Source organism: Oncorhynchus gorbuscha, linkage group LG15 (assembly GCF_021184085.1).
Source record: "Oncorhynchus gorbuscha isolate QuinsamMale2020 ecotype Even-year linkage group LG15, OgorEven_v1.0, whole genome shotgun sequence".
NCBI lineage: Eukaryota > Metazoa > Chordata > Actinopteri > Salmoniformes > Salmonidae > Oncorhynchus > Oncorhynchus gorbuscha.
The window spans coordinates 141,019-275,503 of record NC_060187.1 but is presented as its reverse complement, the minus strand read 5'-3'; the positions used below and the strand labels follow the sequence as shown (position 1 = coordinate 275,503).

Here is a 134,485-nt window from a genome sequence, read left to right as displayed (position 1 = left end):
TTTCAGCTGGATGTGGCTGAAATAGCTGAATCCACCAATTTGAGGGGGTGTCCTCATACTTTGTATATATAGTGTATATACCATATATTGTGTACCAGGTTATAGAATAGAGCAGAAGCTCTGAACTAGCCGGTCAGACCTCCAGTCCTACCTACAGGTTATGGAAATGTGCTCTTTTACTATTTCTCCAATTGGTTTCCTGAAGGCGATATCCTCCACTTCTATGTCAAAGATAATAAAACTAAAACACTATAATAAATACTACAGTGATGTTCTCCAAAACACTACAGTAAATACTACAGTATACTACAGTCCGCAAAACACTACAATAGTTACTATAGTTTATACTACAGTTTATTTTACTACAAAATGTATACTATTAGTTAGCTGTAAATACTACACTATACTACAGCACATACATACGTATACTAAACACTACATTGAATACTACAATATTTATACCATAATATACTATAGTATTTTTTTCATGTGTGTGAGAACAAGGAGCTGTAAACATGATCATTGGGGGCCCGTTTACTGGACACAGATTAAGCCTGGTCCTGATTCTCCTTTGAGCCTGCTTTTTAGTCCAGGACGAGGCGTAATCTGTGTCCGGGGAACTAGCCCCTAATGATCTAAGCCCAGAGTCAGATGAGATGTGGACATGTTGTTGAATGTCCTGTAAACTAAAGTACTGTACTGTCTGTGTCTATCTGTTTGAATGTGACTTTTATTGTGATGTGTAACAGTAAGGTATAGTGTTGCTGTATTTCAGTGGTGTCTCCAATGTCCTGTTCTGTTGAATCACATTAGATTGTATATTCAGGGTTAGGTTTAGGGCCAATACACCCCTCAATAAAGTGACAGCATTGAAAGCAAAGGAAGCTAGTTGTATACATCATTTCAGATGGTACTCATATACTGTATCCTTACTGACATACAGTACATTTGAAAAGTATTCAGACCCATTTACTTTTTGCACATTTTGTTACGTTACAGCCTTATACTAAAATATATATATATATTTTTACTCAATCTACACGCAATACCCCATAATTATAAAGTAAATCAGGTTTACAGAAATTTTTCCAAATGTATTAAAAATTTCAAAAACTATCACATTTGTATAAGTATTCAGACCCTTAACTTCTTATGGCAGCAGGGGCAGTATTGAGTAGAGAAACTGGAGCTCTGTCAGAGTGACCATCAGGTTCTTGGTCACCTCCCTGACCAAGGCCGTTCTCCCCAGACTGCTCAGTTTGGACGGGCGGCCAGCTCTAGGAAGAGTCTTGGTGGTTCCAAACTTCTTCAATTTAAGAATGATGGTGGTCAATGTGTTCTTGGCGATCTTCAATGCTGCAGAAATATCTTGGTACCCTTCCCCAGATCTGTACCCATGACGCAATCCTGTCTCGGAGCACTACGGACAATTCATTCGACCTCATGGCTTGGTTTTTGCTATGCCATGCATTATCAACTGTGGGACCTTATATAGACAAGTGTGTGTCTTTCCTAATATTGTCCAATCAATTTAATTTACCACAGATGGACTCTAATCAAGTTGTAGAAATACCTCAAAGATTATCCATGGAAACAAGGATGCACCTGAGCTCAATTTCGAGTCTCATATCAAAGGGTCTGAATACTTATGTAAATAAAGGTATTTCTGTTGTAATACATTTGCCAAAATGTCTAAAAAACTTTTTTTCCTTTGTCATTATGGGGTATTTTGTGTATTTTTATTTAATACATTTTAGAATAAGGCTGTAACGTAACAAAATGTGGAAAAAGTCAAGGGGTCTGAATGCTGGAAACATATTAGGAAACATTCTCCAGACAGGAAGTTGCTTGTTTACAAGCAGAGAACAATAGAAGTGATGGTGTTCTTTGTGTTTAATAAACCCTGCATTAAGGTTAACCCTAGATAGCTGTTTCCTATAAGGTTAATAATAGCAGTGTTTTTAGGGTTAATGAACTCTGTATTATACAGTCATTAACCTTATTACTGCAGTGGACTAACAGTGTTTCTTGGTAATCTTAAACAAAACTACTTTGAAACGAAAGTATACACCTCACACACATGATTATGGGCTTTAAAAAAGAAGACGCCTGTACCAAGTCAGATATAGAATTGAAATGTGTTCAATTGAGTTTGCATCCCAATATTACACTTTATATATATCACAGAAGACTGAAAAAAACCAAACTGTTTACATAGAAAAAAACGTTTCTTCATTTGAAATTAGAAAAAATATGAATAACATTCCACCCATGAGGCCACTAGGTAATTTGACTGCAGGAAAGGGATTTATTGACCACCATGTGGCTATGAACACTAAGAGAAGAGAGGACTGTCGAGTTTGTATCTGACCATGTCTGCTAAAGTGCACTGTTCAAAAAATAACATTTGAGATCACTTGAGCCAGCATTGTAGCATAGTAAATCTGTTTGTATAAACAGCTATTCAACAGAATTGTAGCATAGTAAATCTGTTTGTATAAACAGCTATTCAACAGAATTGTAGCATAGTAAATCTGTTTGTATAAACAGCTATTCAACAAAATTGTAGCATAGTAAATCTGTTTGTATAAACAGCTATTCAACAGAATTGTAGCATAGTAAATCTGTTTGCATAAACAGCTATTCAACAAAATTGTAGCATAGTAAATCTGTTTGTATAAACAGCTATTCAACAGAATTGTAGCATAGTAAATCTGTTTGTATAAACAGCTATTCAACAGAATTGTAGCATAGTAAATCTGTTTGTATAAACAGCTATTCAACAGAATTGTAGCATAGTAAATCTGTTTGTATAAACAGCTATTCAACAGAATTGTAGCATAGTAAATCTGTTTGTATAAACAGCTATTCAACAGAATTGTAGCATAGTAAATCTGTTTGTATAAACAGCTATTCAACAGAATTGTAGCATAGTAAATCTGTTTGTATAAACAGCTATTCAACAGAATTGTAGCATAGTAAATCTGTTTGTATAAACAGCTATTCAACAGAATTGTAGCATAGTAAATCTGTTTGTATAAACAGCTATTCAACAGAATTGTAGCATAGTAAATCTGTTTGTATAAACTAGAGGTCAACCGATGAATCAGAATGGCTGATTCATAACAATCGGAAATCAGTATGTTTGGACGCTGATTTGGACGATTTTTAAATTTATTTGACATCTTTATTTAACTAGGCAAGTCAGTTAAGAACACATTCTTATTTTCAATGACGGCCTAGGAACGGTGGGTTAACTGCCTTGTTCAGGGGCAGAACAACAGATTACCTTGTCAGCTCAGGGATTCAATCTTGCAATCTTACGGTTAACTAGTCCAACGCTCTACCTGCCTCACGAGGAGCCCACCTGTTACGCAAATGCAGTAAGAAGCCAAGGTAAGTTGCTAGCTAGCATTAAACTTAATCAATCATAATCACTAGTGCGCATTTGCACACCATAAACAGCAATGCCTTTCTTAAAATCAATACACAGAAGTATATATTTTTAAACCTGCATATTTTTATTTATTTTTTATTTTATTTCACCTTTATTTAACCAGGTAGGCTAGTTGAGAACAGGTTCTCATTTGCAACTGCGACCTGGCCAAGATAAAGCATAGCAGTGTGAACAGACAACACAGAGTTACACATGGAGTAAACAATTAACAAATCAATAACACAGAGAAAAAAAGGGGAGTCTATATACAATGTGTGCAAAAGGCATGAGGAGGTAGGCAAATAATTACAATATTGCAGATTAACACTGGAGTGATAAATGATCAGATGATCATGTACAGGTAGAGATATTGGTGTGCAAAAGATCAGAAAAGTAAATAAATAAAAACTGTGGGGATGAGGTAGGTGAATATGGGTGGACTATTTACCAATAGATTATGTACAGCTGCAACGATCGGTTAGCTGCTCAGCTAGCTGATGTTTGAAGTTGGTGAGGGAGATAAAAGTCTCCAACTTCAGCGATTTTTGCAATTCGTTCCAGTCACAGGCAGCAGAGTACTGGAACGAAAGGCGGCCGAATGAGGTGTTGGCTTTAGGGATGATCAATGAGATACACCTGCTGGAGCGCGTGCTACGGATGGGTGTTGCCATCGTGACCAGTGAGCTGAGATAAGGCGGAGCTTTGCCTAGCATGGCCTTGTAGATGACCTGAAGCCAGTGGGTCTGGCGACGAATATGTAGCGAGGGCCAGCCGACTAGAGCATACAAGTCGCAGTGGTGGGTAGTATAAGGTGCTTTAGTGACAAAACGGATGGCACTGTGATAAACTGCATCCAGTTTGCTGAGTAGAGTGTTGGAAGCAATTTTGTAGATGACGTCGCTGAAGTCGAGGATCGGTAGGATAGTCAGTTTTACTAGGGTAAGCTTGGCAGCGTGAGTGAAGGAGGCTTTGTTGCGGAATAGAAAGCCGATTCTTGATTTGATTTTCGATTGGAGATGTTTGATATGGGTCTGGAAGGAGAGTTTGCAGTCTAGCCAGACACCTAGGTACTTATAGGTGTCCACATATTCAAGGTCGTAGCCATCCAGTGTGGTGATGCTAGTCGGGCATGCGGGTGCAGGCAGCGATCGGTTGAAAAGCATGCATTTGGTTTTACTAGCTTTTAAGAGCAGTTGGAGGCCACGGAAGGAGTGTTGTATGGCATTGAAGCTCGATTGGAGGTTAGATAGCACAGTGTCCAATGACGGGCCGAAAGTGTATACAATGGTGTCGTCTGCGTAGAGGTGGATCAGGGATCAGGGAATCGCCCACAGCAAGAGCAGCATAAAAAAAAACATCATTGATATATACAGAGAAAAGAGTCGGCCCGAGAATTGAACCCTGTGGCACACCCATAGAGACTGCCAGTGGACCGGACAACATGCCCTCCGATTTGACACACTGAACTCTGTCTGCAAAGTAATTGGTGAACCAGGCAAGGCAGTCATCCGAAAAACCGAGGCTACTGAGTCTGCCGATAAGAATATGGTGATTGACAGAGTCGAAAGCCTTGGCAAGGTCGATGAAGACGGCTGCACGGTACTGTCTTTTATCGATGGCGGTTATGATGTCGTTTAGTACCTTGAGTGTGGCTGAGGTGCACCCGTGACCGGCTCGGAATCCGGATTGCATAGCGGAGAAGGTACGGTGGGATTCGAGATGGTCAGTCACCTGTTTGTTGACTTGGCTTTCGAAGACCTTAGATAGGCAGGGCAGGATGGATATAGGTCTGTAACAGTTTGGGTCCAGGGTGTCACCCCCTTTGAAGAGGGGGATGACTGCGGCAGCTTTCCAGTCCTTGGGGATCTCAGACGATATGAAAGAGAGGTTGAACAGGCTGGTAATAGGGGTTGCGACAATGGCGGCGGATAGTTTCAGAAATAGAGGGTCCAGATTGTCAAGTCCAGCTGATTTATACGGGTCCAGGTTTTGCAGCTCTTTCAGAACATCTGCTATCTGGATTTGGGTAAAGGAGAACCTGGAGAGGCTTGGGCGAGGAGCTGCAGGGGGGCCGGGGCTGTTGGCCGAGGTAGGAGTAGCTAGGCGGAAGGCATGGCCAGCCGTTGAGAAATGCTTGTTGAAGTTTTCGATAATCATGGAGTTGTCGGTGGTGACCGTGTTCCCTAGCCTCAGTGCAGTGGGCAGCTGGGAGGAGGTGCTCTTGTTCTCCATGGACTTCACAGTGTCCCAGAACTTTTTGGAGTTGGAGCTACAGGATGCAAACTTCTGCCTGAAGAAGCTGGCCTTAGCTTTCCTGACTGACTGCGTGTATTTGTTCCTGACTTCCCTGAACAGTTGCATATCGTGGGGACTGTTTGATGCTATTGCAGTCCGCCACAGGATGTTTTTGTGCTGGTCGAGGGCAGTCAGGTCTGGAGTGAACCAAGGGCTGTATCTGTTCTTAGTTCTGCATTTTTTGAACGGAGCGTGCTTATCTACAATGGTGAGGAAGTTACTCTTAAAGAATGACCAGGCATCCCCAACTGACGGGATGAGGTCAATGTCCTTCCAGGATACCCGGGCCAGGTCGATTAGAAAGGCCTGCTCACAGAAGTGTTTTAGGGAGCGTTTGACAGTGATGAGGGGTGGTCGTTTGACTGCGGCACCGTAGCGGATACAGGCAATGAGGCAGTGGTCGCTGAGATCCTGGTTGAAGACAGCGGAGGTATATTTAGCTAAAAGAAATCCAGGTTAGCAGGCAATTGTAACCAGGTGAAATTGTGTTACTTCTCTTGCGTTCATTGCACGCAGAGTCAGGGTATATGCAACAGTTTGGGCCACCTGGTGTCAGGACCCGGTTACGAACCCGGGTCTCCGGAGTGAGAAACAGTCACTTAACCAACTGAGCCACGAATAGTTGGCAGAACCCAGAAGATGAGGCAGACACAGCAGTACTTGAGACGGTGTATTTAATGAAGTAAAAAGTGAAGTTCTTCAGGAAAACATGTAACTCCACAACCTCAAAAGGAATTCCACAAGAACAAAGGTAATCCTCCAAGACAAAAAGGTAAATCCACGAGGTGGAAGGTATAGCACAAAATGCCTCAAAAATACTCAAAAACAAACAAACAAGAACAAAAAACAGAATTCCACAAGAGAGTCCACCGGGATCAACAAGAGTTCACAGAGAACTAGGGCTGGGTGCTAACATACAAACACAGAGCAAAGGACTGAGGAAAACAAAGGGTTTAAATACAATCAGGGGAAATGAGGCACAGGTGCAAATAATAATGGGGATCAAGGGAAAACAAAAAGGTCAAAAGGCACAATGGGGGCATCTAGTGACCAAAAACCGGAACAACCCTGGCCAAATCCTGACAGAATCCCCCCCCTAGGAACGGCTCCTGACGTTCCTACCAGCTCTCTCAGGGTGGAGGGCCCTGAACTGACGAATGAGGTCAGGGTCCAGTATGTCTTTGGCAGGAACCCAGGAGCGCTCCTCGGGACCGTAGCCTTCCCAGTCCACCAGATACTGCCAGGACCGCTGCACCCGGCGGGAATCCAGTATCCGATGGACGGTATAAGCCGGCTGGCCTCCAATGACACGAGGCGGAGGGGGAGGTCTGTCTGCTGGGACAAGGGGAGAAAAAACAACAGGTTTTAATAAGGAAATGTGAAATGTGGGATTAATCTTAAGGGATCTGGGTAAGTGTAGGCGATAAGAAACTGGGTTAACTCTCCTGGCAACCTTAAAGGGACCGATGTATTTTTGGGACAGCTTGCGAGACTCCACCCGTAGTGGTAAGTCTCTTGTGGAGAGCCAGACTCTCTGGCTGGGGCGCAGGGTAGGCCCGGGACGGCGACGTCTGTTGGCTTGTTGTTGGTACCTCTGTGAGGAACGCATAAGATTAAGACGGGTCTTCCTCCACATAAGCCGACAGCGTCTGACGAACTTCAAGGCTGAAGGCACTCTGACTTCTGCCTCCTGGTCCGGGAACAATGGAGGGGCATAGCCAAACTGACACTCGTGCGGGGACATACCAGTGGAGGAGGAGCGCAAGGTGTTGTGCGCGTATTCGGCCCAAACAATGAAGGACGACCATGGGGACGGGTTGTTACGAGTCATACATCGGAGGGTGGTTTCCAGCTCTTGATTCATCCTCTCTGTTTGGCCGTTGGACTCCGGATGGTACCCTGAAGATAGACTTGCAGAAGCCCCCATGAGTTGGCAGAAGGCCTTCCAAAACCTAGAGGCGAATTGGGGACCTCTGTCAGAAACCATATCTTGAGGAATGCCGAAGACTCGGAACACATGATTAATTACCAACTCAGCCGTTTCCTTGGCAGAAGGTAACTTAGTCAGAGGGACGAACCTGGCCGCCTTTGAAAACCTGTCGATTATGACTAGGATAGTAGTATTGCCATGGGATGGAGGAAGGCCAGTAATAAAGTCCAACGAGATATGGGACCAGGGTCTGTGGGGAACAGGTAAAGGGTGAAGGAGTCCTTGCGGGCGGAGGTGAGAAGATTTGCCCTGGCAGCACACGGGGCAGGCATTGAGTGGCAACGTCTTCTCTTATGGTAGGCCACCAGAACTTACGCTGGATGAACTCCAAGGTGCGACCTACGCCCGGGTGACAGGTGAGGCGAGAGGAGTGCCTCCCACAGAAGGACCTGAGTCCTCACTGCCTTGGGGACAAACAACGATTGGCAGGACCTCCTTTCGGGTCCGGTTCAATAGCTTGAGCTCGTCTCACGGTATCCTCAACTTGCCACGAGATCGGAGCCACGATCTTAGCAGCAGGAAGGACAGGCATGTCCGTGTCATCTCGAATGGCAGGAGCGTAGACTCGGGACAGGGCATCCGGTTTGAGATTCTTCGACCCGGGCCGATAGGTGAGGATAAACTGGAATCGATTGAAGAAAAGAGACCATCTAGCTTGTCTAGAGTTCAACCGCTTCGCCTGCTGGATATACTCTGGATTTTTGTGGTCCGTAAGCACTTGAAACGGGGGAGAAGCCCCCTCGAGCCAGTGTCTCCATTCCTTCAATGCCATCTTAACCGCTAGAAGTTCACGATCCCCCACATCGTAGTTCCTCTCAGCCGGGGTAAGCCGGTGTGAGAAGAAAGCGCACGGATGAAGCTTCTTGTCTTCACCCCTCTGAGACAGGACAGCTCCAACACCAACCTCTGAGGCGTCTACCTCCACCACAAACGGTTCATCCGTAGTCGGTAGTATCAGGATGGGAGCAGTGAGGACGCGCTGCTTGAGTCCTTGGAAGGCCGTCTCAGCTTCTCTTCCCCACAAAAACGTTGCATTGCCACCCTTGGTTAAAGCTGAGAGAGGGGCTGCCACCAAGCTGAAGTTCTTGATGAACTTGCGGTAAAAGTTAGTGAAGCCCAGGAAACGCTGAACTTCCTTAACGGATTTGGGGGTGGGCCAATCCGCTACCGCCCCTACCTTCCTGGGGTCCATTTGGGCTCGACCGGGTTCCACTACAAATCCCAGGAATTGTACTCGGGATAAATGGAATTCACATTTTTCCGGCTTAACATACAGATGGCTGTCTAGGGGGCGTTTGAGTACTTGTCTGACATGCTTTGTGTGTTCTTGAAGAGAGCTCGAAAAGATGAGGATGTCATCCAAGTAAACGAACACAAATATGTTAAGCATATCCCTAAGCACATCGTTTATGAGCGCTTGGAACACCGCTGGGGCGTTGGTCAGGCCGAAGGGCATCACCAAGTATTCATAGTGACCAGTAGGCGTGTTGAAAGTGGTCTTCCACTCGTCACCAGGTCTGATCCGCACAAGATGGTATGCGTTCCGCAGGTCAAGCTTAGTGAAAACAACTGCTTCCTGGAGCAGCTCAAAGGCTGTGGCCATAAGGGGTAGAGGGTAACGGTTACGGACGGTTATGGCATTGAGTCCCCGGTAGTCGATGCAAGGACGTAATCCACCGTCTTTCTTGGCCACAAAGAAAAACCCTGCTCCCGCCGGGGAGGTGGATGGACGCATGAGGCCTGCTTCCAGAGCGTCCTTGATGTAGGTATCCATAGCAGCTCGTTCGGGTGGAGATAGGGAAAAGATCCAACCCCTGGGGGGGCAAGTGCCCGGAAACAGTTCGATGGGGCAATCATAAGGTCTATGGGGTGGTAGCATGGTGGCCCTCTGTTTGCTAAATACCAGTTTGAGGTCATGGTAACACTCGGGAACTCAGGTCAGGTCGATGGATTCTAAAGACTCGGGAGTAGAACTCGGGGAATTCGGGAAAGTACAAGTAGCTTGGCACCCCACTGCTTGATAGTGCCCACAGACCAGTCGATGTGAGGGTTATGGCTGTGAAGCCAGGGGTATCCAAGGACGAGAGGGAACTCGGAACAGGAGATCAAATGAAAGTTCATCAATTCCTGGTGTTGTGAAACTGAAAGTCGCAAGGAGGTAGTGACATGAGTGACAAGTCCAGATCCCAAAGGCTTCCATCTAATGTAGTAACCCTCATGGGGTCACTTAGAGGTTCAGAGGGAACGCCATTCTCCTTCGCCCAGACACCATCCATGAAGTTACCTGCGGCTCCAGAGTCTACCAAGGCTTGAAGGTGAAGCTTGTGGTTGTCCCAGGAAAGGGTGACTGGAATGAGCAGACGGGAGTTGGACGGATGGGAGGAGGTTATGTTTCCCGTTACAGTTCCCCCCGGTCTGTACGGGACAGAGCGTTTCCCTGGAGCCCGGGACACGTGGAACAGAAATGGCCCGGTTTGCCGCAATATAGACAGCGTCGCTCCCTCATCCGGCGGTCTCTCTCAGCCTGGGAGATGCGTCCAATCTGCATGGGTTCCGGTGGAGCCAGCGAGGATAAAGGTGGGGACTCGGAGCTGGGACTGATAGGGACTAGAGGTCTACGGTTGAGTTCTCTCTCTCTCAGACGCTGGTCAATGCGTGAGGCCAACTTGATCAGGGACTCAAGATTGTCCGGTGGTTCCCAAGTGGCCAGTTCATCTTGGATAGTGTTGGAATGGCCTTTCAGAAAGCACACCGTGAGCGCCTCGTTGTTCCAGCCACTCGCTGCTGCCACCGTGCGGAACTGGATGGCATAGTCCGTCACGCTGCACCGACCTTGGTGGAGAGTCAGGAGCTGTTTGGCTGAGTCAGAACCACTGCTTGGGCCTTGAAACACTCGTTTGAATTCCTCAGCAAAGGCAGAGTAGCTGGCACAGCAGGAACTATGGGCATCCCACACAGCAGTAGCCCAGGCCAGGGCTTTTTCCGACAGCAGGGTGATGATATATGCGATCTTAGACCGGTCGGTGGGGAACGACGAGGGTTGCAGCTCGAAGGAGAGAGAACATTGGGTGAGAAACCCTTTACAAGCACTTCGATCACCTGAGAACCGTTGGGGAGGTGGAAGACGAGGTTCAGTCAGAGGGTTAACTGCCATGGGTACGTGAATCTGAGGTACTGGGACGGGAACTGTTGCCGGGGTAAGTCGATCAGATATCTGCTTTATGGAAGTCAGCATCTCCGACAGAAGATGAGAATGTCTAGCCATTAAGGCCTCTTGCTGAACCAGGGCGGCTTCGTGGCGTTGGACAGTCTCCTGGTGGTGGGACAGCATGGCAACAAGGTCCTGGGAACTGGCTGCCTCTGGGTTCATTTTTGGCTCTGTGTTTCTGTCAGGACCCGGTTACGAACCTGGGTCTCCGGAGTGAGAAACAGTCACTTAACCAACTGAGCCACGAATAGTTGGCAGAACCCAGAAGATGAGGCAGACACAGCAGTACTTGAGACGGTGTATTTAATGAAGTAAAAAGTGAAGTTCTTCAGGAAAACATGTAACTACACAACCTCAAAAGGAATTCCACAAGAACAAAGGTAATCCTCCAAGACAAAAAGGTAAATCCACAAGGTGGAAGGTATAGCACAAAATGCCTCAAAAAATACTCAAAAACAAACAAACAAGAACAAAAAACAGAATTCCACAAGAGAGTCCACCGGGATCAACAAGAGTTCACAAAGAACTAGGGCTGGGTGCTAACATACAAACACAGAACAAAGGACTGAGGAAAACAAAGGGTTTAAATACAATCAAGGGAAACGAGGCACAGGTGCAAATAATAATGGGGATCAAGGGAAAACAAAAGGTCAAAAGGCACAATGGGGGCATCTAGTGACCAAAAACCGGAACAACCCTGGCCAAATCCTGACACCTGGCTCATTGCGAACTGATTTGCCAGAATTTTACATAATTAAGACATAACATTGAAGGTTGTGCAATGTAACAGGAATATTTAGACTGATGGATGCCACCCGTTAGATAAATACGGAACGGATCCGTATTTCACTGAAAGAATAAACATCTTGTTCTCGAGATGATAGTTTCTGGATTCGACCATATTAATGACCTAAGGCTCGTATTTCTGTGTGTTATTATATTATAATCAAGTCTATGATTTGATAGAGCAGTCTGACTGAGCGGTGGTAGGCAGCAGCAGGCTCATAAGCATTCATTCAAACAGCACTTTTGTGCGTTTTGCCAGCAGCTCTGCTGTTTATGACTTCAAGCCTATCAACTCCCGAGATTAGGCTGGTGTAACGATGTGATGTGAAATGGCTAGCTAGTTAGCGGGGTGCGCGCTAATAGCGTTTCAAACGTCACTCGCTCTGTGACTTGGAGTAGTTGTTCCCCTTGCTCTGCATGGGTAACGCTGCTTCGAGGGTGGCTGTTGTCGATGTGTTCCTGGTTTGAGCCCAGGTAGAAGTGAGGAGAGGTATGTCGTTCCACTTCATGATTGTGTCCCACTTGTTGTTGATTCTTCACAAAAAAATACAGTTTTATATCTTTATGTTTGAAGCCTGAAATGTGGCAAAAGGTCGCAAAGTTCAAGGAGGCCGAATACTTTCGCGAGGCACTGTACTTGTACTAGTCTATACAGATCCTAATATCTTAACCTGAATGTGATGAAGCCAGATCATTATACACCATCTATACAAAAATGATGTGTACACCCCTTTAAATTAGTGTATTTGGCTATTTCATGAAGCAGTTGACATTGCTCAGGAGAAGGTTTAGGGCAGGGTGAGGGGTCAGAGGTTAGGGGTCACTGTTTTTTTCTGGTTCAATTAACTAACTAGAACAGACGCAGCAGCTATTGCATTGGTGTCTATGGGAGAGCCACTCAGATACTGTTTGAAGAGGTAGGGTTTTAGAAGATGGGCAGGGACACGGTTGTCCTAGCTTCAGGGGGAAGCTGGTTCCACCATTGGGGTACCAGGACAGAAAAGAGCTTGGACTGGGCTGAGTGGGAACAGGGCTGTTTTCCATGCATCAGCAGGATACAACAGCTACGTCCGGTAAGACGAGGGGTGGGTGTGTGTGTCTATTTGTCAATAACAGCTGGTGCGTGATGTCTAATATTAAAGAAGTCTCGAGGTATTGCTCACCTGAGGTTAGAGTACCTAATGATAAGCTGTAGACCACTCTATCTACCAAGAGAGTTTTCATCTGTTTTTTGTAGCCGTCCATTTACCTTCACAAGCTAAGGTACTAAAAGTTAAGGTACCCTGCCTATATGACTACCGCCCCGTAGCACTCATGTCAGTTGCCATGAAGTGCTTTGAAAGGCTGGTCATGGCTCATATCAACACCATTATCCCAGAAACCCTGGATCCAGTCCAGTTCACATACTGCCCCAACAGATCCACAGATGATGCAATCTCATTCGCACTCCACACTGCCCTTTCCCAACTGGACAAAAGGAACACCTATGTGAGAATGCAGTTCATTGACTACAGCTCAGCGTTCAACACCATAGTGCCCTCAAAGCTCTGGGGCCCCTCAGTGGTGTGTGCTTAGTCTCCTCCTGTACTCCCTGTTCACCCACGACTGCGTGACCAAGCACGACTCCAACACCATCATTAAGACAAGGAAGATGATCGCCCTCAAAACGTTCTACAGCAGCACCATCAAGAACATCCTGACCTGTTGCATCACCGCCTGGTATGCTCTGCATCCAACTGTAAGGCACTACAGAGGGATACCCAGTACATCATTGGTGCATCCAGGACCCCTATGCCAGGCGGTGTCAGAGGAAGACCCTAAAAACGTTTTTGGTGACTACATGATTCCATATGTGTTATTTCATAGTTTTGATGTCTTCACTATTATTCTACAATGGAGAAAATAGTACAAATAAAGAAAAACCCTTGAATGAGTAGGTGTGTCCAACTGGTACTGTATTTGTTTCTGATTTTGTCAGGAAGTTATTGCATTGCAAGTTAAAGCATACTGTTATCCAGCTAGCAGGCTCGCTAGCTTTTGTTACGTGTATGATCTGTGTAGTATTAACATTATATTATTCCTATCTCAGAGCCATTTGCTAATGTTTAAACAAAATCAATCAATCAATAAATGTATTTATAAAGCCCTTCTTACATCAGCTGATATCTCAAAGTGCTGTAAAGAAACCCAGCCTAAAAACCCCAAACAATGCAGGTGTAGAAGCACGGGGCTAGGAACAACTCCCATAGAAAGGCCAGAACCTAGGAAGAAACCTAGAGAGGAACCAGGCTCTGAGGGGGGTGGCCAGTCCTCTTCTGGCTGTGCCGGGTAGAGATTATAACAGAACATGGCCAAATGTTCATAGATGACCTGCAGGGTCAGATAATAATAATCAAAGTGGTTGTCGAGGGTGCAACAGGTCAGCACCTCAGGAGTAGATGTCAGTTGGCTTTTCATAGCCAATCATTCAGAGTATCTCTACTGCACCTACTGTCTCTAGAGAGTTAAAAACAGCAGGTCTGGGACAAGGTAGCACATCCGGCGAACAGGCCAGGGTTCCATAGCCACAGGCAGAACAGTTGAAACTGGAGCAGCAGCACGACCAGGTGGACTGGGGACACCAAGGAGTCATCAAGCCACGTAGTCCTGAGGCATGGTCCTAGGGCTCAGTTCCTCCGAGAGAAAGAGAGAGAGAGAAAGAGAGAGAATTAGAGAGAGCATACTTAAATTCACACACTTAAATTCACACAGGACACCGAATAAGACAGGATAAATACTCCAGATATAACAAACTGACCCTAGCCCCCCGACGCATACACTATTGCAGCATAAATTCTGGAGGCTGAGACAGGAGGGGTCAGGAGACACTGTGGCCCTGTCCGATGATACCCCCGGACGGGGCCAAACATGCAGGATACTACCCCACCCACTTTGCCATAGCCCCCACACCACTAGAGGGATATCTTCAAACCACCAACTTACCATCCTGAGACAAGGCCAAGTATACCCACGAAGATCTCCCCCATGGCACAAAACTAAGGGGGGGGGCGCCAACTCGGACAGGAAGATCACGTCATTGACTCAACCCACTCAAGTGGCGCACCCCTCCTAGGGATGGCATGGAAGAGCACCAGTAAGCCAGTGACTCAGCCCCCGTAATAGGGTTAAAGGCAGAGAATCCCAGTGGAGAGAGGGAAACCGGCCAGGCAGAGACAGCAAGGGCGGATCGTTGCTCCAGTGCCTTTCCATTCACCTTCACACTCCTGGGCCAGACTACAATCAATCATAGGACCTACTGAAATCTTCAATAAAGTGTCATGTTTTGTCATTGATTATCATGTCTTGTCCCTGTGCTTCCCCTTCTATTCGTTTCCCTCTGCTGGTCTTATTAGGTTCTTTCCCTCTTTCTATCCCTCTCTCTCCCCTCCCTCTCTCACTCTCTCGCTCTCTCTTCTCTCTATCGTTCCGTTCCTGCTCCCAGCTGTTCCTATTCCCCTAATCAATCATTTAGTCTTCCCACACCTGTTCCTTATCTTTTCCCCTGATTAGAGTCCCTATTTCTTCCCTTGTTTTCCGTTCCTGTCCTGTCGGATCCTTGTCTATTATTCACCGTGCTGTGTCTATGTATTGCCCTGTCGTGTCGTGTTTCCCTCAGATGCTGCGTGGTGAGCAGGTGTCTGAGTCTGCTACGTTCAAGTGCCTTCCCGAGGCAACCTGCAGTTCTTGATCAAGTCTCCAGTCTGTTCTCGTCATTACGAGTAGTATTATGCCTTTTGTTTGTAAAGTGACTTTACTGGATTAAAAACTCTGTTTTCGCCAAGTCGCTTTTGGGTCCTCATTCACCGCATATCATAAAGACTTAAAGGTCGAGACCGAGTCTGCGTCTCTCCCACGGATAGGCAGCCCATTCCATAAAAATGGCGCTCTCCACTATGCAAGTAACCATTTCACTGTACAGTTTACACCTTCTGTATCCTGTGCATGTGACAAATACACTTTTATTTAATTTGATTTAGTTGGTGTTTACCAGAGACGGTAATGTGAAGAACAACATGACCTGCACCAAGTCAAGTTAGGATTTAACGTTATCCAAGTTGTCACACACAACTGTAAGCTATTTTCTGTAATTAGCTTGCCATTAACTTGAAAATAATGGGTTTATTTTCCTGTAATAATTAATACAAATTAGCTACATTTAAGACGTTGTTAGCTATATGATATGGTCATTATTTGAACCGGCTAGCCAGCTAACTTAATGTTAGCTAGCTAGTTAACAAGCTAGAAATGAACCAAAACATTGTTTAGAAAGTTGCTTTTAGTTGCCTGTTTTATAGATTGACATACAGTATACTAAATTCATTTTTAAATGGATGGGTTTATTGGTGTTAAAATACACCAGGTAGGCTATGTTGGACCACCAGGCTGCTGATGTCATGCAGGCTGTAGTTTTTGTGTTTATACTTTTTCTTAACTACAACGACAAGTTTGATGTCGGACGACAACAGAATGTTTATGATGTCACTGCGACAACTGAATACAGACATTTCAATTGTCAACAGTGGGTGTAGCTGGTGCCTGGAAGTCAGGTGCAGGAGAGCAGAGATGAGGGAATACGAAGCACTTTACTGAGGCAAATAGTAAGACCAGAACTCAACAGCGTCACCAACACCAAATGCCCAAAACAAGTAAGGCAGCACAAAGTACCACAAACAGAGTACAAAGTACCGGCTGCTACAAAACATAGGTATACATAAAACCTGGCGCTAACCAGCCAGAAGCGTGCCAACCTTGACAATAAACAATACCCCACACAGACATGGAGGGAACAGAGGGCTAAATACACAGAGTAATTATGAGGAGATGTAAACCAGTTGTGCAGGAAAACAAGACAAAACAAATGGAAAATGAAAGGTGGAGCGGCGATGGCTAGAAGACTGGTGACGTCGACCGCCGAACACCGCCCGAACAAAGAGAGGGACCGACTTCGGCGGAAGTCAAGACATCAATAGATGTAGTATAAACTATCCTTTAGTCTTGAAATATTTGGTTGTTTACTACACTACCTTACTCACTCTGTTTAGCACATGGCCTCACATGTGAATCCTTAAAGAGATGGGTGGGGCCAAGGCTTAAGAAGGTGTGAACGATGCTGAATTGGTGTAGACAAAGAAGAGCTCTCTAGTTATCATGTATTGTCATGTCTTGTCCCTGTGCTTTCTCTTCTCTTCGTTTCCCCCTGCTGGTCGTATTAGGTTACTTTCTCTCTCTCTCTCTCTCTCTCTATCGTTCCGTTCCTGCCCCCAGCTGTTCCTCATTCTCCTAACGACCTCGTTTACTCTCTCACACCTGTCCCCTCTTTTGCCCTCTGATTAAGTCTCTATTTCTCTCTCTGTTTCTGCTTCTGTCCTTGTCGGATTCTTGTTTGCTTTGCCCTTGTTCCGTCCTGTTGTAATCTGCCTCTTCATCAGATACTGCGTGTGAGCAGGTGTCTCTATCCTCTACGGCCCGCGCCTACCCGAAGGGACCTGCAGTCTGTTGCCGCTAGCCCTGCAATTCTCCTCAACTACTAGAAGGGGGACACTCCTGTTAAGCTAGAGGATTTATGTTTTCCCTGTTTGGACATCTCCTGTAAAGATTGAGGATTTATGTTTTCCCTGTTTGGACATTAAAAGACTCTGTTTCTGTTATATCGCTTTTGGGTCCTCACTCACCTGCATAACAGAAGAATCCGACCAAGAATGGACCCAGCGACTTCGGATCCTCGCTACTCAGCCGTCGAGATCCAGGGAGCGATGCTAGGCAGACACGAGCAGGAATTGTCTGCTGCTCGACATGCCGTTGAGACCCTGGCCGCCCAAGTCTCCGACCTCTCAAAACATTTTCACAATCTCCGTCTCGATCCACCAGCTACTTCCAGGGCTTCCGAGTCTCCGGAGCCCAGAATTAATAACCCACCGTGTTACTCTGGGCAGCCCACTGAATGCCGCTCGTTCCTCACCCAGTGTGATATTGTGTTCTCTCTCCAGCCCAACACATACTCCAGGGGTAGAGCTCGTATCGCCTACGTCATATCTCTCCTTACTGGAAGGGCTCGTGAGTGGGGCACGGCAATCTGGGAGGCAAGGGCTGAGTGTACTAACGAGTATCAGAACTTTAAAGAGGAGATGATACGGGTTTTTGATTGTTCAGTGGCAAAAGGTCGCAAAGTTCAAGGAGGCCGAATACTTTCGCGAGGCACTGTACTTGTACTAGTCTATACAGATCCTAATATCTTAACCTGAATGTGATGAAGCCAGATCATTATACACCATCTATACAAAAATGATGTGTACACCCCTTTAAATTAGTGTATTTGGCTATTTCATGAAGCAGTTGACATTGCTCAGGAGAAGGTTTAGGGCAGGGTGAGGGGTCAGAGGTTAGGGGTCACTGTTTTTTTCTGGTTCAATTAACTAACTAGAACAGACGCAGCAGCTATTGCATTGGTGTCTATGGGAGAGCCACTCAGATACTGTTTGAAGAGGTAGGGTTTTAGAAGATGGGCAGGGACACGGTTGTCCTAGCTTCAGGGGAAGCTGGTTCCACCATTGGGGTACCAGGACAGAAAAGAGCTTGGACTGGGCTGAGTGGGAACAGGGCTGTTTTCCATGCATCAGCAGGATACAACAGCTACGTCCGGTAAGACGAGGGGTGGGTGTGTGTGTCTATTTGTCAATAACAGCTGGTGCGTGATGTCTAATATTAAAGAAGTCTCGAGGTATTGCTCACCTGAGGTTAGAGTACCTAATGATAAGCTGTAGACCACTCTATCTACCAAGAGAGTTTTCATCTGTTTTTTGTAGCCGTCCATTTACCTTCACAAGCTAAGGTACTAAAAGTTAAGGTACCCTGCCTATATGACTACCGCCCGTAGCACTCATGTCAGTTGCCATGAAGTGCTTTGAAAGGCTGGTCATGGCTCATATCAACACCATTATCCCAGAAACCCTGGATCCAGTCCAGTTCACATACTGCCCCAACAGATCCACAGATGATGCAATCTCATTCGCACTCCACACTGCCCTTTCCCAACTGGACAAAAGGAACACCTATGTGAGAATGCAGTTCATTGACTACAGCTCAGCGTTCAACACCATAGTGCCCTCAAAGCTCTGGGGCCCCTCAGTGGTGTGTGCTTAGTCTCCTCCTGTACTCCCTGTTCACCCACGACTGCGTGACCAAGCACGACTCCAACACCATCATTAAGACAAGGAAGATGATCGCCCTCAAAACGTTCTACAGCAGCACCATCAAGAACATCCTGACCTGTTGCATCACCGCCTGGTATGCTCTGCATCCAACTGTAAGGCACTACAGAGGGATACCCAGTACATCATTGGTGCATCCAGGACCCCTATGCCAGGCGGTGTCAGAGGAAGACCCTAAAAACGTTTTTGGTGACTACATGATTCCATATGTGTTATTTCATAGTTTTGATGTCTTCACTATTATTCTACAATGGAGAAAATAGTACAAATAAAGAAAAACCCTTGAATGAGTAGGTGTGTCCAACTGGTACTGTATTTGTTTCTGATTTTGTCAGGAAGTTATTGCATTGCAAGTTAAAGCATACTGTTATCCAGCTAGCAGGCTCGCTAGCTTTTGTTACGTGTATGATCTGTGTAGTATTAACATGATATTATTCCTATCTCAGAGCCATTTGCTAATGTTTAAACAAAATCAATCAATCAATAAATGTATTTATAAAGCCCTTCTTACATCAGCTGATATCTCAAAGTGCTGTAAAGAAACCCAGCCTAAAAACCCCAAACAATGCAGGTGTAGAAGCACGGGGCTAGGAACAACTCCCATAGAAAGGCCAGAACCTAGGAAGAAACCTAGAGAGGAACCAGGCTCTGAGGGGGGTGGCCAGTCCTCTTCTGGCTGTGCCGGGTAGAGATTATAACAGAACATGGCCAAATGTTCATAGATGACCTGCAGGGTCAGATAATAATAATCAAAGTGGTTGTCGAGGGTGCAACAGGTCAGCACCTCAGGAGTAGATGTCAGTTGGCTTTTCATAGCCAATCATTCAGAGTATCTCTACTGCACCTACTGTCTCTAGAGAGTTAAAAACAGCAGGTCTGGGACAAGGTAGCACATCCGGCGAACAGGCCAGGGTTCCATAGCCACAGGCAGAACAGTTGAAACTGGAGCAGCAGCACGACCAGGTGGACTGGGGACACCAAGGAGTCATCAAGCCACGTAGTCCTGAGGCATGGTCCTAGGGCTCAGTTCCTCCGAGAGAAAGAGAGAGAGAGAAAGAGAGAGAATTAGAGAGAGCATACTTAAATTCACACACTTAAATTCACACAGGACACCGAATAAGACAGGATAAATACTCCAGATATAACAAACTGACCCTAGCCCCCCGACGCATACACTATTGCAGCATAAATTCTGGAGGCTGAGACAGGAGGGGTCAGGAGACACTGTGGCCCTGTCCGATGATACCCCCGGACGGGGCCAAACATGCAGGATACTACCCCACCCACTTTGCCATAGCCCCCACACCACTAGAGGGATATCTTCAAACCACCAACTTACCATCCTGAGACAAGGCCAAGTATACCCACGAAGATCTCCCCCATGGCACAAAACTAAGGGGGGCGCCAACTCGGACAGGAAGATCACGTCATTGACTCAACCCACTCAAGTGGCGCACCCCTCCTAGGGATGGCATGGAAGAGCACCAGTAAGCCAGTGACTCAGCCCCCGTAATAGGGTTAAAGGCAGAGAATCCCAGTGGAGAGAGGGAAACCGGCCAGGCAGAGACAGCAAGGGCGGATCGTTGCTCCAGTGCCTTTCCATTCACCTTCACACTCCTGGGCCAGACTACAATCAATCATAGGACCTACTGAAATCTTCAATAAAGTGTCATGTTTTGTCATTGATTATCATGTCTTGTCCCTGTGCTTCCCCTTCTATTCGTTTCCCTCTGCTGGTCTTATTAGGTTCTTTCCCTCTTTCTATCCCTCTCTCTCCCCCTCCCTCTCTCACTCTCTCGCTCTCTCTTCTCTCTATCGTTCCGTTCCTGCTCCCAGCTGTTCCTATTCCCCTAATCAATCATTTAGTCTTCCCACACCTGTTCCTTATCTTTTCCCCTGATTAGAGTCCCTATTTCTTCCCTTGTTTTCCGTTCCTGTCCTGTTGGATCCTTGTCTATTATTCACTGTGCTGTGTCTATGTATTGCCCTGTCGTGTCGTGTTTCCCTCAGATGCTGCGTGGTGAGCAGGTGTCTGAGTCTGCTACGTTCAAGTGCCTTCACGAGGCAACCTGCAGTTCTTGATCAAGTCTCCAGTCTGTTCTCGTCATTACGAGTAGTATTATGCCTTTTGTTTGTAAAGTGACTTTACTGGATTAAAAACTCTGTTTTCGCCAAGTCGCTTTTGGGTCCTCATTCACCGCATATCAGAAGGATCCGACCAAGGAATGGACCCAGCGACTACAGATGCTCGTAACACTGCCGTCGAGATCCAAGGAGCCATGCTCGGCAGACACGAGCAGGAATTGTCTGCTGCTCGCCATGCCGTGGAGAACCTGGCCGCTCAGGTTTCCGACCTCTCTGGACAGTTCCAGAGTCTTCGTCTCGTGCCACCTGTTACTTCCTGGCCTGCCGAGCCTCCGGAACCTAGGGTTAATAACCCACCTTGCTACTCCGGGCAGCCCACGGAGTGCCGCTCCTTTCTCACCCAGTGTGATATTGTGTTCTCTCTCCAACCCAACACATACTCTAGCGAGAGAGCTCGGGTTGCTTACGTCATTTCACTCCTTACTGGCCGGGCTCGAGAGTGGGGCACAGCTATCTGGGAGGCAAGGGCTGATTGTTCTAACAATTACCAGAACTTTAAAGAGGAGATGATTCGGGTTTTTGACCGTTCAGTTTTTGGTAGGGAGGCTTCTAGGGCCCTGGCTTCCCTATGCCAAGGTGATCGATCCATAACGGATTACTCTATAGAGTTTCGCACTCTTGCTGCCTCTAGTGACTGGAACGAGCCGGCGCTGCTCGCTCGTTTTCTGGAGGGACTCCACGCAGTGGTCAAGGATGAGATTCTCTCTCGGGAGGTTCCTTCCAGTGTGGACTCTTTGATTGCTCTCGCCATCCGCATAGAACGACGGGTAGATCTTCGTCACCAAGCTCGTGGAAGAGAGCTCGCGTCAACGGTGTTTCCCTGCTCCGCATCGCAACCATCTCCCTCCTCTGGCTCAGAGACTGAGCCCATGCAGCTGGGAGGTATTCGCATCTCGACCAAGGAGAGGGAACGGAGGATCACCAACCGCCTGTGCCTCTATTGCGGATTTGATGGACATTTTGTCAATTCATGTCCAGTAAAGGCCAGAGCTCATCAGTAAGCGGAGGGCTACTGGTGAGCGCTACTACTCAGGTCTCTTCATCTAGATCCTGTACTACTATGTCGGTCCATCTACGCTGGACCGGTTCGGGTGCTACATGCAGTGCCTTGATTGACTCTGGGGCTGAGGGTTGTTTCATGGACGAAGCATGGGCTCGGAAACATGACATTCCTTTCAGACAGTTAGACAAGCCTACGCCCATGTTTGCCTTAGATGGTAGTCATCTTCCCAGTATCAGATTTGAGACACTACCTTTAACTCTCACAGTATCTGGTAACCACAGTGAGACTATTTCTTTTTTGATTTTTCGTTCACCTTTTACACCTGTTGTTTTGGGTCATCCCTGGCTAGTATGTCATAATCCTTCTATTAATTGGTCTAGTAATTCTATCCTATCCTGGAACGTTTCTTGTCATGTGAAGTGTTTAATGTCTGCCATCCCTCCCATTTCTTCTGTCCCCACTTCTCAGGAGGAACCTGGCGATTTGACAGGAGTGCCGGAGGAATATCATGATCTGCGCACGGTCTTCAGTCGGTCCCGAGCCAACTCCCTTCCTCCTCACCGGTCGTATGATTGTAGTATTGATCTCCTTCCGGGGACCACTCCTCCTCGGGGTAGACTATACTCTCTGTCGGCTCCCGAACGTAAGGTTCTCAAGGATTATTTATCTGTGTCTCTTGACGCCGGTACCATAGTGCCTTCTTCCTCTCCGGCCGGGGCGGGGTTCTTTTTTTGTTAAGAAGAAGGACGGTACTCTGCGCCCCTGCGTGGATTATCGAGGGCTGAATGACATAACGGTTAAGAATCGTTATCCGCTTCCCCTTATGTCATCAGCCTTCGAGATTCTGCAGGGAGCCAGGTGCTTTACTAAGTTGGACCTTCGTAACGCTTACCATCTCGTGCGCATCAGAGAGGGGGGGCGAGTGGAAAATGGCGTTTAACACTCCGTTAGGGCATTTTGAGTACCGGGTTCTGCCGTTTGGTCTCGCCAATGCGCCAGCTGTTTTTCAGGCATTAGTTAATGATGTTCTGAGAGACATGCTGAACATCTTTGTTTTTGTCTATCTTGACGATATCCTGATTTTTTCACCGTCACTCGAGATTCATGTTCAGCACGTTCGACGTGTTCTACAGCGCCTTTTAGAGAATTGTCTCTACGTAAAGGCTGAGAAGTGCTCTTTTCATGTCTCCTCCGTTACTTTTCTCGGTTCCGTTATTTCCGCTGAAGGCATTCAGATGGATTCCGCTAAGGTCCAAGCTGTCAGTGATTGGCCCGTTCCAAGGTCACGTGTCGAGTTGCAGCGCTTTTTAGGTTTCGCTAATTTCTATCGGCGTTTCATTCGTAATTTCGGTCAAGTTGCTGCCCCTCTCACAGCTCTTACTTCTGTCAAGACGTGTTTTAAGTGGTCCGGTTCCGCCCAGGGAGCTTTTGATCTTCTAAAAGAACGTTTTACGTCCGCTCCTATCCTCGTTACTCCTGACGTCACTAGACAATTCATTGTCGAGGTTGACGCTTCAGAGGTAGGCGTGGGAGCCATTCTATCCCAGCGCTTCCAGTCTGACGATAAGGTTCATCCTTGCGCTTATTTTTCTCATCGCCTGTCGCCATCTGAGCGCAACTATGATGTGGGTAACCGTGAACTGCTCGCCATCCGCTTAGCCCTAGGCGAATGGCGACAGTGGTTGGAGGGGGGCGACCGTTCCTTTTGTCGTTTGGACAGACCATAAGAACCTTGAGTACATCCGTTCTGCCAAACGACTTAATGCCCGTCAAGCTCGTTGGGCGTTGTTTTTCGCTCGTTTCGAGTTTGTGATTTCTTACCGTCCGGGTAGCAAAAACACCAAGCCTGATGCCTTATCCCGTCTGTTTAGTTCTTCTGTGGCTTCTACTGATCCCGAGGGGATTCTTCCTTATGGGCGTGTTGTCGGGTTGACAGTCTGGGGAATTGAAAGACAGGTTAAGCAAGCACTCACGCACACTGCGTCGCCGCGCGCTTGTCCTAGTAACCTCCTTTTCGTTCCTGTTTCCACTCGTCTGGCTGTTCTTCAGTGGGCTCACTCTGCCAAGTTAGCTGGTCATCCCGGTGTTCGAGGCACTCTTGCGTCTATTCGCCAGCGCTTTTGGTGGCCGACTCAGGAGCGTGACACGCGCCGTTTCGTGGCTGCTTGTTCGGACTGCGCGCAGACTAAGTCGGGTAACTCGCCTCCTGCCGGTCGTCTCAGACCGCTCCCCATTCCTTCTCGACCATGGTCTCACATCGCCCTAGACTTCATTACCGGTCTGCCTTTGTCTGCGGGGAAGACTGTGATTCTTACGGTTGTCGATAGGTTCTCTAAGGCGGCACATTTCATTCCCCTCGCTAAACTTCCTTCCGCTAAGGAGACGGCACAAATCATCATCGAGAATGTGTTCAGAATTCATGGCCTCCCGTTAGACGCCGTTTCAGACAGAGGCCCGCAATTCACGTCACAGTTTTGGAGGGAGTTCTGTCGTTTGATTGGTGCGTCCGTCAGTCTCTCTTCCGGGTTTCATCCCCAGTCTAACGGTCAAGCAGAGAGGGCCAATCAGACGATTGGTCGCATACTACGCAGCCTTTCTTTCAGAAACCCTGCGTCTTGGGCAGAACAGCTCCCCTGGGCAGAATACGCTCACAACTCGCTTCCTTCGTCTGCTACCGGGTTATCTCCGTTTCAGAGTAGTCTGGGTTACCAGCCTCCTCTGTTCTCATCCCAGCTTGCCGAGTCCAGCGTTCCCTCCGCTCAGCGTTTGTCCAACGTTGTGAGCGCACCTGGAGGAGGGTGAGGTCTGCACTTTGCCGTTACAGGGCACAGACTGTGAGAGCCGCCAATAAACGCAGGATTAAGAGTCCAAGGTATTGTTGCGGCCAGAGAGTGTGGCTTTCCACTCGCAACCTTCCTCTTACGACAGCTTCTCGTAAGTTGACTCCGCGGTTCATTGGTCCGTTCCGTGTCTCCCAGGTCGTCAATCCTGTCGCTGTGCGACTGCTTCTTCCGCGACATCTTCGTCGCGTCCATCCTGTCTTCCATGTCTCCTGTGTCAAGCCCTTTCTTCGCACCCCCGTTCGTCTTCCCTCCCCCCCTCCCGTCCTTGTCGAGAGCGCACCTATTTACAAGGTACGTAAGATCATGGACATGCGTTCTCGGGGACGGGGTCACCAATACTTAGTGGATTGGGAGGGTTACGGTCCTGAGGAGAGGAGTTGGGTTCCGTCTCGGGACGTGCTGGACCGTTCACTTATTGATGATTTCCTCTGTTGCCGCCAGGATTCCTCCTCGAGTGCGCCAGGAGGCGCTCGGTGAGTGGGGGGGTACTGTCATGTTTTGTCATTGATTATCATGTCTTGTTCCTGTGCTTCCCCTTCTATTCGTTTCCCTCTGCTGGTCTTATTAGGTTCTTTCCCTCTTTCTATCCCTCTCTCTCCCCCTCCCTCTCTCACTCTCTCGCTCTCTCTTCTCTCTATCGTTCCGTTCCTGCTCCCAGCTGTTCCTATTCCCCTAATCAATCATTTAGTCTTCCCACACCTGTTCCTTATCTTTTCCCCTGATTAGAGTCCCTATTTCTTCCCTTGTTTTCCGTTCCTGTCCTGTCGGATCCTTGTCTATTATTCACCGTGCTGTGTCTATGTATTGCCCTGTCGTGTCGTGTTTCCCTCAGATGCTGCGTGGTGAGCAGGTGTCTGAGTCTGCTACGTTCAAGTGCCTTCCCGAGGCAACCTGCAGTTCTTGATCAAGTCTCCAGTCTGTTCTCGTCATTACGAGTAGTATTATGCCTTTTGTTTGTAAAGTGACTTTACTGGATTAAAAACTCTGTTTTCGCCAAGTCGCTTTTGGGTCCTCATTCACCGCATATCATAAAGACTTAAAGGTCGAGACCGAGTCTGCGTCTCTCCCACGGATAGGCAGCCCATTCCATAAAAATGGCGCTCTCCACTATGCAAGTAACCATTTCACTGTACAGTTTACACCTTCTGTATCCTGTGCATGTGACAAATACACTTTTATTTAATTTGATTTAGTTGGTGTTTACCAGAGACGGTAATGTGAAGAACAACATGACCTGCACCAAGTCAAGTTAGGATTTAACGTTATCCAAGTTGTCACACACAACTGTAAGCTATTTTCTGTAATTAGCTTGCCATTAACTTGAAAATTATGGGTTTATTTTCCTGTAATAATTAATACAAATTAGCTACATTTAAGACGTTGTTAGCTATATGATATGGTCATTATTTGAACCGGCTAGCCAGCTAACTTAATGTTAGCTAGCTAGTTAACAAGCTAGAAACGAACCAAAACATTGTTTAGAAAGTTGCTTTTAGTTGCCTGTTTTATAGATTGACATACAGTATACTAAATTCATTTTTAAATGGATGGGTTTATTGGTGTTAAAATACACCAGGTAGGCTATGTTGGACCACCAGGCTGCTGATGTCATGCAGGCTGTAGTTTTTGTGTTTATACTTTTTCTTAACTACAACGACAAGTTTGATGTCGGACGACAACAGAATGTTTATGATGTCACTGCGACAACTGAATACAGACATTTCAATTGTCAACAGTGGGTGTAGCTGGTGCCTGGAAGTCAGGTGCAGGAGAGCAGAGATGAGGGAATACGAAGCACTTTACTGAGGCAAATAGTAAGACCAGAACTCAACAGCGTCACCAACACCAAATGCCCAAAACAAGTAAGGCAGCACAAAGTACCACAAACAGAGTACAAAGTACCGGCTGCTACAAAACATAGGTATACATAAAACCTGGCGCTAACCAGCCAGAAGCGTGCCAACCTTGACAATAAACAATACCCCACACAGACATGGAGGGAACAGAGGGCTAAATACACAGAGTAATTATGAGGAGATGTAAACCAGTTGTGCAGGAAAACAAGACAAAACAAAGGGAAAATGAAAGGTGGAGCGGCGATGGCTAGAAGACTGGTGACGTCGACCGCCGAACACCGCCCGAACAAAGAGAGGGACCGACTTCGGCGGAAGTCAAGACATCAATAGATGTAGTATAAACTATCCTTTAGTCTTGAAATATTTGGTTGTTTACTACACTACCTTACTCACTCTGTTTAGCACATGGCCTCACATGTGAATCCTTAAAGAGATGGGTGGGGCCAAGGCTTAAGAAGGTGTGAACGATGCTGAATTGGTGTAGACAAAGAAGAGCTCTCTAGTTATCATGTATTGTCATGTCTTGTCCCTGTGCTTTCTCTTCTCTTCGTTTCCCCCTGCTGGTCGTATTAGGTTACTTTCTCTCTATCTCTCTCTCTCTCTATCGTTCCGTTCCTGCCCCCAGCTGTTCCTCATTCTCCTAACGACCTCGTTTACTCTCTCACACCTGTCCCCTCTTTTGCCCTCTGATTAAGTCTCTATTTCTCTCTCTGTTTCTGCTTCTGTCCTTGTCGGATTCTTGTTTGCTTTGCCCTTGTTCCGTCCTGTTGTAATCTGCCTCTTCATCAGATACTGCGTGTGAGCAGGTGTCTCTATCCTCTACGGCCCGCGCCTACCCGAAGGGACCTGCAGTCTGTTGCCGCTAGCCCTGCAATTCTCCTCAACTACTAGAAGGGGGACACTCCTGTTAAGCTAGAGGATTTATGTTTTCCCTGTTTGGACATCTCCTGTAAAGATTGAGGATTTATGTTTTCCCTGTTTGGACATTAAAAGACTCTGTTTCTGTTATATCGCTTTTGGGTCCTCACTCACCTGCATAACAGAAGAATCCGACCAAGAATGGACCCAGCGACTTCGGATCCTCGCTACTCAGCCGTCGAGATCCAGGGAGCGATGCTAGGCAGACACGAGCAGGAATTGTCTGCTGCTCGACATGCCGTTGAGACCCTGGCCGCCCAAGTCTCCGACCTCTCAAAACATTTTCACAATCTCCGTCTCGATCCACCAGCTACTTCCAGGGCTTCCGAGTCTCCGGAGCCCAGAATTAATAACCCACCGTGTTACTCTGGGCAGCCCACTGAATGCCGCTCGTTCCTCACCCAGTGTGATATTGTGTTCTCTCTCCAGCCCAACACATACTCCAGGGGTAGAGCTCGTATCGCCTACGTCATATCTCTCCTTACTGGAAGGGCTCGTGAGTGGGGCACGGCAATCTGGGAGGCAAGGGCTGAGTGTACTAACGAGTATCAGAACTTTAAAGAGGAGATGATACGGGTTTTTGATCGTTCAGTTTTTGGGAAAGAAGCTTCCAGGGCCCTGTCTTCCCTATGTCAAGGTAATTGATCCATAACGGATTACTCTATAGAGTTTCGCACTCTTGCTGCCTCCAGTGACTGGAATGAGCCGGCGTTGCTCGCTCGTTTTCTGGAGGGTCTCCACGCGGAGGTAAAGGATGAGATTCTCTCCCGGGAGGTTCCTTCCAGCGTGGATTCTTTGATTGAACTCGCTATTCGCATAGAACGACGGGTAGATCTTCGTCACCGAGCTCGTGGAAGAGAGCTCGCGTTATCCGTTCCCCCCCCCCCCTCCGCATCACTACCATCTTCCTCCACTGGCTCAGGTGTTGAGCCCATGCAGCTGGGGGGTATTCGCATCTCGACTAAGGAGAGGGAACGGAGAATCACCAACCGCCTCTGTCTCTATTGCGGTTCCGCTGGTCATTTTGTCATTTCATGTCCAGTAAAAGCCAGAGCTCATCAGTAAGCGGAGGGCTACTGGTGAGCGCTACTACTCAGGTCTCTCCGTCAAGATCCTGTACTACCTTGTCGGACCATCTACGCTGGACCGGTTCGGCAGCTTCCTGCAGTGCCTTGATAGACTCTGGGGCGGAGGGCTGTTTTATGGACGAAGCCTGGGCTCGGGAACATGACATTCCTCTCAGACAGTTAGGGGAGCCCACGGCCATGTTCGCCTTGGATGGTAGTCCTCTCCCCAGGATTCAGTGTGAAACGCTACCTTTAACCCTCACTGTCTCTGGTAATCATAGCGAAACCATTTCTTTTTTGATTTTTCGTTCACCATTTACACCTGTTGTTTTGGGTCATCCCTGGCTAGTGTGTCATAATCCCTCTATTAATTGGTCTAGTAATTCTAACCTCTTCTGGAACGTTTCTTGTCATGTGAAATGTTTAATGTCTGCTATCCCTCCTGTTTCTTCTGCCCCCTCTTCACAGGAGGAGCCTGGTGATTTGACAGGGGTGCCGGAGGAATATCATGATCTGCGCACGGTCTTCAGTCGGTCCAGGGCCACCTCCCTTCCTCCTCACCGGTCGTATGATTGTAGTATTGATCTCCTTCCGGGTACCACTCCCCCCCGGGGTAGACTATACTCTCTGTCGGCTCCCGAACGTAAGGCTCTCGAAGATTATTTGTCTGTTGCTCTCGACGCCGGTACCGTAGTCCCTTCTTCCTCTCCCGCCGGAGCGGGGGTTTTTTTTGTTAAGAAAAAGGACGGTACCCTGCGCCCTTGCGTGGATTATCGAGGGCTGAATGACATAACGGTTAAGAATCGTTATCCGCTTCCCCTTATGTCTTCAGCCTTCGAGATCCTGCAGGGAGCCAGGTTTTTTACTAAGTTGGACCTTCGTAACGCTTACCATCTCGTGCGCATCAGGGAGGGGGACGAGTGGAAAACGGCGTTTAACACTCCGTTAGGGCACTTTGAATACCGGGTTCTGCCGTTCGGTCTCGCTAACGCTCCAGCTGTCTTTCAGGCATTAGTGAATGATGTACTGAGAGACATGCTGAACATCTTTGTTTTCGTTTACCTTGACGATATCCTGATTTTTTCACCGTCACTCCAGATTCATGTTCAGCACGTTCGACGTGTTCTACAGCGCCTTTTAGAGAATTGTCTTTATGTGAAGGCTGAGAAGTGCGCTTTTCATGTCTCCTCCGTCACATTTCTCGGTTCTGTTATTTCCGCTGAAGGCATTCAGATGGATCCCGCTAAGGTCCATGCTGTCAGCGATTGGCCCGTCCCTAAGTCACGTGTCGAGCTGCAGCGCTTTCTCGGTTTCGTGAATTTCTATCGTCGTTTCATTCGTAATTTCGGTCAGGTGGCAGCACCTCTCACAGCCCTTACTTCTGTCAAGACGTGCTTTAAGTGGTCCGTTTCCGCCCAGGGAGCTTTTGACCTCCTCAAGAAGCGTTTTACATCCGCTCCTATCCTTGTTACACCTGACGTCTCTAGACAGTTCATTGTCGAAGGTTGACGCGTCAGAGGTGGGCGTGGGAGCCATTCTGTCCCAGCGCTCCCATTCTGACGATAAGGTCCACCCTTGCGCGTATTTTTCTCATCGCCTGTCGCCGTCGGAACGTAACTATGATGTGGGAAACCGCGAACTGCTCGCCATCCGCTTAGCCCTAGGCGAATGGCGACAGTGGTTGGAGGGGGCGACCATTCCTTTTGTCGTTTGGACTGACCATAAGAACCTTGAGTACATCCGTTCTGCCAAACGACTCAATGCGCGTCAGGCTCGTTGGGCGTTGTTTTTCGCTCGTTTCGAGTTCGTTATTTCTTATCGTCCGGGCTCTAAGAACACCAAGCCTGATGCTTTATCCCGTCTCTTCAGTTCTTCAGTAGCCTCCACCGACCCCGAGGGGATTCTCCCTGAGGGGCGTGTTGTCGGGTTGACTGTCTGGGGAATTGAGAGGCAGGTAAAGCAAGCACTCACTCAGACTCCGTCGCCGCGCGCTTGTCCTAGGAACCTTCTTTTGTTCCCGTTTCTACTCGTCTGGCCGTTCTTCAGTGGGCTCACTCTGCCAAGTTAGCCGGCCACCCCGGCGTTCGGGGTACGCTCGCTTCTATTCGCCAGCGTTTTTGGTGACCCACTCAGGAGCGTGACACGCGTCGTTTCGTGGCTGCTTGTTCGGACTGCGCGCAGACTAAGTCCGGTAACTCTTCTCCTGCCGGTCGTCTCAGACCGCTTTCCATTCCCTCTCGACCGTGGTCTCACATCGCCTTAGACTTTATTACTGGTCTGCCTTTGTCAGCGGGGAAGACTGTTATTCTAACGGTTGTCGATAGGTTCTCTAAGGCGGCTCATTTTATTCCCCTCGCTAAGCTTCCTTCTGCTAAAGAGACGGCACAAATCATCATTGAGAATGTGTTCAGAATTTATGGCCTTCCGTCAGATGCCGTTTCGGACAGGGGTCCGCAATTCACGTCTCAATTTTGGAGGGAGTTTTGTCGTTTGATTGGGGCCTCCGTCAGTCTCTCTTCCGGTTTTCATCCCCAGTCTAACGGTCAAGCAGAACGGGCCAATCAGACTATTGGTCGCATCTTACGCAGTCTTTCCTTTCGAAACCCTGCGTCTTGGGCAGAACAGCTCCCCTGGGCAGAATACGCTCACAACTCGCTTCCTTCGTCTGCTACCGGGCTATCTCCTTTTCAGAGAAGCCTCGGATACCAGCCTCCTCTGTTCTCGTCCCAGCTCGCTGAGTCCAGCGTCCCCTCCGCTCAGGCTTTTGTCCAACGTTGTGAGCGCACCTGGAAGAGGGTCAGGTCTGCACTTTGCCGTTATAGGGCGCAGACTGTTAGAGCCGCTAATAAGCGTAGGACTAAGAGTCCTAGGTATTGTCGCGGTCAGAGAGTATGGCTCTCCACTCGTAACCTTCCGCTTATGACAGCTTCTCGCAAATTGACCCCGCGGTTCATTGGTCCGTTCCGTATTTCTCAGGTCGTTAATCCTGTCGCTGTGCGACTTCTTCTTCCGCGACATCTTCGTCGCGTCCACCCGGTCTTCCATGTCTCCTGTGTCAAGCCTTTTCCTCACGCCCCCGTTCGTCTTTCCCCCCCCCCCATCCTTGTCGAGGGCGCACCTATCTACAGGGTCCGGAAGATTATGGACATGTGTCCTCGGGGCCGTGGTCATCAGTACCTAGTGGTTTGGGAGTGGTACGATCCTGAGGAAAGGAGTTGGGTTCCATCTCGGGACGTGCTGGACCGTTCGCTGATCGATGATTTCGTCCGTTGCCACCAGGTTTCCTCCTCGAGTGCGCCAGGAGGCGCTCGGTGAGTGGGGGGGTACTGTCATGTATTGTCATGTCTTGTCCCTGTGCTTTCTCTTCTCTTCGTTTCCCCCTGCTGGTCGTATTAGGTTACTTTCTCTCTCTCTATCTCTCTCTCTATCGTTCCGTTCCTGCCCCCAGCTGTTCCTCATTCTCCTAACGACCTCGTTTACTCTCTCACACCTGTCCCCTCTTTTGCCCTCTGATTAAGTCTCTATTTCTCTCTCTGTTTCTGCTTCTGTCCTTGTCGGATTCTTGTTTGCTTTGCCCTTGTTCCGTCCTGTTGTAATCTACCTCTTCATCAGATACTGCGTGTGAGCAGGTGTCTCTATCCTCTACGGCCCGCGCCTACCCGAAGGGACCTGCAGTCTGTTGCCGCTAGCCCTGCAATTCTCCTCAACTACTAGAAGGGGGACTCTCCTGTTAAGCTAGAGGATTTATGTTTTCCCTGTTTGGACATCTCCTGTAAAGATTGAGGATTTATGTTTTCCCCGTTTGGACATTAAAAGACTCTGTTTCTGTTATATCGCTTTTGGGTCCTCACTCACCTGCATAACACTAGTGGGTGTACCAAAACATTCAAAGGCCATTCTCTCAAAAGTGGGGTTACAAGTTTATCAACTTTCAAAGCAGAATGACTTTCCCATTGTTCCTCAACTGTAGTGTATGATATACCATTTTCTAGTCTCTACTTTCATCCAATGTAAAAAACACCATTTAAAATGGTGCTACATAAGACCGAATGGAGCCGGTCGGTCAACATATGCCATTTAGCAGACGCTTTTATCCAAAGCGACTTACAGTCATGTGTGCATACATTCTACGTATGGGTGGTCCCGGGGATCGAACCCACTACCCTGGCGTTACAAGCGCCATGCTCTACCAACTGAGCTACATTTCACATATGTATTAGTCACATATGTATTAGTCACATACAGGTCACATATGTATTAGTTAATATGTCATACGTCATATGTGTCTTTACGTATATACAGTATATCTTCATTTGGCTTAAGTCTATCTATCTCAGTGTTTCCTTATTTGTCCTCTGCTACCTTACATATATTGTATGTTAACATGACAAAGAAACCTCATCCTGTATACAGTGCTTTCAGAAAGTATTCACACCACTCGACTCTTTCCACATTTTGTTGTGTTACAGCTTACATATAAAATGGGTTCAATTTAGATTTTGTGTCACTGGCCTAAACACAATACCCCATAATGTCAACGTGGAATTATGTTTTTAGAAATGTTTACTAAATAATTTACGATTTCAACTTGAAATGCCCTGAGTCAATAAGTGTTCAACCCCTTTGTAATGGCAAGGCTAAACAAGTTTAATAGTCAAAAAGACCGTGGATGTTTCCCAATGCCTCACAAAGAAGGGCAGCTATTGGTAGATGGGTAAAATAAATAAAAAACAGCCACTGAATTTTGAGCACGGTGAAGTTATTAATTACACTTTGGATGGTGTATCAATACACCCAGTCACTACAGAGATACAGGTGGCCTTGCTAATTCAGTTACTGGAGAAGAAGGAAACCACTCAAGAATTTCACCATGGTGACTTTAAAACAGTTACATAGTTTAATGGTTGTGATAGGAGAAAACTGAGGATGGATCAACAACATTGTAGTTACTCTCCTTCTTCGTTGCCGACGTGAGTAAGACATTTAAACATGTTAACCCTCGCAGGGCTAACGGCCCAGACGGCATCCCTAGCCGCGTCAAGATGTCCACCATTGTTCTTGTACCCAAGAATGCAAAGCTAACTGAACTAAATGACTATCTCCCAGTAGCACTCACTTCTGTCATCATGAGGTGCTTTGAGAGGCTAGTTAAGGATCATATAACCTCCACCTTACCTGTCACCCTAGACCCACTTCCATTTGCTGGCTGCCCAAATAGGTTCACAGACGATGCAATCGCCATCACACTGCACACTGCCCTATCCCATCTGGACAAGAGGAATGCCTATGTAAGAATGCTGTTCATTGACTATAGCTCAGCATTCAACACCAAAGTACCCTCCAATCTCATCATTAAGCTTGAGGCCCTCGGTCTCAACCCCGCCCTGTTCAATTGGGTCCTGGACGTCCTCACGGGCCACCCCTAGGTGGTGAAAGTAGGAAGTAACATCTCCACTTCGCTGATCCTCAACACTGGGACCCCACAAGGGTTCGTGCTCAGCCACCTCCTGTACTCACCCATGACTGCGTGGCCATGCATGGCTCCAACTCAATCATCAAGTTTGCAGGTGACACAACAGTAGTAGGCTTGATTACTAACAACGATGAGACAACCTACAGGGAGGAGGTGAGGGCCCTCGGAGTGTGGTGTCAGGAAAATAACCTCACACTCAACGTCAACAAAACTAAGGAGATGATTGTGGACTTCAGGAAACAGCAGGGGGAACACCCCCCTGTCCACATCGATGGAACAGCAGTGGAGAGGGTAGTAAGTTTTAAGTTCCTCGGCATACACATCACAGACAAACTGAATTGGTCAACTCACACAGACAGCATCCTGAAGAAGGCGCAGCAGCGCCTCTTCAACCTCAGGAGGCTGAAGAAATTCGGCTTGTCACCAAAAGCACTCACAAACTTCTACAGATGCACAATCGAGAGCATCCTGGCGGGCTGTATCACCGCCTGGTACGGCAACTGCTCCGCCCACAACCATAAGGCTTTCCAGAGGGTAGTGAGGTCTGCACAATGTATCACCTGCCCTCCAGGATACCTACACCACCCGATGTTACAGGAAGGCCATAAAGATCATCAAGGACAACAACCACCCGAGCCACTGCCTGTTCACCCCGCTATCATCCAGAAGGCGAGGTCAGTACAGGTGCATCAAAGCTGGGACCGAGAGACTGAAAAACAGCTTCTATCTCAAGGCCATAAGACTGTTAAACAGACACCACTAACATTGAGTGGCTACTGCCAACACACTGACACTGACTCAACTCCAGCCACTTTAAGAATGGGAATTGATGGGAAATGATGTAAAATATATCACTAGCCACTTTAAACAATGCTACCTAATATAATGTTACATACCCTACATTATTCATCTCATATGCATACGTATATACTGTACTCTATCATCTACTGCATCCTTACGTAATACATGTATCACTAGCCACTTTAACTATGCCACTTTGTTTACATACTCATCTCATATGTATATACTGTACTCGATACCATCTACTGTATCTTGCCTATGCTGCTCTGTACCATCACTCATTCATATATCCTTATGTACATATTCCTTATCCCCTTACACTGTGTATAAGACAGTAGTTTTGGAATAGTTAGTTAGATTACTTGTTGGTTATTACTGCATTGCCGGAACTAGAAGCACAAGCATTTCGCTACACTCGCATTAACATCTGCTTAACATGTGTATGTGACAATTACAATTTGATTTGATTTGCACCTGTCTGGGGGTTGGACATGACTGGTTATTCCTGTAACTGTGTTGTGGCCAACTATGTACTGTTGCTATTATTTTTTTAAATATTTTTTTAAAACTTTATTTAACTAGGCAAGTCAGTTAAGAACAAATCCTTATTTTCAATGACGGCCCAGGAACAGTGGGTTAACTGCCTGTTCAGGGGCAGAACGACAGATTTGTACCTTGTCAGCTCGGGGGTTTGAACTTGCAACCTTCCGGTTACTAATCCAACTCTCTAACCACTAGGCTACCCTGCTGCCCCAATGGGCTATGGTTACACCTATTGGGTCTTTTCCAGAACAGGGGGATGTGTCCCTTTCAGAGGAGTTCGCAGGATGACATGTATGGTTATTTCTGTAAAGTGCCAAGGTCTGTTACTATGGTCCTACATGAATGAAGCTGGCTTAAGGCAAGTGCAGGTCTATTTCTGTGGCTCTACGGGTACCATGCCCTAATATGAAGGCAATATGATAACGTGGCTAAATGCCAAGGTGGATGAGCCATTAAGAAGAGTTACTATGAGTGTGACGTAAGGAGGACAAATGTATAAAATGTGTGCCAAGACTGGAAGGCAGTTGTATCCATGAACCAGCTCGGTTTTTGTAATAAAGTAATAAAAAGTATATTTGAACTCACATGCTCCGGTATTTGTGAAATATGACTGAATATTTCCACGACATGTTCCAATGGCACGTTGTGTTAGCTAATCCAAGTTGATCATTTTAAAAGGCTAGAAAAACCTTTTGCAATTATGTTAGCACAGCTGAAAACTGTTGTTCTTATGAAAGAAGAAATAAAACTGGCTTTCTTTAGACTAGTTGAGTATCTGGAGCATCAGCATTTGTGGGTTTCGGTTACAGGCTCAAAATGCCAAGAAACAAAGTACTTTCTTCTGAAACTCGTCGGTCTATTCTTGTTCTGAGAAATGAAGGCTATTCCGTGCGAGAAATTGCCAAGAAACTGGAGATCTGGTACAACGCTGTGCACTACTCCCTTCACAGAACAGCGCAAAAAAACAGCTCTAACCAGAATAGAAAGAGGAGTGGGAGGCCAATGCACAACTGAGCAAGAGGACAAGTACATTAGAGTGTGTAGTTTGAGAAACAGATGCTTCACAAGTCCGGTTAGTAGTCGAACGCTCTAACCACTAGGCTACCCTAAAGTATGGTGGATGGAGCATCATGGTTTGGATGCCTCAGGGCCTGAACAGCTTGCTGTCATTGACGGAAAAATGATCTCCCAAGTTTATCAAGACATTTTGCAGGAGAATGTTAGGCTATCTGTCCACCAACAGAAGTTGGGTGATGCGACAGGACAACAACCCAAAACACATTAGTAAATCCACAACAGAATATCTTCAACAGAAGAAAATACACCTTCTGGAGTGGCGCAGTCTGAGTCCTGAACTCAACCTGATATAAAATGCTGTGGCATGACCACGAGAGTGGTTCGCACCAGACATTCTAAGAATATTGCTGAACTGAAACAGTTTTGTAAAGATGAATGGTCCAAAATTCCTCCTGGCCATTGTGCCTGTCTGATCCGCAACTACAGAAAATGTTTGGTTGAGGTTATTGCTGCCAAAGGATACTTTTTCCAACCTGCACTGCAAATGTTTACACAGTGTGTTCAATAAAGACATGAAAACGTATAATTATTTGTGTTTTATTAGTTTAAGCAGACTGTGTTGGTCTATTGTTGTGACTTAGATGAAGATCAGATCAAATTTTATGACCAATTTAAGGCAGAAATCCATCTAATTCTAAATGGTTCACATACTTTTTCTTGCCACTGTAGTCACTGTGGGAGCAACATCCCCTATACACTTCTTGATGAACTCAGTCACAGTGTCCATGTAAGCGTCAATGTTATTCTCAGAGGCTACCCGGAACATATTCCAGTCCATGTGATCAAAACAATCTTGAAGCATGGATTCCGATAGGTAGACCGGTGAATAGACCTTAGCACGAGTACTTCCTGTTCGAGTTTCTGCCTATAGGAAGGGAGGAGCAAAATGGAGTCATGATCTGATTTACCAAAAGGACTGCCGGGATAGCCATGTACGCATTTCTAAAAAAAGGCGAGTAGCAGGGATCTAGTGTTTTTTCTAAGAGAATACTACAGTAAATGTGCTGATTGAACATCTGTAGCGTTTTCCTCAAATTTGCTTTGTTAAAATCCCCAGCTACAATAAATGTTTCCTCAGGCTATGTGGTTTCCAGTTTGCATAAAGCCCAGTGTAGTTCCTTGAGGGCCGTCATGGTATCGGACTGAGGGGGAATATATACGGCTGTGACAATAACCCCCCCAAAATTATTGGAAGGTAATACGGTCTGCATTTGATTGTGAGGTATTCTAGGTCTGGTGAACAAAAGGACTTGAGTTTCTGTATGTTATCACATTCACACCATGTGTAGTTAATCATGAAGCATACACCCGAGCCTTTCTTCTTCTTCCCAGAGAGTTCTTTATTCCTGTTTGCACGATGTACTGATAACCCAGCTGGCTGTATGGTCGGGGACAGTATGATTCCGTGAAACAGAGTATGTTACAGTCCCTGATGTCTCTCTGGAAGGAGATCCTCGCCCTGAGCTCGCATACTTTATTGTCCAGAGACTGAACATTGGCAAGTAATATACTCAGAAGCGGTGGATGGTGTGACCACCTCCTGAGTTGGACTAGAAGTCCACTCCGAATACCTCTACTCCGCCAGCAGCGACTTGGAGCAGCCTCTGGGATAAGTTCAATTGCCTTGGGGGGGTACGAACAAAGGCTCCAATTTGTTAAGTCGTATTCCTAATTTCCAAAAGTTATTTCTGGATGTATGTAATAACACAACAAATGTTTTGGGCTAATAATGTAAGAAATAACACACACAAAAAAAAAACAAATTACTGCAAAGTTGCTTAGGAGCTGCCATGGTCTGTCGGCGCCATCTTAGTTGTAATGATTTGAATTAAATATAAAACTTTAGGGGCCTTCCGAGTGACGCATCACAGTGTTTCGCCTTCACTACAGCCTGGGGTTCGATCCCTGTGTCATAACCGGCCGAGACCGGGAGTATAATGTTTCAGGTAAGTCCCAAGTGCAGACTGTGTTTAAGTAACAATGTTTATTACAGCAACAGGGGCAGGTAAACGACAGGTCAAGGCAGCCAGAGGTCGATAATCCAGAGCAGTGGGGCAGTGGTACAGGACAGCAGTCAGGCTCAGGGTCAGGCAGAGTGGTCAGGCAGGCAGTCTCAGAGTCCGGACAGGCAAGGGTCAAAACCAGGAGGGCGAGAAAAAGCGAGACTGGGGAAAATCAGGAGCTGAGAAAATCGCTGGTTGAGTTGACCTATGCTTTCCCGCCTTGTAACTAGCTAAAGATATTTAGTTATCCACTTCTATCTGTGTTGTAACGTTAGCTAGCTAGCTTCTGCATCCTTGAGAAAAGTTTAGAGAAAATAATAGTTTACGACCTGAACAGATGATTCAGATGACCATCCTACCCATGCTAGATTACTAAGACATAATTTATAGCTCGGCAGGTAAGGGTGCTCTCGAGAGGCTAGATGTTCTTTACCATTCGGCCATCAGATTTGCCACCAATGCTCCATATAGGACACATCACTGCACTCTATACTCCTCTGTAAACTGCTCATCTCTGTATTCCTGTCACAAGACCCAATGGTTGATGCTTATTTTTAAAACCCTCTTAGGCCTCACTTCCCACCATCTGAGATATCTACTGCAGCCCTCATCCTCCACATACAACACCCATTCTGCCAGTCACATTCTGTTAAAGGTCCCCAATGCACACACATCCCTGGGTCACTCCTCTTTTCAGTTCGCTGCAGCTAGCGACTGGAACGAGCTGCAACAAACACTCAAACTGGACAGTTTTATCTCAATCTCTTCATAGACTCAATCATAAACTCTTACTGACAGTTGTGGCTGCTTTGTGTAATGTATTGTTGTCTCTACCTTCTTACCTTTTGTGCTGTTGTCTGTGCCCAATAATGTTTGTACCATGTTTTTGTGCTGCTACCATGTTGTTATGTTGCTAAAATCAAATTTATTTATAAAGCCCTTCTTACATCAGCTGATATCTCAAAGTGCTGTGCAGAAACCCAGCCTAAAACCCCAAACAGCAAGCAACGCAGCTACCATGCCGTGTTGGCCTTGCTATGTTGTTATCTTAGGTCTCTCTTTATGTAGTGTTGTGTCTCTTGTTGTGATGTGTGTTTTGTCTTATATTTATATTGTATTACGTTTTTATTTTTAATCCCATGCCCCGTCCCTGCAGGAGGCCTTTTGGTAGGCCGTCATTGTAAATAAGAGTTTGTTCTTAACTGACATGCCCAGTTAAATAAAGGTTAAATAAAATAAACAGATTACAAAATGCTTATTAAATTATTCGGACAAAAATGTGTACTTACAGTCCTCACTCTCGTTTGTCCTCAACTTATTGAAAGTCGTTGCTGTGCTGCTGTGTGGACGCGAAAGGAGCAAATGGTGCAAATTGCTTGCTCAAATGTTAGCATCTAGCATCACAACTCTGTAAGGTTTTGAATTAGAATATGTGGACAACTACAAATACCTAGTTGTCTGGTTAGACTGTAAACTCTCCTTCCAGACTCACATTAAGTATCTCCAACTACCACATCCCCATATTGTTATTTTTTTCTTCTCCTTTGCACCCCAGTATCTCTACTTGCACATCTATCACTCCAGTGATCACTGTACCTGTACACAGCCCATCTGTAAACAGCACACCCAACTACCTCATCCCCATATTGTTATTTCTTTTTTGCTCCCTTGCACCCCAGTATCTCTACTTGCACATCATCATCTGCACATCTATCACTCCAGTGTTTAATTTCTAAATTGTAATTATTTTGCCTCTATGGCCTATTTCTTCCCTAATCTTACTACATTTGTACACACAGTATATAGATTTTTCTATTTTGTTATTGACTGTATGTTTGTTTATTCCATCTGTAACTCTGTGTTGTTGTTTGTGTCACACTGCTTTGCTTGATCTTGGCCAGGTGGCAGTTGTAAATGAGAACTTGTTCTCAACTGGCCTACCTGGTTAAATAAAGATGACAAAAAAGTGGTGGTTAAAATATAGAATTTAAATCGTTATAAATTCAATTGTTAAATTGTGCACCCATAAATGTACAGGCACCCATGTTCAGTCATATTGTGCCTTAAGTCAGAACAGATGACAACTTGACGAGCTAAATTAGTCGAAAAACAAAATTGTATTAATATTTTATTGTGTATATTTCCATGAAGTTCCATAATTTAATCAAAATAGGCTATGCAATATATGATTATTTTCGTGGATCTCATGTTGTCAATGAGTACAGTAGAGCAAGCTCGCGGTCAGGCGGAACCAAACCGGACGGACTCAACACAGCCCAATTTGGAACGACTCATTTTGGACGAAATTGCGGCCACAACAGACCGACCTGATATCGCCCATAATTCGATGTCCATGGATGAGTGGGGAGCGATGTCGACACATGCCTCGGCGTTCCAGTATCAAACCTAACATCATTAGTTTGTGCATATGTTAATACTACTTTATTTGGTACAGTACTGCGGTGTATTACGTCTGGCAAATGAAACAGTTGATGAAACCAAACGAAGAAACCGGAATTAAACGGGGAAGGATCTAGACCAAATTGTCCAACATAAACTCTCGTTTTAGTTGAAAAACGTTTTCCGTTTGGAGTAAACGGAATCGGCGTAATGAATACACCCTTTGGGGCTGTAGTAAAACGTTTCTTAAGCGGAAGCAAACAGAGCGAAACGGGAAGGACTTACCTGAATTTATACAATAGAAAGTTTGGTTTTGCAACTGTTTGGGCTCATGATGTCACCACAGGTTGCGGTCTGTTGCTCATGCGCACTGACTCAACTACGAAATATGGCGGCTGACGACTGCTAGAGAAAAGTGTTGGGATCTGATCAATTTCGTTAAAAAGCTGCCCTGGTAAGTCATTTTTTACTAATTCCAAACAACATAAAACCACCACGGTTTGAACATTTAAATTAGTCACGAATCGAAAAAAAAGATTAACTAAAAGGTCGCTCGTTAGTAAGCTAACACTGCTAGGGACATTAGCTAGCGAGCTAACAAGGTATGTTTGTCCATTACTCGGTATAATTAATCATGTATTTATATATCTAACTATCTGCATTGGCCTAGCACTAGTTCACACCTGACTGGATAACTAACTTCAGACAACGCCCGGGATGATGTAGCAGGCTAGCTTTAGCCCGAGCAAACTCATTTGTTTTGCTAGCTACTGACGTTAGCTCTCAAGAACCGAAGTGGGGTAACTACACCTGAACCAGGTTATGTCTTTACAGGAGACTTTGGCGATTCTCCTTTAAGTCCAGGAAGCAGCGACCCAACTTATATTCACCAGCATTTCAATGTCAACATACGTTCGTTATTCACCAAATACGGAGTTTCGATTAGCAACTGTCGTCATTTGCTGCCGTCACGGCCGGTGTGTACTGACAAAAAAGTATAATAAAATGTTAAATAACCGGGAAATTGGCACATCCAATGCATTCCGACGTGTGCATGGTAGAAATGAGGGACCTGTAAACATTTTTAGACATTTTTTGTTAGTACACACCGGCCGTGACGGCAGCAAATGACGACAGTTGCTAATCGAAACTCCGTATTTGGTGAATAACGAACGTATGTTGACATTGAAATGCTGGTGAACAGAAGTTGAATCGCTGCTTCCTGGACTTAAATCGCCAAATTAAATGAAATCAAACTTTATTTGTCACATGCGCCGAATACAACAAGTGTCGACTTTACCGTGACATGCTGACTTACAAGCCCTTAACAAACTATAGTTTTGGCAAGTCGGTTAGGACATCTACTTTGTGCATGACACAAGTCATTTTTCCAACAATTGTTTACAGACTGTATTATTTCACTTATAATTCACTGTATCACAATTCCAGTGGCTCAGAGGTTTACATACACTAAGTTGACTGCCTTTTAAACAGCTTCAAGAAAATGTTGTCATGGTTTTAGAAGCATCTTATAGGCTAATTGACACAATTTGAGTCAATTGGAGGTGTACCTGTGGATGTATTTCAAGGCCTACCTTCAAACTCTGTGTCTCTTTGCTTGATAGCATGGGAAAATCCAAAGAAATCAGCCAAAACCTCCTCAGAAAATAAATTGTAGACCTCCACAAGTCTGGTTCATCCTTGGGAGCAATTTCTAAACACATGAAGGTACCACATTCACCTGCACAAACAATAGTACGCAAGTATAAACACCATGGGACCATGCAGCCGTCATACTGCTCAGGATGGAGACGCGTTCTGTATCCAAGAGATGAATGTACTTTGGTGCAAAAAGTGCAAATCAATCCCAGAACAACAACAAAGGACCCTGTGAAGATGCTGGAGGAAACGGGTACAAAAGTATCTATTATCCACAGAACCTGAAATGCCACTCAACAAGGAAGAAGCCACTGCTCCAAAACTGCCATTAAAAAAGCCAGACTATGGTTTGCAACTGCACATGGGGACAAAGATTGTACTTTTTGGAGAAATGTCCTCTGGTCTGAAAATAACTGTTTGGCCATAATGACCATCATTATGTTTGGAGGAAAAAGGGGGAGGCTTGCAAGCTGAAGAACACCATCCCAACCGTAGAGCACGGGGGTGGCAGCATCATGTGGGGGTGCTTTGCTGCAGGAGGGACTGGTGCACTTCACAAAATAGATGACATCATGAGGATGGAAAATTATGTGGATATATTGAAGCAACATCTCAAGACATCGGTCAGGAAGTTAAAGCTTGGTTTCAAATGGGTCTTCCAAATGTACAGTCACCCCAAGCATACTTCCAAAGTTGTGGCAAAATGGCTTAAGGACAACAAAGTCATGGTAGTGGAGTAGCCATCACAAAGCCCCGACCTCAATCCTATAGAACATTTGTGGTCAGAACTGAAAAAGTGTGTGTGAGCAAGGAGGCCTACAAACCTGACTCGGTTACAAAACTCAGCCAAAATTCACCCAACTTACTGTGGGAATCTTGTGGACGGCTACCCGACACGTTTGACCCAAGTTAAACAATTTAAAGGCAATGCTACTAAATACTAAGTGAGTGTATGTAAACTTCTGACCCACTGGGAATGTGATGAAAGAAACAACAGCTGAAATAAATCATTCTCTCTACTATTTTTCTGACATTTCACATTCTTAAAACAGTGTTGATCCTAACTGACCTAGGACAGGGAATTTTTACTCTGATTAAATGTCAGGAATTGTGAAAAATTGAGTTTAAATGTATTTGGCAAAGGTGTATGTAAACTTCCAACTTCAACTGTGTGTATGTGTGTATATATGTATGTTTTTGGGGACTTGGCTGTGTTGCATGTTATTTTGGCGTTAATACGTGTCACATATGATTTGGCACCTTGGGTCAAGTGTTAGCACCAACTCACGAAGCCCCTGTTTCCCGAGCATTTAAATTGGGGCCATGTCTTTGCAGATGTAAATTGTAACAGCAGCTGTTATCTCCTTCCGCGAGTAAACCTCTCTTGCAACATCTGAGTCGGGTTTGTTTTGAGCACTCGACTTTACTTTTTTGGGTCTCGTCCGTGGAGACTCTCCGTACTGTTTCACATGATTCTTGACAAAGGTGGTAAGAGGTTAGTGGTGTTTGAGCCTCAGGACAGGCCTGCTGCCTATTTTGCAGAGGACTTTTTTTCTGGTCCGTGTCAGAAGTTTCATTCCCAAACCACGTCCATGCGACCGAAGTAGCTCCTCTTTTTAGGTATGAGCTCTGTGTCTCCGTGCTCTGTGTCACATTCACTCTCCTCCACGTTTGTTGCAAATTTCCTTCTACACAATATTGCCGTAAAGAACGTGGTTTGTGGTTTGCGACACAACTAAATAAATTATAGGGCATAATATGAAGCGATAGAAAAACATCTATCGTCACACGATAAATATCGCCCCAGATACATGCTACTGCAACGATACATCCTACTTTGTAGGATAACCTTCTACGATACCTGTTACTAAATGTATGATACCTACTACTAAAGGGATTCCTGCTACCTTTTAGAATTCCTGCTACCTTTTAGGAAACCTGTTACTACAGAGATACCTGCTACCTTGTAGGATACATCCTACGTCGTAGGATACCTGCTTCCTTATAGGATTACTGCGACCTTATAGGATACCTGCTACTAAAAAGATAACCGCTACCTTACATTTTGTCACATACACATATTTAGCAGATGTTATTGTATGTGTAGCGAAACGCTTGTGTTCCTAGCTCCAACAGTACAGTAATATCTAACTAAATGCTTGTGTTCCTAGCTCCAACAGTACAGTAATATCTAACTAAATGCTTGTGTTCCTAGCTCCAACAGTACAGTAATATCTAACTAAATGCTTGTGTTCCTAGCTCCAACAGTACAGTAATATCTAACTAAATGCTTGTGTTCCTAGCTCCAACAGTACAGTAATATCTAACTAAATGCTTGTGTTCCTAGCTCCAACAGTGCAGTAGTATCTAACTAAATGCTGGTGTTCCTAGCTCCAACAGTACAGTAATATCTAACTAAATGCTTGTGTTCCTAGCTCCAACAGTACAGTAATATCTAACTAAATGCTGGTGTTCCTAGCTCCAACAGTACAGTAATATCTAAATAAATGCTTGTGTTCCTAGCTCCAACAGTACAGTAATATCTAAATAAATGCTTGTGTTCCTAGCTCCAACAGTGCAGTAGTATCTAACTAAATGCTTGTTCCTAGCTCCAACAGTGCAGTAGTATCTAACTAAATGCTTGTTACTTTAAAGTGCCCAGTGATTCCATGTCAAAGGTGCAGGGTTGAGAAGCCGGCTAGTGACAGTGACTAAGTTCAGGGCAGGGTACTGGGTGGAGGCCGGCTAGTGATGGCTATTTAACAGTCTGATGGCCTTGAGATAGAAGCTGTTTTTCAGTGTCTCGGTCCCAGCTTTGATGCACCTGTACTGACCTCGCCATCTGGATGGTCATGGGGTGACCAGGCCGTGGCTCAGGTGGTTGTTGTCCTTGATGATCTTTTTGGCCTTCCTGTGACATCGGGTGCTGTTTGTGTCCTGGAGGGCAGGCAGTGTACCTCCAGTGATGTGTTGGGCAGACTGCACCACCCTCAGGAGAGCCCTGCGTTTGAGGGTGGTGCAGTTGCCGTACCAGGTGGTGATACAGCCCGTCAGGATGCTCTCAATGGTGCATCTGTAAAAGCTAATGAGGGTTTTAGGGGCCAAGCTGAATTTCTTGAGCCTCCTTCATCACACTGGCTGTGTCGGTGGACCATTTCAGATTGTTGGTGATGTGATCGATGAGGAACTTGAAGCTTTTCACCTTCTCCACTGTGGTCCCATGGATGGTGTGTGCTCCCTCGGCTGTCTCCTGAAATCCACAATCAGCTCTTTCGTTTTGTTGAAGGAGAGGTTATTTTCCTGGCAAAATTCCGCCAGGGCTCTCACCACCACCTACTTGCTACCTTATAGAGGATATCTGCTGCTACAGACAACTGCTACCTTATAGGATACCTGCTGCGACAGAGGATACATCCTTGATATTTTATAACCTTATAAGTTCAGTCTTTTCTGTTCCAGGTCAGTACTACAGGGCCATAGTTGCACACTGGGTGGACCACCTGCCTGTCATTCCCATTGCCTTGTAGAATAACCACATTACACAGGAGCCATCATGGGCAGGACATCAGTCAAAGGTAAGGAAACATGAGCAAGTACACTGCAGCCTATTTATTTAGTATGCCATTGTATTTCTCGTTTCAATATTCTATTGCCGGGTTCACAAATGGATGGAATTCTGGTGTACCTCATTTTCCAGCAGTCTTACTTACTGGTCTGACATGAGTAGTGTTTATAACGCAAGATGGAGGAGAGCCTTCTTTCGTCAGAGAACATTTATTTTGGGAGATTGCAAAATATAACCTTGTTATTCAAGACAGGAGTGACATTTTTTTAGGTGATAATAAAACATGTTTAGTTACACTTTTTTTCTCTTACTTGCTAGCAAGTCAACTTACACAGAGCAGTTAACATTCGCTAGATGGCTAAAAGCTAGGTTGAAGATTGCATCAAATGGCCTAATGCTGTGTTCCTAACCAAGTGGGAAGGTGATCATTTCTATTTGTAAAGTAGTTATAGGAGGTGGATGCATTCACTTGCATTAAACTCATTGAGAAAGGCAGATTGGCTAATGGCAAGCAAGCGGAGGTCAGCATGTGGGATAGGTCGGAGCTCAAGGGTGGTAGATGAGTTTCCCACTCGTAATTACCACTTGGAGGGCCGTTCAAGTGGATTTTCCAAGGCATGCGAGGTAAATACCATTTTTCCACCTGGTTATGAACACGGGTGTGGTCAGTGTTGATGTGTTTGTTTTCAGATCAGAAGGAGAAAGCAGGAAGTCTCCATCCTCCAGGTCCCACTCCTGCTAAAGGTAACTTTAGACTCCTAGGAGAGATGACCCCTAGCTTTTACTATTTTAAAAGTTTGAATGTGTTGTTCCTAGGATAACATTTGATCTAACTGCAAAGTAACTTTGTTTTATTAAATGTAATTTTTTGTGTCTTTTTTTATACCTCTTACATCAGTATATACATGTTGGTCTGTCGGGACTACTAACCCTTTGATGTTTCTGTCTCAGAGTCGTTCAGTTGGGAGGAGTACCTGAAGGAAACATCATCTACCCCGGCTCCACCTAGCTTCTTCAGACAGGTATGTATCCATCTACCCCGGCTCCACCTAGCTTCTTCAGACAGGTATGTGTCCATCTAGCCCGGCTTCACCTAGCTTCTTCAGACAGGTATGTGTCCATCTAGCCCGGGTCCACCTAGCTTCTTCAGACAGGTATGTGTCCACCTACCCCGGGTCCACCTAGCTTCTTCAGACAGGTATGTGTCCATCTACCCCGGGTCCACCTAGCTTCTTCAGACAGGTATGTGTCCATCTACCCCGGCTTCACCTAGCTTCTTCAGACAGGTATGTGTCCATCTACCCCGGCTCCACCTAGCTTCTTCAGACGGGTATGTGTCCATCTACCCCGGCTTCACCTAGCTTCTTCAGACTGGTATGTGTCCATCTACCCCGGCTTCACCTAGCTTCTTCAGGCAGTGTGAGTTCAGTGACAGCAGAGAAGGCTAAGAGACAGTATACTGTCTCTCTGCAGTGAGTTTTCGGTCTCTCTCCAGTCCAGAGTCCCTCCCTCCAATGACTTCAAGGTGGGGATGAAGCTGGAAGTCCATGACCCTCGGAACTCCACCTCTGTGTGCATCGCCACTGTGATGGGCATGACTGGTGTGCGTCTGCGTCTTCGTCTGGATGGCAGTGACAACACCAATGACTTCTGGAGGCTGGTCGACTCCTCAGACATCCAGCCTATAGGAACCTGTGAAAAGAATGGGGACATGCTGCAGCCGCCGCTGGGTATGTTAACCATAACACTAACCATAACTCTACCCTAACCCACTGGGTACGTTAACCATAACTCTACCCTAACCCACTGGGTACGTTAATAACACTAACCTTCCAATATGGGGGAATTACGGCCCTAACCTACGGCCCTAACCTAGCCGTTGGAGGTAGGGTACTCAGCTAACATATGGAATTGTTAGCATACCATGGATTATTTAGCTATTGGATTTGGAATTTTAGGGGGCCTTTATGTATAACAATTTCATTTTTAATTATTTGAAAAATATTGGGTTAAGCGTTTACTATTATAGCCCGTAGAAACGCATTCAATATCATTCATAAGTTTGGGGTCACTTAGAAATGTCCTTGTTCTTGAGAGAAAAGCAATTTTTTTTGTCCATTTTAAAATAACATCAAATTGATCAGAAATACAGTGTAGACGTTGTTAATTGCAGCTCCCCCCCTACTTTGTGCAATTTCCGCCTGAAGACATACCCAAATCTAACATAACAGCCTGTAGCTCAGGCACAGAACCAAGGATATGCATATTCTTGGTACCGTTTGAAAGAAAACACTCTGAAGTGTAAATGTGAATTGAATGTAGGAGAATAACACACAATAGATCTGGTTTAGATACAAAAAGAAAAAACGTATGTTTTTTTTCATTGTTTTATCATCATCTTTAAAATGAACAAGATAAAACAAACATTCAGATGGGATGATGGGGACAATTTCAGTGAAAAATATAAGAGGTCAACAGTACTTGTGCAAAGTTTCAGAATGACAACTTCCAAAATGAGTGTGCTACATGACATTTATCATGAAGTCACCCAGGTGTCCCACACAAGTAGCCCAAATGTACCCAAGTGGCCAAATTGGTGAAGGTATACATTTAACAAATAATGATATACAAAATGCCAAAATGGTATTCTAACATCCCCCCCCAAAAAAACATTGAGAGAAAAAAAACAATTATGATTGATTAAAAAATATGGGGAAAATATATATACATTTACAAAATAACATGGGTAACTATTTACACACTTTCAATATTTGGATTACCCTCAGTCCTCTATCAACGCGACGCTAACCAGAGCATAACGGACGTATTTATTTTTTATCCGCGGATTCCCTCCGCAAACAGAACATTTTTTTCAGCTGGATCTTCACAACTAGCTATCGAGCTAAACCGCAACCCTGGTTGATTACTCCTGGCTAGCGTTTCCACCCACGTAGCTTGAAGCTAGCCCGGCCAGAGCTCCTGTGTTCCTAGCATACTTCTGGGCTTCTATACCTGGATCCACGACCGGTCTATCGATGTCACTGCACGAAGAGGAATAAACACACTCACCCCATCGCGACGTCCTCCAAAGGCTAACTCTCTAGCCCTCGCTATCTCCTTGCTTGCTAATTCGGCATGCTAACTACTACCTTGTTTACCCCGGCCTACTAATCTGTTAGCTTGTTAGCACAGGCCTGCTAACCGTCTGCATCGCAGTGGCCCATATGTACTTTCTATCTCTTCCCGATTTTTAAAATTTGTTTATACCTTCCGGAAACCTGCCTCACCCAATGTGATACGGAATCGCTATTATTTTTAATTTTTAGAACACACTCAAGAACCTCCAGAAGCGAACCAGCTAACTAGATACAAGCTACTTAGTCATTGTTAGTTTTTTTTAACCTGGATAACACTCGCCAGTCCAGCTCCCCTGCCCCATCCACTGATTAGCCGTTGTCTCACCTACTGTTTAGCTTGCTTTCCCAATTTCAACACCTGTGATTACTGTATGCCTCGCTGTATGTCTCTCTCAAATGTCAATATGCCTTGTATACTGTTGCTCACGTTAGTTATCATTGTTTTAGTTCACAATGGAGCCCCTAGTCCCACTCCTCATACCCCTGATACCTCCTTTGACCCACCTCCTTTGTGACCTCACCCATTACAACCAGCATGTCCAGAGATAAAACCTCTCTCATCATCACCCAGTGCCTGGGCTTACCTCTGCCGTACCCGCACCCCACCATACCCCTGTCTGCGCATTATGCCCTGAATATATTCTACCATGCCCAGAAACCTGCTCCTCTTAATCTCTGTCCCCAACGCTCTAGGCGACCAGTTTTGATAGCCTTTAGCCGCACCCTCATACTACTCCTTCTCTGTTCCGCGGGTGATGTGGAGGTAAACCCAGGCCCTGCATGTCCCCAGGCACCCTCATTTGTTGACTTCTGTGATCGAAAAAGCCTTGGTTTCATGCATGTCAACATCATAAGCCTCCTCCCTAAGTTTGTTTTACTCACTGCTTTAGCACACTCTGCTAACCCTGATGTCCTTGCCGTGTCTGAATCCTGGCTCAGGAAGGCCACCAAAAATTCAGAGATTTCCATACCCAACTATAACATCTTCCGTCAAGATAGAACTGCCAAAGGGGGGAGGAGTTGCAGTCTACTGCAGAGATAGCCTGCAAAGTAATGTCATACTTTCCAGGTCCATACCCAAACAGTTCAAACTACTAATTCTGAAAATTACTCTCTCCAGAAATAAGTCTCTCACTGTTGCCGCCTGCTACCGACCCCCCCCCCCCCCCTCAGCTCCCAGCTGTGCCCTGGACACCATTTGTGAATTGATTGCCCCCCCATCAAGCTTCAGAGTTTGTTCTGTTAGGTGACCTAAACTGGGATATGCTTAACACCCCGGCAGTCCTACAATCTAAGCTAGATGCCCTCAATCTCACACAAATCATCAAGGAACCCACCAGGTACAAGCCTAACTCTGTAAGCAAGGGCACCCTCATAGACGTCATCCTGACCAACTGGCCCTCCAAATACACCTCCGCTGTCTTCAACCAGGATCTCAGCGACCACTGCCTCATTGCCTGTATCCTCTACGGTGCCGCAGTCAAACGACCACCCCTCATCACTGTCAAACGCTCCCTAAAACACTTCTGTGAGCGGGCCTTTCTAATCGACCTGGCCCGGGTATCCTGGAAGGACATTGACCTCATCCCGTCAATTGAGGATGCCTGGTCATTCTTTAAGAGTAACTTCCTCACCATTTTAGATCAGCATGCTCCGTTCAAAAAATGCAGAACTAAGAACAGATACAGCCCTTGGTTCACTCCAGACCCGACTGCCCTCGACCAGCACAAAATCCTCCTGTGGCGGACTGCAATAGCATCAAACAGTCCCCGCGATATGCAACTGTTCAGGGAAGTCAGGAACCAATACACGCAGTCAGTCAGGAAAGCTAAGGCCAGCTACTTCAGGCAGAAGTTTGCATCCTGTAGCTCCAACTCCAAAAAGTTCTGGGACACTGAAGTCCATGGAGAACAAGAGCACCTCCTCCCAGCTGCCCACTGCACTGAGGCTAGGTAACACGGTCACCACCGATAAATCCATGATTATCAAAAACTTCAACAAGCATTTCTCAACGGCTGGCCATGCCCTCCGCCTGGCCACTCCTACCTCGGCCAACAGCTCCGGCCCCCCCGCAGTTCCTCGCCCAAGCCTCTCCAGGTTCTCCTTTGCCCAAATCCAGATAACAGATGTTCTGAAAGAGCTGCAAAACCTGGACCCGTATAAATCAGCTGGGCTTGACAATCTGGACCCTCTATTTCTGAAACTATCCGCCGCCATTGTCGCAACCCCTATTACCAGCCTGTTCAACCTCTCTTTCATATCGTCAGGGATCCCCAAGGATTGGAAAGCTGCCGCAGTCATCCCCCTCTTCAAAGGGGGAGACACCCTGGACCCAAACTGTTACAGACCTATATCCATCCTGCCCTGCCTATCTAAGGTCTTCGAAAGCCAAGTCAACAAACAGGTCACTGACCATCTCGAATCCCACCGTACCTTCTCCGCTATGCAATCTGGTTTCCGAGCCGGTCACGGGTGCACCTCAGCCACACTCAAGGTACTAAACGACATCATAACCGCCATCGATAAAAGACAGTACTGTGCAGCCGTATTCATCGACCTTGCCAAGGCTTTCGACTCTGTCAATCACCAGATTCTTATCGGCAGACTCGGTAGCCTCGGTTTTTTCGGATGACTGCCTTGCCTGGTTCACCAATTACTTTGCAGACAGAGTTCGGTGTGTCAAATCGGAGGGCATGCTGTCCGGTCCTCTGGCAGTCTCTATGGGGGTGCCACAGGGTTCAATTCTCGGGCCGACTCTTTTCTCTGTATATATTTAACATTTAACATTTAAGTCATTTAGCAGACGCTCTTATCCAGAGCGACTTACAAATTGGTGCATTCACCTTATGCTATCCAGTGGAACAGTCACTTTACAATAGTGCATCTAAAACTTAAGGGGGGGGGGGGGGGGGGAGGGATTACTTATCCTATCCTAGGTATTCCTTAAAGAGGTGGGGTTTCAGGTGTCTCCGGAAGGTGGTGATTGACTCCGCTGTCCTGGCGTCGTGAGGGAGTTTGTTCCACCATTGGGGGGCCAGGGCAGCGAACAGTTTTGACTGGGCTGAGCGGGAGCTGTACTTCCTCAGTGGTAGGGAGGCGAGCAGGCCAGAGGTGGATGAACGCAGTGCCCTTGTTTGGGTGTAGGGCCTGATCAGAGCCTGGAGGTACTGAGGTGCCGTTCCCCTCACAGCTCCGTAGGCAAGCACCATGGTCTTGTAGCGGATGCGAGCTTCAACTGGAAGCCAGTGGAGAGAACGGAGGAGCGGGGTGACGTGAGAGAACTTGGGAAGGTTGAACACCAGACGGGCTGCGGCGTTCTGGATGAGTTGAAGGGGTTTAATGGCACAGGCAGGGAGCCCAGCCAACAGCGAGTTGCAGTAATCCAGACGGGAGATGACAAGTGCCTGGATTAGGACCTGCGCCGCTTCCTGTGTGAGGCAGGGTCGTACTCTGCGGATGTTGTAGAGCATGAACCTACAGGAACGGGCCACCGCCTTGATGTTGGTTGAGAACGACAGGGTGTTGTCCAGGATCACGCCAAGGTTCTTGGCGCTCTGGGAGGAGGACACAATGGAGTTGTCAACCGTGATGGCGAGATCATGGAACGGGCAGTCCTTCCCCGGGAGGAAGAGCAGCTCCGTCTTGCCGAGGTTCAGCTTGAGGTGGTGATCCGTCATCCACACTGATATGTCTGCCAGACATGCAGAGATGCGATTCGCCACCTGGTCATCAGAAGGGGAAAGGAGAAGATTAATTGTGTGTCGTCTGCATAGCAATGATAAGAGAGACCATGTGAGGTTATGACAGAGCCAAGTGACTTGGTGTATAGCGAGAATAGGAGAGGGCCAAGAACAGAGCCCTGGGGGACACCAGTGGTGAGAGCGCGTGGTGAGGAGACAGATTCTCGCCACGCCACCTGGTAGGAGCGACCTGTCAGGTAGGACGCAATCCAAGCGTGGGCCGCGCCGGAGATGCCCAACTCGGAGAGGGTGGAGAGGAGGATCTGATGGTTCACAGTATCGAAGGCAGCCGATAGATCTAGAAGGATGAGAGCAGAGGAGAGAGAGTTAGCTTTAGCAGTGCGGAGCGCCTCCGTGATACAGAGGAGAGCAGTCTCAGTTGAATGACTAGTCTTGAAACCTGACTGATTTGGATCAAGAAGGTCATTCAGAGAGAGATAGCGGGAGAGCTGGCCAAGGACGGCACGTTCAAGAGTTTTGGAGAGAAAAGAAGGGATACTGGTCTGTAATTGTTGACATCGGAGGGATCGAGTGTAGGTTTTTTTCAGAAGGGGTGCAACTCTCGCTCTCTTGAAGACGGAAGGGACGTAGCCAGCGGTCAGGGATGAGTTGATGAGCGAGGTGAGGTAAGGGAGAAGGTCTCCGGAAATGGTCTGGAGAAGAGAGGAGGGGATAGGGTCAAGCGGGCAGGTTGTTGGGCGGCCGGCCGTCACAAGACGCGAGATTTCATCTGGAGAGAGAGGGAGAAAGAGGTCAGAGCACAGGGTAGGGCAGTGTGAGCAGAACCAGCGGTGTCGTTTGACTTCGCAAACGAGGATCGGATGTCGTCGACCTTCTTTTCAAAATGGTTGACGAAGTCATCTGCAGAGAGGGAGGAGGGGGGGGGGGGGAAGGAGGATTCAGAAGGGAGGAGAAGGTGGCAAAGAGCTTCCTAGGGTTAGAGGCAGATGCTTGGAATTTAGCGTGGTAGAAAGTGGCTTTAGCAGCAGAGACAGAGGAGGAAAATGTAGAGAGGAGGGAGTGAAAGGATGCCAGGTCCGCAGGGAGGCGAGTTTTCCTCCATTTCCGCTCGGCTGCCCGGAGCCCTGTTCTGTGAGCTCGCAATGAGTCATCGAGCCACGGAGCGGGAGGGGAGGACCGAGCCGGCCTGGAGGATAGGGGACATAGAGAGTCAAGGGAAGCAGAGAGGGAGGAGAGGAGGGTTGAGGAGGCAGAATCAGGAGATAGGTGGGAGAAGGTTTGAGCGGAGGGAAGAGATTATAGGATGGAAGAGGAGAGAGTAGCGGGGGAGAGAGAGCGAAGGTTGGGACGGCGCGATACCATCCGAGTAGGGGCAGTGTGGGAGGTGTTGGATGAGAGCGAGAGGGAAAAGGATACAAGGTAGTGGTCGGAGACTTGGAGGGGAGTTGCAATGAGGTTAGTGAAAGAACAGCATCTAGTAAAGATGAGGTCGAGCGTATTGCCTGCCTTGTGAGTAGGGGGGGAAGGTGAGAGGGTGAGGTCAAAAGAGGAGAGGAGTGGAAAGGAGGCAGAGAGGAAAGAGTCAAAGGTAGACGTGGGGAGGTTAAAGTCGCCCAGAACTGTGAGAGGTGAGCCATCCTCAGGAAAGGAGCTTATCAAGGCATCAAGCTCATTGATGAACTCTCCGAGGGAACCTGGAGGGCGATAAATGATAAGGATGTTAAGCTTGAAAGGGCTAGTAACTGTGACAGCATGGAATTCAAAGGAGGCGATAGACAGATGGGTAAGGGGAGAAAGAGAGAATGACCACTTGGGAGAGATGAGGATCCCGGTGCCACCACCCCGCTGACCAGACGCTCTCGGGGTGTGCGAGAACACGTGGGCGGACGAAGAGAGAGCAGTAGGAGTAGCAGTGTTGTCTGGTGATCCATGTTTCCGTCAGTGCCAAGAAGTCGAGGGACTGGAGGGAGGCATAGGCTGAGATGAACTCTGCCTTGTTGACCGCAGATTGGCAGTTCCAGAGGCTACCGGAGACCTGGAACTCCACGTGGGTCGTGCGCGCTAGGACCACCAGAGTAGGGTGGCCGCGGCCACGCGGTGTGGAGCGTTTGTATGGTCTGTGCAGAGAGGAGAGAACAGGGATAAACAGACACATAGTTGACAGGCTACAGAAGAGGCTACGCTAATGCAAAGGAGATTGGAATGACAAGTGGACTACACGTCTCGAATGTTCAGAAAGTTAAGCTACGTAGCAAGAATCTTATTGACTAAAATGATTAAAATGATACAGTGCTGCTGAAGTAGGCTAGCTGGCAGTGGGTGCGTTGTTGACACTACACTAATCAAGTCGTTCCGTTGAGTGTAATAGTTTCTGCAGTGTTGCTATTCGGGGGCTAGCTTGCTAGCTAGCAGTGTTGTTTACGTTACGTTGCGTTAAAAGAACGACAATAGCTGGCTAGCGAACCTAGAAAATCGCTCTAGACTACACAATTATCTTTGATACAAAGACGGCTATGTAGCTAGCTATGTAGCAAGCTACGATCAAACAAATCAAACCGTTGTACTGTAATGAAATGAAGTGAAAATGTGATACTACCTGTGAATGCGACCGGGTTGTTGAGTTCTATACAGAAGACGTTGGCTAGCTAGCAGAGTCACCTACGTTAAGGACGACAAATAGCTGGCTAGCTAACCTCGGTAAATTAAGATAATCACTCTAAGACTACACACTCTAAACCTAAACAACACAATTATCTTGGATACGATGATACGAAGACAGCAAAGACAGCTATGTAGCTAGCTAACACTACACTAATCAAGTCGTTCAGTTGAGTGTAATAGTTTCTCCAGTGCAGCTAATCAGTGGACGTTAGCTAGCTGGCTAGTGAAGACTACGTTAGGACGGCGAAATACGATAATTACGCAATTATCTTTGATACAAAGACTGCTATGTAGCTAGCTGAGAAGAAATTGCTAAGATTAGACAAATCAAACCGTTGTGCTATAATGAAATATAATGAAAAAGTTATACTACCCGCGGGAGCGAAGTGCAGATGCGACCACTCGCTCCTTGCTGCGGGCGATTCCCTGATCCACCTCTACGCAGACGACACCATTCTATATACTTTCGGCCCGTCATTGGACACTGTGCTATCTAACCTCCAAACGAGCTTCAATGCCATACAACACTCCTTCCGTGGCCTCAACTGCTCTTAAACGCTTGTAAAACCAAATACATGCTTTTCAACCGATCGCTGCCTGTACCCGCATGCCCGACTAGCATCACCACACTGGATGGTTCCGACCTTGAATATGTGGACATCTATAAGTACCTAGGTGTCTGGCTAGACTGTAAACTCTCCTTCCAGACCCATATCAAACATCTCCAATCGAAAATCCAATCAAGAGTCTGCTTTCTATTCCGCAACAAAGCCTCCTTCACTCACGCTGCCAAGCTTACCCTAGTAAAACTGACTATCCTACCGATCCTCGACTTCGGCGATGTCATCTACAAAATCGCTTCCAACACTCTACTCTGCAAACTGGATGCAGTTTATCACAGTGCCATCCGTTTGTCACTAAAGCACCTTATGCTACCCACCACTGCGACTTGTATGCTCTAGTCGGCTCGCCCTCGCTACATATTCGTCGCCAGACCCACTGGCTCCAGGTCATCTACAGGTCATCTACAAGGCCATGCTAGGTAAAGCTCCGCCTTATCTCAGTTCACTGGTCACGATGGCAACACCCATCCGTAGCACGCGCTCCAGCAGGTGTATCTCACTGATCATCCCTAAAGCCAACACCTCATTCGGCCGCCTTTCGTTCCAGTACTCTGCTGCCTGTGACTGGAACGAATTGCAAAAATTGCAACACTGATTGACAATACATTTCACATACATACATTTCACATGCTGTTGTGCAAATGGAATAGACAACAGGTGGAAATTATAGGCAATTAGCAAGATACCCCCAATAAAGGAGTGGATCTGCAGGTGGTACCACAGACCACTTCTCAGTTCCTATGCTTCCTGGCTGATGTTTTGGTCACTTTTGAATGCTGGCGGTGCTTTCACTCTAGTGGTAGCATGAGACTGAGTCTACAACCCACACAAGTGGCTCAGGTAGTGCAGCTCATCCAGGATGGAACATCAATGCGAGCTGTGGCAAGCAGGTTTGCTGTGTCTGTCAGCGTAGTGTCCAGAGCATGGAGGCGCTACCAGGAGACAGGCCAGTACATCAGGAGATGTAGAGGAGGCCGTAGGAGGGCAACAACCCAGCAGCAGGACCGCTAGCGCTGCCTTTGTGCAAGGAGGAGCACTGCCAGAGCCCTGCAAAATGACCTCCAGCAAATATGCATGTGTGTGCTCAAACGGTCAGAAACAGACTCCATGAGGGTGGTAGTATGAGGGCCCGACGTCCACAGGTGGGGGTTGTGCTTACAGCCAAGATTGGCAAATTCGCTACTGGCGCCCTGTGCTCTTCACAGATGAAAGTAGGTTCACACTGAGCACATGTGACAGACGTGACCCAGTCTGGAGACGCTGTGGAGAACGTTCTGCTGCCTGCAACATCCTCCAGCATGACCGGTTTGGTGGTGGGTCAGTCATGGTGTGGGGTGGCATTTCTTTGGGGAGCCGCACAGCCCTCCATGTGCTCGCCAGAGGTAGCCTGACTGCCATTAGGTACCGAGATGAGATCCTCAGACCCCTTGTGAGACCATATGCTGGTGCGGTTGGCCCTGGGTTCCTCCTAATGCAAGACAATGCTAGACCTCATTTGGCTGGAGTGTGTCAGCAGTTCCTGCAAGAGGAAGGCATTGATGCTATGGACTGGCCCATACAGCAGGTAAATCATTGGTGCACAATGCTGTCATTACTTGTAGTCTTCAAATCGGTTTCTTTCAGTCAATACGTCCCGTGAAATGGCCCATCAGGTTTGATTGTTACAAACAAACCAGTTGATTGCAGTGAAACCAAACCTGACTGGAAAAGTCATGTTCTTTGTGGGTGATTTACCTGGAATGTGTCGTCGAAAATGGAATGAGACGGAATTCACGACACAAGGGGTTCACAAAATGTTTCGTGTTAGACTATAAAAATTGATTTTATCAAATAAAAGATCATTCATTGTGTAACAATGAGCATTGGAATTACAAACAGATGAAGATCGTCAAAGGTAAACGATTTATTTTAATGCAATTTGATTGTTACCCCTGTGCTGGTTAATTTAAAAAAAAGTTTTATGGGGATCTATGCTCAGAGGTTAATGTTGTAAATGACTATTGTAGCTGGAAACGGCTGATTTTTAATGGGATATCTACAGAGGCCCGTTATCAGCAACCATCGCTCCTGTGTTCCAATGGCACGTTGTGTTAGCTAATCCAAGTTTATCATTTTAAAAGGCTAATTGATCATTCAAAAACCCTCTTGCAATGATGTTAGCACAGCTGAAACTGTTGTGCTGATTTAGAGAAGCAATAAAACTGTCCTTCTTTAGACTAGTTGAGTGTCTGGAGCATCAGCATTTGTGGGTTTGATTACACGCTCAAAATGGCCAAGGAACAAAGTACTTTCTTATGAAACTCGTCAGTCTATTCTTGTTCTGAGAAAAGAAGGCTATTCCATGCGAGAAACTAAAGATCTGGTACAGCGCTGTGTACTACTCCCTTCACAGAACAGCGCAAACTGGCCCTAACCAGAATAGAAAGAGGAGTGGGAGGCCCCAGTGCACAACTGAGCAAGGACAAGTACATTAGTGTCTAGTTTGAGAAACAGACGCCACACAAGTCTTCAACTGGCAGCTTCATTAAATAGTACCCGCAAAACACCAGTCTCGACGTCAGCAGTGAAGAGGCTACTCCGGGATGCTGGTGTTCTAGGCAGAGTTCCTCTGTCCAGTGTCTGTTCTTTTGCCCATCTTAATCTTTGCTTTTTATTGTCCAGTCTGAGATCTAGCTTTTTCTTTGCCAAATAGGAGTGGCGATATCGTCCACTATTATCCTCAGTAATTTTACATCCAAGTTGTCTGAACCCGTGACTTGTCATTGTTGACAGACAACAACAAATTCACCTTTTCCACACACAATTCACGGAATTCAAAATGATCATGCTTGTCTTTCATAATTTTGTCAGATTTACTTGGATGTGTTGTCAGTGCTTGTTGCTGGCATGTCATGCCTAAATTTGCTAATCTTGCCAATGAAAAAATCTTTAAAGTAGTTGGAAATATCAGTTGTTTTTGGGATGAATGAGCCGTCTGATTCAATTAATGATTTCTCAATTTGCAATACATTTGCCAGACTGATTTGCCATTCCATTTGCCTCATCCCTCAACTATACCCATAAATCCACTGGGTTTTAACTGTTTTTAGTCATTGTATTAATGGGTGCATACTTATTAGTAACTGGAATAAGCAATTTCATAAACGTGTCAAGTGCAGATTTTGTACATTTGCCCACTGACAAAGAAATGATCAGTCTATAATTTGAATGGTTTATTTGAACAGTGAGAGACAGAATAACAACAAAAAAATCCAGAAAAACACATGTCAAATATGTTATACTTATTTCCCTCATTAAAATGCAAATAAATGTATTTGACCCCCTCTCAATCAAAGATTTCTGGCTCCCAGGTGTCTTTTTATACAGGCGACGAGCTGAGATTAGGAGCACACTCTTAAAGGGAGTGTTCCTAATCTCAGTTTGTTAACTGTATAAAAGACAGCAGTCCACAGGAGCAATCAGTCAATCAGATTCCAAACTCTCCATGGCCAAGACTAAAGAGCTCTCCAAGGATGTCAGGGTCAAGATTGTAGACTTGCACAAGGCTGGACTGGGCTACAAAACCATCGCCAAGCAGCTTGGTGAGAAGGTGACAACAGTTGGTGCGATTATTCGCAAATGGAAGAAACCCTAAAGAACTGTCAATCTCCCTCGGCCTGGGGCTCGATGCAAGATCTCACCTTGTGGAGTTGCAATGATCATGAGAACGGTGAGGAATCAGCCCAGAACTACACGGGAGGATCGTATCAATGATCTCAAGGCAGCTGGGGCCATAGTCACCAAGAAAACAATTGGTAACACACTACACCGTGAAAGACTGAAATCCGGCAGGGCCTGTAAGGTCCCCCTGCTCAAGAAAGCACATATACATGCCCGTCTGAAGTTTGCCAATGAACATCATATCAAATCAAATTGTATTTGTCACATACACATGGTTAGCAGATGTTAATGCGAGTGTAGCGAAATGCTTGTGCTTCTAGTTCCGACAATGCAGTAATAACCAACAAGTAATCTAGCTAACAATTCCAAAACTACTGTCTTATAGACACCAGTGTAAGGGGATAAGAATATGTACATAAAGATACATGAATGAGTGATGGTATAGAATGGCATAGGCAAGATGCAGTGGATGGTATAGAGTACAGTATATACATATGAGATGAGTAATGTAGGGTATGTAAACAAGATACAGTAGATGGTATAGAGTACAGTATATACATATGAGATGAGTAATGTAGGGTATGTAAACAAGATACAGTAGATGGTATTGAGTACAGTATATACATATGAGATGAGTAATGTAGGGTATGTAAACAAGATACAGTAGATGGTATAGAGTACAGTATATACATATGAGATGAGTAATGTAGGGTATGTAAACAAGATACAGTAGATGGTATTGAGTACAGTATATACATATTTACATTTAAGTCATTTAGCAGACGCTCTTATCCAGAGCGACTTACAAATTGGTGCATTCACCTTATGACATCCAGTGGAACAGTCACTTTACAATAGTGCATCTAAATCTTAAAGGGGGGGGGGTGGGTGAGAAGGATTACATATGAGATGAGTATGTAAACAAAGTGGCATAGTTAGTGGCTAGTGATACATGTATTACATAAAGATGCAGTAGATGATATAGAGTACAGTATATACAGATACATATGAGATTAATAATGTAGGGTATGTAAAAATTATATTAGGTAGCATTGTTTAAAGTGGCTAGTGATATATTTGACATTTCCCATCAACTCCCATTATTAAAGTGGCTGGAGTTGAGTCAGTGTGTTGGCAGCAGCCACTCAATGTTAGTGGTGGCTGTTTAACAGTGATGGCCTTGAGATAGAAGCTGTTTTTCAGTCTCTCGGTCCCAGCTTTGATGCACCTGTACTGACCTAGCCTTCTGGATGATAGCGGGGTGAACAAGCAGTGGCTCGGGTGGTTGTTGTCCTTGATGATCTTTATGGCCTTCCTGTGACATCGGGTGGTGTAGGTGTCCTGGAGGGCAGGTAGTTTGCCCCCGGTGATGCGTTGTGCAGACCTCACTACCCTCTGGAGAGCCTTACGGTTGTGGGCGGAGCAGTTGCCGTACCAGGCGGTGAGTGCTTTTGGTGACAAGCCAAATTTCTTCAGCCTCCTGAGGTTGAAGAGGCGCTGCTGCGCCTTCCTCACGATTCTGTCTGTGTGGGTGGACCAATTCAGTTTGTCTGTGATGTGTACGCCGAGGAACTTAACTTACTACCCTTACTACTTAAGTCGCTCTGGATAAGAGCGTCTGCTAAATGACTTAAATGTAAATGTAAATGTACCCTCCACTACTGTCCCATCAATGTGGATAGGGGGGTGTTCCCTCTGCGGTTTCCTGAAGTCCACAATCATCTCCTTAGTTTTGTTGACGTTGAGTGTGAGGTAATTTCTGACACCACACTCCGAGGGCCCTCACCTCCTTCCTGTAGGCCGTCTCGTCGTTGTTGGTAATCAAGCCTACCACTGTTGTGTCGTCCGCAAACTTGATGATTGAGTTGGAGGCGTGCGTGGCCACGCAGTCGTGGGTGAACAGGGAGTACAGGAGAGGGCTCAGAACGCACCCTTGTGGGGCCCCAGTGTTGAGGATCAGCGGGGTGGAAATGTTGTTGCCTACCCTCACCACCTGGGGGCGGCCCGTCAGGAAGTCCAGTACCCAGTTGCACAGGGCGGGGTCGAGACCCAGGGTCTCGAGCTTGATGACGAGCTTGGAGGGCACTATGGTGTTAAATGCCGAGCTGTAGTCGTTGAACAGCATTCTCACATAGGTATTCCTCTTGTCCAGATGGGTTAGGGCAGTGTGCAGTGTGGTTGAGATTGCATCGTCTGTGGACCTATTTGGGCGGTAAGCAAATTGGAGTGGGTCTAGGGTGTCAGGTAGGGTGGAGGTGATATGGTCCTTGACTAGTCTCTCAAAGCACTTCATGATGACGGAAGTGAGTGCTACGGGGCGGTAGTCGTTTAGATCAGTTACCTTAGCTGCCTATGACCCCAAGAACACCATCCCCACCGTCAAACATTGAGGTGGAAACATTATGCTTTGGGGGTGTTTTCTGCTAAGGGGACAGGACAACTTCACCGCATCAAAGGGACGATGGACGGGGCCATGTACCGTCATCTTGGGTGAGAACCTCGTTCCCTTAGCCAGGGCATTGAAAATGGGTCTTGGATGGGTATTCCAGCATGACAATGACCCAAAACACACGGCCAAGGCAACAAAGGAGCCAGTCTCCAGACGTTAATCCCATAGTAAATCTGTGGAGGGAGCTGAAGGTTTGAGTTGCCAAACATCAGCCTCGAAACCTTAATTTTTAAATTTTACCTTTATTTAACCAGGCAAGTCAGTAAGAACAAATTCTTATTTTCAATGACGCCCTAGGAACAGTGGGTTAACTGCCTGTTCAGGGGCAGAACAACAGATTTGTACCTTGTCAGCTCAGGGGTTTGAACTGGCAACCTTCCGATTACAAGTCCAATGCTCTAACCACTAGGCTACCCTGCCGCCCCAAATGACTTGGAGAAGATCTGCAAAGAGGAGTGGGACAAAAAAATGTGCAAACCTGGTGGCCAACTACAATAAATGTCTGACCTCTGGGATTTCCAACAAGGGTTTTGCCACCAAGTACTAAGTCAATTTTCTATCAAATACTTATTTCCCTCATTAAAATGCAAATCAATTTATAACATTTTTGACATGTGTTTTTCTGGATTTTTTTGTTGTTATTCTGTCTATCACTGTTCAAATAAACCTATCATTAAAATTGTAGACTGATCATCCTTTGATTTCTTTTCTACCCTTTTAGCTCAGTGCTTCTGGTTGGGTTATGTACACTGCTCAAAAAAATAAAGGGAACACTAAAATAACACATCCTAGATCTGAATGAATGAAATATTCTTATTAAATACTTTTTTCATTACATAGTTGAATGTGCTGACAACAAAATCACACAAATTATCAATGGAAATCAAATTTATCAACCCATGGAGGTCTGGATTTGGAGTCACAAAATTAAAGTGGAAAACCACACTACAGGCTGATCCAACTTTGATGTAATGTGCTTAAAACAAGTCAAAATGAGGCTCGGTAATGTGTGTGGCCTCCACATGCTTGTATGACCTCTCTACAACGCCTGGGCATGCTCCTGATGAGGTGGCGGATGATCTCCTGAGGGATCTCCTCCCAGACCTGGACTAAAGCATCCGCCAACTCCTGGACAGTCTGTGGTGCAACGTGGCGTTGGTGGATGGAGCGAGACATGATGTCCCAGATGTGCTCAATTGGATTCAGGTCTGGGGTATGGGCAGGCCAGTCCATAGCATCAATGCCTTCCTCTTGCAGGAACTGCTGACACACTCCAGCCACATGAGGTCTAGCATTGTCTTGCATTAGGAGGAACCCAGGGCCAACCGCACCAGCATATGGTCTCACAAGGGGTCTGAGGATCTCATCTCGGTACCTAATGGCAGTCAGGCTACCTCTGGCGAGCACATGGTGGGCTGTGTGGCTCCCCAAAGAAATGCCACCCCACACCATGACTGACCCACTGCCAAACCGGTCATGCTGGAGGATGTTGCAAGCAGCAGAACGTTCTCCACGGCGTCTCCAGACTGTGTCACGTCTGTCACATGTGCTCAGTGTGAACCTGCTTTCATCTGTGAAGAGCACAGGGCACCAGTGGTGAATTTGCCAATCTTGGTGTTCTCTGCCAAATGCCAAAAGTCCAGCACGGTGTTGGGCTGTAAGCACAACCCCCACCTGTGGACGTCGGGCCCTCATACCACCCTCATGGTGTTGGGCTGTAAGCACAACCCCCACCTGTGGACGTCGGGCCCTCATACCACCCTCATGTGGCCTGCTGGAGGTCATTTTGCTGGGCTCTGGCAGTGCTCCTCCTTGCACAAAGGCGGAGGTAGCGGTCCTGCTGCTGGGTTGTTGCCCTCCTACGGCCTCCTCCACGTCTCCTGATGTACTGGCCTGTCTCCTGGTAGCGCCTCCATGCTCTGGACACTGCGCTAACAGACACAGCAAACCTTCTTGCCACAGCTCGCATTGATGTGCCATCCTGGATGAGCTGCACTACCTGAGCCACTTGTGAAAGCACCGCCAGCATTCAAAAGTGACCAAAACACCAGCCAGGAGGCATAGGAACTGAGAAGTGGTCTGTGGTACCACCTGCAGAACCACTCCTTTATTGGGGGTGTCTTGCTAAATGCCTATAATTTCCAACTGTTGTCTTCCATTTGCACAACATCATGTGACATTTATTGTCAATCAGCGTTGCTTCCTAAGTGGACAGTTTGATTTCACAGAAGGGTGATTGACTTGGAGTTACATTGTGTTGTTTAAGTGTTCCCTTTATTTTTTTGAGCAGTGTATGTATGGTCAGTGTGGGGGACGACATCGTGGCACTTATTGATGAAGCCAGTGACTGATGTGATGTACTCCTCAATGCCCTGGAAGAATCCCAGAACATATTCCAGCCTGTGCTAGCAAAACCGTACTGTAGCTTAGCATCTGCGTCATCTGACCAGTTCTTTATTGACCGAGTCACTGGTTCTTCCTGCTTTAGTCTTGGCTTGTAAGCGGGAATCAGTAGGATAGAATTATGGTCAGATTTTCCAAATGGAGGGAGAGCTTTGTACCCGTCTGTGTGTGGAGTAAAGGTGGTCTATAGTTTATGGTTGCACAGTTAACTTCTTAGGGCTGCAATCCCGTTAACGGGATCGATATGACAACAGCCAGTGAAAGTGCAGGGCGCCAAATTCAAAACAACAGATCTCATAATTAAAATTCCTCAAACATACATGTATTTTATACCGTTTTAAAGGTAATCTTGTTGTTAATCCCACCACAGTGTCCGATTTCAAATAGGCTTTACAGCGAAAGCACCACAAATTATTATGTTAGGTCACCAACAAGCCAAAGAAAAACTCATTTTTCAGCCAAAGAGAGGAGTCACAAAAAGCACAAATAGAGATAAAATTAATCACTGACCTTTTGATGATCTTCATCAGATGACACTCATAGGACTTCATGTTACACAATACATGTATGTTTTGTTTGATAAATTTCATATTTCTATAAAAAAATTGTGTATACATTGGCGCGTTACGTTCACTAGTTCCAAAAACATCCGGTGATATTGCAGAGAGCCACATCATTACAGAAATCCTCATTATAAATGACAATGAATATTCAAGTGTTAGATATGGAAATATAGATATACCTCTCCTTAAAGGTCCTCAATGACGTCACCATCGCCCTTGATTCTAAGCAATATATTTCTCCTATTTTTATTGACTTGGCCAAAGCTTTTGATACGGTAGACCATTCCATTCTCGTGGACCGGCTAAGGAGTCTTTGGCCTGGTTTGCTAACGACCTATCTCAAAGAGTGCAGTGTATAAAGTCAGAAAATCTGCTGTCTCAGCCACTGCCTGTCACCAAGGGAGTAGCCCAAGGCTCAATCCTAGGCCCCACCCTCTTCTCAATTTACATCAAAAACATAGCTCAGGCAGTAGGAAGGTCTCTCATCCATTTATATGAAGATTATAGTCTTATACTCAGCTGGCCCCTCCCCAGAATTTGTGTTAAATGCTCTACAACAAAGCTTTCTTATTGTCCAACAATCTATCTCTAGTCTTATTCTGAACACCTCCAAAACAAAGATAAAATCAAATGTATTTATATAGCCCTTCGTACATCAGCTGATATCTCAAACTGCTGTACAGAAACCCAGCCTAAAACCCCAAACAGCAAGCAATGCAGGTGTAGAAGCACTGTGGCTAGGAAAAACTCCCTAGAGAGGCCCAAACCTAGGAAGAAACCTAGAGAGGAGAAAACCTAGAAAGGCTATGAGGGGTGGCCAGTTCTCTTCTGGCTGTGTCGGGTGGAGATTATAACAGACCATGGCCAAGATATTCAAATGTTCATAAATGACCAGCATGGTCAAATAATAATAATCACCGTAGTTGTCGAGGGTCCAGCAAGTCAGCACCTCAGGAGTAAATGTCGGTTGGCTTTTCATAGCCGATCATTAAGAGTATCTCTACCACTCTTGCTGTCTCTAGAGAGTTGACAACAGTAGGTCTGGGACTGGTAGCACATAGCCTATAGGCTATAGATTCCATAGCCTCAGGCAGAACAGTTGAAACTGGAGCAGCAGCACGGCCAGGTACACTGGGGACAGCAAGGAGTCATCATGCCAGGTAGTCCTGAGGCATGGTCCTTGGGCTCAGGTCCTCCCGAGAGAAGGAGAGAATTAGAGAGAGCATACTTAAATTCACACGACACCGGATAAAACGGGAGAAGTACTCCAGATATAACAAACTTACCCCAGCCCCCGACACAAACTACTCCAACATAAATACTGGAGACTGAGACAGGAGGGGTCAGGAGACACTGTGGCCCCATCCGATTAGACCCCCGGACAGGGCCAAACAGGAAGGATATAACCCCACCCACTTTTCCAAAGCACAGCCCCCACACCACTAGAGGGATATCTTCAACCACCAACTTACCATCCTGAGACAAGGCCGAGTATAGCCCACAAAGATCTCCGCCACGGCACAACCCAAGGGCCAACCCAGACAGGAAGATCACGTCAGTGACTCAACCCACTCAGTGACGCACCCCTCCAAGGGACGGCACGAAAGAGCACCAGTAAGCCCTTGACTCAGCCCCTGTAATAGGGTTAGAGGCAGAGAATCCCAGTGGAAAGAGGGGAACCGTGGTTTGGTAAGAAGAATGCCCCTCTTCCCTCAGGTGTTATTACTACCTCTGAGGGTTTAGAGCTTGAGGCAGTCACGTCATACAAGTACTTGGGAGTAATGCTAGACGGTGCACTGTTGTTCTCTCAGCACATATCAAAGCTGCAGGCTAAAGTTAAATCTAGACCTGGTTTCCTCTATCGTAATTGCTCCTCTCACCCCAGCTGCCAAACTAACCCTAAATCAGATGACCATCCTACCCATGCTAGATTACGGAGACATAATTTATAGATCGGCAGGTAAGGGTGCTCTCGTGCAGCTGGATGCTCTTCACCATTCGGCCACGAGATTTGCCACCAATGCTCCATATAGGACACATCACTGCACTCTATACTCCTCTGTAAACTGGTCATTTCTGTATACTCGTTGCAAGAGCCACAGGTTGATGTTTATTTACAAAACCCTCTTAGGCCTCACTCCCCCCATCTGAGATATCTAATAAAGCCCTCATCCTCCACATACAACACCCGTTCTGAACGAGCTGCAACAAACACTTAAACTGGACAGTTTTATCTCAAATCGCTTCATTCTAAGACTCAATCATGGACACTTACTGACAGTTGTTGCTGCTTTGTGTAATGTATTGTTGTCTCTACCTTCTTGCCCTTTGTGCTGTTGCATGTGCCCAATAATGTGTGTACCCTGTTTTGTGCTGCTACCATGTTGTCATGTTATGTTGCTACCATGCTGTGTTGTCATGTGTTGCTGCCTTGTTATGTTGCTGTCTTAGGTCTCTATGTAGTGTTGTGTCTCACCTGTTGTGGTGTGTGTTTTGTCCTATTTATTTTGTATTTATTCTTTGAATCCCAGGAGAAGCCTTTCTAAACATTCTGTGTGTTTTATGCAGGCTTCAGAATGAACGCATCTTCCTGGCCCATGTTTTTGCTGAGAACCCTGAATGGAGCAGAGATGGCCCCGGCTACCGCTTTTAAAAAGGTACGCAAACCTTAATCTATTCACTGAGTATACAAAACATTAGGAACTCCTGCTCTTTCCATGACCAGGAGAATCCAGGTGAAAGGTATGATCCCTTAATGATGTCACTTGTTAAAAAAAACCTCGGGACCAACACTTCACATGTTGCGTTTTATATTTTTGTTCAGTGGAGATTAAAAAGCTACACAGACCTTCATATATAGATTAAAAAGTTACCCAAACCTTCATATATACAGTACAAGTCAAAAGCTTAGACATGCCTACTCATTCCAGGGGTTCTTTATTCTGTACTATTTTCTAAATTGTAGAATAATAGTAAAGACATAAGCTATGGAATCATGTAGGGGGGTGCTGAGGAGTATTTCTGTGTGAAATAAAGCCCTTTTGTGGGGAAAAACCTATCCTGATTGGCTGGGGTCTCGCTCCTCAGTGGGTATGTCTATGCCCTCTCATGCTCACCCAGGGCTGCATCACTGTCACATGAAATCCATAGATTCTGACCTAATTATTTCTATTGACTGATTTCTTTATGTGACCCGATTTCAGGAAACTAGGCGTATGTCACAAGTCAGAACTTCACAGGAGAGCCATTTGAATGTAATTTATTTGTATTTTCATCAAAACAGCCAGCAGCATACTACCCTGCATCCCACGGCTGGCTTGCTTCTGAAGCTACGCAGGGCTGGTCCCTGGATGGGAGACCAGATGCTGCTGGAAGTGTTGTTGGAGGGCCAGTAGGAAGCACTCTTTCCTCTGGTCTAAAAAATATCCCAATGCCCCAGGGCAGTGTTTGGTGACACTACCCTGTGTAGGGTGCCGTCTTTCGGATGGGACGTTAAACGGGTGTCCTGACTCTGAGGTCATTAAAGATCCCATGGCACTTATCGTAAGAGTAGGGGTGTTAACCTTTCTAAGGCAGCGCGTGAAATTCAAAAATATTTTTTTGAAATATGTAACTTTCACACATTAACAAGTCCAATACAGCAAATGAAAGATAAACATCTTGTTAATCTACCCATGGTGTCCGATTTCGAAAATTATTTACAGCGAAAGCACAACATATGATTATGTTAGGTCATAGCAGAGTCAAAAAAAACACACAGCCATTTTTCCAGCCAAAGATAGGAGTCACAAAAAGCAGAAATATAGATCAAATTAATCACTAACCTTTGATGATCTTCATCAGATGACACTCATAGGACATCATGTTACACAATACATGTATGTTTTGTTCGATAATGTGCATATTTATATCCAAAAATCTCTGTTTACATTGTCGCGTTACGTACAGTAATGTTTTGATTCCAAAACATCCCGTGATATTTGCAGAAATACTCATAATAAACATTGATAAAAGATACAAGTGTTATTCACAGAATTAAAGATAGACTTATCCTCTATGCAAACGCTGTGTCAGATTTCAAAAAAACTTTACGGAAAAAGCATAATCTGTGAACGGTGCTCAGAGCCCAAATTCAGCCAAAGAAAAGTCCTCCATTTTGTAGTCAACATAAGTTAGAAAAAACACTAAATATTCACTTACCTTTTGATCTTCATCAGAAGGCACTCCCAGGAATCCCAGTTCGACTATAAATTACTGATTTGTTCCATAAAGCCCATTTAGCCACTTGTTGTTAGCATGTTCAGCCCAGTAATCGAGCATTTCCTCCAGACAAAAACTCAAAACGTTCTGTTACAGGTTGTATGATATATGCAATCATTCTTTAGTATGTTTTTAACATAAATCATCAATAAGGTTCCAACCGGAGAATTTAATTGTCTGAAGAAAAGCATTAGAACGGGAGCTAACTCTTGTGACCGCGCGTCATGAGACGGAGGCTCTCTGCCAGACCACTCACTAAAAGAGCTTCTATGAGCCCCTCCTTTATAGTAGAGTCCTAAAACCAGTATCTAAAGATGGTGACATCTAGTGGAATCCCTAGGAAGTGCAAGCACATCCATATCTAACAGGGATTTCAATAGGCACGGTTTTGAAAATCGATTTCTCACTTCCTGTTTGGATTTCTTCTCATGTTTTTGCTTGCCATATGAGTTCTGTTATACTCACAGACATCATTCAACCCGTTTTAGAAACTTCAGTGTTTTCTATCCAATACTACTAATAATATGCATATATTAGCATCTGGGACAGAGTAGGAGGCAGTTCAGTTGTGGCACGCTATTCATCCAAAAGTGAAAATGCTACCCCCTACCCCAAAAGAGTTAACCCCGGTGTCCTGGGTAAATTCCCAAGCTGTCCCTCATACCATCATTGTCACCTAATCATCCCCAGCTTACAATTGGCTCATTCATCCTCTTCATCTCCCCTGTAACTATTCCCCAGGTGGTTGCTGTAAATGAGAACGTGTTCTCAGTCCACTTACCTAGTATATTAATGGTAAATAAAAGTGTTTTTTGGGCATAAATGTCTTCTCAAACATGTGAGCTTTCATGTGCCTTAATAACGAACATGTACACCATCTGTAAATACGAATAACATTGATAAATTACGAGCCTTGTTGTTTAAGCCACAGAAAAAGTTGAGAACCTTCCCACTAGCCATGATTGGTTGAGATAATGAGTGGGCTGGACATGCCGAGAGAGAAGTTCGGATTGGTTTGCCATATTCAAGGAGTCAGTCTGTGTTGTTAATCCTGTCGAACACAACTTTATATAAAATGTATTGTGTAGTGGAGCTGCATACGTGGTGTTCTCTACTTTCTGGAGGCTCAAGTTTTGAAATCAGTGGAATTAGTGTATGATAGCTAAAGAGATGGCGAAAACATCTGTCTCCAGATTACATCTTCAAATTAAGGGCAACCGTGGTATGGCATTCCTAACAGGGAGATGCGTCCATGATGCATGTTGATTTATGTAGCAAAGATTGTCTACTGTTAGTTAGCTACATTTTCAGTTATTACACGTTTCTAATTTTGACAAAGTGGTTCCATTTTAAGCTAATTTGTACTGTTAGCTAGCTAGCTAATGTTAGCTAGGGTTAGGGTCGTTTTTCAGTCTCTCGGTCCCTGCTTTGATGTACCTGTACTGACCTCGCCTTCTGGATGATAGCAGGGTGAACAGGCAGTGGCTTGGCTGGTTGTTGTCCTTGATGATCTTTTTGGCCTTCCTGTGACATCGGGTGGTGTAGGTGTCCTGGAGGGCAGGTAGTTTGCCCCCGGTGATGTGTTGTGCAGACCACACCACTCTCTGGAGAGTCTAGTGGTTGAGGGCGGTGCAGTTGCCGTACCAGGCAGTGATACAGCCCGACAGGATCCTCTCGATTGTGCATCTGTAAAAGTTAATGAGGGTTTTAGGTGACAAGCCAAATTTCTTCAGCCTCCCGAGGTTGAAGAGGTGCTGTTGCACATTCTTCACCACGCTGTCTGTGTGGACATTTCAGTATGCCTGTGATGTGTACGCGGAGGAACTTACAACTGTCCACCCTATCCACTACTGGCATTTGATGCGGTCGGCATTTGATTGTAAGGAATTCTAGGTCAGGTGAACGAAAGGGCTTGCGTTCCTATATGTTGTTATGATTACACCGTGAGTCGTTAATCATAAGACATACACACCCCTGCCCTTCTTCTTACCAGAGAGATGTTTGTTTCTGTCGGCGCGATGCATGAAGAAACCGGGTGGCTGTACTGACTCTGACAACGTATCCCGAGTGAGCCATGCTACCGTGAAACAGAATGTTACAATCTCTGTCTCTCTGGAAGGCAACTCGTCCCCTAATTTCGTCGACCTTGTTGTCCAGAGATTGGACATTGGCGAGTAGTATACTCGGAAGTGGTGGATGGTGTGCTCGCCTTCTAAGTCTGACCAGTAGGCCGCTTCCTCTGCCTCTCCTGCGGCGACCACGTTGTTTTGGGTTAGCCTCTGGGATAAGATCCCATGTCCAGGGTGGAAGTCCGAACAAAGTATCCGCTTTGGGAGAGTCGTTTTCCTGGTCGTAATGTTGGTAAGTTGACGTCCCTTTTATTTCCAATAGCTCTTCCCTGCTGTATGTAATAACACTTGAGGTTTTCTACACTAAGAAATAATACATTAAAAAAAATACTGCGTAGTTTCCTAAGGAACTGAAGTGAGGCCACCATCTCTGTTGACGCCATCTTGCTAATAGTAGTTCTTAGTCTCATGTCTGCTAGCTAACATTGGACCTGGTTGGTTAGCTCCCAGCACTGTGGCATTGTTGCCATTTGTTCATTGTTGTTTAACTAAGGAATACCTAGGATAGGATAAGTAATCCCTCTCATCCCCCCCCTTTAAGATTTAGATGCACTATTGTAAAGTGACTGTTCCACTGGATGTCATAAGGTGAATGCACCAATTTGTAAGTCGCTCTGGATAAGAGCGTCTGCTAAATGACTTAAATGTAATGTAAATGTAACTAGTGTTACGAATCCCTTTTGGCCCGACAGTCTAGGGGGGATGGTAATGAGACCCGTAACATAACTCATGCAAATTATTATTGTGACAAAGTAAAAGTGTGCACGAAATAACCACAACAACAGAAATCTACCGTCAAACTCTAGGTTTATTTATAAACACACGGTAATGGGGGGAGCAGGAAAAGGGGCTGAGCTGGACCCAAGGAAAGAAACAAATATACAAAAACACCCCCCTAAGCTAGACTAGCCTACTTTAACAACAACTAACTAACTAACCAAAAATACAGTGGGTGGTCCGCCCAGTTCTAACTAGTGTATTTAACAAAGTTCACCTACGGGTAGTGTATGCCCATGGGCGACTTGTCTTGGTTTCCCCCTTTTCCCACCAGCAATCAAACACAAACACCATAAACAAAAACAATACTCACAGGTGATGACAAAGTGCTATGGAGGTGCTTTAAACAAAAAGAGAGGTTAAGACACAAAGCGAGAGTGAAACACAGAGACCTACAGACATGGCATTTACAGAGAGATTGAGCTGAGCTCTAGAACAAACAAATGGGGTTTTTAAACCATGGGGAAGGAACTGTGATAGGTCAGGAAATAGGAGGAGGTGTGTCTTCTGATTGATGATTGATTGTTGACTGATTGGGGAGTGATGGTTTTCACCTGTGAGGGGAGAAGGAGAGAAAAGAAACACACACACAGGATACACACACACAGGATAACTGTATCCGTAACACTCCCACCCTTAAAAGAGCAACCCTAGGGGTTGCGACTACAGTATTTCAATGAATACTCACAACAAAGCAACAACCTTGCAAAACATACAGCAATCAGTTTCACACACGAGACAAAGCATCTGCCAACACATTATCTTAACAAAAACTGGTTACCCGATTTTGTCTTCGGTAACGGTCCGACACAATCAACCACCACATGCTCGAATGGTTCACCTATGACAGGTATGGGACAAAGAGGAGCGGGAGGAATAACCTGATTTGGTTTTCCTGTGTCTCTGTGTCGTTGTGTCTCTGTGTCTCTGTGTGTGTGTCTCTGTGTCGTTGTATCTCTGTGTGTTTGTGTGTCTCTGTGTCGTTGTGTCTCTGTGTGGTTGTGTCTCTGTGTGTGTGTGTCGTTGTGTCTCTGTGTGTGTGTCGTTGTGTCTGTGTCGTTGTGTCTCTGTGTCGTTGTGTCTCTGTGTCTCTGTGTCGTTGTGTCTCTGTGTGTGTCTCTGTGTGTGTGTGTGTGTGTGTGTCTCTGTGTGTCGTTGTCTCTGTGTGTCGTTGTCTCTGTGTGTCGTTGTCTCTGTGTGTCATTGTGTCGTTGTGTCTCTGTGTGTCTCTGTGTGTCGCTGTGTGTCGTCGTGTCTCTGTGTGTCGTTGTGTCTCTGTGTGTCGTTGTGTCTCTGTGTGTCGTTGTGTCTCTGTGTGTCGTTGTGTCTGTGTGTCGTTGTCTCTGTGTGTCGTTGTGTCTCTGTCTCGTTGTGTCTCTGTGTGTCTCTGTGTCTCGGTCTGTGTGTCTCTGTCTGTGTGTCGTTGTGTGTCTCTGTCTGTGTGTCTCTGTCTGTGTGTCGTGTGTCTCTGTCTGTGTGTTGTTGTGTGTCTCTGTCTGTGTGTCGTTGTGTGTCTCTGTCTGTGTCTCGTCGTGTGTGTCTCTGTCTGTGTCTCGTCGTGTGTGTCTCTGTCTGTGTCTCGTCGTCGTGTGTCTCTGCCTGTGTCTCGTCGTCGTGTGTCTCTGTCTGTGTCTCGTCGTCGTGTGTCTCTGTCTATGTGTCGTCGTGTGTCTCTGTCTGTGTGTCGTCGTGTGTCTCTGTCTGTGTGTCGTCGTGTGTCTCTGTCTGTGTGTCGTCGTGTGTCTCTGTCTGTGTGTCGTTGTGTGTCTCTGTCTGTGTGTCGTTGTGTGTCTCTGTCTGTGTGTCGTTGTGTGTCTCTGTCTGTGTGTCGTTGTGTGTCTGTCTGTGTGTCGTTGTGTGTCTCTGTCTTTTTGTCTCTGTCTTTTTGTCTCTGTTTTTTTGTCTGTCTTTTTGTCTCTGTCTTTTTGTCTCTTTCTTTTTGTCTCTCTTTCCCCCTTTCTCTCTCTTTCTTTCTCTTTCTCTTTCTGTTTCCCTCTTTCTGTTTCCCTCTTTCTTTCTTTCTTTCTCTCTCTTTCTTTCTCTTTCAATCTCTTTCTCTTTCCCTCTTTCTCACTCTTTCTCTCTCTTTCTTTCTCTTTCACTCTCTTTCCCTCTTTCTCTTTCCCTCTTTCTCTCTTTCTTTCTCTCTTTCTTTCTCTCTTTCTTTCTTTCTCTTTCTCTTTCACTCTCTTTCTCTCTCTTTCTTTCCCTCTCTCTCTTTCTCTCTTTCTTTCTCTCTCTCTTTCTCGCTTTCTCTTTCCCTCTTTCTCTTTCCCTCTTTCTCTTTCTTTCCCTCTTTCTCTTTCTCTTTTTCTCTCTTTCTTTCTCTCTCTCTCTCTCTTTCTCTCTTCTCTTTCTCTCTCTTTCTATCTCTCTTTCTCTCTCTCTTTCTCTTTCCCTCTTTCTCTTTCTTTCTTTCTATTTCCCTTTTTCCCTCTCTTTCCCTCTTCCTCTTTCCCTCTTTCTCTTTCTCTTTCCCTCTTTCTCTTTCCCTCTTTCTCTCTTTCTCTTTCTCTTTCCCTCTCTCTCTTTCCCTCTCTCTCTTTCCCTCTTTCTCTTTCTTTCCCTCTTTCTCTCTCTTTCTTTCCCTATCCCTCTTTCTCTCTCTTTCTTACTCTTTCTCTTTCCCTCTTTCTCTTTCCCTCTTTCTCTCTCTTTCTCTCTTTCTCTTTCTCTCTCTTTCTCATTCCCTCTTCTCTTTTTCTCTTTCTTTTTCCCTCGTTCTCTTTCCTTCTTTCTCTTTCCTTCTTTCTCTTTCTCTCTCTCTCTCTTTCCCTCTTTCTCTCTTTCCCTCTTTCTTTTTCCCTCTTTCTCTTTCCCTCTTTCTTTCTCTTTCTCTCTCTTTCCCTCTCTCTCTTTCCCTCTTTCTCTCTTTCCCTCTTTCTCTTTTTCTCTTTCCCTCTTTCTCTTTCCCTCTTTCTTTCTTTCTCTCTCTTTCTTTCTCCCTTTCTCTCTCTCTTTCTTTCTCTCTTTCCCTCTTTCTCTCTCTTTCTCTTCTCTTTCCCTCTTTCTCTTTCCCTCTTTCTCTCTCTTTCTCTCTTTCTTTCTCTCTTTCTTTCCCTCTTTCTCTTTCTCTTTCCCTCTTTCTCTTTCATTCTTTCTCTTTCCCTCTTTCTCTCTCTTTCTCTCTTTCTCTCTTTCTTTCTCTTTCCCTCTTTCTCTCTCTCTCTTTCACTCTTTCTCTCTCTCTTGCGCTTTCGCTCTTTCTTTCTCTTTCTTTCTCTTTCCCTCTTTCTCTCTCTTTCTTTCTCTTTCACTCTTTCTCTCTCTTTCTTTCTCTTTCACTCTTTCTCTCTCTCTTTCTCATTCCCTCTTCTCTTTCCCTCTTTCTCTTTCCCTCTTTCTCTTTCCCTCTTTCTTTCTTTCTCTTTCTTTCTTTCTTTCTTTCTCTTTCTCTCGTTCTTTCTCTCTCTCTTTCTCACTTTCACTTTCTCTCTTTCTCTTTCACTCTTTCTCTTTCCCTCTTTCTCTTTCCCTCTTTCTTTCTCTTTCCCTCTTTCTCTCTTTCTCTTTCCCTCTTTCTCTTTCCCTCTTTCTCTTTCCTTCCTTCTCTTTCTTTCTCCCTTTCTCGTTCTCTTTTTCTCTCTCTTTCTGTCTCTTTCTTTGACGTAACAATGTACATATTGCTAAAACTTACTTTGTATAATAAGCATACAGTAGAGTACATGTCCAGGTTGATTGGTCTGGTTAATTTTTACATTTTGTCAGGAAATGCAGCTCCGTCTCAGGTTCTGCTGTTGTGCAGTAGTTGCACTGCGCTCTCTCTCTCTCTCTCTCTCTCTCTCTCTCTCTCTCTCTCTCTCTCTCTCTCTCTCTCTCTCTCTCTCTCTCTCTCTCTCTCTCTCTCTCTCTATGTGTGTGTCATTGTATTTCTCTCTCTCTGTGTTTGTCTCTCTTTGTGTGTCTGTGTAGGAGCCTCCACCACTGTCCCAGAATAACTTTAAGCCAGGGATGAAGCTGGAAGCAGTAGATAAGAAGAACCCCTACCTCATCTGCCCTGCCACCATCGGAGAGGTGAAGGGAGAAGAAGTGTTTGTGATGTTTGATGGGTGGAGGGGGGCGTTTGACTACTGGTGTCAACACCACTCTAGAGATCTCTTCCCTGTTGGATGGTGCTCCGTTACCAAACACAGCCTGCAGAACCCTGGCAACAGTGGTGAGTGGAGTCCTGTCTTCATCCTGTTCATTTGATTGATTGGTTGGTTGATGGATGGATTTATAGATTGATTTTGATGGAACAAAAATCTTGAACAGTTTAAAACAATGTACAAGTACAAAGACATTACATAGGATGAAGCATGGAAGAGTTATTAAATCTACTTATTTCCAAAGTGTAGTAGGTAATCCACTTGATACAGGTCTGGTTCATAGTCTACACTTCATTATTAGTGTAGAGGCTGTGTAGAGGCTGTATCCCAGCGTAACTCCTTTCTCAGCCAGTGTAGAGGCTGTATCCCAGCATAACTCTCCTTTCTCAGCCAGTGTAGAGGCAGTGTAGAGGCTGTATCCCAGCGTAACTCCTTTCTCAGCCAGTGTAGAGGCTGTATCCCAGCATAACTCTCCTTTCTCAGCCAGTGTAGAGGCTGTATCCCAGCGTAACTCTCTCAGCCAGTGTAGAAGCTGTATCCCAGCGTAACTCTCCTTTCTCAGCCAGTGTAGAGGCTGTATCCCAGCATAACTCTCCTTTCTCAGCCAGTGTAGAGGCTGTATCCCAGCGTAACTCTCTTAGCCAGTGTAGAGGCTGTATCCCAGCGTAACTCTCCTTTCTCAGCCAGTGTAGAGGCTGTATCCCAGCGTAACTCCTTTCTCAGCCAGTGTAGAGGCTGTATCCCAGCATAACTCTCCTTTCTCAGCCAGTGTAGAGGCTGTATCCCAGCGTAACTCTCCTTTCTCAGCCAGTGTAGAGGCTGTATCCCAGCATAACTCTCCTTTCTCAGCCAGTGTAGAGGCTGTATCCCAGCGTAACTCTCCTTTCTCAGCCAGTGTAGAGGCTGTATCCCAGCGTAACTCTCCTTTCTCAGCCAGTGTAGAGGCAGTGTAGAGGCTGTATCCCAGCGTAACTCTCCTTTCTCAGCCAATGTAGAGGCTGTATCCCAGCGTAACTCTCCTTTCTCAGCCAGTGTAGAGGCTGTATCCCAGCGTAACACTCTCAGCCAATGTAGAGGATGTATCCCAGCGTAACTCCTTTCTCAGCCAGTGTAGAGGCTGTATCCCAGCGTAACTCTCCTTTCTCAGCCAGTGTAGAGGCTGTATCCCAGCGTAACTCCTTTCTCAGCCAGTGTAGAGGCTGTATCCCAGCGTAACTCTCTCAGCCAGTGTAGAGGCTGTATCCCAGCGTAACTCTCTCAGCCAGTGTAGAGGCTGTATCCCAGCGTAACTCTCTCAGCCAGTGTAGAGGCTGTATCCCAGCGTAACTCCTTTCTCAGCCAGTGTAGAGGCTGTATCCCAGCGTAACTCTCTCAGCCAATGTAGAGGCTGTATCCCAGCGTAACTCTCTCAGCCAATGTAGAGGCTGTATCCCAGCGTAACTCTCCTTTCTCAGCTAATGTAGAGGCTGTATCCCAGCGTAACTCTCCTTTCTCAGCTAATGTAGAGGCTGTATCCCAGCGTAACTCTCCTCTCTCAGCCAATGTAGAGGCTGTATCCCAGCGTAACTCTCTCAGCCAGTGTAGAGGCTGTATCCCAGCGTAACCCTCTTAGCCAGTGTAGAGGCTGTATCCCAGCGTAACTCTCCTTTCTCAGCCAGTGTAGAGGCAGTGTAGAGGCTGTATCCCAGCGTAACTCCTTTCTCAGCCAGTGTAGAGGCTGTATCCCAGCGTAACTCTCTCAGCCAGTGTAAAGGCTGTATCCCAGCGTAACTCTCTCAGCCAATGTAGAAGCTGTATCCCAGCGTAACTCTCTCAGCCAATGTAGAGGCTGTATCCCAGCGTAACCCTCCTTTCTCAGCCAGTGTAGAGGCTGTATCCCAGCGTAACTCTCCTTTCTCAGCCAATGTAGAGGCTGTATCCCAGCGTAACCCTCTCAGCCAGAGTAGAGGCTGTATCCCAGCGTAACTCTCCTTTCTCAGCCAGTGTAGAGGCTGTATCCCAGCGTAACTCTCCTTTCTCAGCCAGTGTAGAGGCTGTATCCCAGCGTAACCCTCTCAGCCAGTGTAGAGGCTGTATCCCAGCGTAACTCTCCTCTCTCAGCCAATGTAGAGGCTGTATCCCAGCGTAACCCTCTCAGCCAGAGTAGAGGATGTATCCCAGCGTAACTCTCCTTTCTCAGCCAGTGTAGAGGCTGTATCCCAGCCTAACTCTCCTTTCTCAGCCAGTGTAGAGGATGTATCCCAGCGTAACCCTCTCAGCCAGTGTAGAGGCTGTATCCCAGCGTAACTCTCCTCTCTCAGCCAATGTAGAGGCTGTATCCCAGCGTAACCCTCTCAGCCAGTGTAGAGGCTGTATCCCAGCGTAACTCTCCTCTCTCAGCCAATGTAGAGGCTGTATCCCAGCGTAACTCTCCTTTCTTAGCCAGTGTAGAGGCTGTATCCCAGCGTAACTCTCCTTTCTCAGCCAGTGTAGAGGCTGTATCCCAGCATAACTCTCTCAGCCAGTGTAGAGGCTGTATCCCAGCGTAACTCTCCTTTCTCAGCCAGTGTAGAGGCTGTATCCCAGCGTAACTCTCCTTTCTCAGCCAGTGTAGAGGCAGTGTAGAGGCTGTATCCCAGCGTAACTCTCCTTACTCAGCCAGTGTAGAGGCTGTATCCCAGCATAACTCTCTCAGCCAGTGTAGAGGCTGTATCCCAGCATAACCCTCCATGTCTGTTGCACTGAAATCTTATAATCTCTCTGTTGTTTTTCTAGTCAACCTGCCAAAGAACCTGCATGTCCTAACAGCAGCCCACATCCCCTCCAAGCCTAGCCGTAGATCCATGCCTGCGCCCTTCCGGCTTCCCAGCCCCCTGCCCCCGCTGCCTGTCAGGAAGGGGGTGCGGGGGCGGCGCCCCAAGAGTGAGACCATCGCCCTGCTGAAGGCTGTAGCGGAGGCAGCTGCAGCTCAGAACGGCACGGCTCCAACCTCTAACTCACTGCTGGCTCCCAGGCCTCACAAGAAGAGAGGTCCTAAACCTGGCAGCAAGAGGAAGCCCAAGGTGCTCCAGAACGTAGTGTCTTCAGGTGCTGCGGATGCCAAGCTGTCAGGGGGTCAACAGGACTGCTTCAACTCTGTGGTCTCTACAGGTAAACTTGACGACAGCCCACCTCTCTAACCAGCTGCAGCCCACCTCTCTAACCTGCTGCAGCCCACCTCTCTAACCAGCTGCAGCCCAACTCTCTAACCTGCTGCAGCCCACCTCTCTAACCAGCTGCAGCCCACCTCTCTAACCAGCTGCAGCCCACCTCTCTAACCTGCTGCAGCCCACCTCTCTAACCTGCTGCAGCCCGCCCCTCTAACCAGCTGCAGCCCACCTCTCTAACCAGCTGCAGCCCACCTCTCTAACCTGCTGCAGCCCACCTCTCTAACCAGCTGCAGCCCACCTCTCTAACCAGCTGCAGCCCACCTCTCTAACCAGCTGCAGCCCACCTCTCTAACCTGCTGCAGCCCACCCCTCTAACCTGCTGCAGCCCGCCCCTCTAACCTGCTGCAGCCCGCCCCTCTAACCAGCTGCAGCCCGCCCCTCTAACCAGCTGCAGCCCGCCCCTCTAACCAGCTGCAGCCCGCCCCTCTAACCAGCTGCAGCCCGCCCCTCTAACCAGCTGCAGCCCGCCCCTCTAACCAGCTGCAGCCCGCCCCTCTAACCAGCTGCAGCCCGCCCCTCTAACCAGCTGCAGCCCGCCCCTCTAACCTGCTGCAGCCCGCCCCTCTAACCTGCTGCAGCCCGCCCCTCTAACCAGCTGCAGCCCGCCCCTCTAACCAGCTGCAGCCCGCCCCTCTAACCAGCTGCAGCCCTCCTCTCTAACCAGCTGCAGCTTACCTCTCTAACCTGCTGCAGCCCACCTCTCTAACCTGCTGCAGCCCACCTCTCTAACCAGCTGCAGCCCACCAGGTTAGGGCTGAGGGGTAGGGTTAGGGGTAGTGTTAGGGGTAGGCTGAGCGGTAGGGGTGGGGGTTAGGGGTAGGCTGAGAGTTAGGGGTTAGAGTTAGGCCGAGGGTTAGGGGGGTTAGGGGTTGGGGTTAGGCTGATGGTTAGGGGTAGGGATTGGGGGTAGGCTGAGGGTTAGGGGTAAGCTGGGGTTAGAGGTAGGCTGAGGGTTAGGGGTAGGCTGAGGGTTAGGGGTTAGGGGTAGGCTGAGGGTTAGGGTTAGGGTTAGGCTTAGTCTGTTCTCTATCGTATGTTATAGGGTAACTAGTAAATCAAATTTTATTTGTCACAAACACATGGTTAGCAGATGTTAATGCGAGTGTAGCGAAATGCTTGTGCTTCTAGTTCCAACAATGCAGTGATAACCAACAAGTAATCTAACTAACAATTCCAAAACTACTGTCTTATACACAGTGTAAGGGGATAAAGAATATGTACATAAGGATATATGAATGAGTGATGGTACAGAGCAGCATACAGTAGATGGTATCGAGTACAGTATATACATATGAGATGAGTATGTAGACAAAGTAAACAAAGTGGCATAGTTAAAGTGGCTAGTGATACATGTATTACATAAGGATGCAGTCGATGATGTAGAGTACAGTATATACATATGCATATGAGATGAATAATGTAAGGTAAGTAACATTATATAAGGTAGCATTGTTTAAAGTGGCTAGTGATATATTTACATCATTTCCCATTATTAAAGTGGCTGGAGTTGGGTCAGTGTCAATGACAGTGTGTTGGCAGCAGCCACTCAATGTTAGTGGTGGCTGTTTAACAGTCTGATGGCCTTGAGATAGAAGCTGTTTTTCAGTCTCTCGGTCCCAGCTTTGATGCGCCTGTACTGACCTCGCCTTCTGGATGATAGCGGGGTGAACAGGCAGTGGTTCGGGTGGTTGATGTCCTTGATGATCTTTATGGCCTTCCTGTAACAGCGGGTGGTGTAGGTGTCCTGGAGGGCAGGTAGTTTGCCCCCGGTGATGCGTTGTGCAGACCTCACTACCCTCTGGAGAGCCTTACGGTTGAGGGTGGAGCAGTTGCCGTACCAGGCGGTGATACAGCCCGCCAGGATGCTCTCGATTGTGCATCTGTAGAAGTTTGTGAGTGCTTTTGGTGACAAGCCGAATTTCTTCAGCCTCCTGAGGTTGAAGAGGCGCTACTGCGCCTTCTTCACGACGCTGTCAGTGTGAGTGGACCAATTCAGTTCGTCTGTGATGTGTATGCCGAGGAACTTAAAACTATAGGGGGGTGTTCCCTCTGTTGTTTCCTGAAGTCCACAATCATCTCCTTAGTTTTGTTGACGTTGAGTGTGAGGTTATTTTCCTGACACCACACTCCGAGGGCCCTCACCTCCTCCCTGTAGGCCGTCTCATCGTTGTTGGTAATCAAGCCTACCACTGTTGTGTCGTCCGCAAACTTGATGATTGAGTTGGAGGCGTGCGTGGCCACGCAGTCGTGGGTGAACAGGGAGTACAGGAGAGGGCTCAGAATGCACCCTTGTGGGGCCCCCGTGTTGAGGATCAGCGGGGAGGAGATGTTGTTGCTTACCCTCACCACCTGGGGGCGGCCCGTCAGGAAGTCCAGTACCCAGTTGCACAGGGCGGGGTCGAGACCCAGAGTCTCGCTTGATGACGAGCTTGGAGGGTACTATGGTGTTGAATGCCGAGCTGTAGTCGATGAACAGCATTCTCACATAGGTATTCCTCTTGTCCAGGTGGGTTAGGGCAGTGTGCAGTGTGGTTGAGATTGCATCGTCTGTGGACCTATTTGGGCGGTAAGCAAATTGGAGTGGGTCTAGGGTGTCAGGTAGGGTGGAGGTGATATGGTCCTTGACTAGTCTCTCAAAGCACTTCATGATGACGGAAGTGAGTGCTACGGGGCGGTAGTCGTTTAGCTCAGTTACCTTAGCTTTCTTGGGAACAGGAACAATGGTGGCCCTCTTGAAGCATGTGGGAACAGCAGACTGGTATAGGGATTGATTGAATATGTCCGTAAACACACCTTGCAGCTGGTCTGCGCATGCTCTGAGGGCGCGGCTGGGGATGCCGTCTGGGCCTGCAGCCTTGTGAGGGTTAACACGTTTAAATGTCTTACTCACCTCGGCTGCAGTGAAGGAGAGACCGCATGTTTTCGTTGCAGGCCGTGTCAGTGGCACTGTGTTGTCCTCAAAGTGGGCAAAAAAGTTATTTAGTCTGCCTGGGAGCAAGACATCCTGGTCCGTGACTGGGCTGGGTTTCTTCTTGTAGTCCGTGATTGACTGTAGACCCTGCCACATGCCTCTTGTGTCTGAGCCGTTGAATAGAGATTCCACTTTGTCTCTGTACTGACGCTTAGCTTGTTTAATAGCCTTGCGGAGGGAATAGCTGCACTGTTTGTATTCGGTCATGTTGCCAGACACCTTGCCCTGATTAAAAGCAGTGATTCGTGCTTTCAGTTTCACGCGAATGTTGCCATCAATCCACGGTTTCTGGTTAGGGAATGTTTTTATCGTTGCTATGGGAACGACATCTTCGACGCACGTTGTAATGAACTCGCACACAGAATCAGCGTATTCGTCAATATTTTTATCTGACGCAATACGAAACATGTCCCAGTCCACGTGATGGAAGCAGTCTAGGAGTGTGGAGTCAGCTTGGTCTGACCAGCGTTGGACAGACCTCAGCGTGGGAGCCTCTTGTTTTAGTTTCTGCCTGTAGGCAGGGATCAACAAAATGGAGTCGTGGTCAGCTTTTCCGAAAGGGGGGCGGGGCAGGGCCTTATATGCGTCGCGGAAGTTAGAGTAACAATGATCCAAGGTTATACCACCCCTGGTTGCGCAATCGATATGCTGATAAAATTTAGGGAGTCTTGTTTTCAGATTAGCTTTGTTAAAATCCCCTGCTACAATGAATGCAGCCTCCGGATAAATGGTTTCCAGTTTGCAAAGAGTTAAATAAAGTTCGTTCAGAGCCATCGATGTGTCTGCTTGGGGGGGGATATATACGGCTGTGATTATAATTGAAGAGAATTCTCTTGGAAGATAATGCGGTCTACATTTGATTGTGAGGAATTCTAAATCAGGTGAACAGAAGGATTTGAGTTCCTATATGTTTCCTTCATCACACCATGTCTCGTTAGTCATGAGGCATACGCCCCCGCCACTCTTCTTACCAGAAAGATGTTTGTTTCTGTCGGCGCGATGCGTGGAGAAACCCGTTGGCTGCACCGCATCGGATAGCGTCTTCCCAGTAAGCCATGTTTCCGTGAAGCAGAGAACGTTGCAGTCTCTGATGTCCCTCTGGAATGCCACCCTTGCTCGGATTTCGTCAACCTTGTTGTCAAGAGACTGGACATTGGCAAGAAGAATGCTGGGGAGTGGTGCGCGATGTGCCCTTGTTCGGAGTCTGACCAGAAGACCGCTACGTTTCCCTCTTTTTCGGAGTCGTTTTCTTTGGTCGCTGCATGCGATCCATTCCGTTGTCCTGTTTGCAAGGCAGAACACAGGATCCGCGTCGCGGAAAACATATTCTTGGTCGTACTGATGGTGAGTTGACGCTGATCTTATATTCAGTAGTTCTTCTCGACTGTATGTAATGAAACCTAAGATGACCTGGGGTACTAATGTAAGAAATAACACGTAAAAAAACAAAAAACTGCATAGTTTCCTAGGAACGTGAAGCGAGGCGGCCATCACTGTCGGCGCCGGAGACAGAGGTAGCCAAAACATGTATTGTACCTCTAGTTAACTGTTTTGTTATTATTAGCATATTTTCATGTTTTCGTCACGTCCCTAAAAAAATCCAATGACTCGTGAATAAGGCCATAAAAAGATGATTTTCTTTTTTGAATGATTAATTTGATTAATTTCAACAATTATTTTTGACCCAATGAATGATTCACTTTACCATTGTATTAGTTTGTGTTTGGTTCAATCACGGTGAATCGAATCATGTCAATCAAAAAAAAAAGTAATATCATTCCTTTCTTTTTGAGTCTGTGGCTTCAACCTGTTGATTTGGCCTTCCAATGTATGGGACAAAGCAACTCAATAGATGCTAGTCAACCTGCAAGGTAAACACTTCTAAGGTAGCTAAGATATACATTGAGTGTACAAAACATAAAGGGCACCTTCCTAATATTGAGTTGCACCCCCCCTCCTCCTTTTGCCCTCAGAACAGCTTTGGGGGGATGGATTCTACAAGGTGTCGAAAGCATTCCTCATGATTGCTGGCCCATGTTGACTCCAATGCTTCCTAATGTTGGCTGGTTGTCCTTTGGGTGGTGGACCATTCTTCAAATCAAATTTTATTTGTCACATGTGCCGAATATAACAGGTGAAAACCTTACCGTGAAATGCTAACTTACAAGCCCTTAACTTTATTTCTTGAACTGCATTATTGTTGGTTATGAAAATATTTACTAAATAAACTAAAGTAAAACAAATTAATAAAAAATTAACACAATAAATGTACATAACAATAAGAAGGCTGTAGATGGGGGTTACCGAGTCAATGTGGAGGCTGTAGACGGGGGGGTACCGAGTCAATGTGGAGGCTGTAGACGGGGGTACCGAGTCAATGTGGAGGCTCTAGACGGGGGTACCGAGTCAATGTGGAGGCTGTAGACGGGGGGTACCGAGTCAATGTGGAGGCTGTAGACGGGGGTACCGAGTCAATGTGGAGGCTGTAGACGGGGGTACCGAGTCAATGTGGAGGCTGTAGACGGGGGGTACCGAGTCAATGTGGAGGCTGTAGACGGGGGGTACCGAGTCAATGTGGAGGCTGTAGACTGGGGGTACCGAGTCAATGTGGAGGCTGTAGACGGGGGGTACCGAGTCAATGTGGAGGCTGTAGACGGGGGGTACCGAGTCAATGTGGAGGCTGTAGACGGGGGGTACCGAGTCAATGTGGAGGCTGTAGACGGGGGGGTACCGAGTCAATGTGGAGGCTGTAGACGGGGGGTACCGAGTCAATGTGGAGGCTGTAGACGGGGGTACTGAGTCAATGTGGAGGCTGTAGACGGGGGGTACCGAGTCAATGTGGAGGCTGTAGACGGGGGGTACCGAGTCAATGTGGAGGCTGTAGACGGGGGGGTACCGAGTCAATGTGGAGGCTGTAGACGTGGGGGTACCGAGTCAATGTGGAGGCTGTAGACGGGGGGTACCGAGTCAATGTGGAGGCTGTAGACGGGGGTACCGAGTCAATGTGGAGGCTGTAGACGGGGGGTACCGAGTCAATGTGGAGGCTGTAGACGGGGGGTACTGAGTCAATGTGGAGGCTGTAGACAGGGGGGTACCGAGTCAATGTCCCATAGGGTGGCGCACAATTGGCCCAGCGTCGTCCGGGTTTGGCCTAGGGTAGGCTGTCATTGCAAATAATAATTTGTTCTTAACATACTTGCAAAGTTAAATAACGGTTTCAAAACTAATAATAATATTATTGTCAGCGGTAGTTAGTCGACTTATATTTGTAAGGTGACTATGTATAGATAATAAACAGCAGGGTTTAATAACAGCAGTGTAAAAACAGGGGGGGGTAGAAGCTTTTAAGGAGCCTTTTGGACCTCAGTACCATCTATGACTAGGGTGGCTAGAGTCGTTGACATTTTTTGTGTGCCATCCTCTGACACCGCTTAGTATATAGGTCCTGGATGTCAGGAAGGTTGCCCCCAGTGTTGTACTGGGTCGTACGCTTTAACTTCTGTAACCTCTGTCTGCCATACCAGGCAGCTCAACCTGACTGGCTTTAATGTGTTTGAGGAGGGCTAGATCAAAAGCCTGCACACCCGGTATTTCTCCAGGCTGATGGTTGACCGCCCGGTATTTCTCCAGGCTGAGGGTTGACCGCCCGGTATTTCTCCAGGCTGAGGGTTGACCGCCCGGTATTTCTCCAGGCTGAGGGTTGACCGCCCGGTATTTCTCCAGGCTGAGAGTTGACCGCCCGGTATTTCTCCAGGCTGAGGGTTGACCGCCCGGTATTTCTCCAGGCTGAGGGTTGACCGCCCGGTATTTCTCCAGGCTGAGGGTTGACCGCCCGGTATTTCTCCAGGCTGAGGGTTGACCGCCCGGTATTTCTCCAGGCTGAGGGTTGACCGCCCGGTATTTCTCCAGGCTGAGGGTTGACCGCCCGGTATTTCTCCAGGCTGAGGGTTGTCTATCAGGTATTCTACTTTAGGGGGGGTTAAGTGCGTTGCTCAATAACAGGTGATGGTACAGGGAATCAGGGAGCAGCCGCTGTGTTGATACCATATTACACTTTCTTTTGTATATGTACATAGAGAAATCGTGGAAATTTGGTTAAAAGTAATGGAATAGTCATCTTTCAAAATATGTTTGAACCCTGATTTAAATGATTTATCTTTGTGTGTGCGTTTATTAGTGTACCACCATTTAAATGATTTATCTTTGTGTGTTCAGGGCTTGACATTTACCCATATCATCCTGTGCTGGACAAACCACTTTTGCGTGTGGTGCATTTTTGAAAAGTGTTTTTTTTCCGCTAATTGCATTTTGGAACATTTACAGGTAGCCTATAGTCATGTGCTCATTGTTGAGCTTATAATAAGACAACATAAAATGTCTCTGTCCTTGTCATCTTTGTGTTACCTTCCTCTCTCATGCGGTCTGTGTGTGTGTCGTAGGCGGGAAGTCAGGTGACAAGCTTAGGTCTGAAATAAACCCATTGAAACGCATTGTGCGTTTTTGTTTAATGAAATCTCCTTTCAGCCCAGCGTCAGACTTGTTTTCTCTTGTGAATTATTTGATTTGTCTGTTGAGAAAGGCGCGTTGGACTCAATTAAATGTAATTCAAGTAATTGAACCGTCTTTGGTCAGTTGCTTAATAACCGGTGGGGAAAACCTCGCTCAGCACTAGTGGCCAGCCATCTTCCAGGAGCCTAAATGGGGCAGTGGTGTAATTTGATCAAGTAAAATGTCAAGCCCTGATGTTTCTCTTTGTGTGTTATATCAGTGTGTGCCTCCATTTTAATAGTTTCTCTTTGTGTGTTATATCAGTGTGTGCCTCCATTTTAATAGTTTCTCTTTGTGTGTTATATCAGTGTGTGCCTCCATTTTAATAGTTTCTCTTTGTGTGTGTGTGTGTGTGTGTGTGTGTGTGTGTGTGTGTGTGTGTGTGTGTGTGTGTGTGTGTGTGTGTGTGTGTGTGTGTGTGTGTGTGTGTGTGTGTGTGTGTGTGTGTGTGTGTGTGTTATCAGTGTGTGTGTATGTGAACAAGCATGGGACCTGTGGGCCTCACCTGGACAGGAAGCAGATGCAGCGTCTTCCGGACCACTTTGGGCCAGGTCCTGTTAACGTGGTGCTGCAACAGGCAGTTCAGACTTGTCTAGACTGTTGTTACCAACCAAAGGTGCTGCTCAGAACTCTACAGGCACACGCTGGGGGAGGAGAGGTTGTCAGTGGTGAGGAGATGGCTACTGCCACAGACCTGCACTGACACGCCACGGACCTGCACTGACACGCCACGGACCTGCACTGACACGCCACAGACCTGCACTGACACGCCACAGACCTGCACTGACACGCCACGGACCTGCACTGACACGCCACGGACCTGCACTGACACGCCACGGACCTGCACTGACACGCCACGGACCTGCACTGACACGCCACGGACCTGCACTGACACGCCACGGACCTGCACTGACACGCCACGGACCTGCACTGACACGCCACAGACCTGCACTGACACGCCACGGACCTGCACTGACACGCCACGGACCTGCACTGACACGCCACAGACCTGTCATATCGCCAGTCAACTGATAATGACTCTGTGTTGACCTCTGTGTTTGACCACATGTTGACCTCTGCCCCCTGCCCCTAGTGAGGATGGATGGTGGAGTTCGTCTGGTGAAGCTGCCCTCAGCCTCAAGCGCCTCCTTTGTGCTCCGCTTCCTGGAGACGCTGTGTCGCACGCTGCAGAGTAATTTCCTCTTCAGCTCCCAGCCCTTCAGCAACATATACACCTACAGTAAATATGGTAACTATACCTACAGCACCGCCAAGGCAGGTAACTGCCCCCACAGCACCGCCAAGGCAGGTAACTGCCCCCACAGCACCGCCAAGGCAGGTAACTGCCCCCACAGCACCGCCAAGGCAGGTAACTGCCCCCACAGCACCGGCAAGGCAGGTAACTGCCCCCACAGCACCGCCAAGGCAGGTAACTGCCCCCACAGCACCGCCAAGGCAGGTAACTGCCCCCACAGCACCGCCAAGACAGGTAACTGCCCCCACAGCACCGCCAAGGCAGGTAACTGCCCCCACAGCACCGCCAAGGCAGGTAACTTTGGTAACACTGTAACTAAACCTAGACAGGACCAGGACAGGTAACAAAGTGCCTATTAGAATTTGGCCATCGCTTGCATAGTGTCTTGCAGGACCCTGACATTGTTCTCAAGGAAGTACATGGACATTCAATGATAAATGTTGTCTTGGACAGGGCACTGTATATATGTGTAGCTGTGTTTCACAACATCTCTACCCTGTGTCTGTACTAGTTGTGTCTACTACCCTACATTACTCATCTCATATGTATATACTGTACTCGGTACCATCTCCTGCATCTTGCCTATGCCGTTCTGTACCGTCACTCATTCATATATTGTTATGTACTTATTCTTTATCCCTTTACACTTGTGTGTATAAGGTAGTAATTGTGGAATTGTTAGGTTAGATTACTCTGTACCGGCAGTGTGTCTGTACCGGCAGTGCGTCTGTACCGGCAGTGCGTCTGTACCGGCAGTGCATCTGTACCGGCAGTGCGTCTGTACCGGCAGTGCGTCTGTACCGGCAGTGCGTCTGTACCGGCAGTGCGTCTGTACCGGCAGTGCGTCTGTACCGGCAGTGTGTCTGTACCGGCAGTGTGTCTGTAGCTGTAGCACCATCTCTTCCCTATGCGTTTGTCTGTGTTCCAGTGAAGGAGGAGGCGTTGGAGGCCCCATCACTGAGCCAGGGGATGAAACGTCTATCTAGAGACGCATCCCCCTACGCAGCCCCCCTTTCCCCTAAACTACTGTGCACCGAGGCACACCTTTCAGAAGGTAACATCAGACAATCAGCACCTAGCACCACCGTCTACTGGCTCACATTACACACATCCAGTACATCAACACAAATCATATGTAGCTTGTTTCTCCAACCTCGTAAGACCTTTTGATGATCAGTGACCAATTCTAAAATGCATTAAATAGTTTTTTTCCTCATCAATCTCCACCCAATACCACATAATGACATATGTTTGCAAAAAAAAACTGCCTGTTTTTACTTTGTCATGATGGGGTATTGTGTGTAGATTGCTGAGGGAATAAAAATATTATTTTAGAATAAGGCTTTTGCATGGCAAAATGTGTAAAAAGTCAAGGGGATGCACTGTATCTTGGGATTGGACAGATAGAGGTTAGAGTAAGGGCCTAATAAGACAGAGGACGATGTCTCTAGCAGATACTCTGCCCCATGAGGAGAACAGCCTTCTGAAGGAGCAGTGCTTCATGGACTCTAACTCCATGATGCTGCGCAGCCCCTCTGACTACCACACCCACTCCCAGGCCAGCAGCCCCTATTACCCATGCCATGGCCCCGAACGCGCCCACAACACGCCACTGCACCGCCTTGCCTCCAACCCTGCGGACCTCCCCTGTACACACACCAACAGAGGAGTGGAAGGTAGGCCCTGTCAGAGCCTCTGTCCTTATGGTGTGTTGCTGTATCCAATAACCTGCTATTGCCATGGGGATAACTTTTGTTTGAAGACACACATCCCTGGAATATTTGATCATTGCAATCTCTTTGAAGTAACGTAGTGGCAACAGTAGATCGTACCATCTTAATGATCAAATTCCGAGCCCTGAATTTAAACAACTCCGACATTAAATGGCTCAGACTATCTTATGGGCCATAATCAAATGGTGGATGTGAACGGGTCACAGTCTAAACCCAAAACTAATATCTGCGGATTCCCACAAGGAAGACCTTTTTCCCCCCTGCTGTTTATCTCTGCAGCAACTATGAGTTGTAGACTAGTTCACCGTGTCTTACTGCTCTGTTCTCCAGCCGCCAGCTCCACCACGGGCCCCGAGCCCACGGGCCCTGACAGACAGACCCCCAGGGGGGCGGGGTTGGGCAGGAACCCCTCTACCTGGTCCATCGATGAGGTCATGCAGTTTGTGAGCGACGCCGACCCCTCAGCCCTGGCCCCGCACGCTGAGCTGTTCAGGAAACACGTGAGTGACTACTGACCATAGAGTTAGAGGGAAAACTACCATTCTTACTGTTATTACTGGCCATAGTTATAACCACTAGAGTAGAGGGCAAACTACTGTTATTACTGGCCATAGAGTTATAACCACTAGAGTAGAGGGAAAACTACTGTTATTACTGGCCATAGTTATAACCACTAGTAAACAATTATTACTGACCATAGTTATAACCACTAGAGTAGAGGGAAAACTACTGTTTTGATGGTTATACGCCAGTGTGCATGGTTTCTTCTGAATGATGCTAATCCTGGCTTATTTCTCTCTCTCTCTCCTGTCTTTCTGCCTGCGTGTCTGTCCATCCTCAGGAGATTGACGGCAAGGCCCTGATGCTGCTGAGGAGTGACATGGTGATGAAGTACATGGGTCTGAAGCTGGGGCCCGCCTTGAAGCTGTGTCACCACATAGAGCGGCTAAAACAGGGCAAATTGTAGAGCTGAACCGCAGAATGGAACAGGGCAAACTGTAGAGGTGAAACACATACTGAAACAGGGCAAACTGTAGAGGTGAAACTGGAGAGCTGAAACACAGACAAACAGGGCTAACTGTAGGGCTGAAACTGTAGAATTGTAACAGACTGAAACAGGGCAAATGGACTGAAACACAGAAAAGAACAGGGCAAGCTGTAGAGCTGAAACAGGGCAAGCTGTAGAGCTGAAACAGGGCAAGCTGTAGAGCTGAAACAGGGCAACAACAAATTGTAGCAGGTCCCAGATTAGCCCGGCCTCACAGACCCCAGGTGAGAAACAGCTCATCCTACCACAGAATGTCCCACAGCATCTCTTACAGGTGACCCAATACTCAACCTCTAACAGTCTCTTCAGGGGCACACAGCCCCCTCTAGCCTCCAGCCTGCACTAAGCCCTCTTTATCTCTGAGCTCTCTCACTCCGGTTATGTTATCTATGGTAACATGCCTCTAACATACAGACAGTGTGGAAACACATGGTGTGGATCAGTGAAAACATGCGTCGTGCATCGCTGGCACCACATTACCTCATCCCCTCCCCAGCCAATCACAGCTGGGCAAGCCAAACACAGAAGGCTGTGATTGGTTGGATCCCAAAGCAACAGACTCTCTCCATAGTGTTTACATTGAATAGCACAGACTGACTAACCTACACTAGGACATGCTAAGACTTTTTACTGAGTAATGTTTCATCCGGCTTCTGGATCCCAAAGATGTACAATGTTTTCTTCTATGACGTTCTGTTTTTATTATCATAAATATCCTGTTAATAAGGAGGATGTGTATATAAATTTAACAGTGACGATATTAGATGCTAAACCTGTTTACAGCTGCAGAATGTCTGTTGTCTATTTCAATTCCTGTTAGTTCAATAATGTGCCCATGATGCTGGATGATCTGCAGTTTAAGGTAGACCTTTGGCCTGTTGCCATGACGGTCACTAGCCTCTCATGGTAAAGGGTGAAATGTGTTACTAGTGTTAGCAGGTGACTTTCCCCAATGTAAGATGGCCATTGTCTTAAACAGCTAAACGTTTTATCTAATGCCTGTCAGACGGACAGGCACACAGACCGTCAACCTCCAACCAGTGGAGATAATCAGGCAGTGCTTTTGAAACTCAAAATCCCTGTGAGTGTGGTGTTTGATGTGGGGATTAATGAAGGTCATGCTGTTAGAGATCACCCCTACTGGTGGTGTCAAGCACGGAGGCTTTGTCCAGTTTTCATCAATACAGAACTGATAAAGATTATTTTAATTTATTTCAGATGACTGCTCAGTGATTCTAGAAGTTATTTCAGATGACTGCTCAGTGATTCTAGAAGTTATTTCAGATGACTGCTCAGTTATTCTAGTAGTTATTTCAGATAACTGCTCAGTTATTCTAGAAGTTATTTCAGATGACTGCTCAGTGATTCTAGAAGTTATTTCAGATGACTGCTCAGTGATTCTAGTAGTTATTTCAGATGACTGCTCGGTTATTCTAGAAGTTATTTCAGATGACTGCTCAGTGATTCTAGAAGTTATTTCAGATGACTGCTCAGTTATTCTAGTAGTTATTTCAGATGACTGCTCAGTTATTCTAGTAGTTATTTCAGATGACTGCTCAGTTATTCTAGAAGTTATTTCAGATGACTGCTCGGTGATTCTAGAAGTTATTTCAGATGACTGCTCAGTGATTCTAGAAGTTATTTCAGATGACTGCTCAGTGATTCTAGTAGTTATTTCAGATGACTGCTCAGTTATTCTAGAAGTTATTTCAGATGACTGCTCGGTGATTCTAGAAGTTATTTCAGATGACTGCTCAGTGATTCTAGAAGTTATTTCAGATGACTGCTCAGTTATTCTAGTAGTTATTTCAGATGACTGCTCAGTTATTCTAGAAGTTATTTCAGATGACTGCTCAGTGATTCTAGAAGTTATTTCAGATGACTGCTCAGTTATTCTAGTAGTTATTTCAGATGACTGCTCAGTTATTCTAGAAGTTATTTCAGATGACTGCTCAGTGATTCTAGAAGTTATTTCAGATGACTGCTCAGTTATTCTAGAAGTTATTTCAGATGACTGCTCAGTGATTCTAGAAGTTATTTCAGATGACTGCTCAGTTATTCTAGAAGTTATTTCAGATGACTGCTCAGTGATTCTAGAAGTTATTTCAGATGACAGCTTGTTCTAGTTTCAAGAGTAAAGGGGACATATTAAAGGGCTTTCTATCTAGGTTTCAGTTTTATATTAAAGGTGCTATACACAGGTTTTTTAAATTTAAATTTTGTGTTGTAATTTCATAAAATGTCCATAATATATCTACAGAAATAGTGGAATGATGGTGTGTTTCACAATATTGCTTGCCAGTGTTGTGATTGACTGATATTCGCCTCAAAATGTAATAGTTTTGACTTTAACTGTGTTATCAAGTGGGAATCGCTCTGCAATTTAAATTGTACAATGATTTCCCTACACTACTCAGTGCTTGTTTTTCACATAAACTGAAATTGAGCGAACAGTGTAGCAGCCAGGGAATAAAAAAATAAAAAATCCACTAAATAACACAGTCTGAATTTACAATGCAAAAATTCTACTAAAAAATCCTGTGTAGCGTCTTTTAATATTAGTCCGAGTCGGAGATATCCTCACCTGCTATTGGTCCCTGCAGGAAGTCATGTTGTCAGTTGGACCATTTGTTAAAACAGATTTATGGGTTTAACCATAAATATCAGACACAAGAATGTACATTTTTGTAGAAAATAAATATTTTAATGAAATTTATATAAAAGTAGAAATGTAAAGATTATGGGTGAGGGAGGGACAATATATTTCATACTGCCTTTTTAATGCTTTATATATCTTTTAGTTGAAACGCCCTCAACATAAATACAGCAGAACCTGCCTTGCTTTACTTTGAGATCTCTCAGGGCGTCTTAGTTAATAAACTTTTGTAGCATTCTGTTCTGGGTATTGTAAACCATTCTTCTGTTGCTGGTGAGTTGAAGTTAAGGACTCATTGTGCCATAAAGCAACACAAGAACATAGTGTTCTTGTTAAATTCTTTTAAAGCAGCTCAAATTACTTGAAAAAGATGCTGTAAGTCATGCTTGTTTATAAAGTCACACCTGAAATAAAAGTGTATTTTCTGTTTTATAGATATCCCAAATGGAAAGCAGCTTGTGTCCTCTTGTTATTGTGTATGGTCCGGAACCATGGTCTCCAACAGGTAGATCGTGAGCTACAAGTAGCTACCAGCCCACCTATGACCTCGCCATGCAATTCTGAAAGAACATGCACTTTTTAAATATAATCCTTCACAAACTGTCATAAACAAAAATCTCCCAGCTACTAACCAATCAAGGCCACATTGATATTATCCCAGCCCTTGTAAGCCACTATCGGCTTGAAAAGCCAAACCTAGCACAATAGCAATCTGCCAAATCATGTCCAGCAAAATTGCCTTTGTCTGTTTGGTGAGCGCATTTGTGGATCACTCAATATGTAGCCTATTAGAGATGCTAGTAATAGTAATGGCCTTGTGGGTAGACTTTGCCCAAAACGTTCTTAATTAAATGTTAACTGTGAAGTAGGCTTATCTGACAAAGATATCATGATTATTTGGATCAGTTGGGGGGTCATTGTTTTGCAAACTCTGCCATAACATATGAAGCAGCAGAAGGCCTGACAAACATGTCTAGACAAACACATTTCTCTGTAAATGTCGCAATTAAAGGGGAATTACACAAAAAACATTTGATTTTTTTCCCCCCATACATCAAAATGTGTCTTCTGATGTGATTTTAAGCATTGACATGTTCTCAAAACATCAATGTTTGTTGTTCCTCTACGAATAACTGTAATATTGAAATAAACTGTGAAACAGAAACAACAACCAGGAAAAATAAAGTCTGGAAAATACAAAATATAATTTTATGGGACTTGTAATGACAAATAGTATCCACCTGCCAAAAAGTGTCCACCTGCGTCACAGTTGGATTCGATGAGTTCTAGCTTCGGTTGCTTGGGCTATTTTACGAGAATTTGCAAAATTCTGACTGGCCTACGTAATGAACCAAAGCGTCCCTTGTTATACTGGATGCTTAGCTCTATTATACCTCGTAGCGGTTGCGTAGGACACAGGACGCGGGCAGTTCTAGTTCTATTTCACATCAGAAGCGCTCGCTCAGTATGCACTAAATGATTACTTCAGAATTGCTCTTCAAGATGGTGTTTTTGACTAACAACCTGCTGACTACCTGACAACTCCATTGTGTCCTCCTCCCAGAGCGCTAAGAACCTTGGTGTGATCCTGGACAACACCCTGTCGTTCTCAACCAACATCAAGGCGGTGGCCCGTTCCTGTAGGTTCATGCTCTACAACATCCGCAGAGTACGACCCTGCCTCACACAGGAAGCGGCACAGGTCCTAATCCAGGCACTTGTCATCTCCCGTCTGGATTACTGCAACTCGCTGTTGGCTGGGCTCCCTGCCTGTGCCATTAAACCCCTTCAACTCATCCAGAACGCCGCAGCCCGTCTGGTGTTCAACCTTCCCAAGTTCTCTCACGTCACCCCGCTCCTCCGTTCTCTCCACTGGCTTCCAGTTGAAGCTCGCATCCGCTACAAGACCATGGTGCTTGCCTACGGAGCTGTGAGGGGAACGGCACCTCAGTACCTCCAGGCTCTGATCAGGCCCTACACCCAAACAAGGGCACTGCGTTCATCTACCTCTGGCCTGCTCGCCTCCCTACCACTGAGGAAGTACAGCTCCCGCTCAGCCCAGTCAAAACTGTTCGCTGCTCTGGCCCCCCAATGGTGGAACAAACTCCCTCACGACGCCAGGACAGCGGAGTCAATCACCACCTTCCGGAGACACCTGAAACCCCACCTCTTTAAGGAATACCTAGGATAGGATAAGTATTCCCCCCCCCCCTTTAAGATTTAGATGCACTATCGTAAAGTGACTGTTCCACTGGATGTCATAAGGTGAATGCACCAATTTGTAAGTCGCTCTGGATAAGAGCGTCTGCTAAATGACTTAAATGACTTAAATGCTTCAGAGGACTGGAAAGGGAACACTTTCTTTACCATATATTTGTCTTTATATAAGAAAATATTGTTCAATAGGAATAAATCATTTCAGCTGTTTTTATGAAGACACCTCTGATCTTGACAAGAGGCGAAACATTCGCAGTGTTGACAACTCCTCAGTAAGGAAAGTAGCTATTTGCTGTCCTAAAAGTCGCTAAATGGCGTCATCACCTAATTTGCATAATTGGTCATGTGCATGTAATTGTGATGGACGCTTTAGGAAAGCGGAATAACGTCGTGGGAGAGACAAAAAGTGAGAAAAAACATCCTGAATATGTTTAGAACTACAAATGAACTTTCTTCTGTCGATTCTTGTTTTTTTTTTGGTCACAATTCCAATCCTCCTTTATCCGGGCTTGAGACCGGCAAAAGTGACCCAAAAGAGACACTGGCGGAGCTACTTAAGTTTTTTTTATTTTAGATTACATTTTTCTGTTTAGTTTTCTTAATTTGGTTTGGTTCTCACTGGTTACACTAGTGACCATATCCCCTGTGCATCCTGCAAAGGCGGAGGTGTTGTAAATATTTACTATAGCAAATTTCAATTTACAAAAAACAAAGAAATACGTTTTCGTCTTTTGAGCTTCTAGTCATGAAATCTATGCAGCCTACTCAATCACGTTTTATAGCTACTGTTTACAGGCCTCCTGGGCCATATACAGCGTTCCTCATTGAGTTCACTGAATTCCTAGCGGACCTTGCAGTCATAGCAGATAGTATTCTAATTTTTGGTGACTTTAATATTCACATGGAAAAGTCCACAGACCCACTCCAAAAGGCTTTCAGAGCCATCATCGACTCGGTGGGTTTTGTCCAACATGTCTCTGGACCTAGTTTTGTCCCAGGGAATAAATGTTGTGAATCTTAATGTTTTTCCTCATAATCCTGGACTATCGGACCACCATTTTATTATGTTTGCAATTGCAACAAATAATCTGCTCAGACCCCAACCAAGGAGCATCAAAAGTCATGCTATAAATTCCCAGACAACACAAAGATTCCTTGATGCCCTTCCAGACTCCCTCTGCCTACCCAAGGACGTCAGAGGACAAAAATCAGTTAACCACCTAACTGAGGAACTCAATTTAACCTTGCGTATTACCCTAGATGCAGTTGCACCCCTAAAAACTAAAAACATTTGTCATAAGAAACTAGCTCCATGGTATACAGAAAATACCCGAGCTCTGAAGCAAGCTTCCAGAAAATTGGAACGGAAATGGCGCCACACCAAACTGGAAGTCTTCCGACTAGCTTGGAAAGACAGTACCGTGCAGTATCGAAGAGCCCTCACTGCTGCTCGATCATCCTATTTTTCCAACTTAATTGAGGAAAATAAAGAACAATCCGAAATGAATTGATACTGTCGCAAAGCTAACTAAAAAGCAGCATTCCCCAAATGAGGATGGCTTTCACTTCAGCAGTAATAAATTAATGAACTTCTTTGAGGAAAAGATCATGATCATTAGAGAGCAAATTACGGACTCTTTACATCTGCGTATTCCTCCAAAGCTCAGTTGTCCTGAGTCTGCACAACTCTGCCAGGACCTAGTGTAACGGATGTGAAACGGCTAGCTTAGTTAGCGGTGTGCGCTAAATAGCGTTTCAATCGGTTACGTCACTTGCTCTGAGACCTTGAAGTAGTAGTTCCCCTTGCTCTGCAAGGGCCGCGGCTTTTGTGGGGCGATGGGTAACGATGCTTCGAGGGTGACTGTTGTTGATGTGTGCAGAAGGTCCCTGGTTCGCGCCCGGGTATGGGCGAGGGGACGGTTTAAAATTATACTGTTACATTGATGCTGTTGACCCGGATTACTGGTTGCTGCGGAAAAAGGAGGAAGGTCAAAAGGGGGGTGAGTGTAACGGATGTGAAACGGCTAGCTTAGTTAGCGGTGTGCGCTAAATAGCGTTTCAATCGGTTACGTCACTTGCTCTGAGACCTTGAAGTAGTAGTTCCCCTTGCTCTGCAAGGGCCGCGGCTTTTGTGGAGCGATGGGTAACGATGCTTCGAGGGTGACTGTTGTCGTTGTGTGCAGAAGGTCCCTGGTTCGCGCCCGGGTATGGGCGAGGGGACGGTTTAAAATTATACTGTTACACTAGGATCAAGAGAGACGCTCAAGTGTTTTAGTACTATATCACTTGATATAATGATGAAAATAATCATGGCCTTTAAACCTTCAAGCTGCATACTGGACCCTATTCCAACTAAACTACTGAAAGAGCTGCTTCCTGTGCTTGGCCCTCCTATGTTGAACATAATAAACGGCTCTCTATCCACCGGATGTGTACCAAACTCACTACAAGTGGCAGTAATAAAGCCTCTCTTGAAAAAGACAAACCTTGACCCAGAAAATATAAAAAACTATCGGCCTATATCGAATCTTCCATTCCTCTCAAATTTTTTTGAAAAAGCTGATGCGCAGCAACTCACTGCCTTCCTGAAGACAAACAATATATACGAAATGCTTCAGTCTGGTTTTAGACCCAATCATAGCACTGAGACTGCACTTGTGAAGGTGGTAAATGACCTTTTAATGGCATCAGGCCGAGGCTTTGCATCTGTCCTCGTGCTCCTAGACCTTAGTGCTGCTTTTGATACCATCGATCACCACATTATTTTGGAGAGATTGGAAACCCAAATTGGTCTACACGGACAAGTTCTGGCCTGATATCAGTTTGTCTCTGTGAATGGTTTGTCCTCTGACAAATCAACTGTAAATTTTGGTGTTCCTCAAAGTTCCGTTTTAGGACCACTATTGATTTCATTATATATTGGGGATGTCAAGCGAAAACATAATGTTAACTTTCACTGCTATGCGGATGACACATTTCAATGAAACATGGTGAAGCTCCAAAATTAGGCACATCCATGCCTGCACAAATATATTTGGGCAGATGACCACTTGTGGCAGAAGGGACAGGGCTTGGTATAGTGGTGCTGTAGCCAGCAAACTCATTGATGCTCCCTCTATTGTAGACTGATTGGAGGAAGCATGCTGGCTGTGTTGAGATGTATGGGTTTGCATTCTACACATTCTACACAATACCATTTTATATCAAATGAAATGGGTAAAGTACACGTTAACTAGTCATTGTGAGTGAGGGTCTGTCTGTCTGTTTGTTTGTATGAGAACGACCATTGTGTGTGTGTGTGTGTGTGTGTGTGTGTGTGTGTGTGTGTGTGTGTGTGTGTGTGTGTGTGTGTGTGTGTGTGTGTGTGTGTGTGTGTGTGTGTGTGTGTGTGTGTGTGTGTGTGTGTGTGTGTGTGTGTGTGTGTGTGTGTGTACAGTGCCTTGCGAAAGTATTCGGCCCCCTTGAACTTTGCGACCTTTTGCCACATTTCAGGCTTCAAGCATAAAGATATAAAACTGTATGTTTTTGTGAAGAATCAACAACAAGTGGGACACAATCATGAAGTGGAATGACATTTATTGGATATTTCAAACTTTTTTAACAAATCAAAAACTGAAAAATTGGGCGTGCAAAATTATTCCGCCCCTTTACTTTCAGTGTAGCAAACTCTCTCCAGAAGTTCAGTGAGGATCTCTGAATGATCCAATGTTGACCTAAATGACTAATGATGATAAATACAATCCACCTGTGTGTAATCAAGTCTCCGTATAAATGCACCTGCACTGTGATAGTCTCAGAGGTCCGTTAAAAGCGCAGAGAGCATCATGAAGAACAAGGAACACACCAGGCAGATCCGAGATACTGTTGTGAAGAAGTTTTAAAGCCGGATTTGGATACAAAAATATTTCCCAAGCTTTAAACATCCCAAGGAGCACTGTGCAAGCGATAATATTGAAATGGAAGGAGTATCAGACCACTGCAAATCTACCAAGACCTGGCCGTCCCTCTAAACTTTCAGCTCATACAAGGAGAAGTCTGATCAGAGATGCAGCCAAGAGGCCCATGATCACTCTGGATGAACTGCAGAGATCTACAGCTGAGGTGGGACACTCTGTCCATAGGACAACAATCAGTCATATATTGCACAAATCTGGCCTTTATGGAAGAGTGGCAAGAAGAAAGCCATTTCTTAAAGATATCCATAAAAAGTGTTGTTTAAAGTTTGCCACAAGCCACCTGGGAGACACACCAAACATGTGGAAGAAGGTGCTCTGGTCAGATGAAACCAAAATTTAACTTTTTGGCAACAATGCAAAACGTTATGTTTGGCGTAAAAGCAACACAGCTCATCACTCTGAACACACCATCCCCACTGTCAAACATGGTGGTGGCAGCATCATGGTTTGGGCCTGCTTTTCTTCAGCAGGGACAGGGAAGATGGTTAAAATTGATGGGAAGATGGATGGAGCCAAATACAGGACCATTCTGGAAGAAAACCTGATGGAGTCTGCAAAAGACCTGAGACTGGGACGGAGATTTGTCTTCCAACAAGACAATGATCCAAAACATAAAGCAAAATCTACAATGGAATGGTTCAAAAATAAACATATCCAGGTGTTAGAATGGCCAAGTCAAAGTCCAGACCTGAATCTAATCGAGAATATGTGGAAAGAACTGAAAACTGCTGTTCACAAATGCTCTCCATCCAACCTCACTGAGCTCGAGCTGTTTTGCAAGGAGGAATGGGAAAAAAAATTCAGTCTCTCGATGTGCAAAACTGATAGAGACTTACCCCAAGCGACTTACAGCTGTAATCGCAGCAAAAGGTGGCGCTACAAAGTATTAACTTAAGGGGGCTGAATAATTTTGCACGCCCAATTTTTCAGTTTTTGATTTGTTAAAAAAGTTTGAAATATCCAATAAATGTCGTTCCACTTCATGATTGTGTCCCACTTGTTGTTGATTCTTCACAAAAAAATACAGTTTTATATCTTTATGTTTGAAGCCTGAAATGTGGCAAAAGGTCGCAAAGTTCAAGGGGGCCGAATACTTTCGCAAGGCACTGTATATATAATTACTTTTGGCCCTTAGGCAAATCTATGCCTGCACAAATATATTTGGGCAGATGAACACTTGTGGCAGGAGCAGAAGGGACAGAAGGGACAGAGGTAGAGTAGGTAGAATGTGGTGCAGTGGTGCTGTAGCCAGCAAGCTCCTTGATGCTCCCACTAATGTAGACTGATTGGAGGAAGCATGCTGGCTGTGTTGAGATGTATGGGTTTGCATTCTACACAATACCACAGCAGTCCCTCCCAGCTGCAGTCAGAGAAGGAGATGTTCACCCCTCCGTGTCCAGACTGCAAATTAATCGCGTCTGTGGGAAGCCGCCGCTGGCCTATCCCGCAATGGCTTACATTAAAAATAAAACAATTAACCTGAATTAGAGCCAGACTAGTTACCATGTTAAACAGATCAAAGTATATTTTAGATTTGAGTTTCTTCAAAGTAGCTACACTTTGCCTTGATGAAAGCTTTGCACACTCCTGGCTTCACCTGGAATGCTTTTCCAGAAGTATTGAAGGAGTTCCCACATATGTGGAGCACTTGTTGGCTGAAGCCTATCAAAAGCTTCTAAAGCCATGACACAATAATCTGGAATTAAAGGCACAGTCAACTCAGTGTATGTAAACCTCTGACCCACTGGAATTGTGATATTGTAAGTGAAATAATCTGTCTGTAAATAATTGTTGGAAAAATGACTTGTGACATGCACAAAGTAGATGTCCTAACCGACTTGCCAAAACTCTAGTTTGTTAACAAGAAATTTGTGCAGTGGTTGAAAAATGAGTTTTAATGACTCCGACGTCAACTATACATCTCTGCTGCGTGCTTTGAATGGTGAGTTTTCTCGTCGTTTTGAGGATTTCAAAGTGCTGGAAAATGACATGCTGTTTGTTTCCTCTCCTTTCACCTTCAATGTGGATAACGTTCCCACTGACCTGCAACTTGAGCTGATCGATCTTCAGTCTGATGCAGTGATTGGAGAACTATTCAAAACAATGCCACTGACGAGGTTCTATGAGTCTCTCGATGAACAAAGCTTTCCAAAGATTAGGAGTCATGCTCAGATGTCTGTACTGTTTGGGTCAACCTATGTATGTGAACAGACATGTTTAGTGTTGAAATATAACAAGTTAAGGCACAGATCATTTCTTACTGACTCACCTCTCAGCAATCCTGAGCTTAGCGACGTCAGAAACTATACCTGACTTCACTGCTCTAGTTAACGCCCATCAGAGACTTCCCTCACACTGCTTGAGTAGTTTAAATGTAATGTTGAGCTCTCTCTTGTTTTTGTGCATAAAGTTAACAAGAGTTCTGTCCGTGGCACTGAATGCACAGTGTACTTTCCCTCTGTGTAGTTCATTGCATGTTTAATAATGAAAATACCTACCAAAAGGAGGACATGGATGTGGTTTATTTCTGTGTATGTAATTTTTTTATTTTAAAGTATTATATCTGTATGTGATTTACAGTAGATACAGTAGAACAGTCACATGTATAATCCTATAATGTATTCTGGCCCACGATGCCAAAAATATATTCTAATGTTTTTTTATTTCACCTTTATTTAACCAGGTAGGCTAGTTGAGAACAAGTTCTCATTTACAACTGCGGCCAAGATAAAGCATAGCAGTGTGAACAGACAACAACACAGAGTTACACATGGAGTAAACAATAAACAAGTCAATAACACAGTAGAGAAAAAAAAGAGTATATACATTGTGTGCAAAAGGCATGAGGAGGTAGGCGAATAATTACAATTTTGCAGATTAACACTGGAGTGATAAATGATCAGATGGTCATGTGCAGGTAGAGATACTGGTGTGCAACAGAGCAGAAAAGTAAATAAATAAAAACAGTATGGGGATGAGGTAGGTAAATTAGGTGGGCTATTTACATGGACTATGTACAGCTGCAGCGATCGGTTAGCTGCTCAGATAGCAGATATTTAAAGTTGGTGAGGGAGATAAGTCTCCAACTTCAGCGATTTTTGCAATTCCTTCCAGTCACAGGCAGCAGAGAACTGGAAGGAAAGGCGGCCAAATGAGGTGTTGGTTTTAGGGATGATCAGTGAGATACACCTGCTGGAGCGCGTGCTACGGATGGGTGTTGCCATTGTGACCAGTGAACTGAGATAAGGCGGAGCTTTACCTAGCATGGGACTTCTAGATGATCTGGAGCCAGTGGGTCTGGCGACGAATATGTGGCAAGAGCCAGCCGACTAGAGCATACTGTTCGCAGTGGTGGGTGGTATAGTAACAAAACGGATGGCACTGTGATAAACTGCATCCAGTTTGCTGAGTAGAGTATTGGAAGCTATTTTGTAGATGACATCGCCGAAGTCGATCGGTAGCATAGTCAGTTTTACTAGGGTAAGTTTGGCAGCGTGAGTGAAGGAGGCTTTGTTGCGGAATAGAAAGCCGACTCTTGATTTGATTTTAGATTGGAGATGTTTGATATGAGTCTGGAAGGAGAGTTTACAGTCTAGCCAGACACCTAGGTACTTATAGATGTCCACATATTCTAGGTCGGAACCATCCAGGGTGGTGATGCTAGTCGGGCATGCGGATGCAGGCAGCAACGGTTGAAAAGCATGCATTTGGTTTTACTAGCGTTTAAGAGCAGTGGAGGCCACGGAAGGAGTGTTGTATGGCATTGACACTCGTTTGGAGGTTAGATAGCACAGTGTCCAAGGAAGGGACGGAAGTATACAGAATGTTGTCGTCTGTGTAGAGGTGGATCAGAGAATCGCCCGCAGCAAGAGCAACATCATTGATATATACAGAGAAAAGAGTCGGCCTGAGAATTGAACCCTGTGGCACCCCCATAGAGACTGCCAGAGGACCGGACAACATGCCCTCCGATTTGACACACTGAACTCTGTCTGCAAAGTAGTTGGTGAACCAGGCAAGGCAGTCATTAGAAAAACCGAGGCTACTGAGTCTGCCGATAAGAATCTGGTGATTGACAGAGTCGAAAGCCTTGGCCAGGTCGATGAAGACAGCTGCACAGTACTGTCTTTTATCAATGGCGGTTATGATATCGTTTAATACCTTGAGTGTGGCTGAGGTGCACCCGTGACCTGCTCGGAAACCAGATTGCACAGCGGAGAAGGTACGGTGGGATTTGAGATGGTCAGTGATCCGTTTGTTGACTTGGCTTTTGAAGACCTTAGATAGGCAGGGCAGGATAGATATAGGTCTGTAACAGTTTGGGTCCAGGGTGTCTCCCCCTTTGAAGAGGGGGATGACTGCGGCAGCTTTCCAATCCTCGGGGATCCCTGACGATATGAAAGATTACATTTACATTACATTTAAGTCATTTAGCAGACGCTCTTATCCAGAGCGACTTACAAATTGGTGCATTCACCTTATGACATCCAGTAGAACAGTCACTTTACAATAGTGCATCTAAATCTTAAAGGGGGGGGGGTGAGAAGGATTACTTATCCTATCCTAGGTATTCCTTAAAGAGGTGGGGTTTCAGGTGTCTCCGGAAGGTGGTGATTGACTCCGCTGTCCTGGCGTCGTGAGGGAGTTTGTTCCACCATTGGGGGGCCAGAGCAGCGAACAGTTTTGACTGGGCTGAGCGGGAACTGTACTTCCTCAGTGGTAGGGAGGCGAGCAGGCCAGAGGTGGATGAACGCAGTGCCCTTGTTTGGGTGTAGGGCCTGATCAGAGCCTGAGGTACTGAGGTGCCGTTCCCCTCACAGCTCCGTAGGCAAGCACCATGGTCTTGTAGTGGATGCGAGCTTCAACTGGAAGCCAAGATAGGTTGAACAGGCTGGTAATAGGGGTTGCGACAATGGCGGTGGATAGTTTCAGAAATAGAGGGTCCAGATTGTCAAGACCAGCTGATTTGTACGGGTCCAGGTTTTGCAGCTCTTTCAGAACATCTGCTATCTGGATTTGGGTAAAGGATAACCTGGAGAGGCTTGGGCGAGTTCAGTGTGTCAAATCGGAGGGCATGCTGTCCAGTCCTCTGGCAGTCTCTATGGGGGTGCCACAGGGTTCAATTCTCGGGCCGACTCTTTTCTCTGTATATATCAATGATGTTGCTCTTGCTGCGGGTGATTCCCTGATCCACCTCTACGCAGACGACACCATTCTGTATACTTCCAGCCCGTCCTTGGATACTGTGCTATCTAACCTCCAAACGAGCTTCAATGCCATACAACACTCCTTCCGTGGCCTCCAACTGCTCTTAAACGCTAGTAAAACCAAATGCATGCTTTTCAAACGTTCGCTGCCTGCACCCGCATGCCCAACTAGCATCACCACCCTGGATGGTTCCGACCTAGAATATGTGGACATCTATAAGTACCTAGGTGTGTCTGGCTAGACTGTAAACTCTCCTTCCAGACTCATGTCAAACATCTCCAATCTAAAATCAAATCTAGAGTCGGCTTTCTATTCCGCAACAAAGCCTCCTTCACTCACGCCGCCAAATTTACCCTAGTAAAACTGACCATCCTCCCGATCCTCGCGATGTCATCTACAAAATAGCTTCCAACACTCTACTCAGCAAACTGGATGCAGTTTATCACAGTGCCATCCGTTTTGTTACTAAAGCACCTTATACCACCCACCACTGCGACCTGTATGCTCTAGTCGGCTGGCCCTCGCTACATATTCGTTGCCAGACCCACTGGTTCCAGGTCATCTACAAGTCCATGCTAGGTAAAGCTCCGCCTTATCTCAGTTAACTGGTCACGATGGCAACACCCACCCGTAGCACACGCTCCAGCAGGTGTATCTCACTGATCATCCCTAAAGCCAACACCTCATTTGGCCGCCTTTCGTTCCAGTTCTCTGCTGCCTGTGACTGGAACGAATTGCAAAAATCGCTGAAGTTGGAGACTTATCTCCCTCACCAACTTCAAACATCTGCTATCTGAGCAGCTAACTGATCGCTGCAGCTGTACATAGTCTATCGGTAAATAGCCCACCCATTTTCACCTACATCCCCATACTGTTTATATTTATTTATTTTTCTGCTTTTTTGCACACCAATATCTCTACCTGTACATGGCCATCTGATCATTTATCACTCTGCAAAATTGTAATTATTCGCCTACCTCCTCATGCCTTTTGCACACAATGTATATACTCTTTTTTTCTACTGTGTTATTGACTTGTTAATTGTTTACTCCGTGTGTAACTCTGTGTTGTCTGTTCACACTGCTATGCTTTATCTTGGCCAGGTCGCAGTTGCAAATGAGAACTTGTTCAAAACTAGCCTACCTGGTTAAATAAAGGTGAAAAAAAAATTAAAATCTTGGCAAAGATTAAATGCTCATGAACAGGGATGTAACAAATTTGTGCACATTTGAGAGAAATAAGCTTTTTATGCGTATGGAACATATCTGGGATATTTTATTTCAGCTCATTAAAAATGGGACCACCACTACATGCTGCGTTTATATTTTTTGTAAAGCATAGTAGTATATATGTAGTAGTAGTGTATATATATAGTGTATGTATATATATACATTTTTTACACGTAAGACCCAAACGGGGTTCCATAGCATTGAAACGTTGTACTTATACTGAACCGCAGGAGGGCGCTGTTCTACCACTACACATCTAGTTTCTGTCTCCCCTATTGGCTTCTGTTCGTGTGTTGCTATGGTAACGGTCAATAGTAGTTTGTATGGCGAGCTGGAAAGATGGTAGTTAGCTTGCTAACAGAGACGAACTATAATGTCAAGGCTGTGTCGCCTGTTAGCAGGCTATTACCAGTGTCATAAACAGTAGCTAGCTAGGTATTTTAAGTTGAAAGATGTGTCCAACTCCGTTTGGCTGATAGTTAACGTTAGCTGCCACTGTTGGCAGTGAAGTAGCTCAACGAACAGTATAACGTTATATAGCTATGTTGCTAATGTATTTCTGATGTAATTTCAGTGTCTAAAGATGACAACCAGACTTCTTGCCTCATTTAATGTCTTGGACAACCACTCCAAGAAAGTCCTGGATGGGCATGCAAGGGCAAGTAGTTGACTAGCTTAGCCCTAACCTTTTATTTAGTCAGCTATCAAGCTAACGTTCTTGTTACTATTTACTTATTATGTTGTATTTATTCACTGGCATTACAGGAGGTTGGTTTGTTGTTCCATCAATGAAGGTTTTAGCTATTTCAAGTCATCTAACACACTAGTTAAATTGATCTTAATCTTATATTTATATTATTGACTATGGTTAGTAATATATTCTCAGAAGGAACACAGTACATGCTCCACAACATGTTTAATGTATATCAACCCCAAATAGTACATAGCTAAACTTTACATTTCCCCCCTTCATGCACCTGGAAGTAAATTGTTGTGAACCTGCTAAATTCTCCAGAAGAGTCGTCTGCTGAGCCATGCCCCCCGATGCTGCTGTGCCTCCTGCAGGAAGCCAGACCTGGTCCTGCCTCTGACTGTCAATTGTGACTGGGACTTTGAGTTCCCCAACGCTCGCAGGACCCTCATCTCCAAACCCAAGACCACCACTGACATCAACGTGGAGCAAGAGTTTCTGCACAACAAATTACGGTAGAATTAGTCAGAATAAACCATGTACTTTGGGTAAGAGGAACAAACTACAGCATAATAAACTACTGGGTTAGGAGGTGTCTTAGTCCTAATAAATTATTGGGTTAGGTTGTATACAGTAGAGAGGCTGTATACAGTAGAGGTTATATACAGTAGAGGTTGTATACAGTAGAGGTTGTATACAGTAGAGGCTGTATACAGTAGAGGCTGTATACAGTAGAGGTTGTATACAGTAGAGGATGTATACATGTACAAGCTTTTTTCCGGATGCCCCAAACAATCGTAAGGGGGATTCATCAGAGAAAATGACTTTACCCCAGTCTTCAGCAGTCCAATCCCTGTACCTTTTGCAGAATATCAGTCTGTCCCTGGAGAGAAGTGGCTTCTTTGCTGTCCTTCTTGACACCAGGCCATCCTCCAAAAGTCTTCTCCTCACTGTGCGTGCAGATGCACTCACACCTGCCTGCTGCCATTCCTGAGCAAGCTCTGTACTGGTGGTGCCCCGATCCCACAGCTGAATCAACTTTAGGAGACGGTCCTGGCGCTTGCTGGACTTTCTATGGCGCCCTGAAGCCTTCTACACAACAATAGAATCGCTGTCCTTGAAGTTCTTGATGATCCGATAAATGGTTGATTTAGGTGCAATCTTACTGGCAGCAATATCCTTGCCTGTGAAGCACTTTTTGTGCAAAGCAATGATGACGGCATGTGTTTCCTTGCAGGTAACCATGGTTGACAGAGGAAGAACAATGATTCCAAGCACCACTCTCCTTTTGAAGCTTCCAGTCTGTTATTCGAACTCAATCAGCATGACAGAGCCTTGTCCTCGTCAACAGCCTTGTCCTCGTCAACACTCACACCTGTGTTAACGAGACAATCACTGACATGTCAGCTGGTCCTTTTGTGGCAGGGCTGAAATGCATTGGAAGTGTTTTTTGGGGATTCAGTTCATTTACATGGCAAACAGGGACTTTGCAATTAATTGCAATTCATCTGATCACTCTTCATAACATTCTGGAGTATATGAAAATTACCATCATACAAACTGAAGCAGCAGACTTTGTGAAAATCAATATTTGTCTCCTTCTCAACTTTTGGCCACGACTGTACAAAATAAGTTACAAATAACGCAAAAAACCCCACAATAGCACAATTGGTTGGGCGCCCGTAAAACTGCTGCCATTTCTTCCGCCGCCATTTTAGATGTTGGGTTAGGGTATGATGTACCTGTTGGCTTAGGGTAGGAGTTTTCTTAGTACTAATACACTATTGGGTTGGGGTAGGAAGTGTCTTAGTACTAGTATAGTGTCTCATGTCTAGGGCCCTAACCCTTGGCAGATGCTTAATTTGTAGAACCTAACCCGGTTTCTGTACAAATGTTTTACGTCCAGGGTATCAAAGCCAGCAACAGCAGCCTCGTCCACCACAGAAGACTTTAGCTGCAAACTGAAGGAGGCCGTCGGCAGCAGAGTGAGCGTCTGCACCTTCTCCAGCCCTGAATACCTTCCCTGGAGGATTGGACACAGGACAGGTGGGTTAAAGGGGGTACTGTCCTCTACCTCTAACCCTCCTCACCATGTAATACTGTCCTCTACCTCTAACCCTCCTCACCATGTAATACTATCCTCTACCTCTAACCCTCCTCATCCTCACCATATAATACTGTCCGCTACCTCTAACCCTCCTCATCCTCACCATGTAATACTGTCCTCTACCTCTAACCCTCCTCATCCTCACCATGTAATACTGTCCTCTACCTCTAACCCTACTCATCCTCACCATGTAATACTGTCCTCTACCTCTAACCCTCCTCATCCTCACCATGTAATACTGTCCGCTACCTCTAACCCTCCTCATCCTCACCATGTAATACTGTCCGCTACCTCTAACCCTCAGCATCCTCACCATGTAATACTGTCCTCTACCTCTAACCCTACTCACCATGTAATACTGTCCTCTACCTCTAACCCTCCTCATCCTCACCATGTAATACTGTCCTCCTCTAACCCTCCTCATCCTCACCATGTAATACTGTCCTCTACCTCTAACCCTACTCACCATGTAATACTGTCCTCTACTTCTAACCCTCCTCATCCTCACCATGTAATACTGTCCTCCTCTAACCCTCCTCATCCTCACCATGTAATACTGTCCTCTACCTCTAACCCTCCTCATCCTCACCATGTAATACTGTCCTCCTCTAACCCTCCTCATCCTCACCATGTAATACTGTCCTCTACCTCTAACCCTCCTCATCCTCACCATATAATACTGTCCTCTACCTCTAACCCTACTCATCCTCACCATGTAATACTGTCCTCTACCTCTAACCCTCCTCATCCTCACCATATAATACTGTCCTCTACCTCTAACCCTCCTCATCCTCACCATGTATTACTGTCCTCTACCTCTAACCCTCCTCATCCTCACCATGTAATACTGTCCTCTACCTCTAACCCTCCTCATCCTCACCATGTAATACTGTCCTCTACCTCTAACCCTACTCACCATGTAATACTGTCCTCTACCTCTAACCCTACTCATCCTCACCATGTAATACTGTCCTCTACCTCTAACCCTCCTCATCCTCACCATGTAATACTGTCCTCTACCTCTAACCCTCCTCATCCTCACCACCATATAATACTGTCCTCTACCTCTAACCCTACTCTTCCTCACCATGTAATACTGTCCTCTACCTCTAACCCTACTCACCATGTAATACTGTCCTCTACCTCTAACCCTCCTCATCCTCACCATGTAATACTGTCCTCTACCTCTAACCCTACTCACCATGTAATACTGTCCTCTACCTCTAACCCTACTCATCCTCACCATGTAATACTGTCCTCTACCTCTAACCCTCCTCATCCTCACCATGTAATACTGTCCTCTACCTCTAACCCTCCTCATCCTCACCATATAATACTGTCCTCTACCTCTAACCCTACTCACCATGTAATACTGTCCTCTACCTCTTACCCTCCTCATCCTCACCATGTAATACTGTCCTCTACTTCTAACCCTACTCACCATGTAATACTGTCCTCTACCTCTAACCCTCCTCATCCTCACCATGTAATACTGTCCTCTACCTCTAACCCTCCTCATCCTCACCATATAACTGTCCTCTACCTCTAACCCTACTCATCCTCACCATGTAATACTGTCCTCCTCTAACCCTCCTCATTCTCACCATATAATACTGTCCTCTACCTCTAACCCTTCTCATCCTTACCATATAATACTGTCCTCTACCTCTAACCCTCGTCATCCTCACCATGTAATACTGTCCTCCTCTAACCCTCTCCATCCTCACCATGTAATACTGTCCTCTACCTCTAACCCTCCTCATCCTCACCATATAACTGTCCTCTACCTCACCATATAACTGTCCTCTACCTCTAACCCTACTCACCATGTAATACTGTCCTCTACCTTTGACCCTCCTCATCCTCACCATATAATACTGTCCTCTACCTCTAACCCTCCTCATCCTCACCATATAATACTGTCCTCTACCTCACCATATAACTGTCCTCTACCTCTAACCCTACTCACCATGTAATACTGTCCTCTACCTTTGACCCTCCTCATCCTCACCATGTAATACTGTCTTCTACCTCTAACCCTCATCCTCACCATGTAATACTGTCCTCTACCTCTAACCCTCCTCATCCTCACCATACAATACTGTCCTCTACCTCTAACCCTACTCACTATGTAATACTGTCCTCTACCTCTAACCCTCCTCATCCTCACCATATAATACTGTCCTCTACCTCTAACCCTACTCATCCTCACCATGTAATACTGTCCTCCTCTTACCCTCCTCATCCTCACCATATAATACTGTCCTCTACCTCTAACCCTCCTCATCCTCACCATGTAATACTGTCCTCTACCTCTAACCCTCGTCATCCTCACCATGTAATACTGTCCTCCTCTAACCCTTCTCATCCTCACCATGTAATACTGTCCTCTACCTCTAACCCTACTCACCATGTAATACTGTCCTCTACCTCTAACCCTCCTCATCCTCACCATGTAATACTGTCCTCCTCTAACCCTCCTCATCCTCACCATGTAATACTGTCCTCTACCTCTAACCCTCGTCATCCTCACCATGTAATACTGTCCTCCTCTAACCCTTCTCATCCTCACCATGTAATACTGTCCTCTACCTCTAACCCTACTCACCATGTAATACTGTCCTCTACCTCTAACCCTCCTCATCCTCACCATGTAATACTGTCCTCCTCTAACCCTCCTCATCCTCACCATGTAATACTGTCCTCCCCTAACCCTCCTCTCCCTCACCATGTAATACTGTCCTCTACCTCTAACCCTCCTCATCCTCACCATATAATACTGTCCTCTACCTCTAACCCTACTCACCATGTAATACTGTCCTCTACCTCTAACCCTCCTCATCCTCACCATATAATACTGTCCTCTACCTCTAACCCTACTCACCATGTAATACTGTCCTCTACCTCTAACCCTACTCATCCTCACCATATAATACTGTCCTCTACCTCTAACCCTCCTCATCCTCACCATGTAATACTGTCCTCTACCTCTAACCCTCCTCATCCTCACCATGTAATACTGTCCTCTACCTCTAACCCTCCTCATCCTCACCATGTAATACTGTCCTCTACCTCTAACCCTCCTCATCCTCACCATGTAATACTGTCCTCTACCTCTAACCCTCCTCATCCTCACCATGTAATACTGTCCTCTACCTCTAACCCTCCTCATCCTCACCATGTAATACTGTCCTCTACCTCTAACCCTCCTCATCCTCACCATATAATACTGTCTTCTACCTCTAACCCTACTCACCATGTAATACTGTCCTCTTACCTCTAACCCTCCTCATCCTCACCATATAATACTGTCCTCTACCTCTAACCCTACTCACCATGTAATACTGTCCTCTACCTCTAACCCTCCTCATCCTCACCATATAATACTGTCCTCTACCTCTAACCCTACTCATCCTCACCATGTAATACTGTCCTCCTCTAACCTTCCTCATCCTCACCAGGTAATACTGTCCTCCTCTAACCCTCCTCATCCTCACCATATAATACTGTCCTCTACCTCTAACCCTCCTCATCCTCACCATATAATACTGTCCTCTACCTCTAACCCTACTCACCATGTAATACTGTCCTCTACCTCTAACCCTCCTCATCCTCACCATATAATACTGTCCTCTACCTCTAACCCTACTCACCATGTAATACTGTCCTCCTCTAACCTTCCTCATCCTCACCATGTAATACTGTCCTCCTCTAACCCTCCTCATCCTCACCATATAATACTGTCCTCTACCTCTAACCTTCCTCATCCTCACCATATAATTCTGTCCTCTACCTCTAACCCTACTCACCATGTAATACTGTCCTCTACCTCTAACCCTACTCATCCTCACCATGTAATACTGTCCTCCTCTAACCTTCCTCATCCTCACCATGTAATACTGTCCTCCTCTAACCCTCCTCATCCTCACCATATAATACTGTCCTCTACCTCTAACCCTCCTCATCCTCACCATATAATACTGTCCTCTACCTCTAACCCTACTCACCATGTAATACTGTCCTCTACCTCTAACCCTCCTCATCCTCACCATATAATACTGTCCTCTACCTCTAACCCTACTCACCATGTAATACTGTCCTCTACCTCTAACCCTCCTCATCCTCACCATATAATACTGTCCTCCTCTAACCCTCCTCATCCTCACCATATAATACTGTCCTCTACCTCTAACCTTCCTCATCCTCACCATATAATTCTGTCCTCTACCTCTAACCCTACTCACCATGTAATACTGTCCTCTACCTCTAACCCTCCTCATCCTCACCATATAATACTGTCCTCTACCTCTAACCCTACTCGCCATGTAATACTGTCCTCTACCTCTAACCCTCCTCATCCTCTCCATATAATACTGTCCTTTACCTCTAACCCTACTCACCATGTAATACTGTCCTCTACCTCTAACCCTCCTCATCCTCACCATATAATACTGTCCTCTACCTCTAACCCTCCTCATCCTCACCATGTAATACTGTCCTCTACCTCTAACCCTCCTCGTCCTCACCATATAATACTGTCCTCTACCTCTAACCCTCCTCATCCTCACCATGTAATACTGTCCTCTCCCTCTAACCCTCCTCATCCTCACCATATAATACTGTCCTCTACCTCTAACCCTCCTCATCCTCACCATGTAATACTGTCCTCTCCCTCTAACCCTCCTCATCCTCACCATATAATACTGTCCTCTACCTCTAACCCTCCTCATCCTCACCATATAATACTGTCCTCTACCTCTAACCCTCCTCATCCTCACCATATAATACTGTCCTCTACCTCTAACCCTCATCATCCTCACCATGTAATACTGTCCTCCTCTAACCCTTCTCATCCTCACCATATAACTGTCCTCTACCTCACCATATAACTGTCCTCTACCTCTAACCCTACTCACCATGTAATACTGTCCTCTACCTCTAACCATACTCATCCTCACCATGTAATACTGTCCTCCTCTAACCCTCCTTATCCTCACCATATAATACTGTCCTCTACCTCTAACCCTCCTCATCCTCACCATGTAATACTGTCCTCCTCTAACCCTCCTCATCCTCACCATGTAATACTGTCCTCTACCTCTAACCCTCATCCTCACCATGTAATACTGTCCTCCTCTAACCCTACTCAAAATCAAATCAAAATCAAATCAAATCAAATTGTATTTGTCACATACACATGGTTAGCAGATGTTAATGCGAGTGTAGCGAAATGCTTGTGCTTCTAGTTCCGACAATGCAGTGATAACCAACAAGTAATCTAACTAACAATTCCAAAACTACTGTCTTATACACAGTGTAAGGGGATAAGGAACATGTACATAAGGATATATGAATGAGTGATGGTACAGAGCAGCATACAGTAGATGGTATCGAGTACAGTATATACATATGAGATGAGTGTGTAGACAAAGTAAACAAAGTGGCAGAGTTAAAGTGGCTAGTGATACATGTGTTACATAAGGATGCAGTCGATGATGTAGAGTACAGTATATACATATGCATATGAGATGAATAATGTAGGGTAAGTAACATTATATAAGGTAGCATTGTTTAAAGTGGCTAGTGATATATTTACATCATTTCCCATCAATTCCCATTATTAAAATGGCTGGAGTTGGGTCAGTGTCAATGACAGTGTGTTGGCAGCAGCCACTCAGTGTTAGTGGTGACTGTTTAACAGTCTGATGGCCTTGAGATAGAAGCTGTTTTTCAGTCTCTCGGTCCCAGCTTTGATGCACCTGTACTGACCTCGCCTTCTGGATGATAGCGGGGTGAACAGGCAGTGGTTCGGGTGGTTGATATCCTTGATGATCTTTATGGCCTTCCTGTAACAACGGGTGGTGTAGGTGTCCTGGAGGGCAGGTAGTTTGCCCCCGGTGATGCGTTGTGCAGTCCTCACTACCCTCTGGAGAGCCTTACGGTTGAGGGCGGAGCAGTTGCCGTACCAGGCGGTGATACAGCCCGCCAGGATGCTCTCGATTGTGCATCTGTAGAAGTTTGTGAGTGCTTTTGGTGACAAGCCGAATTTCTTCAGCCTCCTGAGGTTGAATAGGCGCTGCTGCGCCTTCTTCACGACGCTGTCAGTGTGAGTGGACCAATTCAGTTTGTCTGTGATGTGTATGCCGAGGAACTTAAAACTAGCTACCCTCTCCACTACTGTTCCATCGATGTGGATAGGGGGGTGTTCCCTCTGCTGTTTCCTGAAGTCCACAATCATCTCCTTAGTTTTGTTGACGTTGAGTGAGAGGTTATTTTCCTGACACCACACTCCGAGGGCCCTCACCTCCTCCCTGTAGGCCGTCTCGTCGTTGTTGGTAATCAAGCCTACCACTGTTGTGTCATCCTCACCATGTAATACTGTCCTCTACCTCTAACCCTACTCACCATGTAATACTGTCCTCTACCTCTATCCCTCCTCATCCTCACCATATAATACTGTCCTCCACCTCTAACCCTACTCATCCTCACCATGTAATACTGTCCTCCTCTAACCTTCATCATCCTCACCATGTAATACTGTCCTCTACCTCTAACCCTCCTCATCCTCACCATATAATACTGTCCTCTACCTCTAACCCTCCTCATACTCACCATATAATACTGTCCTCTACCTCTAACCCTACTCACCATGTAATACTGTCCTCTACCTCTAACCCTACTCATCCTCACCATATAATACTGTCCTCTACCTCTAACCCTACTCACCATGTAATACTGTCCTCTACCTCTAACCCTACTCATCCTCACCATGTAATACTGTCCTCTCCCTCTAACCCTCCTCATCCTCACCATGTAATACTGTCCTCCTCTAACCCTCCTCATCCTCACCATGTAATACTGTCCTCCTCTAACCCTCCTCATCCTCACCATGTAATACTGTCCTCCTCTAATCCTCCTCATCCTCACCATGTAATACTGTCCTCCCTTAACCCTCCTCATCCTCACCATGTAATACTGTCCTCCCTTAACCCTCCTCATCCTCACCATATAATACTGTCCTCTACCTCTAACCCTACTCATCCTCACCATGTAATACTGTCCTCTACTTCTAACCCTACTCACCATGTAATACTGTCCTCTACCTCTAACCCTCCTCATCCTCACCATATAATACTGTCCTCTACCTCTAACCCTACTCATCCTCACCATGTTATACTGTCCTCCTCTAACCTTCCTCATCCTCACCATGTAATACTGTCCTCCTCTAACCCTCCTCATCCTCACCATATAATACTGTCCTCTACCTCTAACCCTACTCACCATGTAATACTGTCCTCTACCTCTAACCCTCCTCATCCTCACCATGTAATACTGTCCTCCCTTAACCTTCCTCATCCTCACCATGTAATACTGTCCTCCTCTAACCCTCCTCATCCTCACCACGTAATACTGTCCTCCTCTAACCCTCCTCATCCTCACTATGTAATACTGTCCTCTACCTCTAACCCTCCTCATCCTCACTGCCCCTAGGCCAACATCTATAGTATCCATCTACCCCTGTACTACAGTAACTGCCCCAAGGCCAACAACATCTATAGTATCCATATACCCCTGTACTACAGTAACTGCCCCAAGGCCAACAACATCTATAGTATCCATCTACCCCTCTGGTACAGTAACTGCCCCAAGGCCAACAACATCTATAGTATCCATCTACCCCTGTACTACAGTAACTGCCCCAAGGCCAACAACATCTATAGTATCCATCTACCCCTGTACTACAGTAACTGCCCCAAGGCCAACAACATCTATAGTATCCATCTACCCCTGTACTACAGTAACTGCCCCAAGGCCAACAACATCTATAGTATCCATCTACCCCTCTGGTACAGTAACTGCCCCAAGGCCAACAACATCTATAGTATCAAATCAAATCAAATTTATTTATATAGCCCTTCGTACATCAGCTGATATCTCAAAGTGCTGTACAGAAACCCAGCCTAAAACCCCAAACAGCAAACAATGCAGGTGTAAAAGCACGGTGGCTAGGAAAAACTCCCTAGAAAGGCCAAAACCTAGGAAGAAACCTAGAGAGGAACCGGGCTATGTGGGGTGGCCAGTCCTCTTCTGGCTGTGCCGGGTAGAGATTATAACAGAACATGACCAAGATGTTCAAATGTTCATAAATGACCAGCATGGTCAAATAATAATAAGGCAGAACAGTTGAAACTGGAGCAGCAGCACAGTCAGGTGGACTGGGGACAGCAAGGAGCCATCATGTCAGGTAGTCCTGGGGCACGGTCCTAGGGCTCAGGTCCTCCGAGAGAGAGAAAGAAAGAGAGAATTAGAGAGAGCATATGTGGGGTGGCCAGTCCTCTTCTGGCTGTGCCGGGTGGAGATTATAACAGAACGTGGCCAAGATGTTCAAATGTTCATAAATGACCAGCATGGTTGAATAATAGTAAGGCAGAACAGTTGAAACTGGAGCAGGAGCATGGCCAGGTGGACTGGGGACAGCAAGGAGTCCTCATGTCAGGTAGTCCTGGGACATGGTCCTAGGGCCCAGGCCAGTTGAAACTGGAGCAGCAGCATGGCCAGGTGGACTGGGGACAGCAGGGAGTCATCATGTCAGGTAGTCCTGGGGCATGGTTCTAGGGCTCAGGTCCTCCGAGAGAGAGAAAGAAAGAGAGAAGGAGAGAATTAGAGAACGCACACTTAGATTCACACAGGACACCTGAATAGGACAGGAGAAGTACTCCAGATAAACAAACTGACCCCAGCCCCCCGACACATAAACTACTGCAGCATAAATACTGGAGGCTGAGACAGGAGGGGTCAGGAGACACTGTGGCCCCATCCGAGGACACCCCCGGACAGGGCCAAACAGGAAGGATATAACCCCACCCACTTTGCCAAAGCACAGCCCCCACACCACTAGAGGGAAATCTTCAACCACCAACTTACCATCCTGAGACAAGGCCGAGTATAGCCCACAAAGATCTCCGACACGGTACAACCCAAGGGGAGGGGGGGGACCCAGACAGGCCGACCACAACAGTGAATCAACCCACCCAGGTGACGCACCCCCCCAGGGACGGCACGAGAGAGCCCCAGCAAGCCAGTGACTCAGCCCCGTAACAGGGTTAGAGGCAAAGAATCCCAGTGAAAAGAGGGGAACCGGCCAGGCAGAGACAGCAAGGGCGGTTCGTTGCTCCAGAGCCTTTCCGTTCACCTTCCCACTCCTGGGCCAGACTACACTCAATCATATGACCCACTGAAGAGATGAGTCTTCAGTAAAGACTTAAAGGTTGAGACCGAGTTTGCGTCTCTGACATGGGTAGGCAGACCGTTCCATAAAAATGGAGCTCTGTAGGAGAAAGCCCTGCCTCCAGCTGTTTGCTTAGAAATTCTAGGGACAATTAGGAGGCCTGCGTCTTGTGACCGTAGCGTACGTGTAGGTATGTACGGCAGGACCAAATCAGAGAGGTAGGTAGGAGCAAGCCCATGTAATGCTTTGTAGGTTAGCAGTTAAACCTTGAAATCAGCCCTTGCTTTGACAGGAAGCCAGTGTAGAGAGGCTAGCACTGGAGTAATATGATCAAATTTTGGGGTTCTAGTCAGGATTCTAGCAGCCGTATTTAGCACTAACTGAAGTTTATTTAGTGCTTTATCCGGGTAGCCGGAAAATAGAGCATTGCAGTAGTCTAACCTAGAAGTGACAAAAGCATGGATTAATTTTTCTGCATCATTTTTGGACAGAAAGTTTCTGATTTTTGCAATGTTACGTAGATGGAAAAAAGCTGTCCTCGAAATGGTCTTGATATGTTCTTCAAAAGAGAGATCAGGGTCCAGAGTAACGCCGAGGTCCTTCACAGTTTTATTTGAGACGACTGTACAACCATTAAGATTAATTGTCAGATTCAACAGAAGATCTCTTTGTTTCTTGGGACCTAGAACAAGCATCTCTGTTTTGTCCGAGTTTAATAGTAGAAAGTTTGCAGCCATCCACTTCCTTATGTCTGAAACACATGCTTCTAGCGAGGGCAATTTTGGTGCTTCACCATGTTTCATTGAAATGTACAGCTGTGTGTCATCCGCATAGCAGTGAAAGTTTACATTATGTTTTCGAATAACATCCCCAAGAGGTAAAATATATAGTGAAAACAATAGTGGTCCTAAAACAGAACCTTGAGGAACACCGAAATGTACAGTTGATTTGTCAGAGGACAAACCATTCACAGAGACAAACTGATATCTTTCCGACAGATAAGACCTAAACCAGGCCAGAACATGTCCGTGTAGACCAATTTGGGTTTCCAATCTCTCCAAAAGAATGTGGTGATCGATGGTATCAAAAGCAGCACTAAGGTCTAGGAGCACGAGGACAGATGCAGAGCCTCGGTCCGATGCCATCAAAATGTCATTTACCACCTTCACAAGTGCCGTCTCAGTGCTATGATGGGGTCTAAAACCAGACTGAAGCATTTCGTATACATTGTTTGTCTTCAGGAAGGCAGTGAGTTGCTGCGCAACAGCCTTCTCTAAAATCTTTGAGAGGAATGGAAGATTCGATATAGGCCGATAGTTTTTTATATTTTCTGGGTCAAGGTTTGGCTTTTTCAAGAGAGGCTTTATTACTGCCACTTTTAGTGAGTTTGGTACACATCCAGTGGATAGAGAGCCGTTTATTATGTTCAACATAGGAGGGCCAAGCACAGGAAGCAGCTCTTTCAGTAGTTTAGTTGGAATAGGGTCCAGTATACAGCTTGAAGGTTTAGAGTCCATGATTATTTTCATCATTTTCAGTATCCATCTACCCCTGTACTACAGTAACTGCCCCAAGGCCAACAACATCTATAGTATCCATCTACCCCTGTACTACAGTAACTGCCCCAAGGCCAACAACATCTATAGTATCCATCTACCCCTGTACTACAGTAACTGCCCCAAGGCCAACAACATCTATAGTATCCATCTACCCCTGTACTACAGTAACTGTAGTGCAGCAACCCTTCTAACCCCTCCCCCCTCTGGCAGACACCAAACCCTTAGTACTTTCACAGGTAACATTTGATATACTTCATTTAGGTTGCAGGTTAGAGGTCAGCCTTGGTTGGGGTTAGAGGTATCTCAATCTCTTCGTTCAAAGACTCAATCATGGACACGCTTCCTCAGTTGTGGCTGCTTCGCGTGATGTATTGTTGTCTCTACCCTTGTGCTGTTGTCTGTGACCAATAATGTTTATACCATGTTTTGTGCTGCTACCATGTTATGTTGTGTTGCTTCCATGCTGTGTTGTCATGTGTTGCTGCCTTGATATGTTGTTGTTTTAGGTCTCTATGTAGTGTTGTGGAGATGTGTTTTGTCCTTTATTTTTTATTCGAGCCCCTGTTCTCGCAGGAGGCCTTTTGGTAGGCCGTCATTGTAAATAAGAATTTGTTCCTAACTGACTTCAAAATACAAAAAAGTGCTGTGTCTGTGTTCCTGTCCAGGAGAAAGCAGAGGAGGAGGAAGGTTGAAAAGGAAGAGTGTGAGGGACGGGCAGCGGCATTCTCCAGTGACTGACAGCCAGAGAGAGGAAGTGTCTCCTGTAAGTGATGATGTCACAGCAGACTGTGTTTCTCTCAGCCTATCAGAGGAGCTGAAGAGAAAGAATGTGAGAGTCCTGATCCCTCGACCCCCTTCAGTTTACCCCCCTCTGCCGGTAAGTTCCCTAACCTCTGACCCCCAACCCTCAGAGGAAACTATCTTTCATTCTGTTTTACTATTTTACATTCTGTTCCTCAAAAGCCCTTATGGTTGCCAATTATTTAAGCCCTTAGTGGCGTTGGCAGAAGTACCCTGACATATTTAGATAAATGTGACCAAGAAACACCACAGATTTCCCTTTGCAAACATGCCTGTTATTATTGCTAATTATGCAGCGCAACTACACAACCGCACAGCTGACAAAACAGGCCGACTGTCCCGAGTCCTACAGCAAGCAGGTTCTGCTCCATGGTTCTGCTCCGGACTGTATATTGCATAGAAATAGAAAGCCCTGCATGTGTTTTCATTGAACCCACTTTGAAGTGAATAGCTCACTTTGAATGAACAAACACTACTGTATAGGCAGGCATGAAACCATCATGCATAATATCACGGTGGGTATGAAGACAGTTGCCCAGCTCACTTTGAATCAAACACATAGGCCTGGCCAACCATGGCAGGCATGAAAATATTTGGCTTAATCATAAAACAATTTTCAGGCTTACCTTTTATTGTGTTTGACGTTTTCCAGCACTTGGCTTGATGTTGCAGATGGCGATTATTTCATCATAGTCCAAAGAGTCACTGACTTCCCATTCAAAGGACAACAGGACTAGATTGAGATTTAGCCTCTCAACACAACATGTGGTGGAGAAGAGCCTCTCAACAGTACATGTGGTGGAGAAGAGTCTCTCAACAGTACATGTGGTGGAGAAGAACCTCTCAACAGTACATGTGGTGGAGAAGAGTCTCTCAACAGTACATGTGGTGGAGAAGAACCTCTCAACAGTACATGTGGTGGAGAAGAGCCTCTCAACAGTACATGTGGTGGAGAAGAACCTCTCAACAGTACAGCAGGAAGTCATAGGAACCCTGCCCCTTTACCCTTTTACTCGACTATGGATGTTAGGGGAAATGTCACGTCTGTAGCTGTCCAATACTTTGAGGGAATTAATTCCTGAACACCCCCCTCCACACAGTTGCTGAATAAACACGGGTAATTCATCATCCTCAACAAAGATAATATAGTGATCACATAGGGCCTGCAGGGATTCATCCTCAATAGAGATATGATGGTTAAGGGCGCTGTACTGCAGCGCCAGCTGTGCCATAAGAGACTCTGGGTTCAACTCTGCAGGGATTCATCCTAAACATAGGGCCTGCAGTGATTCGTCCTCAACGGAGATAATATAGTGATCACATAGGGCTTGCAGGGATTCATCCTCAACAGAGATATGATAGTGATCACATAGGGCCTGCAGGGATTCATCCTCAACAGAGATATGATAGTGATCACATAGGGCCTGCAGTGATTCGTCCTCAACAGAGATAATATAGTGATCACATAGGGCCTGCAGGGATTCATCCTCAACAGAGATATGATCGTGATCACATAGGGCCTGCAGGGATTCATCCTCAACAGAGATAAGATAGTGATCACATAGGGCCTGCAGGGATTCATCCTCAACAGAGATAATATAGTGATCACATAGGGCCTGCAGGGATTCATCCTCAGAGATATGATAGTGATCACATAGGGCCTGCAGTGATTCGTCCTCAACAGAGATAATATAATATAGTGATCACATAGGGCCTGCAGGGATTCAACCTCAACAGAGATAATATAGTGATCACATAGGGCCTGCAGTGATTCATCCTCAACAGAGATAATATAGTGATCACATAGGGCCTGCAGGGATTCAACCTCAACAGAGATAATATAGTGATCACATAGGGCCTGCAGTGATTCATCCTCAACAGAGATAATATAGTGATCACATAGGGCCTGCAGGGATTCAACCTCAACAGAGATAATATAGTGATCACATAGGGCCTGCAGTGATTCATCCTCAACAGAGATAATATAGTGATCACATAGGGCCTGCAGGGATTCAACCTCAACAGAGATAATATAGTGATCACATAGGGCCTGCAGTGATTCATCCTCAACAGAGATAATATAGTGATCACATAGGGCCTGCAGGGATTCATCCTCAACAGAGATAATATAGTGAAGAACTGAAACTTATTTATTTTCATTAATAATTTTGAATGCTTATAAAATCACTATTTTTCTATGTAATTTCCTGCCCTATTGGCTTAATATATCTCCTATCCAAACCTCAATGTATCTTATCTCCCCCTATTTATTATCAATGATAAATAGGATTTTTTTTCTGTTGTAAAACCAAATCAATAATAGCCAATTCAAAAACTTCACAGCCAATGTTGTAAAACAGAATCCTGAACCACTTCCTCTTTTCTTACTGGAGTTTATTTCCCCGCTCCCCATAATTTGTCCTGCCTCCATTCCACTTCCTCCTCTGTGGTTTCAAGCTATAATTATGTCCCAGTGCGATACACTCTATTATACTGAATTTACCTTAAAACTAGTATCCCAAATGACCACAAATTCATTATCCAAATGGCCCTCCCCTGAGGCTGATCAGACCCCAAGAGATAGCCATGATAAGGTCAAAGGTCATACCACCCTTTTATAGTCATGTTCCATACCACATTAGACATATTAAAGAACACTTTATCCTTAAAATCAAAAAAGATCCATATGTGAGCGTGCCCCTTTAAAATACCTTTGCACTAAAACAAATAGTCCTAACAAATGTTTTATGTATGTATATTTGCAAACCTTAATGAAAAAACAAAAGCCCTTCCAAGCCCTTTTCAATTTAGTCGTTTATGGCCTCAATCTCACCCACTCTCCCCAAGATTATAATCCCAGGAAACATCTAAAAGAGAGACCATAAAACTCCATAAACCATAAAACTTTTTAGCATCTTTCCTACCCTGAAGTCTTACAGCTACTTTTAAAAATGTAGTTGGAAATTTTTATCAACTTCTGAAAATTGACTCAAAACAATAATGCACGCATTTTCCTTCTAAATTACACAAGCAATTTTCTCTGTCACCCCCAGTCACCACATCATTGCCGTAGTGACAAAAGTGCCCTGTGAGTGATGTCATCAACAAGCGCATGAGTCCATGCCCATTCCACAGCGACAAATTATTGTTGGCTGTCTGCAGCAGGGTTCGAAAATCCAAACCTAATTTATCACATCTGTTGGATCTTGAATAGAACTTACTTCATCAATCAACCAAAATTGTACTGCCAGAAGTACAGAAAAGAGTGTACCTGAACAACGGTCAAACCAATTTGAGTAATGTTATTGTTTCTCAAACGTAATGACGCAATTTTACATTATTCCATAACAAATCTACCTGCCTCTAACAACTAACTCTCTTATTACTTTCAGCATTTTAATATCCTATTTCTTTTTTTCCCAGTGGGCCAAAATATATAACCCCTCTCATTTCAACGTTTTTCCTTACCTCTATCGTAAGCTTTAAAACCAACCTTTACAACTTCTCTTCTCTTTCCTCTTCACACTTATGAAATGTCCAAGACTTTAAAAATAACACACACCGCGCCAAAATTATAACATGTCAGTCAATCTATAAGAATGAAAAACATTGCGGTGGCCACCTCTCTATCGCCATTATCTCTCCGCTATTATTTAGATTATTTTTTATTTAGGCAACTGTCTCCTCTATTGATACAGGAATGTAAATACAACTCAATTCTCAATACATTATTCCAGAAGATAATTTAGTGAACAGACATAGTCTTGCATCAAAATTCGCTTCGTTATTATTTTTAGTTCAATGAATTACTCTATCAATTTAACTTAAACAATCTATTAAAATGTTCAGTTTATATCTTATACAAACACAAGCGACCATAACTTTCCAGGCTAAACATACAAATAGTTTAATTACAATAAAAAACTCAGATTTTGGTTAACACCTTGGCTGGGAACCGAACCCGGGACTCCAGCTTGGAAGTCAGCTATGCTCACCACTATACCGCTATGTAAATGACTAAGATTCTCTGCAAATAAACCCATCCTACAATTGTCTGCATTCGTAACTCCGGCATCGGGACAACAGAAAATAACCCTAACCCCCCCCCGATTGTCACCTCTGATCTTCCCCTCAGTTAAATTACAATCTCTGTGATTATGTCCTAATCCGCCACAATGTTTGCAGGGAGTGTTACACTCCTGGGCGAACTGTCCAGTTTTATTACAATTAAAACATCTCAGCTCCCCCTTACTCCCTTCGCCTGACATTCCCTTTCTGTCTGCTCCCGTTGCTCCAGCAGGCTCCACATATGCTGGTGGTGGTTGTGCGGGTAGCTCCTGCAGCCGTATTCTCACAACCACTATTTCATCAACATGATTACCTCTGTATTTTTGGTATACTAGAGAAGGATATAGTTTGTTACCCTCACCCCCGCCCAATTGGCTAACTTTTTCATCTGCGGGAGCCGAGAGCAGCGCATCTTGGCTCTTTTTGGGTTTCCTCCTATTTTCACCCTCAACTCTCTTTTTTGCTTCTGAAAGCCAAACTCCGGCTGTGTATAACCTCTGTTTATTCTGCTTTTTCACATCTTTTCCACATTCCTTATGTATCTGTTTTATAAGTGATTCCATCTTTTCTACATTTAAACGGCCATCAAAATCATATTTCTTTCTCCATTTTAGACCGAAATCAATGTTTCTTTTGTCTCTCTGTTCCATTTAACGCTCATCTCCCGTTAGTTCCGGGACCTCCTTTGAGGATTTACTACCCATATTTGATACTTACAGTGCCTTGCGAAAGTATTCGACCCCCTTGAACTTTGCGACCTTTTGCCACATTTCAGGCTTCAAACATAAAGATATAAAACTGTATTTTTTTTGTGAAGAATCAACAACAAGTGGGACACAATCATGAAGTGGAACGACATTTATTGGATATTTCAAACTTTTTTAACAAATCAAAAACTGAAAAATTGGGCGTGCAAAATTATTCAGCCCCCTTAAGTTAGTACTTTGTAGCGCCACCTTTTGCTGCGATTACAGCTGTAAGTCACTTGGGGTATGTCTCTATCAGTTTTGCACATCGAGAGACTGAAATTTTTTCCCATTCCTCTTTGCAAAACAGCTCGAGCTCAGTGAGGTTGGATGGAGAGCATTTGTGAACAGCAGTTTTCAGTTCTTTCCACAGATTCTCGATTGGATTCAGGTCTGGACTTTGACTTGGCCATTCTAACACCTGGATATGTTTATTTTTGAACCATTCCATTGTAGATTTTGCTTTATGTTTTGGATCATTGTCTTGTTGGAAGACAAATCTCCGTCCCAGTCTCAGGTCTTTTGCAGACTCCATCAGGTTTTCTTCTAGAATGGTCCTGTATTTGGCTCCATCCATCTTCCCATCAATATTAACCATCTTCCCTGTCTCTGCTGAAGAAAAGCAGGCCCAAACCATGATGCTGCCACCACCATGTTTGACAGTGGGGATGGTGTGTTCAGAGTGATGAGCTGTGTTGCTTTTACGCCAAACATAACGTTTGCATTGTTGCCAAAAAGTTCAATTTTGGTTTCATCTGACCAGAGCACCTTCTTCCACATGTTTGGTGTGTCTCCCAGGTGGCTTGTGGCAAACTTTAAACAACACTTTTTATGGATATCTTTAACCTCTTGAACATATGGGGGCGCTGTGTCATTATTGGATAAAAAGACGTGCCCGTTTTAAGTGCAATATTTTGTCACGAAAAGATGCTCGACTATGCATGGAATTGACAGCCTTGGAAAGACACAACTCTGATATCTCCAAAACTGCAAAGATATTATCTGTGAGTGCCCCAGAACTAATGCAACAGGCGAAACCAAGATGATGTTTCATACAGGAAATGCCCCGGATTCTGAAGGCGCTGTGTTCCAATGTCTCCTTATATGGCTGTGAATGCGCCAGCAATGAGCCTGCGCTTTCTGTCTATTCCCCGAGGTGTCTGCAGCATTGTGATGTGTTTGTAGGCATATCATTGGAAGATTGACCATAAGAGACTACATTTACCTGGTGTCCCGCCCGGTGTCCTGTGTGCGTAATCTGTAGGTCCATGCATGTTCCATTTCTTCAGAATTGAAAGTAAACTGCCACGATGGATTTTATCGTCGATAGATATGTGAAAAACACCTTGAGGATTGATTCTAAACATCGTTTGCAATGTTTCTGTCGATATTATGGAGTTAATTTGGAAAAAAGTTTGCGTTTTAATGACTTATTATTTATTTATTTTCCTTACCCAAACGCGATGAACAAAACGGAGCGGAAATAATATTTTTTGTAAAAACGGAACATTTGCTATCTAACAGAGTCTCCTCATTGAAAACATCTGAACTTCTTCAAAGGTAAATTATTTTATTTGAATGCTTTTATGGTTTTTGTGGAAAATGTTGCATGCTGAATGCTAATGCTAAATGGTACGTTAGCCATCAATACTGTTACACAAATGCTTGTTTTGCAATGGTTGAGAAGCATATTTTGAAAATCTGAGGTGACAGTGTTGTTAACAAAAGGCTAAGCTTGAGAGCAAATAGATTAATTTAATTTCATTTGCGATTTTCATGAATAGTTAACGTTGCGTTATGGTAATGAGCTTGAGGCTGTAGTCACGATACCGGATCCGGGATGGCTCAACGCAAGAAGTTAAGAAATGGCTTTCTTCTTGCCACTCTTCCATAAAGGCCAGATTTGTGCAATATACGACTGATTGTTGTCCTATGGACAGAGTCTCCCACCTCAGCTGTAGATCTCTGCAGTTCATCCAGAGTGATCATGGGCCTCTTGGCTGCATCTCTGATCAGTCTTCTCCTTGTATGAGCTGAAAGTTTAGAGGGACGGCCAGGTCTTGGTAGATTTGCAGTGGTCTGATACTCCTTCTATTTCAATATTATCGCTCAATATTATCGCTTGCACAGTGGGATGTTTAAAGCTTGGGAAATCTTTTTGTATCCAAATCCGGCTTTAAACTTCTTCACAACAGTATCTCGGACCTGCCTAGTGTGTTCCTTGTTCTTCATGATGCTCTCTGCGCTTTTAACGGACCTCTGAGACTATCACAGTGCAGGTGCATTTATACGGAGACTTGATTACACACAGGTGGATTGTATTTATCATCATTAGTCATTTAGGTCAACATTGGATCATTCAAAGATCCTCACTGAACTTCTGGAGAGAGTTTGCTGCACTGAAAGTAAAGGGGCGGAATAATTTTGCACGCCCAATTTTTCAGTTTTTTATTTGTTAAAAAAGTTTGAAATATCCAATAAATGTCGTTCCACTTCATGATTGTGTCCCACTTGTTGTTGATTCTTCACAAAAAAATACAGTTTTATATCTTTATGTTTGAAGCCTGAAATGTGGCGAAAGGTCGCAAAGGTCAAGGGGGCCGAATACTTTCGCAAGGCACTGTATCTTTATCGTTACTAGTAGCTATGGTATTTAATCACTTATCTATGCCTTTCTATTTTTTACCTTCTATGTGTGTGTATTACTACGATCTATGTGCTGTTTACCGTTACCCAGTTACTTTAGTTGCTCTTTCCTGTCTGACTGTGTGTGTCTCTAATGATAACCAATGTGTATGGGTTTCTATTTACTTCCCCTTTCTGGAAACTTCGTCTATATATTTGACTTTTGATCGGACATTAAATTTCACCCGTATACAATTATAAGCTATTGTTCCTTGGGACTGTCAATGATATCTCATATCTCACTTCTCTAGACTAGGTTTCCTCTCCACCTCCTTGGATATTACTTTCTTTCAGTATTGAATAGGTTCAGTTATTCCGTTCGCCTAGGATTACCCTGCCTTCTCACCAAGCCTAATTTATCCTCACCCCTTTTTAATATATCTATCCGCTACTTTCCATAACAGATAGACTACTTAGGTTAACTTTATTTAGGTATGTCTTTTGAATTAATGGCTATCCTATTTGTACAGAACGACCGTCCTATCTAACAAAAGTTACTATATCACTTCCTTCTGTGTTATATTTATTTGTGGTAGAATTCGTTACCTTAGGTCTTTTCGGACCTCCTTCCTTCCTATCGATTTTGGTTAAAACACAAAGTAGAAACCTAGTGTATTTCCTCCCAAATTCGAGAATAAAGACTATTTACCTTTGCCCTGTAGACTGGGAAAAGCAATGCCGGTTCGATTCCGTCACCTTCTCAGTCGCCCTTAGATCTAATACCGGCCTGTTCTTTAAACCTCAATTCAGAGGCCAGGTCTTTAAATAACGAGTCCAGACCCGTCCGTGCATGGCTTTCGGCTCTACCTTCGGACGACAGAGGCAAGTTTGTGGAATCTGCTTGTAAGGAACAATTGTTACTGTAATTTCATTATTTCCAATATGTTTTCATTAGTCTATTTTATGAGAATTTGTAAGATTCTTATTTGCATAAAATAGACGGAGACCAGTCTTATCAAAAATGGATAATAGTATTTATTCTCGTAGCGCGCTCTCAAGTATCCACGAACAACAGTTTATATACAAAACAGGACGTCATTTCATTGCTTCTAGAATTAATCTCCTCCTCCCGACTGAGAATAAAGCAAGTTCAGAAGTTCATTCCAACTCACTCACACACACACACAGGACACACAACATAACTGAATTATCTCTTGACCCCTCACCATTATCACCAATTAGCTGACAGTTCTAGTTAACAGAACCTAGGAATGCACTCACTGCCTTATCTAAAACACCCCAGAGCTAAGTTTCGTCGGTTCAACCATAGGTTAACGACCCTATCTGCTTACTTAACCCACAACCCGTTCCTCCCAGACTAGTTGGAATGGTGTTCATTATGTTTAATTACTCCTTGTTCATGCCACATAATCCCTTCTTTATGAACTAACATTATTAATCAGATATTGTAAAACAGGGTATAGTTTACTTAGTTACAGTTCTATTTAAAATGAGGATATTGTTTAGTCATTTATTCATAAAATTCCCAGCAGCTTGCCTGAATGAAATAAATTAAACTGATAATGACTAGATTTAAACTAATTTCACTTCGATTGGTTAGTCAACATATGCTGTCAATCACTGAGCTGAATTATTTGCGTTTAGACGAACAAGATCGGATTAACTGAGCCTTTCACCCCTCCCTTTTCAGTAACTGTGATGTGAACTACAAAAAAATGGTAACCAATACTTCAGGTCAGTATGATATGTATGTTAGGGCTGTCCCCGACAAAAAAATAAAATCTTAGTTGACCAAGAGTGATCTTTCGGATTGTTCTAAATTTTAAAACGTGTGTTTTTCCATTAAAAGACACACTTTGTGTTTGTAATAAAATCAACTATACTGTATTGATAGACACTAACAATCAAAGGTTAAACAATTCACACAATGAAGTTATGAAACAATGAATGCGCACAAACTGGTGGGAAAGAATGCATTCTGCATCTTACCCACACTTCCCTTCTTCTTGTACCCAACCATCCCTGCAGCCGCGTCAATGAATTAGTTCACTGAGATGGGTGCAAATCAGGCAGGTGTCTCGTTTGCCATAAAAAAAAACATCTATTTGCAACTGCTCGACTAAAAGAAATCTTTGTCGACCAAACAATCGACCATATGGGGTCAGCCATAATGTATGTGTTGAATATATTCCATGATTTGAGCTCGGCTCTCTACACTGTGTGCACCCGTATGTGCGCTGAAATCTACGCCCACCGTGTGAAATGGCTGAAACAATATGTCCCATGTTTGTGTCACTTTGTTTTACACTAAACAGGACATTGTCTACAACCACGATTACGCTCTATGGGCGGCAGCGTAGCCTAGTGGTTAGAGCGTTGGACTAGTAACCGGAAGGTTGCGAGTTCAAACCACCGAGCTGACAAGGTACAAATCTGTCGTTCTGCCCCTGAACAGGCAGTTAACCCACTGTTCCCAGGCCGTCATTGAAAATAAGAATATGTTCTTAACTGACTTGCCTGGTTAAATAAAGGTTAAAAAAATTAATAAATAAATAAATAGTCCATGCCCTCATAGTTAAGTTGATTTATAACATTACCCTGGCTTTGATTGCCATGGCTTGCATTGTAGTCTTCAAATGTATACAGTGCTTAAGAGTGGGGTTTACTAGCCTGATTCTTGACTCATGCTTCACAAAGGTGCTTCCAATCCTTAAATCTGTCTGTAACAAATGAGCTTTCCATAGTAGAGCTGAGGGAAATGTCTCCACATTTGACAGAAAACAGCATCCCTTGATAAACTGTATTTCAGACAAACTGTCCGTACCATGTGATTGTGATAAAACCAATAAGATGCCAGTAACCTCCTACTGCATTTACCCAAAATGTCTGATTAGTCAGGAGACGATACAAACTACAAATTAAATTCATTTATTAATTTTTTTATATTCACTAGATGATCAAAGTATGTGGACAGCGGTTGAGGTCAGGGCTCTGTGCAGGCCGGTCAAGTTCTTCCACATTGATCTCGACAAACCATTTCTGTATGGACCTCGCTTTTTTGCACGGGGGCACTGTCATGCTGAAACGGGAAAGGGCCTTCCTCAAACTGTTGCCACAAATTTAGAAGGATAGAATCATGAAAAACAGCCCCAGACCACTATTGACCAAACTTAGTGGTCTGGGGCAAACTTTACAGTTGGCACTATGCATTCGGGCAGGTAGCATTCTCCTGGCATCCGCCAAACCCAGATTTGTCCGTCTGACTGCCAGATGGTGAATCTTGATTGATGACTCCAGTGAACGCGTTTCCAATGGTCCAGAGTCCATTGGCTGCGAGCTTTACACCACTCCAGCCGACGCTTGGCATTGCACATGGTTATCTTAGGCTTGTATGCATCAGCTCGGCCATGGAAACCCATTTCATGAAGCTCCCGATGAACACTTCTTGTTCTGACGTTGCTTCCAGAGGAAGTTTGGAACTCGGTAGTGAGTGTTGCAACTGAGGACAGACAATTTTTATGTGCTTCGACAGACGTCCCATTCTGTGAGTTTGTTTGGCCTACCACTTTGTGGCTGAGCCCTTGTTGCTCCTAACCATTTTCACTTAACAATAATAGCACTTACGGTTGACCTGGGCAGCTCTCGCAGGAAATGCGATTAACTAACTTGTTGGAAAGGTGGAATCCTATGACTATGTCACTGAGCTCTTCAGTAAGGCCATTCTACTGCCGATATTAGTCTATGTAGATTGCATGGCTGTGTGTTCGATTTTATTCACCTGTCAGCAACGGGTGTGGCTGAAATAGCTGAATCCATTAATTTGCATATATTTTAAGACAGCCTGATTTGGGTGGGCCAGTATTCAACCTGTCGTGGCTTTGCCTCTGTAAGGCCTGTGAGTTTATTTCCTACTTGTATTGTTGTTTTCACAGATAGTCAGTGAGACATACCCTGTGGTGTGCAACAGTGATCCGTACCAACACAAGCCCTTCACCTCCTCTGGACACCACTTCCTAGAAGACCCTAATCCCAACCTTAACCCTAGCCCCAACCTCAGCAGGACCACTCTCCACTCTGCTATCGTCCGCATCACTGACTCCCTGCAGGCAGACATAATGGTGAGGGAGAGGAGAGAGAAAGAAGGGGCGAGATGGGAGAAGGGTGAGGGGAAAGGGGAGAGGGAGGAGAGAGAGAGGGAAAAAGAGAGAGAAAGGGAGGAGAAACAGGGTGTGGCAGGGCCCCACAGTGTGAGCCTCTTGGTTCTGTCTGCTGATGGGAGGGTTGGTAAGGCCTCAGAACTGGGACAACTCCCGCTGCATAGCAACCAGCTGCCCCCCCCTCCCTCAAGCAGGGCCCATCTCCTCCCCTCTCCTCCCCCCAGGCAGAAGCGAGGCAGCTCCACTGCTGTGGGTCCTGTGCTCAATGGGATGAACCCTAAAATGTCAGAGCCTCTGATTGGCCCTCCAAACTACTTCAGACCACTCCCCTCTGGAACCAGCAAGCGGCTTCAGACAAGCTCTCTCAGGGAGCCAATCACAGGTCAGATGGACTTCCTGTTCATCTCCAAGCCGCTGAAGCATCATCATGAAGAGAGCATGAGTCCGCTGGTTGCCAATCAACGGGCCAGTAGGGAGGATTGGCGGTTGGGCCAGAGGCACTTGGTGATGCTGTCAGAGGAAATAGATGTAGAGAACATCAAAGTTTACGGAGTCCGCTTCTTCCTGTCCCAACTCGGGAACAAGACCCCACGGCATTCCACCTCCCTCTATCTCTCAGAACATCACTCACACACACATGTCAAAACCAATTCCCTTTACGACTCAGGCATGGAACACACACTGAAAACCTGCTCCTCTTATGAGTCTGGCTCAGAACACACACTGAGACCCAACTTCCCCTTCGACCCTCAGCAGGCTATCAGCATCCCTACAGCAGAGAATGTTCTCTTACCATGAACTGAGAGTAGGACTATATATTATCTAGCTAGCTATATATTCTATAACATAGAAATAACGTTTGATTTTTTTTTAACAATAAATTTGGACTGCAAACTTCATTGATATCATGCGTATTTATTTCATCTGTTTTCTCTGAAACGATGCATACACTTTCTAGATGGAGACAACCATTTGACTCCGGCAGAGATACTGATGACAACGCAAACCTTCAGGGTGTACGCAGGCAAAGATGATGGATATATTAACAAGATGCATGTCTTGCCACCCTAACAATGTGAGTCGTTGTCCACAAAGCGGGACAGCAGTCTGTGGATACGTCTCATTATTGTAATCTGTTTTTTAAATATTCGATGAGGGTTGTTGACTTCATCCGCTTGTATTCAATGGTGAGATGCTACAGGGCATCCTCAAGCAGTTCCAGCAGGACTTTTACGGGATCAAAGAGAACGTACAGCAGGAAAAGCTTTCTCTGTGACCCACCCCCATCCTGTCTGATGTGAGCGTACCAAGTAATTAGGCGTCGGTGGCGGGCGCGCCGGGGTGAGTCGTGGTACGGGATTGGAAGACTCCTTCCGTTCCTCCTTGTCACTTTTTAACAACTCCCCTGTAGACCGATATGTTTCCACCGCCTGGGCTATGTCGTCGGCTGACAACGGGTTGGCTTGCCCCACAACCCTTTTTAAGTCACTGGGTAATTCTCTCAATATCTTGTCCACTACGAGAGTCTCTATCACATGTCCTACTCCCTTTCCAGGTTCTAGCCACTGTTTCGTCAGTCGTATTAAGGCGAAGATCTGGGCACGGACGGGTTGATCAGCTGTATAGGTCCATTGATGGAACTTTACAGCCCTATCTCTGGCAGTCAGCTGGTACCGGGACAGGATCTCGGTTTTTAGTCGCCCATA

The 134,485-nt window shown here is 45.6% G+C and overlaps 2 protein-coding genes across 7 annotated transcripts; both read left to right on the top strand.

The window, feature by feature from the left end:
• Positions 1 to 41,007: 41,007 nt before the first annotated feature.
• Positions 41,008 to 94,619, top strand: LOC123996504 (sex comb on midleg-like protein 2). 6 transcript variants are annotated; one of them, XM_046299881.1, is made up of 14 exons: positions 41,008 to 41,545; positions 46,210 to 46,325; positions 47,006 to 47,059; positions 47,267 to 47,337; positions 47,811 to 48,045; positions 68,081 to 68,169; positions 76,591 to 76,834; positions 79,521 to 79,895; positions 87,938 to 88,141; positions 88,567 to 88,962; positions 89,657 to 89,782; positions 90,180 to 90,404; positions 90,792 to 90,961; positions 91,303 to 94,619. In XM_046299881.1, the coding sequence occupies exons 2-14, from the start codon at positions 46,304 to 46,306 to the stop codon at positions 91,426 to 91,428; spliced, it is 2,337 nt and encodes a 778-aa protein (XP_046155837.1). In that variant the 5' UTR covers positions 41,008 to 41,545; positions 46,210 to 46,303; the 3' UTR covers positions 91,429 to 94,619. The 6 variants fall into 6 exon arrangements, with proteins under 6 accessions (XP_046155837.1, XP_046155839.1, XP_046155843.1 ...); XM_046299883.1 differs by having other exon boundaries at positions 41,009 to 41,545; positions 90,183 to 90,404; XM_046299886.1 differs by having other exon boundaries at positions 41,010 to 41,545; positions 88,567 to 88,722.
• A 12,739-nt stretch (positions 94,620 to 107,358) lies between these two features.
• On the top strand, positions 107,359 to 133,671 carry LOC123996437. The gene is made up of 5 exons (XM_046299806.1): positions 107,359 to 107,433; positions 107,791 to 107,981; positions 109,373 to 109,512; positions 121,027 to 121,238; positions 132,555 to 133,671. Exons 1-5 carry the CDS (start codon positions 107,359 to 107,361, stop codon positions 133,575 to 133,577), a joined length of 1,641 nt encoding a protein of 546 aa, XP_046155762.1. The 3' UTR covers positions 133,578 to 133,671.
• Positions 133,672 to 134,485: the final 814 nt, after the last annotated feature.

Bases quoted from the DNA above. Each gene is read 5' to 3' on its own strand.
- LOC123996504 (XM_046299881.1), top strand. From the start codon at position 46,304: ATGGGCAGGACATCAGTCAAAG. The intron at 88,142-88,566 runs GTGAGGAGATGG...CCCTGCCCCTAG, and splicing joins GGGAGGAGAGGTTGTCAGTG to TGAGGATGGATGGTGGAGTT. The intron at 90,962-91,302 runs GTGAGTGACTAC...GTCCATCCTCAG, and splicing joins CTGAGCTGTTCAGGAAACAC to GAGATTGACGGCAAGGCCCT.
- LOC123996437 (XM_046299806.1), top strand. From the start codon at position 107,359: ATGACAACCAGACTTCTTGCCTCATTTAATGTCTTGGACAACCACTCC. The intron at 109,513-121,026 runs GTGGGTTAAAGG...GTTCCTGTCCAG, and splicing joins GAGGATTGGACACAGGACAG to GAGAAAGCAGAGGAGGAGGA. The intron at 121,239-132,554 runs GTAAGTTCCCTA...TTGTTTTCACAG, and splicing joins CAGTTTACCCCCCTCTGCCG to ATAGTCAGTGAGACATACCC.